Raw genomic sequence first — 144,179 nt, forward strand, 5'->3', positions numbered from 1 at the left:
GTGGCATATCAAGAAGCTGATTAAACAGCACAATGCCACAGATGTCTCACGTTTTGAAGGAGCGTGCAACTGGCATGCTGGCTGCATGAATGTCCACCAGAGCTGTTGCCAGAAAATGGAATGTTAATTTCTCTACCATAAGCCACCTCCAACGTCATTTAGAGAATTTGGCAGTAGGCCAACTGGCCTCACAACTGCAGACCACGTGTAACCACGCCAGCCCAGGACCTCCACATCTGGCTTCTTCACATGTGGGACTGTCTGAGATCTGGACAGCTGATGAAACTAACAAGTATTTCTGTTTGTAATAAAGCCCTTTTTTGGGGAAAAACATATTCTGATTAGCTGGGCCTATGTCCTCCCAGGCTCACCCATGGCTGTGCCCCTACCCTGTCATGTGAAATCCATAGATTAAGGCCTAATGAATTTATTTCAATTGACTGATTTCCTTATAAGGACTGTAACTCAGTAAAATCGTTTAAATTGTTCCATGTTGTGTTTACATTTTTGTTCAGTATTTAAATTAATGTAAAGAACAAAATATTTTACAGACCCTATTGATGTAGCACTAGAGTATATATATATGATGTTATTTCTTGGACGACTGCACTTACAAAGAAAGGCACTATCTAGAACTGTCACGCCCTAGCCATAGAGTGGCTTTTATTCTCTATTTTGGTTAGGCCAGGGTGTGACTAGGGTGGACATTCTATGTTCATTTTCTATGTTTTCTTTTTTCTTTGTTGTTTGGCCGGGTGTGGTTCTCAATCAGAGGCAGCTGTCTATAGTTGTCTCTGATTGAGAACCATACTTAGGTAGCCTTTTCCCACATGATTTTTGACGCAGCTGTTTCGGTTGTTCCTCGTGTTACTTTGTATTTAGTGTTCAGTTCTATTTAATAAAAATGACGAACACGTACCACGCTGCACCTTGGTCCTCACTTTCTTCCACCAACAGCCGTTACAAGAACCTAAAGGGGTTATTTGGTTGTCCCCATAGGAGAACCCTTTGAAGAACCCTTTTTGGTTCCAAGTAAAACCCTATTGGGTTCCATGTAGAACCCTTTAACCGGAAAATACCAGATACCTTTCTCCATCCACTCATTGTAAAATATATATTTTTTTAAAATTAGGATGCATATAGTGTTCTTCATACTGTAGCTACTGTCTTTGGTTTCAGTTTAATTCCGTTTTCGATTTCCACTCTTTTCCCCCTTCGCATCCAGTAGTTGGCAGCAATAAACCTTTTCCGGTGTAGTCCGCCCTAAACACCACCAAAGAGGAAGGTGCGCAATGGAGCATCAAAATATCAAAAATAGTGCGACTTAACTGAAGTTATCCTTCGCAATTCAGCAAAAAATGTAAGTAAAACTGTATTGTTGCAGTTTTGACTCTTCGCATAACTCCATGATTAGGGTAATTCAATCATTGTTTTTTGGCAATCAAACTTGCTAGCGTTAAATTGTGAACTAACATCAGCTAACATTAATTAGCAAACGTTAGCTAACGTTATATAAGATAGCCAACATCATCACCAGCAATGTGTCGTTTGTTGTGCCCTTATCTTTGGATGAATGAAAAAAATACAAAATATCGCTAATATCGTGTCAGTTCAGGTTAACTGAGTTGTCTTAGCTAACGTTAGCTAGTTCAACCAGGCTCAATCTGCCTGCCTGTCTCCATCAATACTGTTAACTAGTTTCGTCAAGATGCAGATGATCGGAGTACGTGTGATATCACTTTTCTCAACTCAAAAAACGGTTGATAGTGAAATATATCACACGATTAGCTGAAACTACATGATGTGGGAACAGTGGGGTATTTAGGTTGGAGATTACATCAATGCTAGTAGTATACCTGCCCACTCATTTGCATAAATAATACAGGGAACTGTGGTCTCAGTTGATGCATTGTACGTTTTTTACACGCGTGTGCTGTATTGTAGCGTCAACTGTTCTTCTCCTCCCATATTTACTCTACAGAAGCCACCAGCACCATGGCAACTTCACAGTCAGCCTTCGCATTTGCAGTTTGTATCCTGATAATAACAGAGTTAATACTGGCCAAAAAGGACTACTATGACATATTGGGAGTGCCGAAAGATGCCAACGAGCGTCAGATAAAGAAGGCTTTTCACAAGCTGGCTATGAAGTATCACCCAGACAAGAACAAGAGCCCAGATGCTGAGACAAAGTTCAGAGACATTGCTGAGGGTAAGCGTAATATGGATTTCCAGGTGAACAAAGGAGAAGAGCAGTCCCGGATAAAGTAAATTAAGAGTCAATCTGGTTTATTATAAATTGCAAGTCCAGCACAAGCAGAGGAACATGTCTAACTGGCCTTCTCTGAGCAGGCCCCTATATCCTAATCAAAAAGTGCCAAGTGTTCTGTCAAAACAAAAAAGGCAGTGACTTTGTCAGGCTGCTACAGAATCACACAGTGTTCACAGAATGTCATCAATGCAATACAACAGTGCGTCCATGTACCTCCTGTCTGGAGTCAATCGCCATCAACAGATATGAGAATCCCTAACATTTGGCTTCCAGTCTAGCAGCCATCAACCCACACCTTGAGTGTAACTCTGCAAAGGATTTTCTATTACAAAAACTCTTAAATATGCTAAACATTGTGTTGATCATGCCAAATTAGATAAGAAGTTTAGTCATCTTAAATATTCCTGTTACAGGTTGATACATTACTGCCGTGCCTTTATTTATGGAAATGTCTACTCACGTTCCAGCGCTTTCTTTCTTTCTTATTATTGTGTTGTTGTTTTTTTACACTACTGCTAATAGAATCATTGGTATGATCTGAAACCCTTTTTTGCAACTCTCATCTACAGCATATGAAACATTGTCAGACGAGAAGAGGAGACAAGAGTATGACCAGTTTGGACATGGCACATTCCATAATGATGGAACCAAAGGCAGAAACGGTCCAAACGTCCACCAGCCCTTCAACTTTGGCGACATGTTCAAGGACTTTGATATTTACAGCCAGAACCGACACGCCCTTCACAAGAGGCACTTCGAGGATCACTTCCGGGCCCACCAGGAGGCCCATCACAGCAGACACAAGAGACACTCCCAGGGGGCTTTTGGAGCAGCGGGTGGTGGTGGCTTTGACGGCATGTTTAACGACATGAAGAAGTTTACTTTTCACAGGGACACTACTAAGCAGACTGAGAGCAGGTTTCAGAGTACTACAGCGAAGCAACACTGCAGAACAGTGACACAACGCAGGGGGAACATGGTCACCACGTACACTGACTGCACTGGCTCCTGAGGACAGGGGCAAAGTCCGTATCCACATCACTTGGGTTGTGTTCATCAGGCATGAAATGGAAGAAAGCGGTTTGAGATGGGGAGGTACTATCTGAACCAGTTGTGGCTGATGGGAGGAGCTATTGGAGGATGGGCTCATTGTAATGGCTGGAATGGAATTAATGGAACGGTATCAAACACATGGAAACCACGTTTGACTCCGTTCCTTCATTCCATTCCAGACATTTTTTAAATGTTTTTTTATTTTACCTTTTATTTAACTAAGCAAGTCAGTTAAGAATAAATTCTTATTTACAATGACTGCCTCCCCTAACCCGGAAGACGCTGGGCCAATTGTGCGCCGCCCTATGGTACTCCCGATCACAGCCGGTTGTGATACAGCCCGGGATCGAACCAGGGACTGCAGTGACGCCTCTAGCACTGAGATGCAGTGCTTTAGACCGCTGTACCACTTGGGAGCCATTACAATGAGCCCGTCCTCCTATAGCTCCCCCCACTGATCTGCACTTGTCCAATAAGAAAAGGTTGTTTTTGTTTTCCATTGCACAACATTTTGAAATGTTTATCTATGGTGTGCCCTAATGAACATGACCCTGCAACAGCTTGCAACTGAGTAGGCATCTGGTGGGAGCTAGGTGTTTTTGTTGATGCTGTGACCTAAGTGCTGGTCATTTCTACTTTTTTGAGTTAAAGTAAGTAGCTAATGAAAACACTTGAGCAGACACTGTTTGTAAAACAATCAATAATAATAATTCAAGCACTGAACAGATTTTGAAGCTTATTGCTCACAGTTTACATCAAGTATAGTTAAGAATTTGAATGTGGTAGAGGAGAATATTTTTGGGAATAGTGTTAAGAAATTGTTTTAAAAATCTATTTGACCAACGTTTCACAAACTCGGTGAACGTTTTGGTTTTTGCCCTAACACTTCACAGCTAATTCAAATGATCAAAGCTGGATGATTAGTTGATAATTTGAATCAGCTGTGTAGTGGTAGGGCAAAAACCAAAACATGTACCCCTTGGGGTCCCGGTGGACCAAGTTTGGAAAACCCTGCATTAGACTATCATTCTATGTACAGTTTATTTAGTACCCCTCTTGAATATTTACAAAGGCTCTTACTCGTTAGCCAAAAGTGTTGAGTAACTACTACCACTCCCAGACATTTTCTGTGTGCATTTAGTAGTTTGTATAGCCTACACAACTTCATTGTGTGACTCCAGCAACCTTTAGTTGGAACAAAACGGTGTGGACAATGACGCTGGGACAGGTTTGCTTTTGGTTGATAGATGGAGAAAAATGTCAGATATGTCCCCTCAGTTTGAACATTTAGTGAAATTATAATGCAGCATTTTTATGTACTGCTTTGTAAAGGGATGCTCACCACTTGTAGTTGAAATTGGGTCAAACTATTCAGCTCTACAAGAACTCGTATGGCCATGGAAACACATTGGAAACTACTTGCAGTTCACGTAGCCAGCTGTTTCTGTTGCTGCTGTGTGCTGGCCATTGCTTCTTTGTCAACATCTTTCCTCCTGTCTGCATGGACCACTTGAATTCATCAGCTCACGTTGGTGTAAATTACAATCCAGTGTTGTTCATCCAACAGCTCATAAACATCTGTTACCTGTTTCCCTAGACTGTAGACGAGAAATGTATGTTTTGTTATGTAAATGTGTAAAGCCAGCACTCTTTTTTCCATCTTTTTTTTTGCCACTGTTTGCTGGCTTTATCGTTGTGATACCTTGACCCATATAAGCACTTTCATTATTTTAATCCTTTGGATAAAATGTTTTACTTTGACAGAAAAATTGTGTATCGTCCCTGTAAATAAAGTGTTAAATAAAATATCAGAAAATAAACTTTATTTGCATTCTTTTTGCGTTGTGCTGAATTTTGGCATGTGTGTATGCAACCTCATAGTATATATTTTGTCTTTGGTAATGCCAAGGAAATTCCCAACCCTGATTTTCTCAATACATTAATCCGTGCCTAAATATTTTGTTAAGTGACTGTTGTCTTGGAAAATACATTTTGCTCCACATTGGTGCAGCATGAATCATGTCAACGCTGGTAAATGTATACTGAATAAAAATATAAAAGTAACATGTAAATTGTTGGTCCAATGTTACATGAGCTAAAATAACATTTCCGTACGCACAAAAAGCTTATTTCTCCAAAATGTTGTGCACAAATTTGTTTACATCCCTGCTAGTGAGCATTTCTCCTCTGCCAAGATAATCCATCTATCTGACAGATGTGGCATATCATGAAGTTGATTAAACAGCATGATAATTACACAGGTGCACCTTGTGTTGGGTACAATAAAAGGCCACTCTAAAAGGTGCAGTTTTGTCACACAACACAATGCCACAGATGTCTCAAGTTTTGAGGGATCGTGCAATTGGCATGCTGACTGCTGGAATGTCCACCAGAGCTGTTGCCAGATAATTGAATGTTAATTTCTCTACCATAAGCCACCAACATTGTTTTATAGAATTTAGCAGTACATCCAACCTCAAACGCAGACCATGCCAGCCCAGGACCTCCACATCCGGCTTCTTCACTTGTGGGATCTTCTGAGACCAGCCACCCGGATAGCTACTGAAACTGGGTTTGCACAACCAAAGAATTTCAGCACAAACTGTCAGAACCAATCTCAGGGAAGCTTATTTGCGTGCTCATTGTCCTCACCCCGGTCTTGACCTGACTGCAGTTCAGCATCGTAACCGACTTCAGTGGGCAAATGCCTGAAGAAGTGTGCTCTTCCCACGTTTCAACTGTACCAGGCAAATTTCAGACCATGAGCGGTTTACTGATGTCGTCGTGAACAGAGTGCCCCATGGTGGTGGTGTGATTATAGTATGGGCAGGCATAAGCTTCGAACAGAATTGCATTTTATAGATAGCAATTTGAATGCACAGAGATACTGTGACGAGATCCTGAGGCTCATTGTCGTGCCATGCATCCGCCGCCATTACCTCATGTTTCAGCATAATAATGCACAGCCCCATGACACAAGGATCTGTACACAATTCCTGGAAGCTGAAAAGGTCCCAGTTCTTCCATGGCCTGCATACTCACAAGACATGCCTCTGCTGAGCGCAAACTTGGATTTTGTGCAACTTTCAGCACGCATTCACTGAGGCTGTACCCGCTTTAAGTTACAGTGGCCAAGTAGGCTACTGTGGCTATTTGATCATAATGTAGGCCTACCAAAGTGGCCTACCATCTAAATCAATTGCGAAAATGCATCCCATAACATTTTAGCACGGAAATAGCTGTTCTATCATTCAGCCTACATAAGCAGCCAATGTGTGGTGTTCAGTATGGGCCTTACATTCCATTAATCTTTTGAAAAATACATGCAGGGCTTAACATTAACCCGTTTATCCACTATCGTCTTTATCCACTATCGTCCTTCAGACAAGGAGGTGACTGAAAAATGTTGTGTTTGATGCAAAAAAAGGCATTATTATTCCCATACCATTATTACAGAGAATCAGACAAATTATGCTACCCTCTGCCTATTGGCTACTTAACACCCTTTAAGACAAAAAAATATTTAAAAAAAAGCATTATCTGATTTGCTTTTCAAATGTATATGTTTTGTGCTCTTGTAGGAAGCAATCACTCCCCTATTGCTGACTACAAATTATCTCTAACTAGGCTAATAACTCACTAACTAGCAAAGGATATGAACAAAATGTGCACACGTGGCTACATGCAGCTCTCGCTTTGATCTCGAAACAAGCACATCTGATCACGACCGCTCATCCTGTAAACACAGTCCAGTTCAAAGTAAGTGGCACAGATCCATATATGGCAATTGTCTATTTGCATATAGGCCCACTGCAGCTCTGATGGTTTAAGTTATGTAGAGTACGGGCTGAGTAGTGCGTGTCAATGCAATAGAATCCTACTCCGATACCTTCTGCCTACAACAAAATCTCTTGCATTGTTATTTTTGTTTCGTTATGTTGCATTGAAAGTGGCTAATTTTGCTTTTATTTGATCACAATTGCCACAGTAAAGGGACACGTTGATAGAGTTAACAGGGAAAACTAGAACAGTGATCACCAACCTCTTCAAGAACACTTTGAGTCAAAATGCATGCTTAGATTTACTGCTCAGATTTTTTTTTAACATGACTTAAAAAAATGTAAGCCTATGCAACGTTAACCAATTAAAAACAGTACTGTATTAAATGGTGGGCACTTTTAATACAGTGTTGTTTGACAGTACGTTTTAAATAGTGGGCACTTTGAATACAGTGTTGTTTGACATGACAACGAATGGAAATGCCAGGGAGGAGTAATTGTGACAGGTATAGGAACAAAGTGATGGCCAGTTTTTCCAGGGGACACTATATAACCTTTGGCTACATTTAATGTTTTTTCTTTACTAAATTTAGCTAAAATAATCATGCTTTACATATTCCTCTTTGATTTAGAAGATACTGTTGCACAAAAAACATGCTGATTTAGGTCGCACCATCGCTGGTATTATCAGGCTGTATAGCTAGTTACGTTTACTCTAACTCAGTACATGTATTAGTTAGGGTAGCTAGCCAGCTAACTAGTGATTAGAATTACCGGCTAACATGATTTAGACCCAAATTGCTTAGAAAATACAAACTATCCGTTTGCAGACGTATGAAACACAAACTAATAGTGTAATTATAGAACGCTAGTGGATTTATATTAAGACGCAAACTGAAAACAGCATATTTTTATCAACAACGATCTGATCATGTAGACTGAATGCAGGTGTCACGTGATCGAAGAATAACAAATGCGCTCATTGTGTGACAGGGGGCGAGGCTAGGGCAGTGTAGAAAGTGGCATGGAGAGAGATGATCACATTTAACAAACCAAACATTCAAATGCCTTTAAGTAAAAACCCAAACCGGTCCCTGCATCAATACCGTTATATCATAAAATACAGTATACCACCCAGTCATGTGAAATCCATAGATTAGGGCCGAATTAATTAATTTCAATTGACTGAATGTAACCCGGTAAAATCTTTGAAATTGTTGCATTGATATTTTCGTTCAGTGTAGTTTTTCAACATTTGTGAACTGTTCCTTTAATATTTTCCATATGTAAAGGACATATCAAAGCTGCAGGCTAAAGTTAAATCTAGACTTGGTTTCCTCTATCGTAATCGCGCCTCTTTCACCCCAACTACCAAACGAACCCTGATTCAGATGACCAGCCTACCCATGCTAGATTGCTGAGACATAATTTATCTAAGGGTGCTCTCGAGCGGCTAGATGTTCTTTACCATTCGGCCATCGGCACTCTATACTCCTCTGTACACTGGGCATCTCTGTATACCCGTCGCAAGACCCATTGATTGATGCTTATTTATAAAACCCTCTTAGGCCTCACTCCCCCCAATCTGAGATCTACTGCAGCCTTCATCCTCCATATACAAAACCCGTTCTGCCAGTCACATTCTGTTAAAGGTCCCGAAAGCACACACATCCCTAGTTCGCTGCAACAAACACTCAAACTGGACAGTTTTTTCTCAATCTCTTAATTCAAAGACTCAATCATGGACATTTACTGAAAGTTGTGGCTGATTTGCGCGATGTATTGTTGCCTCTACCTTCAGCCCCTTGTGCTGTAGTCCGTACCCAATAATGTTTGTACCGTGTTTTGTGCTGCTAACATGTTGTTGTTGTGTTACTACCATGCCATGTTGTCGTTTTTAGGTCTCTCTTTACGTAGTGTTGTATATCTTGTCGTGATGTGTGTTCTGTCCTATTTTAATATGTATATATATTTTGGCCTTTTGGTAGGACGTCATTGTAAATAAGAATAATTTGTTCTTAATTAACTGACCTGCCTAGTTAAATTACATTTAAATATAACATATGTTTTTTTTTTAACTCAAAGTCCCATAATGCAAGGCTGAATTATTTTGTGCGCAGTTTTCTGGCCCGGGTAAAAGGTGGCAGTGTGAGGGACGTTGGATGACTTTGTGCCTGTGTTTAGCAGGCTAGTTAGGTCGTTTATTTGACAGGTACTACATTTTCAGAGCCATGGAGGCCCTTATCCCTGTCATAAATAAATTACAAGATGTGTTTAATACAGTTGGCGCAGACATTATCCAGCTACCGCAGATTGCTGTTGTTGGAACGCAGGTAAGAATCGCTGGCCAGCTAACTAGCATCCCGTCACCTCGTTTCATTCCCTTAAGGTTAGCTACAGTACTGTTGTCTTTATCACGCAGTTCCACTTCGAGATATTTCATAGTACATGGACATGTACCTGTACTGTGTTTTCGAGGAAAGGTTAGCTAACGTTACTATTGTTACCTTAGCTGTAGCAACTTAGTTATGCAGCTAGATAGTTAGCTTGGCTAGTGGCTATGAATCATGACCTGCTAACTAGTTGGTTATAGCGAATTTGACAGGCAGTGGAACCCGGCTAACGTTAGCCCTGTGTAATGTTAAAATAGCTGTGCTCAGCAGAAGGTGCCATTGAAATGTAATGGCATCACATGTCTCTCTACATGTACGTACTGCACATTTACTGAGTTGTTTACACTGGTATCCCCCTCCTAGCCTTTGAAGACTTCAGTGGTTTTGATGAATGAAAACATCAATGAATTCTTCCAAGACATCCCTCCCCTTTCTTATTGCTTGAATTATCATTCATATATTTCAGTTGGCAACCAACTGGTGCATTACCACCACCAACTGGACTGGAGTCTGGACCTCAGTTCAGCTTCCATTCACCCATGTGGTATATGCTCCCAAAAAACAATGAGGAGATGGCACGTGGGTATATGCAGCTAAAAACCAATGAGGCGATTTGCAGCGCATCATGCCCACAAATAAAACCAAGTTCTATTTTACCAACTGGCTAAACAGACGCACGAGCAATGTGGGTGCAATGATTGAATGTACCATGCTGACCACACCGCCTGCGCAAGCGTTGCAAAATAAATGTACACATATTATTCAATCATTGCACCAACACTGCTCGCGCCTATCAACAGGCATCTGCGTAGCCAGACGCAAAAATAGGACTTGGTTCTATTTGTGATGCTTGATGTGCTGCAAGTCCCGCCTCTCCCATCACATTGGTTTTTAGGAGCATATACCCACGTGGGTGATTCACCTTTCAATGTTTAATGCTTTTACCACCTGTCCCCAAATTAATATAGTTCCTTTCAGAGTTCGTTTTGATATTTCAACCTGCGTGTCCTGATTGCATGTGGGTGGACAAAATCAACATGCGCAGGAGGATGAGCGGTCTGGTCAGCATGTAAGGGACTTCAGCTAAGTGTACCCCGTGTCCAGTGTGCCTGCCAACAGAGTAAAGATTGCCTCAAAATTGTACCTTCCTGAGGACAAAGGAATGAGGCTCCAAGGAGCACATCGCAAGCTGCTCCAAGTAGTTGGACAGTTTTGACTTCCCAACAGCAGCGGCTCATTTTGAGCAGGCCAAGGTCTGCCCCAAACGCAAGTAAATTAGAGGCAAATTACAGCCTCCTTCATTTGAGTTTTGGAAACAAGTGCTTTCATGGAATGCATGGCGCGGGCCTCGTTTCACAGGAGCGTTGTAAAATAAGCTTTCTCTCAATGAACCAGCCTTCACAAATGTAGTTTATTTACAGATGTAATTTTATTGTCCAACATCAGTTTTATAATTTCTTAATTTTGTGGCTACCTAGTGTCCTCTTTCCACTGCTGAATTGCAGCGGGAGTGGGGCCGCCATGTTTAGTTATTACACCTAATTAAAATGCTCATGCCTATGCTACATTTTAAATTAGAGAGTTCTAGATTGTATTTGAAAACAGATGTTATTTATTAATAAAACATTTCATACAAATTTCCTATAGGACAGGTTGTTCGCGAATTATATTATACTAATATATTTTGAAGTTGTATTACTGTGTAGGGGTCTTGTTCTTCTAGGCTAAATGTATTTTCTTAAATTATATATTCATTTATGATTTATACCGGGGATTTAGACGCAATGTTTTTTTTTCTCCAAACCTGTCATGTTGGTATCTACATGTGATTTTTGAGCACCTTGGGTAGATGCCCTAATGTGTTACACACCGAATGCAAATTGATGTCAGGTCATTTTAAATGTTGCCCATCACGTTGTCTGGTGCCAAATTCTCTTAACAGAAACCCTGACTAGGGGGCACTCTTCCATCTGGTCTAAGGATAGAGATCCCAATGCCCCAAGGCAGTGAAGGGGACGTTGCACTGCGTAGGGTGCCGTCTTTCGGATGTGATGTTAAACGGGTGTCCTGACTCTGATCATTTCAAAATCCCATGGCACATATCGTAAGAGTAGGGATGTTAACCCCGGTGTCATAGCCACCTAATCATCTCCCTTATTCCTAATTGGCATGCATATCACTCCACCTCTCCATCTAATAGCTTGTGTGGTGAGCATTCTGGCACAAAGGTGGTCGCCCTGCATCACCCAGGTGGGTGCCACACATTGGTGGTGGATGAGACGAGGTTCCCCCTACTGTGTAAAGTGCTTTGAGTTCCTCAGTTGGTAGAAAAGCTCTATAAATCCAATGAATTATTATTATCATCATATAGGCTACACCTGTACTCTTCTCTCCACACACAGCTCTTGTTGGCCTAGGCGTTACCTGATAGGTTTACAGTAGCATGGCATCCTCGCTGACACCTTCACTGGTCTGTCACCTTCTTGGTCACTGTCTCAGCCCTTTGGCAACCATCTGAACTGAAGGTGCCATGGCGACAGGAAGGCAACCCCTTGGAGGTGCCAAGTGTGTGTCTGCTCTTGTCTCGGTATTCATTAGTGCTGTTCAAAAGGACATATTCACACAGAGGGGATCTTTTGAAAAATCCTTGACCCTGTCAGTTCTATAATTGCCACACATGAATCGAGCCCAAGCTAAATTAGGTCAACTGTATCCAGGCGCAGCTGAGGTGAGATCGGGTAGGTTCAAATGTTGTGGAACGATTTGACTTGTGATGAGTCATGGACTTGTGATGAGTCATTTGAACTTTAGTTTTGTAAGCGATGTTGTTGACTACTAGCTCACTTCTACTTTCACTCTGTAGGTGAGCATGCTATGTGTTTCTGTCTCCAGAGCAGTGGGAAGAGTTCGGTGCTAGAGGCTCTGGTGGGCAGAGACCTTCTGCCCCGTGGTACTGGTGTTGTCACCCGTCGACCCCTCATCCTCCAGCTGGTCCACGTGGACCCAGAGGACCGCAGGAAGACCAGCGAGGAGAATGGTACTGTGAACACAACACTATCACTGCTTTAGGGTTGCAAAATTCTGCGAATTTCCCCAAAGTTCCCAGGTTTTCAGAAACCCTGGTTGGAGGAGCCCTCCTCTGCTTAGGCTATTCCCTTCTAATTCTGCAAGGGAATCCTCCAACCAAAGTTTTTGAAAAAGATGCCTCTGTACCTCTGCTGAGTGAAAACTTGAACATTAGTAAAATTCTTTGCAACTTCCAGCTCGCGTTTACTGTGAACACTGAGGCTGTACCCACTTTAAGTTAGTTTTAACAGTGTCCAAGTAGGCTACTGTAGGTATTTGATCATAATGTAGGCAATGGAGAAAATTCATCCCATAACATTTTAACATAGAAATAGCTGTTCTATCAATCAGCCTACAGTAGCAACCTATGTGTGGTGTTCAATGTAGGCCTAGACTCCATTAAACTTTTGAAAAACACATGCAGGGCTTAACATTACCTGTTTATCCATGTGACTGAAAATGTTGTGGTGTTTGACGCAAGAAACCACTTAACAAAATAAAATGTATTATTATTCCCATCCCATTATTACAGAGAATCAGACACATTTTTCTACCCTCTGCCTATTGGCTACGTAGCTTATTCAAGTATGTCTCAAAATACAACACTGCCCATTTAAGACAACAAAAAAAAGCTCTTTACCAGACTCGCTTTTCAAAGAAGTCCAGAAATGTACGTTTTGTGCTCTTGTATCGTTGACTACAAATTATCACTGGGCTAATAATTCATTAAATTGCAAAGGATATGAACAAAATAGCTACATGCAGCTCTTGCTTTGATCTCAAAACAAACACATCTGCTCATGACTGCTCATGCTGTAAACACAGTCCTGTTCAAAGTAAATGGCACAGATCCATATATGGCAATGGTCAATTTGTATATAGACCTACTGCAGCTCTGACTGGTTATGCCGCACCGCTCTGTGTAGAGTACGGGCTGAGTCGTGCGTGTCGATGCAATAGAATCCTACTCCGATGTGTTCTGTTTACAACAAAATCTCTTGCATAGTTGGTTTTGCGTACTAAGTCGTGTATAGTTCATTTTGTTTCAGTATGTTGCATTGAAAGTGGCTAATATTGCGTTGATTCGCCACAGCAAAGGGAAACGTTAACAGGGAAAACTCTAGAAGTTGAATGAAGTTCAACCTTGTGTTTCTCTCTCTGGGCTGACATTTCTTCTGCATGGCAGTCCCAGGGAGCTGTGCTGCACGGTGTAGGTCACATGTTGTAGACCCCTCTTCCCCGTCCTGTCTCCCTCATGTCTACAGCCATTAGATGACTGTTGAAATCCCTCTAGGTCAGACGTTGTCCTTCTGTGACTGTCTGCTGTTTTTTTGTCACTGTGTGTTGATAACTGGGCATATATTCAAGTCTGCAGCACTCCGTCTGAGTAGTAGCTACTCTCCAGCTAGTATCCATAATAGCTAGCTAATATACTGCAGTAAATATGGCAAGTTATAGGCAAATAAATAGTCTTTCCCTTAGATTCTACTCATGTTATATCTAGAGGCTCCTGAATATTATTACTGAGCCATTAAGTCAAAACAGCGTGCAATGTCATGTTACTCAATCGTCAATGTCATCCCAAGACATTTGAACACAAAACCAAGCCTGTGCCCTGCTGTTGGGAGTAGTCACACACCGGATGGATCAGGCCAAAAAGTACTGCATTGCTGCAGATGGCCATGGTGCAGCAGCTAGGCTAACGGCTAACCATTTTCACCTGTCATCTGATCTCTCCTGAACCACAGACCCCAATGCCTGGAAAAACGGGCGCTATTACAAAGGTCTCCTTTTCATTGTTTCTCCTTGCCTTTTGTCTCTGTGTTCGATCATCAGCTTCTTACTCGAGGCCTATCCCTTTCATATTGCCCCCCTTCCATCCTGCCTATTGTTTTTGTAGCCTTGATTAAGCTGCCAAACTTTGGCTTAACTTGATTCAGCGAATCAAGCCCAACAAGGTCAGTCTCGTGTTTCAGACAAAACATTTGATTGTCTGTAATAAGGACATCCTGTATAAAATAAAAACTATTCCGGAGTGCATGATCGGTGTCAACATGATTTCTGACAAAGTTAAGTATGACCTTTTTTAAGGGCAAATCAAAGAAAATCAGCTGTCCTCAAACAGCTGATTTTGTTTTCTTAGTTTGGTAGGTAATTATTTGTTTAAATAATCCAACTAATACATTGATTTATTAGTTGAAAGAATAACTGTTGTTGTTTATCAAAGGTGCTAGGTAGTAGCGTATGCCTGTGCTCCCCATAACACACCAACCATGCTTTGGCTTGTCTCACAGGCATATTTTTTATTGACAAACAACATTTCTCACTGTATTGTTTGTTCAAATCTCTGGCCCTATACCTCTGGGTTATTGGCCTGCAGGACGTATTCCCATCCCAGCTGAACAACTCAACCCGACCGTATCAGCCGGTCCCAATTCACTCCCCTTCCCCTGGCCCTAACCTTTCTTTACAGATCTGTAAGACGTACTTGATCTGGTGGATGCTCTACCACTGCACTTTTTAATGTCTATCCAGACCCTTCAGATATGCAAACATGGGTTAGAGCCAAGGTAAAGGGGGAGGGAGTGAATTGGGACCTGCTCTATAATCACAACACTGGTCATTAAAGTACTACTCCAAATGACATCTGCCAGACAGGCTGGGGAATGGGAATGACACTGTCTTGTTTATGTTCCCATAGGCGTCGATGGAGAGGAATGGGGCAAGTTTCTACACACCAAAAGCAAGGTATGTCTCGGTAACCATTCCTCAGAGCTAGTTTCTGTGTTGGTTCAAAGCCTGCAGGATGCTGACAAAGCGAAGCACCTCTAACTATCTGTTCACCTCAGTGGAGTTCCCTGCCCTTTCACTGCTACAAATAGACATGCAGCTTAAATACTTGATTGACCTGATATAGGCATGCATACATGCAAAGCAATGTATTGATTTACTGACAGAAGATCACTGGAAAACCTATATGGGTTTTGTAGCTTTGTCTGGAAACTTTGTTTGACAGGAAATCTTATTTTAATCACCTCAGGCACACACCCCTTCACAGTCGCAATGCAAAGAAGACACAGGAGGATGTACAGTAGTACTGTCTTCTAGAGGGAATGGCCTAGAGCATAAAGTAGAGATGAGGGAATAGGGTGTAATATACAGTCAAGATGAGGGAGTAGGGCAGAACATGCGGTCGAGATGAGGGAGTAGGGCAGAACATGCGGTCGAGATGAGGGAGTAGGGCAGAACATGCGGCCGAGATGAGGGAGTAGGGCAGAACATGCGGTCGAGATGAGGGAGTAGGGCAGAACATGCGGTCGAGATGAGGGAGTAGGGCAGAACATGCGGTCGAGATGAGGGAGTAGGGCAGAACATGCGGCCGAGATGAGGGAGTAGGGCAGAACATGCGGCCGAGATGAGGGAGTAGGGCAGAACATGCGGCCGAGATGAGGGAGTAGGGCAGAACATGCGGTCGAGATGAGGGAGTAGGGCAGAACATGCGGTAGAGCTGAGGGAGTAGGGCAGAACATGCGGCCGAGATGAGGGAGTAGGGCAGAACATGCGGCCGAGATGAGGGAGTAGGGCAGAACATGCGGCCGAGATGAGGGAGTAGGGCAGAACATGCGGCCGAGATGAGGGAGTAGGGCAGAACATGCGGCCGAGATGAGGGAGTAGGGCAGAACATGCGGCCGAGATGAGGGAGTAGGGCAGAACATGCGGCCGAGATGAGGGAGTAGGGCAGAACATGCGGCCGAGATGAGGGAGTAGGGCAGAACATGCGGCCGAGATGAGGGAGTAGGGCAGAACATGCGGCCGAGATGAGGGAGTAGGGCAGAACATGCGGCCGAGATGAGGGAGTAGGGCAGAACATGCGGCCGAGATGAGGGAGTAGGGCAGAACATGCGGCCGAGATGAGGGAGTAGGGCAGAACATGCGGCCGAGATGAGGGAGTAGGGCAGAACATGCGGCCGAGATGAGGGAGTAGGGCAGAACATGCGGCCGAGATGAGGGAGTAGGGCAGAACATGCGGCCGAGATGAGGGAGTAGGGCAGAACATGCGGCCGAGATGAGGGAGCAGGGCAGAACATGCGGCCGAGATGAGGGAGCAGGGCAGAACATGCGGCCGAGATGAGGGAGCAGGGCAGAACATGCGGCCGAGATGAGGGAGCAGGGCAGAACATGCTGCCGAGATGAGGGAGCAGGGCAGAACATGCGGCCGAGATGAGGGAGCAGGGCAGAACATGCGGCCGAGATGAGGGAGCAGGGCAGAACATGCGGCCGAGATGAGGGAGTAGGGCAGAACATGCGGCCGAGATGAGGGAGTAGGGCAGAACATGCGGCCGAGCTGAGGGAGTAGGGCAGAACATGCGGCAGAGCTGAGGGAGTAGGGCAGAACATGCGGCCGAGATGAGGGAGTAGGGCAGAACATGCGGTCGAGATGAGGGAGTAGGGCAGAACATGCGGCCGAGATGAGGGAGTAGGGCAGAACATGCGGCAGAGCTGAGGGAGTAGGGCAGAACATGCGGCCGAGATGAGGGAGTAGGGCAGAACATGCGGTCGAGATGAGGGAGTAGGGCAGAACATGCGGTCGAGATGAGGGAGTAGGGCAGAACATGCGGTCGAGATGAGGGAGTAGGGCAGAACATGCGGCCGAGATGAGGGAGTAGGGCAGAACATGCGGTCGAGATGTATGCAGACAGTAATTTGCTCTGGTGCTTTAGGTCCTCCATGCGTGAACAGAGAAACCCTTGTGATGTGCTATACTGTAAATGGCGTTGATGCGGTGGGTGATGGAGGATGTTTTCTTCTTTCTTTATGATTATATTTGTTTGTATTTAGATTTCTGTAGTGGTCTTTTGCTGTTGGGTCCAGATCATAGTAAATCACATTTACATTTGTCATATGCAGCTATATAAAACCATAATTTAATCATTTGTTATACTGCGCAGTACCCATAAACATGTATTTGTTGTTTTTAGATCTACACAGACTTCGATGAAATCAGGCTCGAGATCGAAGCTGAAACAGAAAGAGTTTCTGGCAATAACAAGGTATGCCAACAATAAAAAATGATTTGATGCAAAGGTAGTCCTAAGCAATGTCAATCAGACGTTATCATTGCCAACTGCTGAACTGACATTTCTTTGTTTTCTTCCAGGGAATCACTGATGAACCCATTCACCTGAAGATCTTCTCCCCTCACGTAGTCAACCTCACACTAGTGGATTTGCCAGGTATCACAAAGGTACACGCAAAGCAAGGTGTTTTTATTTAAAATATAAAAGCTAATTGAGTTGCTCAAGTGTGATCGAGTTGGTTTGAGCCCACCACAATACTTATTTAGCTGTCTGCGCTAACGCCTAGGCATTAGCTCTGAGAGCTAACGCAAGTCTTACGATCCCAGGCACTGAGATCACCTATCTTTCATGCACTGAACCACCTCTCTTTCCAAGTTTATTGAGGGAGATTGAACTCCAAGTATGGTTTGAACTATGATATGGGCAGGAATTAATTGTGTGTGTGCATGTTCTACCCAGGTCCCAGTGGGAGACCAGCCCAAAGACATCGAGCTGCAGATCAAAGACTTGATCGTGAAACACATCTCTAACCCCAACTCTATCATCCTGGCTGTGACTGCGGCCAACACAGACATGGCCACCTCAGAGGCCCTCAAAGTTGCCCGCGAGGTCGACCCCGACGGTAAACACCTCAATCTCTTTCTCTTCTTCACTCGGGTCTCTTTCTCTTTTTTTTGTTTGTCTCTCGCTCTGCTGGTCTCTGCATCTCTCTCCACCGCTCTTGCTCTCTCTGTTAACCTTAATGGTCTGTCACCTACTGTTTCCTCTAATCCTTATGTCAGACACGCCATGGCGTACATCGCCTCACAAAACTCTTAATTACCTGGATGTAGGCCCAGGAGTTTTTCCTGATTATCTCACTTGACCAGGAAAACTATAGCCTCTAGTAATAGGCTAAACTCCTTTCCCTATTTGGAGGTAACTGTGGAAAGGTTTAGTTATCATGGCTGTGGATCTGGTCCCATATTCATAAAGCATCTCCGAGTAAGGTAGACGACCTAGGATCTGCCTTTCAGATCATAATGAATAAGAGTTTATGGACAGGGGGGGGACCTCATCCTAGATTAACACCCCTACTCTGATATGCTTTTTTTGACTATGGGTTCTGGGGTTTGTGTCACTGTGTAGGCAGGAGGACGTTAGCGGTGGTGACCAAACTGGACCTGATGGACGCTGGGACCGATGCCATGGACGTTCTGATGGGCCGGGTCATCCCTGTTAAGCTTGGCCTCATTGGCGTGGTCAACAGGTCTGCACCATAACACAATCATCTTCCGTCTCTAGCATGTTGCATATAGCAAGGGTTCAGCCCTATGGAAAATCCAGTATGTAAGGGTGTTAGAATCCAACAGTCACTTAGGATCAAAATGGGAAAGGGGCCAGCATTCTTTAAGTTCTGTTAGGATTCTCTTTTACTGTACTATGTACATTTACTTTTGAGTCATTTAGCAGGCTCTCTTATCCAGAGCGACTTAGTTAGTGCATTCATCTTAAGATGGCTATGTGGGACAACCACATAATTACCTCAGTCATAGTAGGTACATTTGTCCTCAAAGTTCTGGATAAGTTGCAGGGGTCTGATGGCACTAGCGGAGAGCCGAGCCAACAGCATGTTGCAGTAGTCCAGATGGGAGATGACAAGTTCCTGGATTAGGACCTGCGCCACTTCCTGTGTGAGGTAGGGTAGTAGTCTACGGATGTTGTAGAGGATAAACATGCAGGAGAGAGTCACTGCTTTTATGTTTGCAGAGAACCACATGGTGTTGTCCATGCTCACGGCAAAGTTATTTGCACTCTCCGTGATGGAAAAGAATTGGAACGGGCAGGTCTTCCACGGGAGGAAAAGTAGCTCGCATCTCAAGCTCAACCTCGACAAGATGGTGTCGCCACCTGAGTGTCAGAAGTTTGGAAGGAGAAGTTGAGTGTCATCTGCATAGCAGTGATAGGAGAGACCATGTGAGGATATGACGGAGTAGAGTGTCTATATGGAGAACCGCGCCTTGGGGGAGACCAGTAGTGAGAGCAATGTGGTGTAGACAAAGATCCTATCCACATCATCTGGTAGGAGCGGCTTGCCAGGTAGGATGCAATCCAAGAGTGTGCAGTGCCTGAGACGCCCAGCCCCGAGAGGGTGGAGAGGAGGATCAGATGGTTCACTCTGTCAAAGGCAGTGAATAGATTTTAGGAGGAGGAGAACAAAGGAGAGAGAGTCAGCTTTGGCAGTGCAGAGTGTCTCCATGACACGGAGAAGAACAGTCTCGGTTGAGTGACCCGTCTTGAAGCCTGAGTGGTTAGTGTCAAGAAGATCGTTATGCGAGGGAGTTGGAGAGATGGCATGCTTAAGTTTTTTTGGAAAGAAAAGATGGGATACCGGTCTGTATTTATTTATTTATTTATTTATTTTTTAAATTACGTCGGGTCGAGTGTTGGTTTCTTGAGGAGGAGTTGCCAGTGAAAACTGGTGGTCAGGGATGAGGAATGGGAAAGATGGTCTGGAGAAGGGAGGTGGGGATGGTGTCGAGCGGGCAGCTTGTCGGGTGGCTGGTCATCACTAGTCACTGTATGTCATGTGGAGAGGGAGAGGATAAAGAGGTCAAGGCATAGGGCAGTTCTGTGTGAGTGGGACCAGTGGACCCAATAGGCTGACTGAATGAAGTGCTGATAGTAAAGGTAGTAAAATAACTCAAACAGTCCTATCCTTTACGACTTTCTTCAGGAGTCAGTTGGACATCAACAATAAGAAGACAGTGGCCGACGCCATCCGTGATGAATATGCCTTCTTACAGAAGAAGTATCCCTCCCTCGCCAACAGAAACGGAACCAAATACCTGGCTAGAACATTGAACAGGTATGAGCAATGTTCCCTCCCCAAAAAAATGGGCACTTAGCAAATTTCAGGTCTGCTTTAGCGCAAACTGGAATTTTGTAAATATTCTGTGTGACTTCCAGCACGCATTTACTGTCAGCTCTGAGTCTGTACCTGCATTAAGTTTGTTTTAAGTGGCCAAGTAGGCTATTGTAGCTATTTGATCATAATGTAGGTCTGTCAGAGTGGCCTACCATCACAAATAATGGAGAAAATCCATCCCATAACATTTTAACATAGAAATAGCTATTCTGTCAATCAGCCTACAGTAGCAACCAATGTGTGGTGTTCAATGTCGGCCTACATTCCTTTAAACTTTTGAAAAACACATGCAGGGCTTGACATTAACCTGTTTATCCACTTGTCCTTCAGACAAGGAGGTGACTGAAATTGTTGTTGTGTTTGATGCAAGAAACCACTTTACAAAATAAAATGCATTATTATTCCCATACCATTTATTACGGAGACTCCGACAAATTATGCTACTTAGTTTATTCAAGCCTGTCTCAAAATACAATGCTCCTTTAAGACAAAAAAAGTATTTTACCTGACTCGCTTTTCAAAGATGTCCAGAAATTTACGTTTTGTGCTCTTGTAGGAAGCAATCACGCCCCTATTGCTGACTACAAATGATCTATAACTAGGCTAATAACTCACTAACTAGCAAAGGATATGAACAAAATGTGCACACGTGGCTACATGCAGCTCTCGCTTTGATCTCGAAACAAGCACATCTGATCACGACCGCTCATCCTGTAAACACAATTCAGTTCAAAGTAAATGGCACAGATGGCAATGGTCTATTTGCATATAGACCTATGCAGCTTGGTTATGCCGCACCGGTCTGTGCAGAGTACGGGCTAAGTCGTGCTGCAACAGTATCCTACTTCGAAGTGTTCTGCCTACTGTAAAATATTTTGCATAGTTGGTTTTGTTTCGTTATGTTGCATTGAAAGTGGCTCATTTTGCATTGATTTGATCACAATTGCCACAGTACAGGGAAACGTTGATAGTGTTAACTAACAGGGAAAACTCTGAACTTAACTTTCTAATCTCGTGCTTTTCTCCGTGGGCTGATTTCTTTCCTCTGCGCTGCAGTCTTGGGGCTACTGCACGCACGCGCGCAGTTTAGAAGGAACATTGGGAATGAGAAAAAAATTATATATTAGGCATACAAGGCCTCAACAGAAGAGTACTTTTGAGGTTTGAAAACATCTGGCCAACTATGATTTTAGAGTGTAATGTCACTCTAGAAACTAACAACTATCATGTTGTCTGTTGCCTTTTCTACTTTCTCATTCTTCTCCTTGTTGCCAGATTGTTGATGCACCACATCAGAGACTGTCTCCCGGAGCTAAAGACTCGTATCAACGTGCTGGCGGCCCAGTACCAGTCCCTGCTGAGCAGCTATGGTGAACCTGTAGAGGACCAGAGCTCCACACTGCTCCAGCTCATCACAAAGTTTGCTGCAGAGTACTGCCACACCATCGAGGGCACCGCCAAGTACATAGAGACAACCGAGTTGTGAGTAACTTCTTCTTTCCAATGCAGCTGTTTTTCTCTATCAAATCATTTCTGGGTAACAATTAAGTACCTTTCAGTTATTGTTTTCAATTAAAATGGTCAAAAATACATTTAAAAAATTGCTTCTTAACAGAGGGCAATTTCTCAGGCAAGACTTTTGCTAGGACTCTGGGAGTGGTCTGAGTGGGGAGGGGAAAATTGGCTGATATTGGCAGAGAGGTATGGAATTCTGTCTTACTGGTCTATTAACTCATTTACCACCTGGTGACGTCACCATGGAAGACCTGAACTCCATCCCACTGAACAAGCTGACATTTCAGATGGTCTTGTCAAACAGCTCTTACACTAACAAGCATTATCATTTCCAAAATGTCACAGTATTATTCCAGCCTCATACCAAATATATAGGAACATCACATCTTTGACTGTACTGGGCCTTATATATATATATATACACACACACACACACACACACACAGTGGGGAGAACAAGTATTTGATACACTGATGATTTTGCAGGTTTTCCTACTTACAAAGCATGTAGAGGTCTGTAATTTTTATCATAGGTACACTTCAACTGTGAGAGACGGAATCTAAAACAAAATTCCAGAAAATCACCTGTATTAACTGCACCTGTTTGAACTCGTTACCTGTATAAAAGACACCTGTCCACACACTTTTTAGAGCTTTTTGGTCTAAACTCCACTCGCCGTGTTTGGAGGAAGAAGGATGAGTACAACCCCAAGAACACCATCCCAACTGTGAAGCATGGAGGTGGAAACGTCATTCTTTGGGGATGCTTTTCTGCAAAGGGGACAGTACGACTGCACCGTATTGAGGGGAGGATGGATGGGGCCATGTATCGCGAGATCTTGGCCAACAACCTCCTTCCCTCAGTAAGAGCATTGAAGATGGGTCGTGGCTGGGTCTTCCAGCATGACAACGACCTGAAACACACAGCCAGGGCAACTGAGTGGCTCCGTAAGAAGCATCTCAAGGTCCCGGAGTGGCCTAGCCAGTCTCCAGACCTGAACCCAATAGAAAATCTTTGGAGGGAGCTGAAAGTCCGTATTGCCCAGCGACAGCCCCGAAACCTGAAGGATCTGGAGAAGGTCTATATGGAGGAGTGGGCCAAAATCCCTGCTGCAGTGTGTGCAAACCTGGTCAAGCACTACAGGAAACGTATGATCTCTGTAATTGCAAACAAAGGTTTCTGTACCAAATATTAAGTTCTGCTTTTCTGATGTATCAAATACTTATGTCATGCAATAAAATGCAAATTAATTACTAAAAATCATACAATGTGATTTTCTGGATTTTTGTTTTAGATTCCGTCTCTCACAGTTGAAGTGTACCTATGATAAAAATTACAGACCTCTACATGATTTGTAAGTAGGAAACACTGCCGATTTTGCAGGTTATCAAATACTTGTTCTCCCCACTGTGTGTTATTTTTTCCACATTTATTTGAAGAGATAGATGGGAAGGATGGAGAACCTTTTTCAAACATCCTTGTATCTCTAGATACCAGAAGGGGGCATACAAGTATAGCATCACAAGTCAACCAATTTGACGCTTTTGCAGTGTAGTGGGTAGATTACATGGGCTAAATTAACTAGGCTAATACGTTGATCACAAATGTTAAACATTTTGTTGCTTGTATATGTAACAGTGGACCATTCTCTTTCAGGTGTGGCGGAGCGCGAATCTGTTATATTTTCCATGAGACTTTTGGTCGGACGCTGGAGTCTGTGGACCCACTAGGAGGTCTGACCACCATAGACGTGCTAACAGCTATTAGGAATGCTACGGTGAGTGTGCAATGCTATATACTGTATTGTGCGCTACTAAACTGAACAAAAATATAAACGCAACATGTAAAGTGTTGGTAAATTCTTATCGCCTGGGCCTGGCTCCCCAGTGGTTGGGCCTATGCCCAGTCATGTGAAATCCATAGATTAGAGCCTAACACATTTATTTCCTTTTCATGAACTGTAACTCGGTAAAATCATTAATTGTTACATGTTTTATATTTTTGTTCAGTATGTTTATCTATACAGACTCATATTTACAGTCGTATGAACAAGTTTGGACACCCCTGACAATTTCCATGATTTCCATTTATAAATAATTGGGTGATTGGATCAGTAATTTCATTTTGATCTATCAAATAACTGATGGACACAGTAATATTTCAGTAGTGAAATTAGGTTTATTGGATTAACAGAAAATGTGCAATATGCATCAAAACAAAATTAGACGGGTGCATAAATTTGGGCACCCCAATAGAAAAATCACATCAATATTTAGTAGAGCCTCCTTTTGCTAAAATAACAGCATCTAGATGCTTCCCATAGCCTCTAATGAGTGTCTGGATTCTGGATGAAGGTATTTTGGACCATTCTTCCTTACAAAACATCTCCAGTTGAGTTAGGTTTGATGGTTGCCGAGCATGGACAGCCCGCTTCAAATCATCCCACAGATTCTCAATGATATTCAGGTCTGGGGACTGGGATGGCCATTCCAGAACATTGCACTTGTTCCTAAATAAATGCCTGGGTAGATTTTGAGCAGTGTTTTGAGTCGTTGTCTTGTTGAAATATCCAGCCCCGGTGTAACTTCTTCAAAATTTTCCCAAGAATCTGTTGATATTGAGTGGAATCCATGCCACCCTGAACTTTAACAAGATTCCCAGTACCGCCACTGGCCACACAGCCCCACAGCATGATGGAACCCCCACCAAATTTTACTGTGGGTAGCAAGTGTTTTTCTTGGAACGCTGTGTTCTTTTGCCGCCATGCATAACGTCCTTTGTTTTTCATCAGTCCACAGCACCTTATTCCAAAATGAAGTTGGCTTGTCCAAATGTGCGTTTGCATACCTCAAGCGACTCTGTTTGTGGCGTGTGTGCAGAAAAGGCTTCTTCCGCATCACTCTTCCATACAGCTTCTCCTTGTGCAAAGAGCGCTGTATTGTTGAACGATGCACAGTGACACCATCTGCAGCAAGATGATGTTGTAGGTCTTTGGAGGTGGCCTGTGGGCTGTTTTTGACCGTTCTCACCATCCTTCGCCTCTCCGATATTTTACTTGGCCTGCCACTTCTGGCCTTAACAAGAACTGTGCCTGTGGTCTTCCATTTTCTCACTATGTTCCTCACAGTGGACACTGACAGCTTAAATCTCAGCGATAGCTTTTTGTAGCCTTCCTCTAAACCATAATGTTGAACAATCTTTGTTTTCAGGTCATTTGAGAGTTGTTTTGAGGCCCCCATGTTGCCACTCTTCAGAGGAGAGTCAAAGAGAACAACAACTTGCAATTGGCCACCTTAAATACCTTTTTCTCATGATTGGATGCACTTGTCTATGAAGTTCAAGGCTTAATGAGCTCACCAAACCAATTGTGTGTTCCAATTAATCAGTGCTAAGTAGTTACAGGTATTCAAATCAACAGAATGACATGGGTGCCCACATTTTTGCATAGCCTATTTTTCACATCTGATTTAATTTCATACAACTTAATATTGCTACACTAAAAATCTTTGTCTGGACAATACCCCAGTACTCAGCTTTTATTAGAAAATGAATGGCATGCCACTGCGATCATTTTCTGTGACGACAGAGTACATGATTATGCAGCCTCAGAGGGGTGCCCAAACTTTTTCATACGACTGTAGCTGTATTGGACGGCAGGTAGTTTAGTGGTTAGAGCGTTGGGCCAGTAAACAATAGGTTGCAAGATCGAATCCCCGAACTGACACGGTAAAAATCTGTCATTCTGCCCCTGAACAAGGCCGTTAACCCACTGTTCCTAGGACGTCATTGTAAGTAAGAATTTGTTCTTAACTGACTTGCCTAGTTAAATAAATAAAAATGTTTGTTTGCAGAGCAGAATGATCAAATGTATTTATATAGCCCTTCTTACATCAGCTGATATCTCAAAGTGCTGTACAGAAACCCAGCCTAAAACTCCAAACAGCAAGCAATGCAGGTGTAGAAGCACGGTGGCTAGGAAAAACTCCCTAGAAAGGCCAAAACCTAAGAAGAAACCTAGAGAGGAACCAGGCTATGAGGGGTGGCCAGTCCTCTTCTGGCTGTGCCGAGTGGAGATTATAACAGAACATGGCCAAGATGTTCAAATGTTCATAAATGACCAGCATGGTCAAATAATAATCACAGTGGTTGTCAAGGGTGCAACAGGTCAGCACCTCAGGAGTACATGTCAGTTGGCTTTTCATAGCCGATCATTGACAGTAACTCTACCACTCCTGCTGTCTCTAGAGAGTTGAAAACAGCATGTCTGAGACAGGTAGCACGTCCGGTGAACAGGTCAGGGTTCCATAGCCGCAGGCAGAACAGTTGAAACTGGAGCAGCAGCACGGATTTATTGTGAGTTGAGATGAGTTGCGGGTTGTTAGCCAGCGCAGCTGTTGGGTAATGTAGTCTCATGTCTGTGTGTGTAGGGCCCGCGGCCTGCCCTGTTTGTGCCCGAGGTGTCGTTTGAGCTGCTTGTGAAGAGACAGGTAAAGAGACTAGAGGATCCCAGTCTGCGCTGTGTAGAGCTGGTCCACGAGGAGATGCAGAGGATCATCCAACACTGCTCCAACTACAGCACACAGGTAGACTAGACACACACACAGCAACTGCAGCACCCAGGTAGCCTGTTCATACACACATTCACATCAACAACACTTGCTATGACTTGACATCTGGCCACAGTCACTGATGAGTGTTCTCTCTCTCTCCAGGAGCTGTTGAGGTTTCCAAAGCTCCACGATGCCATAGTAGAAGTGGTCACGTCCCTCCTCAGGAAACGGTTACCGGTCACCAATGAGATGGTGAGACGTTTTTCCACTGCATTTCAAATGGATTCTTCTTGAATGTTCTCTGCTCCACTTGTAGTGCGTTTGCTTATCTTTAGTGTACTCATTCCAACTCCTCCTCAGGTTCACAACCTGGTGGCCATAGAGTTGGCATACATTAACACCAAGCACCCTGACTTTGCTGATGCCTGTGGCCTCATGAACAACAACATAGAGGTAAGAAACATTCACAGCTTTAGAAATAACTTCATTCTGTGTTTTCTAACTTTCTTATAAAACACAAGAAGTGTTGTAACTGCGTTGTTAATCAGTAGTAATGGTTGTCTCCTAGGAACAGAGACGCAACAGAATGAGAGAGCTTCCGTCCTCGGTTCCCAGGGAAAAGGTAACAGAACACACAAGACTCTCCCTCTTTCATTGTGCTTTTGATTTGTTGAATTGCTACAAAGACTGTTTCTTTACTGCGCCAAGTGAAGATTTCTGCCTTTTTACAGAAGAGATATAAGCCATATGTTGTTTTGATTCCACACCAGACTGTCGCAGCTCATTCAGTAAAGGGTTTCTTCTGTTGCTGGCTTTTTAGGTCCTCTTTCCAACTCTGTCCACTCTTCCTCCTCTCTCTCTCTCTCTCTCTAGTCCTTTAAGGGCCCAGGTGGTCAGTCTCTCTCCCCCACTGAGCTTCCTCCCCCCGAGGGAGAGGGACCCAAGGTGTGTCACTGTGTGCCACTCACCCACCCAATGCCTGCATGGCCCCTGCCTGAATCCTACCTCAACCAAGATTTGGGCCCATTTCATTTCTGGAAGTTAACTGAAAATCCTGTTTTCATTAGTTCCTTAAAATATCAGTTGATTTCCTGAATTGACTGAATTGCAATGGACTTTCCACTGACCCACCCTCATACTCCCCTCTGCAAACCTGTAGACGATCCTACTTTGTGTAGGGCGCAATTCTGAATTCCCCTCATCTGTTTCCCTTCAATGTCCCACAGATGTGTTTTAATAAATTGATGAGCCCCCACCCTAACTAACTCCACTCCCTGAGGATGACCTTTTGATTCTGTCATTACATTTCCCATCTTACACCTCTTTCCGGCATGTGTGCTTCTATACGGAGGAAGGGTCCTGGAGTGATCTTTTTGTACAATATGGCCCTGCCTCTGTCAGAGTGCCGTTTTTAATCCAAAAAGTCAGTATATGTATCTACAGACATGACCGTGTAGTCTGTAGATGTTACATCATACAAGCCTAAGGTGATGTAATAGCCCTGACACAAGCATGCTCCATCTTTGGGAATAAATTCTAACGAGCATATTGATTGTTGCGGTCTTGGAACAGTTCTCTCTTGTAAAAATAGATTTTTAATCTCAAGGAGACAACTGTATAAGTAAAGGATGAATCCTTACCATTGAATAAACCACTAGACAGGATCTCTAACCAGTCTGTCTATTTCCTTGTCTCTAGGCTGCAGGTGGGGGTCCCCAGGGGGATCAGGATGGAGGGACAGGGAACTGGAGGGGCATGCTGAAGAAGGGAGATGAGGGGATGGGTGGAGATAGATCCATGCTCCAGACCTCCAACCCTGCCAGCCCTCAGAGGGGCCATGCAGTCAACCTGCTGGATGTGGTGGGTAATCACTTCTAGTCAGATACTCAGTCCCGGTTCTATCACTATACCTTTTGATGTTTGCAGAACTGTGATCTTGGTTAACCCGAAACTAAAGTCTCACGTAATTAGTCAGCTTCTCGATTAAGTTCTGGGTCCAACACGTGATAGGAGATGGTAGACCAGAACGAGGCGCTCCACCCTCTCTGCAAGTTTTGGGCCGAATGTTTCCTCCCCGTCCGAAAATCAAAAGATGACAACCTTCGAAATCTTAACGTCTCTAAATAACCAGTGACGAAAAACACTGGAACTACTGCTGCTCGTTACCCCATGCCTTCTATTCCTTCCTGACAAATTCTAGAGTACCGGTTATGTTGATGTAGATCTGTCCACAAGAGATGAGCAGAACTGTGATGTGTAAGCCATTTAATATGGTGGATACTTCTCTGCTTATGCCTATCCAGCACCTTCAGATCTGCAAACATTGAAGGGTTATGGCCAAGGAGGGGTAGGAATGGAATGGGACTAGCTACTGCTCGAAGTCCAAACAAGTTCCATAGCAACACAATGTTAATGACCTCTGAGAAGTAGCACGTAAGTGATTGGTCTGTTTGACTCTGTGTATCCCCCAGCCTGTTCCCGTTTCCAGGAAGCTGTCTTCTCGAGAGCAGAGGGACTGTGAGGTCATCGAGAGACTCATCAAGTCCTACTTCCTCATCGTCAGGAAAAACATCCAGGACAGGTATGGTGCTGCTCTGCTTTACTTACTGTTAGACTCCCTCTCCTGTGGTTTCTGTACGATGTTACAATAGTTTCTGTGTTTCATTCTCCTTTCTACTTGGCGCCATCTCGATTGCTTAAAGATCTGTTGTTTCCTGCACTTGAGTCCCAATTTTTTTTTTCTCAATCTCACACTTTCTCTCATCCACCCTTTCAATACTTCTCTCTCCCTTTGCGCTCCTCCCTGCAGCGTGCCCAAGGCGGTGATGCACTTCTTAGTGAACCATGTGAAAGACAGCCTGCAGAGTGAGCTGGTGGGTCAGCTGTATAAGGCAGGTCTGTTAGATGACCTGCTCACTGAGTCTGAAGACATGGCCCAGAGACGCAATGAGGCTGCAGACATGCTCAAGGTAATGTGTGTGTGTGTGCGCGCACGCATACTATTTGTATCTAAACTCAACAAAAAAAGAAACGTCCCTTTTTCAGGATCCTGTCTTTCTAAGATAATTCGTAAAAATCCAAAAAACTTCACAGATCTTCATTGTAAAGGGTTTAATCACTGTTTCCCATGCTTGTTCAACGAACCATAAACAATTAATGAACATGCACCTGTGAAACGGTCATTAAGACACTAACAGCTTACAGAAGGTAGGCAATTAAGGTCACAGTTATGAAAACTTAGGGCACTAAAGAGGCCTTTCTACTGACTGACAAACACCAAAAGAAAGATGCCCAGGGTCCCTGCTCATCTGCGTGAACGTGACTTAGGCATGCTGCAAGGAGGCATGAGGACTGCAGATGTGGTCAGGGCAATGTCCATACTTTGAGACGCCTAAGACGGCGCTACAGGACTGACAGCTGATCGTCCTCGCAGTGGCAGACCACGTGTAACAACACCTGCACAGGATCGGTACATCCGAACATCACACCAGCAGGATGGCAACAACAACTGCCCGAGTTACACCAGGAACGCACAATCCCTCCATCAGTGCTCAGACTGTCCGCAATAGTCTGAGAGAGGCTGGACTGAGGGCTTGTAGGCCTGTTGTAAAGCAGGTCCTCACCAGACATCACCGACAACAACGTTGCCTATGGGCACAAACCCACTGTCGCTGGACCAGACAGGACAGGCAAAAAAGTGCTCTTCACTAACGAGTCTCGGTTTTGTCTCACCAGGGGTGATGGTCGGATTCGCGTTTATCGTTGAAGGAATGAATGAGCGTTACACTGAGGCCTGTACTCTGGAGCGGAATCGATTTGGGGGCGGAGGGTCCGTCATGGTCTGGGGCGGTGTGTCACAGCAGGCAATCAACGCTGTGCGTTACAGGGAAGACATCCTCCTCCCTCATGTGGTACCCTTCCTGCAGGCTCATCCTGACATGACCCTCCAGCATGACAATGCCACCAACCATACTGCTTGTTCTGTGCGTGATTTCCTGCAAGAACCCGGATCTAAATCCCATTGAGCAAGTCTGGGACCTGTTGGATCAGAGGGCTAGGGCAATTCCTCCCAGAAATGTCCGAAAACTTGCAGGTTCCTTGGTGGAAGAGTGGAGTAACATCTCACAGCAAGAACTGGAAAATCTGGTGCAGTCCATGAGGAGGAGATGCACTGCAGTACTTAATGCAGCTGGTGGCCACACCAGATACTGACTGTTACTTTTGATTTTGACCCCCTGCTTTGTTCAGGGATGCATTATTCAATTTATGTTAGTCACATGTCTGTGGAACTTGTTCAGCTTATGTCTCAGTTGTTGAATCTAACGTTCATACAAATATTTACATGTTAAGTTTGCTAAAAATAAACGCAGTTGACAGTGAGAGGACGTTTCTTTTCTTGCTGAATTTCTATGAAAGTTTTGATCCCCTCTCCATCCTATGTCCACAGGCCTTGCAGAAAGCCAGTCAGGTGATTGCTGAGATCAGAGAAACACACCTGTGGTGAGGGCCTCTACCTCCATACGCTCTCCCTCCCACATGGACACTATGCCCTATACTCGTCCCCTAAGCCCTGTTCTCTCAAACCTTCCTGGACTGCAGTGCAGAGATGGCCAACTTAAATGCACTGGTGTCAATTTGTTTAAAGTTCTCCATCCTTCTCCTGAAGTGTGCACTTGCACACTCAGTCTTGGATTTAAATCGTTAGATTAGTGTTAGCATTGGCAGGAGGGAGCTTCCCCCATTAATTCCATGACGGAGTGTAGAAGTGCACACTTTTGGAGATGGGTGGAGAATCGGGAGGTACGTTTTGAATATAGTTTTATGATGTATTATGTAGTCTTGAGCTACACGAAGGGCAGTACATATCTTTGCCTGCACCACAAACACACACACACGAGCTCTACTGTCCAAATTATCTTTCATATGTAAGTACAGTAAATACCATGTAAGGTGTGAGGCATACCTAATGAATGTTTGTCCCTAAATGTAGAGTTAAAATAAAGCTAGAAATGGCAAACCTTATAGATGTTTACTGTAGTCTCTGGCTGGATGCTGTGTTTTAAATGCTGTCGGTTTTGCTCATGTTTGCCTATCTACATGTAGTGTCGCTGTCTATGCTACTGTTGAACATGTCATTACATGGTAACTCATTTGCGTTGATTTTCACACATACTTTTTGGGTGAGTTTGTGATTTTATGTATTTTTCACCTAACATGTAAATGTATCATACACCTAACCATGCTACACAGTCTCATTTGATTAGTTTACTCCTGACCATGCCTAAACACAATGTGTTTACAACTACTGAATTATCTATGGCCCATGTGCTATATATATATATATATATATATATACAGTGCCTTGCGAAAGTATTCGGCCCCCTTGAACTTTGCGACCTTTTGCCACATTTCAGGCTTCAAACAAAGATATAAAACTATTTTTTTTGTGAAGAATCAACAAGTGGGACACAATCATGAAGTGGAACGACATTTATTGGATATTTCAAACTTTTTTTTAACAAATCAAAAACGGAAAAATTGGGCGTGCAAAATTATTCAGCCCCCTTAAGTTAATACTTTGTAGTGCCACCTTTTGCTGCGATTACAGCTGTAAGTCGCTTGGGGTATGTCTCTATCAGTTTTGCACATCGAGAGACTGAAATTTTTTCCCATTCCTCCTTGCAAAACAGCTCGAGCTCAGTGAGGTTGGATGGAGAGCATTTGTGAACAGCAGTTTTCAGTTCTTTCCACAGATTCTCGATTGGATTCAGGTCTGGACTTTGACTTGGCCATTCTAACACCTGGATATGTTTATTTTTGAACCATTCCATTGTAGATTTTGCTTTATGTTTTGGATCATTGTCTTGTTGGAAGACAAATCTCCGTCCCAGTCTCAGGTCTTTTGCAGACTCCATCAGGTTCTTCCAGAATGGTCCTGTATTTGGCTCCATCCATCTTCCCATCAATTTTAACCATCTTCCCTGTCCCTGCTGAAGAAAAGCAGGCCCAAACCATGATGCTGCCACCACCATGTTTGACAGTGGGGATGGTGTGTTCAGCTGTGTTGCTTTTACGCCAAACATAACGTTTTGCATTGTTGCCAAAAAGTTCCATTTTGGTTTCATCTGACCAGAGCACCTTCTTCCACATGTTTGGTGTGTCTCCCAGGTGGCTTGTGGCAAACTTTAAACAACACTTTTTATGGATATCTTTAAGAAATGGCTTTCTTCTTGCCACTCTTCCATAAAGGCCAGATTTGTGCAATATACGACTGATTGTCCATAGGACAACAGAGTCTCCCACCTCAGCTGTAGATCTCTGCAGTTCATCCAGAGTGATCATGGGCCTCTTGGCTGCATCTCTGATCAGTCTTCTCCTTGTATGAGCTGAAAGTTTAGAGGGACGGCCAGGTCTTGGTAGATTTGCAGTGGTCTGATACTCCTTCCATTTCAATATTATCGCTTGCACAGTGCTCCTTGGGATGTTTAAAGCTTGGGAAATATTTTTGTATCCAAATCCGGCTTTAAACTTCTTCACAACACTATCTCGGACCTGCCTGGTGTGTTCCTTGTTCTTCATGATGCTCTCTGCGCTTTTAACGGACCTCTGAGACTATCACAGTGCAGGTGCATTTATACGGAGACTTGATTACACACAGGTGGATTGTATTTATCATCATTAGTCATTTAGGTCAACATTGGATCATTCAGAGATCCTCACTGAACTTCTGGAGAGAGTTTGCTGCACTGAAAGTAAAGGGGCTGAATAATTTTGCACGCCCAATTTTTCAGTTTTTGATTTGTTAAAAAAGTTTGAAATATCCAATAAATGTCGTTCCACTTCATGATTGTGTCCCACTTGTTGTTGATTCTTCACAAAAAAATACAGTTTTACATCTTTATGTTTGAAGCCTGAAATGTGGCAAAAGGTCGCAAAGTTCAAGGGGGCCGAATACTTTCGCAAGGCACTGTGTCTGTATATATATGTGTGTATATATATATATATATGTGTGTGTGTATATGTATGTATGTATGTATGTATGTATATATATATATATGTATATATATATATATATATATATATATTACATTTTTCTTTCTTGGTGTATCTCACTGGCGAATGAAAATTTGGTATAGTAGTATGTGAATTTAGGAAACACCCACAATATCAATATGCACTGAGTGCACAAAACAGGGACACCTGTTTTGTTACTCCCCTCTTACCCTCAGAACAGCCTCAATTTGTCAGGGCATGGACTGTACAAGGTGTCGAAAGCATTCCACAGGTATGCCGGCCCATGTTGACTCCAACGCTTCCCACAGTTGTCAAGTTGGCTGGATGTCCTTAGGGTGGTGGACCATTGCTGATACACACGGGAAACTTGAGCGTGAAAAACCCAGCAACATTGCAGTTCTTGACACACTCAAACCGGTGTACGCCTGGCATTTACCTTACTTGGTTTAAAGGCACTTAAATATTGTCTTGCCCATTCACCCTCTGAATGAAACACAATCCGTCTCAAGGCTTAAAAATCCTTTAACACAAGTTTATTTAAAAAAATAATGTATATCCCTTAAACTACTACTAGTTTGTTGTAGCAATCAATTGTCCCATTTAACAATAACACATTAGCATCATTTCATACGTCGCCATATCAGTTCTCTCTCGTGTCCACTGAGCTGTTGGGCCCACCCTGCAACCTCATTAGATAACACAAGGCTGGCCTCTTGCTAGTTGTCATTCATGCGAGGAGCTGAAGCGCTTTGGTTAGAACTTGAATTGCTATGGGGTCGGAGAAAATGGCGTGGCACAGCGTTAAGAAAAGCTATGCCAGACAGATGAACACACATTGTGGACTGATCCCTAGCGTTGTGGTGGTTCACCCGACTAGCGATTGCTCCTTTACCTCACCCGGACCATCTTCTTGACGCGAACTTTGATGCTGAAAGGGGCAGGAAAGAGTTAAAGCTTAATCTCAAACCTGCCATGCTCGCCAGGTAGTAAGCCAGCCCTGTGGTGCCAGTGGATCTCTTTCAATTACAGCAGTTTTGTTCATTCTAATTATCTACTCTTCACTCAAGTGTGCATTTGTTCACTCTCCCTCACTCAAAATGTAAAATCATTGGATTGGTGCAATCATGACCAGTCCATTCCTTTTGAGTCTGTGGGGGAGTGTTTGAGTACACACTTTGGGACTGCAGATGTGGTCCACTTATAACTCAAGTGTGAAGGAGTTTAATGGTTTCAGTCAGATGTCAAGTTCAGTGCAATCAATCCGGTGTAATAGTGTTTTTAGGCTTTTTTTTGTTGTAATAATGGGGAATTGTTTCATTCTGCAATTTCAGACCACACCATGTTGTCAGGTTCTCCTTTTAAAATGAATAGGAGCTAGTGCATGCATAGATGCTACATATAGTGCAGATACACAGATCTGGACACAGATGCTGTGTAAACAATGGATATGAATGGTGAAATTATCAGGGGTTGGGAAGCTATAGTTTAGCTACATGCTTCGGACAGAGAAGTGTAGGGCGGGAGATGCAACTGACATTGTGTGGGTGGGGAGAGAGGACAGAGGAGGAGGCTTGGCTTGAAGCACTGGGCATCTTGCTATGAAATGCATTATCTGAATTAGGCTCGCAGAATTATACCTATGTAGTAGCGGCTTCCAAGAGTTGGCTTAACATTGGACCAGAGGAAACGTTAGCTAACAAGCTTGCGTGTGTAGAGCAGCACCAGAATTAAAATAAAAACACATCTTACCTTTTTGTAATGCTTTTAAAATAACGGTTCTGTTCTGGAACAGGATAAATTACTTTCGTTCCCAGTTCTGATTCTGTTCCTCTACAAATGTCATTATTTTCAGTTCTGTTTCAGCCAGGTTTTCTGCATTACTGTATAATTGGGTATCAATGGATAATGAAAGACTTGTTCAAATAAATGATTGTTCCACTGTTAAAGGACTGATTATGACCATACCTGGTTGAGGGTTTGAAAGGAATGATGAGAAAAATAGTTAATGGAATAGGAACCAGTGACTGCCTAATTAAGATGAAAACCAAAATTATAGGTCTTGTTCATTGGGCACAAAGTTGAAGAAACTGTTCTGTAATATGAAATGTTTGTCTCTTTTGTTTCCCGCTTGTTTCCATTTTGTACCCTAATAAACATGAATTGTGTCTCTCAAAGTCCAAAATCCCAAACCTCAGTGTTACTTACCTTTGGTGATCCTGGACCCGAGTGAGAAGCTGGTTCATCTGTAAGGACACATACTTTTATTTTTTTTATTTATTTATTTCACCTTTATTTAACCAGGTAGGCTAGTTGAGAACAAGTTCTCATTTACAACTGCGACCTGGCCAAGATAAGGCATAGCAGTGTGAACAGACAACACAGAGTTACACATGGAGTAAACAATTAACAAGTCAATAACACAGTAGAAAAAAGGGGAGTCTATATATACATTGTGTGCAAAAGGCATGAGAAGGTAGGCAAATAATTACAATTATGCAGATTAACACTGGAGTGATAAATGATCAGATGGTTATGTACAGGTAGAGATATTGGTGTGCAAAAGAGCAGAAAAATAAAAATAAATAAATAAAAACAGTATGGGGATGAGGTAGGTGAAAATGGGTGGGCTATTTACCAATAGACTATGTACAGCTGCAGCGATCGGTTAGCTGCTCAGATAGCAGATGTTTGAAGTTGGTGAGGGAGATAAAAGTCTCCAACTTCAGCGATTTTTGCAATTCGTTCCAGTCACAGGCAGCAGAGAACTGGAACGAAAGGCGGCCAAATGAGGTGTTGGCTTTAGGGATGATCAGTGAGATACACCTGCTGGAGCGCGTGCTACGGATGGGTGTTGCCATCGTAACCAGTGAACTGAGATAAGGCGGAGCTTTACCTAGCATGGACTTGTAGATGACCTGGAGCCAGTGGGTCTGGCGACGAATATGTAGCGAGGGCCAGCCGACTAGAGCATACAAGTCGCAGTGGTGGGTGGTATAAGGTGCTTTAGTGACAAAACGGATGGCACTGTGATAAACTGCATCCAGTTTGCTGAGTAGAGTGTTGGAAGCAATTTTGTAGATGACGTCGCCGAAGTCGAGGATCGGTAGGATAGTCAGTTTTACTAGGGTAAGTTTGGCGGCGTGAGTGAAGGAGGCTTTGTTGCGGAATAGAAAGCCGACTCTTGATTTGATTTTCGATTGGAGATGTTTGATATGGGTCTGGAAGGAGAGTTTAGAGTCTAGCCAGACACCTAGGTACTTATAGATGTCCACATATTCAAGGTCGGAACCATCCAGGGTGGTGATGCTGGTCAGGCGTGCGGGTGCAGGCAGCGAACGGTTGAAAAGCATGCATTTGGTTTTACTAGCGTTTAAGAGCAGTTGGAGGCCACGGAAGGAGTGCTGTATGGCATTGAAGCTCGTTTGGAGGTTAGATAGCACAGTGTCCAAGGACGGGCCGGAAGTATATAGAATGGTGTCGTCTGCGTAGAGGTGGATCAGGGAATCGCCCGCAGCATGAGAAACATCATTGATATATACAGAGAAAAGAGTCGGCCCGAGAATTGAACCCTGTGGCACCCCCATAGAGACTGCCAGAGGACCGGACAGCATGCCCTCCGATTTGACACACTGAACTCTGTCTGCAAAGTAATTGGTGAACCAGGCAAGGCAGTCATCCGAAAAACCGAGGCTACTGAGTCTGCCGATAAGAATACGGTGATTGACAGAGTCGAAAGCCTTGGCAAGGTCTATGAAGACGGCTGCACAGTACTGTCTTTTATCGATGGCGGTTATGATATCGTTTAGTACCTTGAGCGTGGCTGAGGTACACCCGTGACCGGCTCGGAAACCAGATTGCACAGCGGAGAAGGTACGGTGGGATTCAAGATGGTCAGTGACCTGTTTGTTGACTTGGCTTTCGAAGACCTTAGATAGGCAGGGCAGGATGGATATAGGTCTGTAACAGTTTGGGTCCAGGGTGTCGCCCCCTTTGAAGAGGGGGATGACTGCGGCAGCTTTCCAATCCTTGGGGATCTCAGACGATATGAAAGAGAGGTTGAACAGGCTGGTAATAGGGGTTGCGACAATGGCGGCGGATAGTTTCAGGAATAGAGGGTCCAGATTGTCCAGCCCAGCTTATTTGTACGGGTCCAGGTTTTGCAGCTCTTTCAGGACATCTGCTATCTGGATTTGGGTAAAGGAGAACCTGGAGAGGCTTGGGCGAGTAGCTGCGGGGGGGGGGGGAGCTGTTGTCCGAGGTTGGAGTAGCCAGGCGGAAGGCATGGCCAGCCGTTGAGAAATGCTTGTTGAAGTTTTCGATAATCATGGATTTATCGGTGGTGACCATGTTACCTAGTCTCAGTGCAGTGGGCAGCTGGGAGGAGGTGCTCTTGTTCTCCATGGACTTCACAGTGTCCCAGAACTTTTTGGAGTTGGAGCTACAGGATGCAAACTTCTGCCTGAAGAAGTTGGCTTTAGCTTTCCTGACTGACTGTGTGTATTGGTTCCTGACTTCCCTGAACAGTTGCATATCGCGGGGACTATTCGATGTTAGCGCAGTCCGCCACAGGATGTTTTTGTGCTGGTCGAGGGCAGTCAGGTCTGGAGTGAACCAGGGGCTATATCTGTTCTTAGTTCTGCATTTTTTTGAACGGAGCATGCTTATCTAAAATGGTGAGGAAGTTACTTTTAAAGAAAGACCAGGCATCCTCAACTGACGGGATGAGGTCAATGTCCTTCCAGGATACCCGGGCCAGGTCGATTAGAAAGGCCTGCTCGCAGAAGTGTTTTAGGGAGCGTTTGACAGTGATGAGGGGTGGTCGTTTGACTGCGGCTCCGTAGCGGATACAGGCAATGAGGCAGTGATCGCTGAGATCCTGGTTGTAGACAGCGGAGGTGTATTTGGAGGGCCAGTTGGTCAGGATGACGTCAATGAGGGTGCCCTTGTTTACAGAGTTAGGGTTGTACCTGGTGGGTTCCTTGATGATTTGAGTGAGATTGAGGGCATCTAGCTTAGATTGTAGGACTGCCGGGGTGTTAAGCATATCCCAGTTTAGGTCACCTAACAGAACAAACTCTGAAGCTAGATGGGGGGCGATCAATTCACAAATGGTGTCCAGGGCACAGCTGGGAGCTGAGGGGGGTCGGTAGCAGGCGGCAACAGTGAGAGACTTATTTCTGGAGAGAGTAATTTTCAAAATTAGTAGTTCGAACTGTTTGGGTATGGACCTGGAGAGTATGACATTACTTTGCAGGCTATCTCTGCAGTAGACTGCAACTCCTCCCCCTTTGGCAGTTCTATCTTGACGGAAGATGTTATAGTTGGGTATGGAAATCTCAGAATTTTTGGTGGCCTTCCTGAGCCAGGATTCAGACACGGCAAGGACATCAGGGTTAGCAGAGTGTGCTAGAGCAGTGAGTAAGACACACTTAGGGAGGAGGCTTCTGATGTTGACATGCATGAAACCAAGGCTTTTTCGATCACAGAAGTCAACAAATGAGGGTGCCTGGGGACATGCAGGGCCTGGGTTTACCTCCACATCACCCGCGGAACAGAGAAGGAGTAGTATGAGGGTGCGGCTGAAGGCTATCAAAACTGGTCGCCTAGGGCGTTGGGGACAGAGAATAAGAGGAGCAGGTTTCTGGGCATGGTAGAATATATTCAGGGCATAATGCGCAAACAGGGGTATGGTGGGGTGCGGGTACAGCGGAGGTAAGCCCAGGCACTGGGTGATGATGAGAGAGGTTGTATCTCTGGACATGCTGGTTGTAATGGGTGAGGTCACCGCATGTGTGGGGGGTGGGACAAAGGAGGTATCAGGGGTATAAAGAGTGGAACTAGGGGCTCCATTGTAAACTAAAACAATGATAACTAACCTGCACAACAGTATACAAGGCATATTGACATTTGAGAGAGACATACAGCAAGGCATACAGTAATCACAGGTGTTGAATTGGGAGAGCTAGCTAAAACAGTAGGTGAGACAACAACAGCTAATCAGCTAGCACAACAACAGCAGGTAGAATGGCGATTGATTAGGCAGAGAGGGTCGGATTAACTACACACAGAGCCTAAGTGCGGCTGGGGCCGACAGATAAAACATAAACAAGCAGAATGGATTACCGTGAATTAATGGACAGTCCAGCATGCATCAGCTATGTAGCCAAGTGATCAGTGTCCAAGGGGCAGCGGTGGATGGGGCAGGGAAGCTGGACTGGCGAGTGTTATCCAGGTTAGAAAACTAACAATGACTAAATAGCTTGTAGCCAGTTAGCTGGTTAGCTTCTGAAGGTTCTTGAGTGTGTTCTAAAAATGTAAAGATAATAGCGGTTCCGTATCACATTGGGTGAGGCAGGTTACCGGAAGGTATAAACAAATTAAAAATCGAAAAGGGATAGAAAGTAAATATGGGTTCAGTGAGTGTTTGGGACGCGGCGATTCAGATGGTTAGCAGGCCTGTGCTAACAAGCTAACAGTTAGTAGACGGTGCTAAACACGGTAGCAGTTAGCAGACCGGGCTAAACAAGCTAGCAGTTAGCAGGCCGAATTTGCAAGCAAGGAGATAGCAAGGGCTAGAGAGTTAGCCTTTGGGGAGGTCGCGATGGGGGGAGTAAGTCCGGCTATAAGCATTTAAACAACTTTTAGTTACTGTAGAGGAAACCTGTACAAGTGTAGTCCATCGGAGAGATGGAGAGGAACATGGTGATACTGTAGAAGAATTCACCTGTTGTTCACCTGTTCAGTAGTACTATAGGTCACCTCTGATGTACCCACTGCCTGGGACCTCACATTGTGTAAAAATTGACAGTCCAAATATCTACTTTGAGATGCTTGGTATGGTGACCTTTCCTGGTGGCGCTGAGGTTATTGCACACGTTCTCACTTTGTCACCATCAGCCATCTTTGGTGCAGAGAGGTTTTGCATGAACCTATGGAAATGAAAAATATATGGAATATAATCTCAGTATGCACATTTCAGTAAACTTCAAATGTGATCCTTAATCACAAAATGTGTCATCCGTCAGGGGAAAAGAGCGGGCAACCCAGAAACAGATGTTCGGGCAGAAATGACTAAGCATGACCTCAACTGGTGTAACCTGGAAAAACTTGCCCTGAAAAGAGTGAGATGGAGGATATTCAACAACCTATGCTCCTTATAGGAGCCACAGTCTTAAGACTTTAATCAAGTAAGTCACATTGTCAAATTGAATCATGATTTTGTGGTAAATTAAAAACTTACTTTGGTTTAGGCTTAGATCCATCTGGAATTTAAAAAAAAACAGTGACTCTTAGCTTGATGATATCATACAAAAGGTTAAGCATTATTATAATTTTGAATGTTAACTGGGATAGAAAAGTCCTTTAGTTTTACTGCATGGAGTAATAAAAGTATAATTATGTAATAAAATATCCATTATATAGAGTTGCATCTGCATATACACTAGCTCTCAAGAAGCCAAGGGGAGCATACCCAGCCCTAGGGTTCTCAATGGAAGGTATGAATCACAGCTGGCTCCATGTGAACTACAATCCCGACCCGCCGTTTTAACGTTTAGAAATGTCAATAATCCTCGCTTGCTATACAGTTTTGCAAACCTTTGTAACGTAACTTTCATATCATATCAAATAATCTTTCAAATACACTTATAGTACTCAGTTTAGCGAAGTTGCACATGGCTGTGTTCTCACACCCTCCAGCCGAAGTAGGCTACAACAAATCCTCTCACCTTGCGCTTGCATTTCCATTGGACCATTCTATTCCACATTTCTGCCCTGAAGCAGATGTAACTCAAAACACAGCCGGGTGCAACTTCGCTAAACTGCGTACAGTAAGTGTATATTTTAAAAATATATGAAGGTTAAGTTCCAAATATTTCCCAAACTGTGTCGGAAGCGAGGTGTATTAACGTTTAGAAAGGAAAATTAAACAGTACGTGGAATGACCCAATGCAACTTAAATCACGATAAGGGAAACATACACTGAGTGCCCTCGGAACAGCCTCTATTCATTGGGGGCATGATGGACTGTACAAGGTGTCGAAAGCGTTCCACAGGGATGCTGGACCATGTTGACGCCAATGCTTCCCACAGTTGTGTCAAGTTGGCTGGATGTCCTTAGGGTGGTAGACCATTCTTGACACAAGGGGAAACTATTGAGCGTGAAAAACCCAGCAGCATTGCAGTTCTTGACACAAATCCGGTGCACCTGGCACCTACTACCATACCCTGTTCAAAGGCACTCAAATCTTTTCTCTTGTCCATTCACCCTCTGAATGGCACACATACAATACACAATCCATGTCTCAGTTGTCTTAAGCCTTAAAAATACTTATTTAACTTGTCTCCTCCCCTTCCTCTACACTGATTGAAGTGGATTTAATAAGTGACATCAATAAGAGATCATAGCTTTTACCTGGTCAGCCTGTCATGGAAAAAGCATGTGTCCTTAATGTTTTGAAAACTCAGTGTATACACCAGCAGTCAGTCTTTAAAAAATAAAAATGTTGTACTAGTCTAATTATAATAATTTTAAGAAAACCTACATTTTAAAGCGACAGACTTTCAGACAAAGCCAAAATACATCTTACCTTCTTCCTCCTGTCACAAAAGTGGCATGAAAACAAAATAAACATTTAATTAGTTTGATATAGCAGAAGAAGAAAAAAACATGATTACTCACTGCACTTCCTCCACTTCTGTGTCTGACATTTTGTTTTATTTGAACCCTAAAATACACCTTTACTTGAGTACGTAAGATGTTGGTCTACTAGCACGACTGTCCAGTTCCTAAAACCATTCAATTCCATCCCTGGGAGTAACCCATACCGGATTCAGACACATGGAATAACAAGCTATTATAGTCTAAGCTACCATCATCACCTCCCACTATCACAGCACTTAATCTTCCTCTCGACATCTGAAGTATTTGCTCTGGCTTGTTCACTTGCTCAGAGGACATTGTCAGTCTGATCAATTACTTAGCTGCTCTTAGAAGAACACTACCAGTAAAAATTTTGGCCACACTTACTCATTCAAGGGTTTTTATTTATTTTTACGATTTTATACATTGCAGAATTCCGGTCTATAGTTCATCAGGCTGCTGATTATCTCGTGCACCTGTCACCAACGTCAAGCGCACCTGACACTCACCTGGACTCCATCACCTCCTTGATTATTTTCCCTATATCTGTCACTCCCCTTGGTTCTGTCCTTGGGTGTTATTGACTCTGTTTCATGTGGGTGCGTTGTTTGTGTTTCGTGTTAATAGTTTTATTTATTTATTAAAACACTCACTCCCTGCACTTGCTTTCTGACTCTCAGCGCACTCGTTACAAGAATAATAGTGAAGACATCAAAACTATGAAATAACAAAAAAGTGTTAAACAAATCAAAATATGTTTTATATTTGAGATGACAGCTTTGCACACTCTTGGCATTCTCTCAACCTGCTTCATAAGTTAGTCACCTGGAATGCATTTCAATTAACAGGTGTGCCTTAAAAGTTCATTTGTGGAATTTCTTTCCTTCTTATTAATGCGTTTGAGCCAATCAGTTGTGTTGTGACAAGGTAGGGGTGGTATACAGAAGACCAATCCATTTTAATGCAAGAACAGCTCAAATAAGAAAAGAGAAATGTCAGTCCATTACTTTAACACATGAAGGTCAGTCAATCTGGAAAATGTTAAGAACTTTTAAAGTTTCTTCAAGTACAGTCGCAAAAACGATCAAGCTCTATGATGTAACTGGCTCTCATGAGGACCGCCAGGAAAGGAAGACACAGAGTTATTGGGTTCATTAGAGTTACCAGCCTCAGAAATTGCAGCCCAATTAAATGCTTCACAGAGTTCAAGGAACAGACACATATCAACATCAACTATTCAGAGGTGACTGCGTGAATCAGGCCTTCATGGTTGAATTGCTGCAAAGAAACTACTACTAAAGTACCCCAATAAGAAGAAGAGACTTGCTTGGCCCAAGAAACACGGGCAATGGACATTAGACCGGTGGAAATCTGTCCTTTGGTCTAATGAGTCCAAATTTGAGATTTTTGATTCCAAACGCCGTGTCTTTTTGAGACGCAGAGAAGGTGAACGGATGATCTCCGCATGTGTGGTTCCCACCGTGAAGCATGGAGGAGGATGTGTGGGGGTGCTTTGCTGGTGACACTGCCTGTTATTTATTTAGAATTCAAGGCACACTTAACCAGCATGGCTACCACAGCATTCTGCAGCGATACGCCATCCCATCTGGTTTGCGCTTAGTGGGACTATCATTTGTTTTTCAACAGGACAATGACCCAACGCACTTCCAGGCTGTGTAAGGGCTATTTGATCAAGAAGGAGAGTGATGGAATACTGCATCAGATGACCTGGCCTCCACAATCACCTGACCTCAACCCAATTGAGATGGTTTGGGATAAGCAGCCAACAAGTGCTCAGCATATGTGGGAACTCCTTCAAGACGGTTGGAAATGCATTCCAGGTGACTACCTCATGAAGCTGGTTGAGAGAATGCCAAGAGTGTGCAAAACTGTCATCAAGGCAAAGGGTGGCTACTTTGAAGAATCTAAAGTATAACATTTATTTAGATTTGTTTAACACTTTTTTAGTTACTACATGATTCCATATTTGTTATCTCATAGTGTTGATGTCTTCACTATTGTTCTACAAATGTAGAAAATTGTGATTATAAAGAAAGAAAAAAAAAACTTGAATAAGTAGGTGTGTCCAAACTTGTGACTGGTACTGTATATAACTAAATTGTATTTAATGAGGGCTTGATCCACACAACATTGCACTCATCCATACTCCCTTCTATAGATACAAGGAGTCTACAGGTCATGGTCTCGTCGGACCAGTAGAAAAGGAAATAAACCTTATACTGAGTCTAAACTGGGATAGCGGCCAAGTACACTGTCTGCTTTAGGCACTAACAGGACTGTCAGTTACGTACTTCAGGACAGATGGGGGGGTCCCAGACCCTTCACCACTCATGAAATTGAACCTCATGTCATGTCTATCCTTTGGTGATGTCCAACTGCCTGCCAGAGCCCTGTCAGTGGCTTTAGAAATGTGAGTAATGCTTTATTTGAAAGGTACCTGCATCAGGGTACCTACAGCACATTACTTCATACAATGCTTACTTACGAGCCCCTAACCAACAATGCAGTTATAAAAAATACAGAAAATAAAAATAACTAATTAAAGAGCAGCAGTAAAATAACAATGGCGAGACTACAGTGGGGCAAAAAAGTATTTAGTCAGCCACCAATTGTGCAAGTTCTCCCACTTAAAAAGACGAGAGAGGCCTGTAATTTTCATCATAGGTACACTTCAACTATGACAGACAAAATGAGAAAACAAATCCAGAAAATCACATTGTAGGATTTTTAATGAATTTATTTGCAACGTAAAGGTATGTCTGGATGTAAAGACACATCAGTATGAAGTAATAGCCCTTACCTGAGCCCAAGGCAGAGAGGGAGAGACAGATACAGAGGCCTTAGGGTTCAGAATCCTAACAGGTTTGTTTGGCCAAAAAAGGGTATGTAGTGTGGCCCTTCCTGCTCATGTGACTGTATTGCCCTATGGTTGTTCAGATCTTGTTCGAACCTTAGACAATGGAACCCCAACATATCTGAAGGCATGCGCACGCATACGTGCACGTACAGACACACAGGGTTTCATTGACCACATTCCATGAAAAACGTTGCATTTCTCTTTGTCCACCCTTCGCCTTTTGAGAACATCATTCATCCATTAAAACATTCACAAGCTATTGAATAAAAACACAACATCCAAAAACAAAACTGACACATTCTTAGCTTTTTACATTTGTTTTATTGATGTAGCGGGGACAAGGAAAATCTTGAATCAAAACCTCTGAACAAGGCAGTTCAATATTATAGACATTAGGACTTACTTTACTTACAATACTCTCCTTTACCTCAAGTTTAAAAGAAAAAGGAGCATTCACAGAGATCGATACCACGTCATACTCAGAATGCCAAAGTGAAACATCAATGAGTAAAGAACTGCATTTTAATTAGATGCCTAGTACAGTATTGTATTTTGGTATACATCAGTAAAGTCAACTCTATATAGACAGATGGGTCTTTACTTTTCCCCTTAACTTGCAATACGGTGCAAATCTCAGCTAATGTTACTCTGTGGGAACATTTCCCATGGTGTTTCAAAATGATGCAAAGAATCCTTTAAAAAATAAAATACAATTAATTACTTGAAAATGTGTAAACAAAAGAGGACATACTTAAGAATCCCCAGAACATTTGACATATTTGGTTTTGAAATGATAGATGCGGTAACGAGGTCAATAGAAGTCGGCCAAAACAATGGAAATGCCATGGAAACGCACGGGGGAAAGAAGCCATGGAGGAAAGATCCCGAATCTCTTTATTGCCCCCAGGAAAATGTGCCTACATTTAGGCTATTGTTTATGTGTTTTTGAAACTATGCTGAGGTTAAAAAAAAAAAAAAATTAAATGGCGTATAATGCTTGTATTGATGTCAACCCCAATACATATTTATGTCATCATCATCAATCAACTGCATTACAGTTAAAAATGACTTTGACTACCACCACCGATTTTTCTATGCTAGCTATGCTACCAGCTTTTACGAACGGGTGTTAGCATTTAGCAGTCACTTCTTCTTAAACCTGAAAATGGACTACTTCTAAATGTTATGAAACAGCCAAATATATCCAAATCGAACTTTAGTAACGACATTGTGGACCTGTTACAATACATAAATCATGACAGATTTGGCATTGTTAAGATCAGATTGGGGAGGAAATGGAGCCGACAGAGAGGGCTGCCTCGCTTCTAGCTCTTACAAGCATTTCGCTACACCTGCAATAACATCTGCTAAACACGTGTACGTGACCAATCCAATTTGATTTGAGATTTGTTGAACGTGCGCCAATCCGGTGTCCTTCTTCTATCCCCCAATGGTCTATGTTCCATTGGCCTCTTTACTGCATCTATGCCTCCTCATTGTTTAAAACTTTGGTCTAAAAAAAACTAGTCTCTTTGGCTTAGTTGTGAAAATCTTCATGAAACAATGTGATATGACTCCTGTCTCTTTGGATGATTGTTAACTTCAGTCAAACGGTCACACCTTTCCTGGATAGTTCTTAATTCCAATAGCCTTATTATACATTGAGACCTTTAAGCCCAACCAAGGAGTGATTAACCCTCTGATAATCTTGCTACAGTCCTGGGCATCATTTATCCAATGATTTTGAGGGGGTTAGTTTAGCAACCAGTGCTTATTGGGAAATAAGTTGTAGTTCATGGTTTATGTCATTCAATATACATGTATACGGTGTCCATATTAGGACAGCCTCCTCGTGACCATGTGGCAGTCCGAATATTGACATCCATAAACATAAAATAAGTCAAGTATTTAGAGTCTTATCAGCCCAAACCCAGCTAAGCAGGACCAAAGTATCAGTCAACGAAAAGTATATTTGAGAGGAAAAAACAGCTGTGATGCCATAATACTCATTTTGATATTTCCAGAAATGGAATACAAAATGTGAACACATCTCAAAAAAGCTGTGATAGTGGATACTGCTAATTCATAACTAAAAACTAAAATACCCCGTTCGACTGAATAATGTGAATTATGCACTACAATGACACCATCACGTCACCATTACACTGTGAGCAAAGATATCGAAGTGATGAATGTGACAAACATCTATCCTGACATATAGGTAGTACATGTATATAATCAGACTGCCAGCTAATGTCAACCTTATGGAAGCTTTCTTGAAAAATAGAAAAAAATAAAAGTACAACAAAATTCAGTTCAGTATGGCTATTTGAATAGATACCTTATTAAATTCTTAGTGTATCTCTTCAGAAGACGCATTACATTTTGGATAACTTTGATTTTTTTTTTTAAGGTTTCTTATCTATTCTTTGAATTTCTTTTGTTTATCAATGAAATTAAGTCAAGTCCAAAAAGGTGGGGGTGGGGGGGGGGGGGGGGGGGGGGGGGGGGGATACAATATTTTTCATTACACTAACATAAATTATTTCCAAATTTCATTTTCACAGCATAAATTCTATGAGGATGTACAAGGGATTGTGCAAAGGCTGGAGGGGTTGGAACCGTTTCAGGGAACAGACCGGAAAATAATGACATCTTTCGATGAACAGAATCAGAACCAGGAATTAAAGTGATCTACAGTATCCTGTTCTGGAACAGAACCATTATTGTTCAAGCATGGGAACTGTTTAATAATGTTATTTTATATATTCTGGGGATTGTTTTCCAGTCCCACAAAAAACAAAAAACAAAGCACCTCTGCAAAGCCCACACTCAAAAACGTATTCCAGTGCGTGCCTGCCAGCTGAAAATCTTTGCCAGTGTTTATGTGTGTGTAGGCTACATGCCCCTCCCCCTCTGAAGCATAGGCTACTGTAGCCTACTGATGTTACAAGCGTGATTCAGAAATTAAGGAGAGATATTTTTCAGTAGAGAAGAATGGATTCACTTTTTCATTGCTAGTTAAGGATACTAGAGCACACACAAGCTTGTTATCTAGCTAAACAGCTCTAGTCCAACGTTAAGCCAATTCTCGAAAGTTCAAAGACATTCAAAGTTCCTTCATAGAAGCCGCTCCTCCGTAGCTATAATTCTGTGGGTCTAATTCAGAAAATGCATGTCATAACAAGATGCCCAGCACTTCAAGCCAAGCCTCCTCCTCCACCCTCTCTCCCCACCCGCAAAATTGTAGTCGCATCTCGTGACCTACACTTGTCTGTCCAATGCATGTTAACAACTATAGCGTGCCCACTCCATAGCATGCTGCTCTATCCGCAATGATTGGTGAAGTCATATAGAAAAATACATTTTAGAGGTTTAAAAAGGAACAGAAAGGAACGCTATATTTATTTTGGGGGGTTTCGAACAGATTCAGAACTTGCTGGTCAGAACAGTGGAACGGAACAAAAAAATAATAATGTTTCTGTTCAGAACTGAAAAATAATTTGGGTGCCAACCCCTGCAGGGCTGTTATGGAGATATTTTTGGTTATGAATACACAGAGTAGAGTCTTGTATTTCATCAGTTTGGGCTTCTTCCTCAGGGTTTTTACTTTGGATCATTAGCGTCCCACACCTGCTGAGAGAGATAGGGAGGAAAATATCATTAGTCCTGAGGAAAAGTTGCAAAAAGTCACAAACAAAAAGTCTCAAAAAGTGGCAAAACGGTGCAAGGAAACAGAGAACAACCAGTACAGCCAAACTCTTAAAAATGTAAGAATCACTAAGAATCACTAAAATAAAGTAGTCAAGTATACTTCTAAGTGAGTCATAGTTATTCAATTCTAACTCCCAGAGAGAAATATGTATCCACTCCTTCAGAATATGGCATAGCTTATCAAACGTTATTAGGTGTTAGAGACACTGACTGAATAACAAGCAATCTAATTTTAGAGCTGTTCATCAAAATATATATCTGTGTGTGTGTGTGTGCACGTACAAACATGTGTGCGTGAATGTGTTCAAGTACAGTGAAGTGTGTGTTTGTGTACAAGCATGCATGTGTGCGTATGTGCGCGCAAGTGAGTTAGTGTGTGTATGTGTGTGTGTGCGCGTGTGTGTGCAGTTGTGTATATCAGACCCAGTAGGCGCTACCTTTGTTGACACATATTCTGAGGCCCCTGCAGTGACACTAGTTTTAGTGATTGATAGCTCTAACAATGTAATTTGCCCTTCAGTTCATTCCCAGTGGGCTATTTCAGCTGAAGATCTGGGAAGGTTGTACGGGTTGGGTGACACCCAAGCGAGTGCGGACAGCTTTTCCTTCCCCCAGGGTCTGACTCAGACAGTGGGTGTTTGAGGGATATCCCCAGTTTGGGTTAGACTGGGCTCAGGGTGCTACTAATGATACAGTATATATCATATTGGGGAACTATAAAAGTAGCACAGTAGTGAGAAAGGTACTTGGGCAGAAATGTGTACTGTATAATCAATATAACTTGTTACCCATAGGAATCATATCTCTTTGATGTGTCAGTATCTACTGTTGCTAGTCTCACTCAACAGCCACTGAGATTACACCGTAAGCAACTACAATTGACCCCGTAAGAGTATAAGCCTTGACAACATTACGGTTGCGTGTAAATAATGCAACAGTAGTGTGACAATAGCAGCTGCACTGTGGCATGCGTGGCATCATGCCGACGGTCTGCACAGTATTCGTCAGGTCCAGGTGGCGTGGGGAGACCTACGCAGGGCAGCGGAGGCATCCCACTATATAGGGAATAGGATTCCATTTGGGATGCCTCCGCTGCCCTGCGTTGTTTAACTCCCATGCCACCTAGACCATTTGGGACACAGGACATGACAGGTTCCTTTGCACAGAGAAATAAGGTCAGTGGGAACGGGCCCTTTAAATATAGAACAATAATGCAACGAGGCAATGGAACATGGCCAATATGTCCGTCCAAAGGATTTGATTTACGGTGGCCAGCGAACTCGGGCACAGAGTGGAGGACAGACGTAGGAGTTATGGACACGGCTCCATTGGGGGATGTAAATCAATTCAAGGCTTGTGTGGGTGGGTGTCCTTCATGAGAGGGAAAAGTCTCCGTAGCCTCAGCTTCTTTCGTTCTGTGACGATGTCACTCACAACAGGTTCGGAAAAAGCACGCACGCACACGTTCACATCATGGTGAGAAAACTCACTTACCATTTGTGACAGATTTGTTCTTGCCTCCAACTGTCACCTGTTAACAGAAAACAAGGGGACACAAAGTTACTAAACCATCTAATCTTTCCCAGTGAAATGACTGTATTTCAAGGTGAATCATGTCTTACCAAGGGGCAATCATTATTACGTATTCAAACTTCATATAGTTCAGGGTCATGCATTTGAATATGTTAAACTGACTCACAAGGAGTGTACTCAGGAATGAGAGTGAAGAAAGTGTGACAACGATGTATCAGCAAACCAGAATTGAACATGACTAGGAAACGTTATGCTAGAGTACTGAAATTCCGACAGAAGAACATCCTTTCTTAACATTCCTGGAACTATTTGAGAACATTCCCAATGTCAAACCAGTTGGAGAACATTCCTGGAACATTGCCAAAATTGAAATGAAATGTAACCAAGTTTGAACTTTTAGGAAACATTCTGTTCCAAGTTTTTCGGTCAAGTTCCTTAAATGTGCTGACACTGTTCCAAAGCCAAGAAACTATCCTGCACCATTTCAAGGAAGTTGTGGGAAGGTTGTATGCAAAACAATCATAGGACAACCACGCTTTCACCAAGCTCTATGAAACAAATGGTTCTCAGAACATTATGTGCTAGCTGGGTTTCCTGTAAAGGTGCAGCTGACCCATTATGTGTCATGGCGTTGGTGACGTAGAATACATAGGGGAATAATCACAGCAGGTTAAGTAAGATAACTCAGTAGCCTGCTGTTTTGCCATCTCCTATGGTCATTGTTTGGTGTGACAAACAGATCTGGGATCAGGCTAAAGACTAAGTGCCTGGTGGTGTAACGTGCAAAACGTTCCTTTTGCTCAATACCATTACCTCTTCTGCTCATCGAGGTTTAAAGGTGCAGTCAATTACGTTGACTGCTTCAAATGGGGAAGAGTAGAATCACAGAATCCGGTGTTATTGTACATCCTAAGAAGTGATTCATCTTTGGCACACTGTACTGTTGCCTAATCACCCTAAACCCAACACTTGTGGAGATCTGAGAGATTGGACAGATGTTGGCAATATGGCAAAAAATACACCTAGCCTGTTAGAGGGCAAGGTGGAGCTATCCCCATACTGTTAACATCAAATCCTCTCCGTTCTCCATGTGTCTGGGGGTAGGGGCTTAGGGGTTGTTTCGGGACAGGGCCATCGTCTGATCTACTAGCTCACCTTAGCAGGGGAGGAGCCCTTTGTTTCCCATAGGCTGCGCTTGTTGCCCACATCAACAGGTTTCAGGTCCTGCAAGAGAACACAGAGCAGAGCGTAACGTGGCGAAGAAGCCATAGTGAGGCTACAGTGCATTTCATCTGAACAAAAAGCATGGATGGAACTACGCTGGATGCTAAGAAGTGCATCAATGGGTGGTGAATGATCACGACTAAATTGCTAATCATGTATTGAGGAACTAAAAATGTACATGTTTCCACCAATGGCGCTTTCAAGAAAGTACTTTTGAAAGATGTCAGATGCATATGGCTAACATGACAAACTGGATCATACTGTACCTTTCCCACAGATAAAATCAATCAGAAGACAGAACAGAAAAGTACAGAAGGAAGGAAAGTTCCAGGGGAGGAAAACTGCAGAGCTAGTCAAGTAGAAGAGAGGAAAATAAAGAAGTTGTTAAACAACAGTAATTGATAGACATTTTCTCAAAACAAATAGCCTGCCTCAAAAGCTAAATGCAAATCTAACCGAAACATTTCATATAACATACAGAAGAGAAGGAGTGCTTTACAACCTCTCCATGAGAGGGAAACCTTGTAGCGTTCATGTAAAAGCAACTTGGCTCTTACAAGTACTTGTGGCCAGAAGGAATGGGACTCAAGATAAAACCTCATAAATGTCAGGTTCGAACAACGTGGCTTGCCAATCAACAGTACGTCTCACATACTGTTCTGCCTGTCTCTAATAGAACTGGTCAAATTAGCCAGCTAGCAAGCTATAAAGAATAGGATGCACTGGCTGTCACAAATGGCCTCAACATCACACTTGATATGGCATTTACTTTAAATATACATCCAATTTAGGATACATGTATCCTACGCATCGGTTAAACACGGAAATTATCTAGTTTAACTCTCTAGTTTTAAACTAAATTAGAAATGAAAACAAATCAACTGCAAAAGTCGTTTTTTATGAAACTGGTCGTCAACTGAAAACATTTGAGAGACTTTACATTTTTTGATTGGTCATATACAGACAGTCACATTGTCACCAAGATCTAAAACGTCCCCTCAAGACACTGTTTACACACTTCCATAAACCACGCACTCATGTGCCATGGCGTGATGTACGCAAACTTGAATGTTCTCTTATCGTACTCTGTCAGCAGTAAGATAACGTTAAAGTAACTATCCAGCCCAAGCAAGGTGAAATATTGCCTCTGACATTGGCTGATGTGGAGAGGGCAGAACCAGGGAGGTACACTATATAAACAAATGTATGTGGACACCCCTTAAAATGAGTGGTTTTGGCTATTTCAGCCACACCTGTTGCTGACAGGTGTATAAAATCGAGCACACAGCCATGCAATCTCCACGGACAAACATTGGCAGTATAATGGACTTATTGCAGTGACTTTCAAAGTGTCAACTGCCTCTGGAAGCAACGTCAGCACAATAACTGTTCGTCGGGAGCTTCATGAAATGGGTTTCCATGGCCGAGCAGCCGCACTCAAGCCTAAGATCACCATTTGCAATGCCAAGTGTCGGCTGGAGTGGTGTAAAGCTCGCCGCCATTGGACTGGGCAGTGGAAAAGTGTTTTTTGGAGTGAGGAATCACACTTCACCATCTGGCAGTCGACGTAGGCATCTGGGTTTGGCGGATGCCAGGAGAACTCTACCTTCCCCAATACATAGTAGCAACTGTAAAGTTTGGTGGAGGAGGAATAATGGTCTGGGGATGTTTTTCCATGGTTCGGGCTAGGCCCCTTAGTTCCAGTGAAGGGAAATCTTAAAGCTACAGCATACAATGACATTCTAGACAATTCTGTGCTTCCAACTTTGTGGCAACAGTTTGGGGAAGGCCCTTTCCTGTTTCAGCATGACAATGACCCTGTGCACAAGTCAAGGTCCATACAGAATTGGTTTGTTGAGATCTGTGTGGAAGAACTTGACTGTCCTGCACAGAGCCCTGACCTCAACCCCATCAAACACCTTTGGGATGAATTGGAATGCCGACTGCGAGCCTGGCCTAATCGCCCAACATCAGTGTCTGACCTCACTAATGCTCTTGTGGCTGAATGGAAGCAAATCCCCACAGCAATGTTCCAACATCTAGTGGAAAGCCTTCCCAGAAGAGTGGAGGCTGTTCCAGCAGCAAAAAGGGGACCAACTCCGTATTAATACCCATGATTTTGAATCAGATGTTCGACAAGCAGGTGTCCACATACTTTTGGTCATGTAGTGTATGTTGGCATCCTGCCACCTGGCACACAACTATCGTACTTCTGTTGTTTGTTTGGTATTTTTCTCGCCTGAAATTGAAAGAGAGAGATGCTGCTTATGAACAGGTGACTGGAGACAATAGTTTGGTTAAACAGTACAGATACAACCTACGCAGATCGGTCGAGATTCAGCGGGTCAGACACAAGGCGTATGTGGCAGGGGCTCCTAACGATCACGGATGACGAAAAGAAAGCCAGCCACATCGCGATCACCAACACCACCCTTACCGGACGAGCTAAACACCTTTTTCTCACGATTCAAGCATAATGGCCCTGAGCTCCCGAGGAGAGACCCTGATGACATGGGCTACATACTCAATGGTATTCAACGAGGACGTATGTAAGTTATTCAAACGTGTTAACCCTCGCAAGGCAATGTGCAGACCAGCTGGCTGTTCTCTGACATTTTCAATGTCTCTGTAGCTCAGGTGGCCACTCAAGATACCCACTATCATCCCAGTGCCCAAGAAAGGGAAGGTAACTGAACTGAATGACAACCCCCATCCTCATCAACGCAGCTGCTGTGGAGACGGTCGATAACTTCAAATTCCTTGGCGTACACATCTCAGAGAAGCTGAAATGGTAAAACCACATGGACACCGTGGTGAAGAATGCCCAGACAGCGACTCTTCAACCTCAGGATGCTGAAGAAATTCGGCCTGTCCCCGAGGGCTCATTGAGGGTGTACTGTCGGGCTGCATCACAGCCTGGTACGACAACTCCACTGCCGCGGACCGCAAGGTGCTTCAGAGGGTGATTTGCACAGCCGAATGCACCATTGGGTGCCCACTGCCTGCCTTCCAGGACACCTACAACACCAGGTGTATCAGGAAGCCCAATAAGATCATCAGGGACCCCAGCCACCCAAGCCATGCCCTGTTCTACCCGCTTCCATCACTCAGACACGGGCAGTACAGGAGCATCATGGCGAAAACTGGAAGACTGGCCAATAGTTTCTAACCCCAGACCATTATGCTGCTGAATAGCCACCATTAGTCAGCTACTTGCTCCCCCTCCCCCTGCCACTCCCCCTATTGTTTTATTTGACTTGGTCCCCGCACCCCCTCAATGGTCATTTAGTCTGCCTGCTGCTCCCCCTATGGTCATTGCCCCCCCAACAGTCTTTACTCTGCCTCCACCCTAGTGGATATGTATTTATTCATCACTGCTACAGTTGGTATTATGTATATAATACTATTTGTTTTATTTCACTCAGTCCTGCATGTTGGAGCTAGGAGCCAATGATTTTCGCTGTACCCTGCAGTCACACCTCCAACCAGGCAGTACGTTCGCAGTGCTCCCAGACGATTTGTGTAAAGTGTCTCCACGTCTGACATGGTGCGTATATAAATCCTATTTCAGTGTGTTTCCACTAGTGTAGGTCACAAGTTGAAAGACAAATGGATGATCGTATAGACGTGCACTCATCACGTCGGCCATTTGGGGTCATTAGACTACAGCTAGCCATATTTTCAAGTTAAAGAGCTCAATCGTGTGTGTTTGTCCTTACGTCAGCCTTCTCAGCTGCGGCTGCAGCTGCCTTGCCAGTGTCTGCTGGGCTCTTGCCCCAGCCTTTGGTCAGTCCAGCCACACCCACTTTAATATCAGCAGCATCCTGGGAAGAAGATGGAGAAGTAGGCCGTCATTCATGACTTACAGTCAGCGATTGTCCTCCTGTCTCCTAATCGCTTCTTATTTTTACATTTGAGTCATTTAGCAGACGCTTTCATCCAGAGCACCTTACAGGAGCAATTAGGGTTAAGTGCTAAAGGACACATCAACAGATTTTCACCTTGTCAGCTCGGGATTCAAACGAGAGACATTCCACTTACTGGCCCAACTTTCTTAATAGCTAGGCTACCTGCTGCCCTTCTTCTCCCTCTCTCCCTTTCCCTCTCTCAATCCCCATCCTCTCTCCCCCCCCCCTCCTCTCCCCCCCACACACTCTCTCTCTCCTTCATCCATGTCTCCCCGTCCCTCTCCTGACTCCCTCTCCTCTTTCACCTTATTCATAGGCTTGGGACTTTCAGTGGCCCCCCCAACGTTCCCTTTCTCCCACATGCTCTTGATGTTGCGGATGCTTGGTGTCTCTGGCAGGTCTGAGACCGGAGACTTAGGAGACCTCACATCCCGGTTGGTCTATGGAGAGGGAAAGGAGACATTTCATTTGTACATCTTGGTCATTTAGCAGACGCGCTTATCCAGAGCGGCTTACAGTCAGACATCAAGATAATGCCACTTAAAAATAAATAAATAGAGAAACTGGGAGACAAGTGATTGTGTTTGTATTCCATTTATTTAGTTATTTAACCTTTATTTAACCATAAAAGTCAGATGAGAGCCACTTCTCAATTCACAATGATGACTACAAATGGGCAAAAAGGACCTCAACAAGATACAATCACCTAATTTCTGCCTCCTAGCTTTTTATTGGATTTCTGTACTCATTCTGTCATCTTATGACATGATGAGTCGGCCTCACGATGCCCTGGAACACTATGCATTTAGGATGTGTCTATGCCTTACCTGAACTGCAGCAGTGTATAGGTCCAGTCTGTTGCCTATCTTGGAGACAATAGGAGCATGTGATGTCTTACAGCTGTAGGAGCGAGAACACACAAACCATGAGTACAATGCAGTACACTCTAGACTGAAGGTTTACATGAAACCATAGTATACCATAGTAGAAGTAAAAGGCAAGGAATGCTCACCCTTTCTGGGCTCTCTGGTTCAGGAATTCTGCTCTCTCCCCAATCTAAAAACACAGAGAATAGACTAACTTGATTACACTTGTAAACACATTGTTGACATGCAACACACAGCTGATGCAATTGTCTGCTGCTCTCTCTCTCTCCCTCTCTTTCTCCTCCTCGGTCCCTCTCTTTCCATTTCGTCTTTTCCCCTTTTAGACTAAAATTCGTACCATTCTTGGGCAGTTAGTTCTGTGAGATCTGAACAAAGTTAACCCAATGGTGATGACTCAGTGTTGTGTTGAGGAGTCAGAGACTATATTTTCTGGCTCTGTGAGACTATACTGTCACAGAGCCAGTATAAGCAGGGTCCTGTCAGCTCCTGAGCCCCGGGCCGGGAACCCAGAGCTGCTGTTTATGATAAATGACAAGTCCATAACGAGTGTGCGCACAAACGCATGCAAGCCATACACTCAGGCACACACACACACACACACACACACACACACACACACACACACACACACACACACACACACACACACACACACACACACACACAGCTAGCTGTGGATGCTCCCAAAATACTTGTCACAATAAATTCCTCTCAGTCCTATACCTCCTCTAAACACCCATATTTGAGCACAGTTGTGAAACCAACAGAAAAATCCCTGTTCTGCACTTGTCATGGAGAATTTCTGTTTTTATGAAAAGCTGTCTATCATTCAGAGGAAATAGAAACAGGCTTAACAATTAAAGAGACAGCAGCATGTTTCAAACTTGGAAACACATAGCAGTTTCCCATGTTTGTATGAGAATAATTCTGTGGATCTTTACTCAAGGTGTTGCATTGTATTGCTTTATAGGAAGACATTGCACATCAATATGGACACAATATCTATAGGCGATAGCTTTTGTTAATCGTCAACGGATCTCTCTCAGTTACTGTAATGATATCATCTGTAGCAGAAGCCTATAGGGCCTCACCTTGCCCTTGGGCGTGACACCCAATGTGAAGGGTTTCTTGTCTCCGTCGCCCGATTCCTCGATCATCTGTTTCTTCTTCTCTGCAGCGTCTTTTCGTCTTTGCTCTATCTCTTCCTTCAACCTCTTCCTCTCCTCCTGTTAGAACCAGAGCAATAGCCCATTTTACCATCATTGTTATCGTTAGGGTTAAGGTTAAGCCGGAATGAAGACATGAAGCTAAGGTTAGGGTTATTCACTAGGCACGAAATGGAAGAAAATGGTCTGAAATGGGGTGAAAACATGTTTTAAAAATATATATATTTTAGCTGTTCAATAAAGCAGGTAGTGATTCAAAAGAGTTAATGCAGAGTCAATGCAGGTAGTCCGGGTAGCTGTTTGGGTAACTATTTAACTGACTATTTAGCAGTCTTATGGCTTGGTGGTAGAAGCTGTTCAGGGTCCTGTTGGTGCTCTGCTTGCCATGCGGTAGCAGAGAGAACAGCCTATGACTTGGGAGGCTATGACTTAGCCTATGACTTGGCCCCAGTGATGTACTGGGCCGTTCGCACGACCCTCTGTAGCGCCTTGCGGTCATATACCAACCAGTTGCCTTTTTGAGGATCTGAGGGCCCATACCAAATCTTTTCAGCCTCCTTAGTGGGAAGAGTCATTGTTGTGCCTTCCTGAATGTGTTGGTGTGTATTGACCATGTTAATTAAATAGTTCTGTGGACACTGAGGAATTTGAAGCTCTCAATCCCCTCTACTACAGCCACGTCGATGTGGATGGGGGCGTGCTCAGCCCTCCCATTTCCTGCAGTCCACAATCAGATCCTTTGTCTTGCTGACGCTGAGGGAAAGGTTGCTGTCATGGCACCACAGTGCCAGGTCACCGATCTCCTCCCTATAGGCTGTCTCATGGTTGTTGGTGATCAGGCTTACCAACGTTGTGTTGTCAGCAAACTTAATGATGGCGTTGGAGTCGTACGTGACCACGCAGTCATGGACGAACAGGGAGTACAGGAGGGGACTAAGCACGCACCCCTGATGGGCCCCCATGTTGAGGGTCAGCGTGGCAGATGTGTTGTTGCCTACCCTCACCACCTCATAGTCGTAGCGGGATTTCTTATAAGTGTCCGGATTAATGTCCCGCTCCTTGAAAGTGTCAACTCTAGCCTTTAGCTCAGTGCGGATGTTGCCTGTAATCCATGGCTTCTGGTTGGGATATGTACATACGGTGACTGGTGTGGTGTACTCCTCAATGTTATCAGATGAATCCCGGAATATATTCCAGTCTGTGCTAGCAAAACGGTCCTGTAGCTTAGCATCTGTTTCATTGGACCACTTCCGTATCGAGCACGTCACTAGTACTTCCTGTTTGAGTTTTTACTTGTAAGCAGGAACAGGAGGAGAGAGTTATAGCCAGATTTGCAAAAGGGAGGGCGAGAGAGAACCTCTAATACTTTTTTTAACCCGTTTTCTCCCCAATTTCGTGATATCCAATTGGTAGTTACAGTCTTGTCTCATCGCTGCAACACCCGTACGGACTCGGGAGAGGCGAAGGTCGAGATCCGTGTGTCCTCCGAAACACAACCCAACCAAGCTTGACACAACTCGCACGCCAGCCGCACCAATGTGTCGGAGGAAACACCGTACGCCTGGCGACCGTGTCAGCGTGCACTGCGCCCGGCCTGCCACAGGAGTTGCTAGTGCACGATAGGACATCCCTGCCGGCCAAATTTCCCCCAAACCCAGAAGACGCTGGGCCAATTGTGCGCTGCCCCATGGGTCTCCCGGTCGCAACAGAGCCTGGACTCAAACCCAGAATCTCTAGTGCCTTAGACCACAGCACCACTCGGGAAGTCCTCTAATACTGTTCTGTGTGTCGAGTAAAGGTGATCTAGAATTTTGTCGCCTCTACTTGCACAGGTGACATGCTGATAAAAATGAGGTAAAAGGGATTTCAGTTTCACTGCTTTAAAAACACCGGCCACAGGAAGCGTTGCCTCTGGGTGTGCATTTTCTTGTTTGCTTATGGGCCTATACAGCTTGATGAGTGCGGTCTTAGTGTCAGCATCGGTGTGTGGTGGTAAACAGACAGCTATGAAAAATTTAGATAATAACTCTCTTAGTAAACAGTGTAGTCTCATTGCACACCAGCTGTTGTTAACAAAGAGACACACCTCCCCCCTCATCTTCCTCAAGGCTGCTGACTGGTCTTGACGATGCGTTGAAAAGCCACCGAGATGTATATTATCCATGTCTTTGTTCAGCCACGTCTCCAAGAATCACAGAATAGTACAGTTCTCCAGGTCCCGTTGATAGGATAGTCTCAAATGGAGCTTGTACAGTTTGTTCTCTAGTGACTGTACTTTCCCAAACAGAATGGAGGGTAAAGGCAGTTTATTTGGTCGCCAACGTAGTCTCGTAAGGATGCCCGGCTCGTCTGCCACTTTTCCGCCGTCGCTTCCTCTTTCGAGTCCCGGGGAATTAGGGCCTGATCAAGTAAACAGAGCCTCCAGAACTGTAGACTAGTTGAAGTAGAAATTGTCATCCAAATTGAGATTAGTGATAGCTGTTCTGATCTCCAGAAGCTATTTTCGGAGACATTATGTACAAAATAAGTTAAGATCAGCGTTAAAAACCTCCACAACACAGCAGAATTGGTCAGGAGCCCGTACAACGGCTGCTATCCACTGCAGCGACATTCCACATCTGTCTGTTTGTCCGTCCCCAGTTCCCACCTGTCTGTCTGTCCATCCTTAGCCCCCACCTGTCTGTCTGTCTCTACGTCCCCACCCACCTGCTCCTTGGCCTTCTTTTCAGCCAGCTCTGCCTTCTTCTGCTTCTCTTCCTCCTCAATGACCTTCTTCCTCCCCTCCCTCTTCTTCTTCAGCTCCTCCAGCTCGGCCTCAGACTCCTGCTGTTTCTGCTTCATCTTCTCAAACTCCTCGCTGTCCGCCTCGTCACGACGCCGCTTCAGCTCCTCCAGCTTACGCTCCGCCTCCAGGCGCTCCTGGTCCTCGGTCTCGGCGGAGCGCGCCACACCGCCGTTCTGCTGCTTGGAGAGGGAGGACTCCTTCTGTTCAATAGAGAGCACAGATAGATAGGGGTCTATTATGAATCCATTGGTCTATCATTGGAATGAGATTACAATACCCCATCCAACATGCTTCATCTATCTCTATCAATTCACCAATGGGAACCAATTGATGAGTGATGGACCAGTGGATGAGCAACAGACCAGTGGATGAGTTATACACCAATAAAAAGCAGAGATAGATAGAACAGGTAATGAATGCAACAAACGGTGGTAGTATAACAAGGCAACTGTTTTGTCGGGTTGGACAGAAAATGATACTCACTTCATCTTTCCTCACTGATCTTAACTTCGGTTTCTCCAGCTCCACCTTCGCAGCCTCCTGCATCAAAGTCCAACGACGTAGAAACAAAAACAAAGTTATAGAATATAAACAAATGGTGTCCAACATAATATGGACATTTTTACAATCTATGATTTAGATCATCACCGACATAATATTTCTATTTGAGTCGACATTTCCACTTGATCTTACCCGTTTTTTGGACTTTTCCTCCTTGGTGGGCAGGAACACAGGGAAACATAACAAGGGAAGTCAGATAACTGTGGCATCTATCTACATATGCGAACTGTAGAAGCCAGGCAAATTGCCATACAATGGTGTCCCACTGCAGCCTGCAAGGTGAGAGCAATGCAGATGTACGTTGATGCTGACCACAGACACACACACTGTGACAACACTGTGACATAACTTAGCCTGGTTGCTGATCTGTTTGTGCCAACTTCTATGGCTCAGTTTGGCATGACAATGATCATAGGAATTGGCAGGACAGAACAAACAGATCTGGGACCAGACTAGGACACAACTGCCCAAGTTCTCAATGATGCAAAGCAACACATCTTGACCACTCTGTGATCTGTGACCACACCTTAAAGCATGGGATAATGTGGATATGGAAGTGGCCCAAACAGTGAAGATGTAAAACGCAGCAAAACCTGGATAACCCAAATATATCCTCCACATGTGTCAATTAAAATATATTGAATATAACTGTATTATTGAGCGTACTGTATTATGACACAGTAGATATATGAGGAACATTGGAGTTATCCAGGATGTGAATGGAGGCAATCACCCTAAAAGTCACACTGATACCTCAGCTTTCTTTTTTTCCTCTGCTTGCTTAGATTTTTTTACTTTCTCTTCAGCTTCTTTCTTGAGTTTTGCAGCTTTTTCTTTTTCTTCAGCCTCTTTCTTCAGTTTTACAGCTTTTTCTTTTTCTTCAGCCTCTTTCTTCAGTTTTACAGCTTTTTCTTTTTCTTCAGCCTCTTTCTTCAGTTTTACAGCCTTCTCTTCCTCTTTTTTAAGTTCTGCAGCTTTCTCTTCCTCTTTTTTAAGTTCTGCAGCTTTCTCTTCCTCTTTTTTAAGTTCTGCAGCTTTCTCTTCCTCTTTTTTAAGTTCTGCAGCTTTCTCTTCCTCTTCTTTTTTAAGTTTTGCAGCTTTCTCTTCAGCTTCTTTCCTTTCTTTTTCAGCCTTTTCCTCAGCCACTTTCTTGAGTTTTGCTGCAGCCTCTTTTTCTTCCAACTCTTTTTTCTGTTTTTCTTCCTCTTCTTTCTTAGCTATCTCATCAACAGATTTATCCTCTACTGCCATCTTGGGCATAATTGATATTTCAAACCCGCACTCTTGTAGTGGTGCAGCGGGTACAACAAATTCAATACATTTCTCTTGTACTATTTGTGTTTCTTCAACGTCTTCCTATGAGATAAAGTACATTTTGTGTCAATATAACTTCCTGTAAATACAAAACCTCCCATCCAACATTTATGCCCTTTAACGTTAATCTAGGAAGTCATACTTTACCTCTTTCTTCTCTTCCTCCACCATCTCAGCTTTCTCAGGCTCTGTGACGGGTTCAGGCTCTTCCTCCTTTGGCGTCGCCTCCTCTTCTTTCACCTCCTTCTCCTCCTCTCTACTCCAGGAGTTGGTGGTTACTTCCTCCTGGGCTGGTTTCTCCTCCTTCTCCTCCTCTGTGCCTCGGTGGCGGCCGCTAGGGAAGGTCTCCTCCTGGCTGTTCTCATTACCATCGGTGATGGTTGGGTCGAACTCCTTCTGTCTATCCAGTGCCTCTTTCAACCTCTTCTGTCTGCGTTCCTCCCGCTTGGCCAGGCGGTCCAGGAGTACCACGTCATCCCCATCACCTGCTGAGGAGCTCACCTCTGCACCGGTGGAGGAGGACTCTGTCACACTGTGGAGTGGAGGGGAAAACAGAATGAATTAGTTGTAGACAAGCTATTGGTTAACACTGGAACTTATATTATTGTTACCAGATGGGTTCTTTCTACAGATCAGGGTTTTGTTCAGTAGGGAGAATGGGGTGGTTCTACCTAAAATTTGTAGAAGACATTTTGGTTTTCAAGGATTTGTTCATGTTCTGGGTGTCCTGTGTTCTCTACCTGTGAGTGTTGTTGACCTCTGTTGTCACGGTGCTGCTGCTAGACTCCTCCATCTCCGCCTTTTTCATTCGTTCCTCACGAGCGTTTCTCCTACGCTCGCGAGCCACCTCCTCATCATCATCAGTTGTGCTGAAGCCCCTGAAACAAGCCAAGACGTACACATAAATGGGAGATGTTAGCGTACAATTATTGCTGCCATACAATTATTACTGCCATACAAATGACTGATATTATCCCAATGCCTATTGCATATCATTAGGATTCCCATACATACCAAACCATCACTACAATTATTTTCACCTATAGTGGTTCACCTAACAATTGTAAGAAATCAAGTTTTTGTTTCATCAAGCGTTTTACAGAGGGACATTTATAAGCTTCCGGACATTTATTTCCACCCTGGGGAGTTACTTACATTTGTGTCCCAAATGGCACCCTATTCCCTACTAATTCTATATAGGGAATAGGGTCCCATTTGGGATGCAATCTTGGTCTTTAACCAAACATGGAGATAGGGAAGCAGAGAGAAGTGATGTACTGGACTTGGTCTCTGTTACAGTTATCTACATGGGAGGTGAATGTAAATTGTGTGTATATAGGCAGGTACAAACATACAGTATGTTGGGCTGAGAAGAGCCTAATTCCATCTCCGTTCTTTATACAACACTAAATCTGCCATGTAATCATGGCCTAATCCTTATGTCCCAAAGTGTGATTATATAGAGTACATACACGTCTTTAAGACACCTTACTGTAGATACAGCCACAGCTTTTAAAAGAGCTGTCTTAAACAGATTCATTTGTAGATGGGTTTACACTACAGACCCTATTGCAAGCATTCACAAAGAAAAAGTTCAGACTGCTCATCCGTCTAACCAACAGTCTCGTACTGCTTTGAGAGAGATGATCCAGCCATAGACCTTACACTGCACAGTAGTGCCGACGGTCTCACAAACTATTCAAAGATGAATTATCAGGTCTCGTCAGTCAAACACGTGACCCTGTACTGATCCACCATGTTGTCTCCCAGTGATCTGACCTCCAGAGCAATTACAGATATGGCAGATGGATGGATGGATGGATGGATGGATGGATGGATGGATGGATGGATGGATGGATGGATGCATAGTGTCGTGGTGGAGGAAGGTCAGACTGATAACACACACAGGTATGTGTTGTGAATCAACACGTCACCGAGATGAAAGAGAGAGAGAATAGGGAGAGCCCCAGAGGGAGCACAATGCTCATCAACTGGACTCCCAGCCAAGATAAAGAGAAACCAAAATCCATATCACGATAACTTGACTGAATTATCATGATAACAATAAATTGAATGACACATTAATGTGGACCACATTTCATTTTTAAAATTTTTTATTAACCTTAAAACTACAAAATGTTGTAGCTATCAAGTGGTCCATTAACAATCGCCCATATTAGCATACTTCTAGGCGACGAATATGTAGTGAGGGCCAGCCAACGAGAGCATACAGGTCGCAGTGGTGGGTAGTATATGGGGCTTTGGTAACAAAACGTATGGCACTGTGATAGACTACATCCAGTTTGCTGAGTAGAGTGTTTTGTAAATGACATCGCTGAAGTCAAGGATGGGTAGGATAGTCAGTTTTACGAGGGTATGTTTGGCAGCATGAGTGAAACTAGACATTAATGCCCACAATTTTGGCATGAGATGTTCGACAAGCAGGTGTCCACATACTTTTGGTCATGTTGTGTGTATACACACACTCAATGATTTACAGATGCTGGGGAGGAGAGGAAGTGCGCAGGTTTTCCGAATGACAAAGGTTGCTCTGAACCATCAGTATTTCTCTTCAAGAATACCATCATACTGTACATACTCATACTGACATATGTTACAGATTATAACAATTGGGGAGGGGAAGAGAGGGAGAAAGAGACTCAAGTTGTCAGCTCTGAAATTAAAACAGCAGTCAAAACATCCCAGCGTCTACAACGTGTCCTCGGGCCCAGGCCGTGCTGCAGCGAGGCTCCTTGTGTGTGAGGCTGCACAGGAAATGCAGGGCAGGAGCCGGACTGTGAGAAAACTGGAGGCCCGCCCTTCAGACCACAGTCAGAGCAGGGGCTGATGGGACTTCAGATAATACTGTAGATACCGTACATGCAATGGGCTGTAGTTTCATCCATGAGCAAACAAACAATGCACCGACCGTTGTCTCCTTCATTAAACAGAGAGTGACATACAAAGTGATCACTTCTCACAGCCCCCGGTACCCAACAATACAGATGCTGTCATTTACAGCCTATTCCATTCGACTGTTGACGGAGATGTGAAACTTTTAGATTGATACTCACGCTCCAATTGGGAATACTTCGTCTCTTCTGGACATGTTTTAAACCAAGTCTACAGTATAAAGACAGACTGAAATGTGACAAATCTGTTCTTTATTCTGCAGAGAGGCTGGGATTTTGAAGACATCAATTTCAATGAACTTTTCCTTTTGATCCGTCCAGCACACGCGCAGCACTACAGACGTTTTCACACACCGCGATTGCAGAACCCCACTGCATTATGGTGGCCAAACTCGCAGCTAAACTACTGAATCGCTCTCTTTCCCTGCACCCTTTCTATTCTTTCTCTCTCTCTCTCCCTCTCTCACACACCCACACACTGGCCGTACTTCCTGCTGAGCAATAGAACCATTCCTCTTCGCTGGACGAAAGCCTCTAGATCCAAACTGACATTTAGGCGTGGTCACAGTGGCAGCTTAGATGATGCATTGCAGTAATCCGTGACTTTGTCTGGGAACGATTGTACTCACCCTTAAATTCCACAGACACACGCATGCACGCACACACACACACACACACACACACACACACACACACACACACACACACACACACACACACACACACGGAGGTCTGAACTCTCCAAACAGCCCAGCCAATCTGTTCACTAATGAATGAGCAAAGCAATCAAGCTCATTAAGCAGTCATCACTTCAGCCTGCCGCTACATCCAAGTCTTCTGTCTGTTTCTGTCTACTGCACAGGGCCTGCTGGGCCAACACATGGATATGCTCAGACAAAGACAGAAACAATTACAGTACATATACTGTGCTTTCACGCATACACTCACACACATGCTTGGATATATTTTTAGACAAAAATGGTTCCAGAAAGGATTCTTTGGCTGTCTCCATAGGAGAACCCTTTTTTGGTTCTACATGGAACTCAAATGGGTTCTACCTGGAACCAAAAGGGGTTCTTCAAAGGGTTATCCTATGGGGACAGCCGAAGAAACCTTTTAGGTTCTAGATGGTACACTCTTCGGGGGAAAAAAAGGTGCTAACACATCAACACACACACACTGTACACACACTCAAATTGTACAAGCACAACTGGTCATTATCTGTCTACAAGCCCATATATGGCTGCTGGACTATGGGAGGTTCAGGAGGAAGGGAAAGTGCCTCATGACTCTGCACAATGTAAACACTGCATACCAAGGAATCGCCAGTCTCATTCAAACAAACCTCGAATGCTGTTAATTTATTCTCCATAAAACATCCATAATACGACATTCATCAGCATGACAAATCCACTTGTGTTTCTGAATGTTAGATTATAGCAAACGGATATATTCACAGTAAAAAGCAGATTTCCTAAACAATGGAAAGTGTAAAGGAATACATAAGGTTTAATCATAAGCAGAATCGATTGATCGCCTGCCAATGGCGACACAGAACAAGATGGACATCTAGGCAAGCCTGCATCTGTTCAAGTTAGAATGACTTAGAAGCTGATGTAGAGTGATGGTTGCCCATACAAAACAAACAACAGTACCTTATAGCAAGCAACTAAGAGATGAGCAACCCTAAAATCTGAAGAAATGGAAGCCTCTAGGAGCCAAAAACAAACCCACTGCCAAAATAGAACATTTATAGAGTTTGTTTGTTTGTGTGCAGTAAGTCAGTCAGTCAAACAGTCAGGTTTCGAATATAATTGGACACCACTGAAACTAACAAATCAGATTGATGTCGGGGGATAGGAGACGGCCCCAAAGCTGTCTGGAATGACTTCTCCTGTTATCCTGTGTGTGCATACAAGTGTACCTGCATGACCATTGATACAATAAATGCTGAATGAGGTTTACGAGTAAAAATGCCCAGTGAGAAGTATGAATTTGGCAAAGAGATCAGAGAACTCTTACTGGGTTCAGATGAGGCAATGGGCTTAACTGGAGGAGAGCACACATTTGGGTTTAAAGCTCATCCACTCATCCACCATATTAGATCAAATCACACTTTATTTGTCAAATACTTTGTAAACAACAGGTGTAGACCGTCAGTGAAATGTGTGTGTGTGTAAATGCATGTTTGTGTGTGTGTGTAAATGCATGTTTGTGTGTGTGTGTAAATGCATGTTTGTGTGTGTGTAAATGCATGTTTGTGTGTGTGTAAATGCATGTTTGTGTGTGTGTGTATGCATGTTTGTGTGTGTGTGTGTGTGTGTGTGTGTGTGTGTGTGTGTGTGTGTAAATGTGTGTGTGTAAATGCATGTTTGTGTGTGCGTATGCGTTAGACAGACAGGTCACTCACTTCTCTGCGTCTAGACGCATTTGCTCACGCCTCTGCCTCCTCAATTCCATGCGCTGGTCAAAGTCGTCATCCATGGTGGCCTGGGAGCGTTTCTTCTGTGTTCAGACTGAAAGAAACCAACACAGACTGGTAAAGTTTAACATCATTACACATTTACACAACTTCTATGCTGTAAGTCTCTGTACAGAGGTCAGTATGCTGAAATGAGGACGTGCAAAAAGGTTTTCATTGATGCCGTGAGGGAAAATGCCAAATCTAGCCTCAACACTTTCAATGTTTAACTCCAAATGACATAACCTTTGACCTTATATCAGAAGAACCCTGACAGTGACATCATTGGTGATTAAGTGCCTGTAACTCATTCACATTAAGTAGCATGACACCGTAAAGACCTGCACAAACATTTGGGTGCTTAAAACTGCTGCGGTATAACCAACCCCTGCTTTTCTTACATCAGAGCTCTTAGTTGTCACACCTAAAGCCGCAAGAAATATCAGAAATAAATATATAGAAATAGAAATCAAATAAATAATATGAATAAATAGAAATCTGATGAAATATCATAATCATTATCATCATCATTTCAATCACAATTCTCTGGGACTAACTAGGCTAACTGGGATGGGAAGTCTATCAAACAAAACAGGCACAAAGTAAAGACAAAACACAAGATAAGCTCCCCAGTCAACACAGAAACACACTAACATTCACTGGACATGACTCGAAGTAGGACCACCCAAGAAGCATTCAACACTCAGCATTATGACATTCCCTGGCTCTCTATGGGCTACTGAATAGTAGGGAAAAAAATCCCATAGCTATACAATACCTTAGCTGTAGTGAGTAGCGGACGCTTAGGTTTAGTTCATGGGCAGCACTCCCTCCTCTCTCAGTATATCAACTCCACAGTCTGGTTTATATCTCAGCTCTCTCTGCTACAGCACAAAGAATTCCTGCTTGCTCTTCCAGCAACTATAACTACCAGAAAAGGCAAAGCCTGTCTCTTCCCTCTCTCTCTCTTGCTCAGCCTCCCTCCCTCCTTACTCTCTTGCTTGCTCCCTCCCTTCCTCTCTCTCTGTCTTGCGCAGACTATCTTACTCAAACAATTTTCTCTTGTTTTGCCTTCTCCTTTTCACACGCTCCTGATGTCTCTTCCCCTCTCTCCCTCTAGCTCTCCGTCTATCCCCCTCTTTTTTCTATTTTTTGTTTCCATCTCTGCCTCTCTCTCAACCCCTCTTTCCCTCTACCTTTCTCTCTCGCTCCTTCGCTCACCATTCTCTACCTCCCTCCTACAGTATCTACATTTTCTTTTTAGCCTGCTTGTGTTTACAGAGCTGTCACTGGTTAGCTAAACTCAGCAGTGCTGGTTGGAATAGGGTGCTAAAGGCAGGCAGGCAGCAGCCAAGCAGGCAGCCAAGCAGGAAGGCAAGCAGGCAGGCAGGCTCCTAGATTGTTTCAGAGGCCTTCACTTCCTCTGAGTAGCCAAAACTACCCGGCAACTGATTTTCCAGCCCACAGAGTGGACCAGGGTCGGGGCAGAGACAGGAAAGACACAAACATGCCAAAAAGATACAGTACGGCCCCAGGACAGTACTATACAGGGTTGCAGATTGTATTCCCTCGATTCACTTCCTTCCCTCTCCCTCTGTGCTGCAGAAGCCATTGTCTATGGCATTCACATAATGCCATAATGTCATTATGAGAAAGAAAAACAAACGGAAGTATTTTAGCATTTACAGCCTTGGTTTTGGACTTTTTCAACTCTTCAAAAGTGTGTGGGTATCTATTTTTCTCATCATGAACACACTTATCTTGCCAGAAAGGGGGGAAAAGAGCATCTGAAAATGCATTACATATCGTACACAACAAAAGATATTAAAGGGATAATATTACAATGGGTATCTCTGCCAAAGCATATTTACTAAATATCTATAAAACACTGTTAGTTCATGATAAATACATCTGTACTTAGGATGGTATAGCCTGGCAGGCCAGGGGGTCATTTAGTGAAGTGCAGTCCATTGTGTAACACTGTAAGCCTGTAAAAACCTTACAACTTACAAATGAAAAAACTCTTACTGGCTGGCTGATAGAGCTCCAGGCACGACTCCAACACCCTCATTAAATTTGTAGATGACACAACAGTGGTAGGCCAGATCACCGACAACGACGAGACAGCCTATAGGGAGGAGGTCAGAGACCTTGCCGTGTGGTGCCAGGACAACAACCTCTCCCTCAACATGATCAAGACAAAGGAGATGATTGTGGAATACAGGAAAATGAGGACCGGGCATTCTCATCGACGGGGCTGCAGTGGAGCAGGTTGAGAGCTTCAAGTTCATTGGTGTCCACAACAAACTAACATGGTCCAAGCACACCAAGACAGTCGTGAAGAGGGCATGACAAAACCTATTCCCCCTCAGGAGACTGAAAAGATTTGGCATGGGTCCTCAGATCCTCAAAAGGTTCTACAGCTACACCATCGAGAACATCCTCCTGACTGGTTGCATCACTGCCTGGTATGGCAACTGCTCGGCCTCCGACCGCAAGGCACTACAGAGGGTAGTACGTATGGACCAGTACATCACTGGGGCAAAGCTTCCTGTCATCCAGGACCACTATACCAGGCGGTGTCAGAGGAAGGCCCTAAAAATTGTCAAAGACTCCAGCCACCCTAGTCATAGGATGTTCTCTCTGCTACCGCACGGGCAAGAGGTACCGGTGTGCCAAGTCTAGGTCCAAGAAGCTTCTAAACAGCTTCTACCCCCAAGCCATAAGACTCCTGAACACTCAATCAAATGGCTACCCAGACTATTTGCATTGCCCCCCCCCCCCCCCCCCCCCATCTTTTATACCGCTGCTACTCTCTGTTGTAATTATCTATGCATAGTCACTTTAATAACTCTACCTACATGTACATATTACCTCAACTAACCGGTGCCCCCGCACATTGACTCTGGACCAGTACCCCCCTGTATATAGCCCCGCTATTGTTATTTTACTGCTGCTCTTTAATTACTTGTTACTTTTTTTCTTTCTTATTCTTATCCATATTTTTTATAACTGCATTGTTGGTTATGTGCTCGTAAGTCAGCATTTCACTGTGCGGTCTACACCTGTTGTATTCGGCGCATGTGGCTAATACAACTTGATTTAATTTGAACTGAGATCTGTCAGAGCAGCCCCATTTCTTAAATTATACACCACAATAATAGCTGAACATTATCTGGCGTACAAATTTGATAATTCTATGTTCATAAGTGACTTACTGACTTAGGCTGTTAATTGGAGGTTGTGTTTTTTCAGAGAGAGTCTGCTTCCACTGTGAAGAGACTCGATTGGCAGATACAAGAATAGAGTAGTCGATGAGGAATAAACAGATGCTGAAAGAAGGGATTTGTGGGCTAGTGCCTTCAGCCTTTCATTGAATTACTCAGCTGGAGTACATGTGTACTTCTGACATGAATAGACCAGGCATGCTTTGGTAATGCCGGAACCACAACACTGGAAATAAATGGACACTTATTCCTTAGTGGTATTGTATCTTCAAAGCAGTGTTTCCCTTAGTAGTAGCTAATTTATCAAATTCCATCCGTTACCTTCAAAGAGTTCTAATAGCATAGACAAACAAGGTAATCAAACAAGGTAATCACAACCTGTTATGGTTTTGTAAAGTACCTGTGTATTCTATTTTGACATAATCCTGATACTGACTTGGCATGTCATTGACAGCTCCCTCTACTGTAAATTCACATTAAGTTGACAGTCGCTCTGCTCACTGCCAGTAATGTCTACTGTGAGAAGAACAGAGTAAGGGTGTGGGAGAAAAGAGTAGTCACGAAGCAAGCAATTCACTTCCAGTAATGTCTACTGTGAGAAGAACAGAGTAAGGGTGTGGGAGAAAAGAGTAGTCACGAAGCAAGCAGTTCACTGCCAGTAATGTCTACTGTGAGAAGAACAGAGTAAGGGTGTGGGAGAAAAGAGTAGTCACGAAGCAAGCAGTTCACTGCCTGTAATGTCTACTGTGAGAAGAACAGAGTAAGGGTGTGGGAGAAAAGAGTAGTCACGAAGCAAGCAGTTCACTGCCAGTAATGTCTACTGTGAGAAGAACAGAGTAAGGGTGTGGGAGAAAAGAGTAGTTACGAAGCAAGCAGTTTACTGCCTGTAATGTCTACTGTGAGAAGAACAGAGTAAGGGTGTGCGAGAAAAGAGTAGTCACGAAGCAAGCAGTTCACTTCCAGAAAATGTTGGCATAGAACAGCTAATAAAAATAAATCAAAACGGCTCGTTTTTGTTTGCGGCTCCAGTTCCCTGTGGATTTTTTTAAACATCCTAGAATATATGCTTTTAAGAAGGGAGAGGCTGCGATCAATTTCAATTCGTGCTTGGCTGTATGACAAACCCTAGTCCATAAAATAATAATGATACAGTAATACCTAATAATATTTCTGGAAGGATACATCAAAACTCCATAAGTTGGAATAGTGGAGTGTGTACAAGTAGGCTAATTGCCTAAATAAAGTAAACACCAACATAAAGTGTCTTAATAGGGCCATCGGGCCACTACGAGCCAGAACAGCTTTAATGCACCTTGGCACAGATTCTACAAGTGTCTGGAACTCTATGGGAGGGATGCGACACCATTGTTCCATAATAAATTCCATAATTTGATGATGGTGTGCTCATGTGCCAATTTCATGGTCATCAAACCATTCAGTGACCACTCGTGTCCTGTGGATCGGGGCATTGTTTCCTCAAATTCTGGGGGGCACTGAGCTAATTTAGATCTTGTGAGCGGAATCTTGAATGCTGTGAGAATTTTGTGCAACTTCCGAGGTGTGTTTACAATGAAGACTGAGGCTGCACCCTTACAGTTTTAGACAGTAACCAATAGGCTATTGTAGCTATTTGAGCATAATGTAGGCTTGCCAACCAACCCAATGGAGCAAATCCCATTACATTTTCATATGGAAATATCTTTTGATTTCTATGAAATAGCCTTCAGTAGTCTGTCTATATGTAGTGTTCAAGGCAGGGTAGCCTAGTGGTTAGAGCGTTGGACTAGTAACTGGAAGGTTGCAAGTTCAAACCCCCGAGCTGACAAGGTACAAATCTGTCGTTCTGCCCCTGAACAAGGCAGTTAACCCACTGTTCCTAGGCCGTCATTGAAAATAAGAATTTGTTCTTAACTGACTTGCCTAGTTAAATAAAGGTAAAAAAAAAAAAAAAATGCAGGCATGAGACGTTTAATTATTATTACCATACAGAGATTTGGACAATGGGGTCTACCCCCTCTGCCTATTGGCTTATTTGCATATTCAAACCTGTCTCCAAACACAACCCTGCCCCTTTAATTAAGACCTAAACTTTTTACCTGACTGGCTTTTCAAAGACAGCTTGAAATATAGCCTACACGTGTCATGCTCTTATAGGAAGCAGTAACTCATTGCTGTCCTATACTTATCTATAACTGGGCTAATAACTCCCTAACTAGCAAAGAATAAAAACAAATGTTGATCTTGAACCGATGTGAAAAGCGCATAAACTCGAGGATGATTGAAAGACTGCTCGTGGACAACCCCCGCCAAAGAATTCTGCTCCGTTGCGATCTAGCTCTGCCTACAACAAAACCACAGACGCAATCTTAGATTTGTTCAGGTTTGTTGCACTGATAAGAGGCTGATATTTTTTGATTCGATCACAGGAAAAACGATCTATATAGTGCAAACTAATCGGGCGAATTCAGTGAAGTTCAATCTCTTGCATCTCTGCGTAGCATGGCATTTCTTCTGCACCGCAGTCTTGGAGGTGCGCTGTCGTGCACGCGCGCAGTTTAGCAGGAACATTGGATGGGAGCATTATAATGTTGTATTTTATTTTACGTTTTTTTTAAACTAGGCAAGTCAGTTAAGAACAAATTCGTATTTACAATGATGGCCTACACCGGCCAAACCCGAGCAACACTGGGCCAATTGTGCACAGCCCTATGGGACTACCAATCACAGCCGGTTGTGATACAGCCTGCATTACTCCAGTGCTTCCATTGTTTTGGCCATTACCTGTATATTTGACTGCTTTGTGCCTTTTCTCTCTTGTAGCTGTGTTCGAATACCCATACTGTATACTACATACTATTAGTTAATTTTAGTATACTGTAAACGAATGGTATCCTTTCAGTTGAGCGTACTAGCACTCCACCTGTCTACTGGAAGTTGGGTGTGTTCGTAAATTCATTCTAGAGTGCCAGAATGTGCACTGGGCGTTCGTAAATTAAGAGCGTTGTCATATTGTCAGTTCTAAAATTCAGAGCGTTTCGCCCTCAGAGCGCACACTGGACGCTCTGGCCGAGGAGTAGGGTTGATCCGAGCATTCTGACCTCACAAAGGCAGTCAAGCACCCAAGCGAACTGGCTAACTTGCTAGCTACTTCCAGACAAATGAAAGAACACCTCACTCCGACCATGGTAATCTCTAGCAGAGCTTGTTAGGCTGTTTTTATGTGTGCTTGAGGCAACAATTTAATTACGCCTTTTTGCCAACATTTACTGACACTCAATGAGTGTTGAGCATACAAAAAAAGCATCAGTACTGCTCTGGCACACTCAGGCGAGAGTGCTCTGAAATCAGAGCAGATAGCCAGAATTAACAATGTCCATTGAGAATGCACAATGACTATACACCAAAATACGAAGTATACAAGCAGTGGACACTTTCTGTGCTTTTAAGGCCCATAATGGCATTTTAAGAAAATGGGCGTGGCTTCGCCAACTTTTCAGATTTGAAGAAAATGGCAGAATGTGCAGCCGAAGTCCAACGAGAGCGGGTACAAATTCACTGCTTTAACTAATTCTAACAAATGTTAATGTTGCGCAATGTAATAAAGTAATGGCTTTTCAAATAAGTTACATTATATGTTATGTTGGCTGACAATTTGTTAGCTACGCTATCCTTACACTGAACCCAAACCGGCTGTGCTTAGCTAAAATAAGAATGACACGTATAATCAAGTCAAACATTGGGTAATTAGTTAGATAGCATATAGTTAATATACTGACAAATTCAATGTATTAGTAGCCAACTAACATACCTGCGGTACATACTGCTGTAATGATATGTGGTTTGTAAAATGCTGACTACACCGCTCACATCGCATGCGCGAGCGGTGCAAAAATAAATGTAGGAATCTATATTATTCAATTATTGCGCCAACGAGCATCTGCGTTGCCATCGGCTAAAATAGAAGTCAGTTCTATTTCTGACACAGATCGCGCTGCAAGTCCTGCCTCTCCTATCTCCTCATTGGTTTATAGAAGCAGGTCACGTGCCATCTCATTGGTTATACCCAAGTGGGTGACTGAAAAACGAACGAGGTCGGTGGTGGTAATGCACCTAATTTATGAAAGATGCCAATCACAATATAAAGTCAAGAGAAGAAAACGCTTAGAAGGAGGAGATGACTAGAAACGAGTCGGTTGACCGTTTTGTGTGGATTAATTGTTGGAGTAGAGGACCTTGTGCATTTCAGGTAAAATAACTCTGTTTATATCTCAGGACAAATTAGCTAGCAACAGCAAGCTAGCTAAATAGGACAAATTAGCTAGCAAGTGCAAGCTAGCTAGCTAAATTGCCATATAGGTTTAATGCTTTTCGACCTGTCCCCAAATGAATGTAATTGGTTCAGAGTTTGTTTTGATATTTTAACCTGCATGTCGTGATGGTGTTTGGTGTGGGGGGCCAAAATATATTTATGCACGACGGCGCACGTGCACAGCTGGTTTGGGTTCAGTGTAAGGATAGCGTAGCTAACAAATTGTCAGCCAACATAACATAATGTAACTTATTTTAAAAGCCATTACTTTATTACATTGCGCAACATTAACATTTGTTAGAATTAGTTAAAGCAGTGAATTTGTACCCGCTCTCGTTGGACTTCGGCTGCACATTCTGCCATTTTCTTCAAATCTGAAAAGTTGGCGAAGCCACGCCCATTTTCTTAAAATGCCATTATGGGCCTTAAAAGCACAGAAAGTGTCCACTGCTTGTATACTTCGTATTTTGGTGAATTTAGTACGACATCCAGGATCTTTAGGCATACTAACTATTCGTACTATGACCAATAAGCATACTCAACTTAAGTCACAATAGTACAGTTAGTGCAGTTAGCTTGTTACATGGCAAAACTATCATGTATGAAGGGAAGACCCAGATGCAGACCACGTCGAATAAACAATAGTTTAATATTCCAACAGGGGCAGGCAATGGACAGGTCAAGGCAGGTAGGGGTCAGAAAACCAGAGGTGGGGCAACAGTACCGGACGGCAGGCAGGCTCAGGTCGAGATTGGTAATCCAGAGGGGGCAGAGGTACCAGTCAAGAGGCAGGCGGGCTCAGAGTCAAAACCGGGAGGGCGAGAAAAGACAGACTGGAAAAAGCAGGCACTGAGACACAACCCGCTCGGTTGACTTCAACATACAAGACAAACTGTCGCAGACAGGTATAAATACACAAGGGAAGGGGGGTGGAGACAATCACAAAGACAGGTGAAACAGATCAGGGTGTGACAAAAGCAAAGCCAAAAGAGCAGGCAAGCCGTCTTTCACGGTTTCACTCGGGGCACTTCCTTTCCCGGCTGTCTCACTAGTGTGGCCTGGGTAGTGTTTAGTATGAAGAAAAGTTTTTGAAACGGAGTCAAATGGGGAGGTGCTACTTGCATCTGTTCAATTAGAACACAAAGCTCTGGAAGACATCATGCTGGGATTTCTTTCCAGACAATTTAAGCATATCAGTGAATCAAGTGCTGCAGTTTGAGTATATCTAAGAGCAATTTATAAACAAATAGATCCACATGAATGTTTAATGTACCCAATAGATCTGTAAGATTCTAGTACTGGAGACAGAAATAGTCGCAGCAGAATCAGAGAACCCACTGGGCACAGACTTTCAATTCAACGTCTATTCCCACAGTGGTTCAACGTAATTTCATTGAAATGTGTTGTGTTGTCTAGTGGCTTTGCTGGCATGCATCCGCATTTTATTTTGTATTTTTTTGCCCCCCAAGATTTACATACTAAAATCGCCCCTGTGTGAGCTCTGGGTCATGTGTGGGTCATGTGACTTATCATCACTCTTCATACGACTGCCTATTCCGCCCCCTTGTTTGCTGTCCCTACTCACGTTGACAAGCGACAACTTTCAATTCCAGTGGTGAAATATGTGCTCAGAGAGGAGTGACAGGACTGAACAGCGAAGGTTTATGAAATCACACCAATCTCAACATCCACAGCGATCAATCAGCCTTATAGCAAACCAAGCAGTGGCACTGCCATTTTGTTGTTTTTTGAAAGAGTGGGCCTTTAAACGCCTTTAAACGTAGCCTTATATGGTAATGTAGGATGTCTACCCAGTTATAGATGGTCTACTTCAGTGCTGCAGTCCCATTACATGTTTTATCTTTGATATCTGATCTTAAGAGGGGGCCACAAGGACAGCACAATGCATTACAGCAGGGCACTAGTGTATTCTGGTTTAGATTTCACAATGACCAACACCATATACAGTAACAGAGGCTTAAAACCCGAGCAGTCCGGAAGAGGCCTGTAACCACTTCAACATATCAAACTCAAGTGTATATTTGCCAGAGCGCAACCTTTTTAAACCAAATGTTAGTTTAAGAAGGTGATAGTTCTGGCAGTGTTTTTGACTCCCCTACAGAAAGCAACATTGAAGATATACTTAGTGTTCAGTCTGTCTATACATTGTCTCTCAAAATAACAATAACTGAATAGAAATCCAATGTTTGAGAGTATTGCCAATGTCTAAACCAGTGTGATGACTTGTATTTTCTACTTGGCACATGGCAATTTTTAACGGCAACAGTTATTTTTATGTGCACTACGTCAGCGCCTCAATTTGATGGAAATACTTCTCTAATGGGAAAATGTTTTTATGCAGAAAATCTGTTGCCAATGGAATGGAAACATGGCTCCTGACTCCAAAATCTGACTTTACATCAATCTTAAGCAATGCATCCAACACATCATTTTGAAAGTTGTTGAAATGAAAACAAAAGATTCACTAGAAGTTGACTGATCTTCCATCGAGTCAACTGGAGGAGATTACACCTTCCTAATATTGTGTTTGCACCCCATTTTGCCGTCAGAACAGCCTAAATTCATCGGGGCATGGACTCTACAAGGCGTCGAAAGCGTTCCACAGTGATGCTGGCCAATGTTGACTCCAATGTTTCCCACAGTTTAGTTGGCTGGATGTCCTTTGGGTGGTGGACCACTCTTGATAGAAACAGGAAAGTGTTGAGCGTGAAAAACCCAGCAGCATTGCAGTTCTTGACACACTTAAGCTGGTGCGCCTGGCGCCTACTATCATACCCCGTTCAAAGGCACTTAAATCTTTTGTTTTACCCTTAAACCTCAATGGCACACAAACACAATCCTTCTTTAACCTGTCTCCCCCTTCATCTACACTGATTGAAGTGGATTTAACAGGTTACACCAATAGGGGATCATGGCTTTCGCCTGGATTCACCTGGTCATTCTATGTCATGGAAAGAGCAGGTGTTCCTAATGTTTGTAAACTCAGTGTATACGGTGCATTCGGATAATATTTAGACACCTCAACTTTTTTCATATTGTTACGTTACAGCCTTATTCTGAAATAGATAATTTGTTCCCACTCATCAATCTACACATAATACCCCAAAATGAAAAAGCAAAGAGATTTTTAGAAGTTTTTGAAAATGTACAGTGTACATACTGAAAAATTACATTTACATAAGTATTCAGACCATTTACTCAGTAATTTGTTGAAGCACCTTTGGGAGTGATTACAGCCTCGAGTCTTCTTGGGTATGATGCTACAAGCTTGTCAAACCTGTATTAGGGAAGTTTCTCCCATTTTCCTCTGCAGAAGAGATGTTCGATTGGGTTCAGGTCCGGGCTCTGGCTGGGCCACTCAAGGACATTCAGAAACTTGTCCTGAAGCCATTCCTGCATTGTCTTGGCTATGTGCTTAGGGTCATTGTCCTGTTGGAATTTGAAAGTCTGAGAACCTGCTCCAGAGCACTCAGGACATCATCAAGGATCTCTCTGTACTTTGCTCCATTCATCTTTCCCTTGATCCTGACTAGTCTCCCATTCCCTGCCACTGAAAAACATCCCCACAGCATGATGCTGCCACCACCATGCTTTACTGTACGCATGGTGCCAGGGTTCCTCCAGACGTGACGCTTGGCATTCAGGCCAAAGAGTTCAATCTTGGTTTCATCAGACTAAAGAATCTGTCTGAGAGTCCTTAAGGTCCCTGTTGGCAAACTTCAAATGGACTGTCATTTTTTTTTTTACCGAGGAGTGGCGTCCATCTGGCCACTCTACCATAAAGGCCTGATTGGTGGAGTGCTGCAGAGATGGGACAACCTTCCAGAAGGACAACCATCTCCACAGAGGAACTCTGGAGCTCTGTCAGAGTGCGTATCGGGTTCTTGGTCACCTCCCTGACCAAGGCCCTTCTCCCCCGATTGCTCAATTTGGCTGGGTGGCCAGCTCTAGGAAGAGTCTTGGTGGTTCCAAACTTCTTCCATTTAAGAATGATGGAGGCCACTGTGTTTTTGGGAACCTTTAATGCTGCAGACATTTTTTTGGTACCCTTCCCCAGATCTGTGCCTCGACATAATCCTGTCTCAGAGCTCTACGGACAATTCCTTCAACCCCATGTCTTGGTTTTTGCTCTGACATGCATTGTCAACTGTGGGACCTTTATATAGACAGGTGTGCGCCTTTCCAAATCATGTGTAATCAATTGAATTTACCACAGGTGGACAACAATCAAGTTGTAGAAACATCTCAAGGATGATCAATGGAAACAGGATGCACCTGAGCTCAATTTCAAGTCTCACAGCAAAGGTCTGAATACTTATGTAAATGTGATATTTCAGTTTTTTATGTTTAATACATTTGCTAAGATTTCTAAAAACCTGTTTTCACTTTGTCATTATGGGATATTGTGTGTAGATTGATGAGCTTTTCTATTTATACAATCCATTTTAGAACAAGGCTGTAATGTAACAAAATGTGGTAAAATTCCAGGGGTCTGAATATTTTCTCGAATGGACAGTATACCTCACAAGCGACCCATTATAAGACTATACAATTAGCCTATTAAAATGTTATCTGGCTCGATAAAGATAATTCAAGTATGCAAGCTAGCATTAGGCAATTAGTTGACGTTGACTACCCGACCAGCTTATCCGACACCCTAGACCCACTGCAATTTGCATACCTCCCCAATAGATCCACAGATGATGCAATCGCCATCGCACTGCACACTGCCCTATCCCATCTGGACAAGAGGAATGCCTATGTAAGAATGACATAGACTACAGCTCATCCTTCAACACCATTGTACCCTCCAAGCTCATCGTTAAGCTTGTGGCCCTGGGTCTGCAGCAACATCTCCACTACGCTGATCTTCAACACAGGGGCCCTACAAGGGTGCGTGCTCAGCCCCCTCCTGTACTCTCTGTTTACCCATGACTGCGTGGCCACGCACGTCTCCAACTCAATCATCAAGTTTGCAGACGACACAGGTGGAGGTGAGGGCCCTCTCCCTCAGCATCAACAAAATGAAGGAGCTGATCGTGGACTCAGGAGAGGGAGAACGTCCCCGTCCGCATTGACGGGGCCACAGTGGAGAAGTTCAAAAGCTTCAAGTTCCTCGGCGTACACATCACTGATCATCTGAAATGGTCCACCCACACAGAGTGTCATGAAGAAGTTGCAACAGCCCCTCTTCAACCTCAGCAGGCTGAAGAAATTCAGCTTGGTCCCTAAGACCCTCAAACTTTTACAGATGCACCATTGAGAGCCTCCTGTCGGGCTGTATCACTGCCTGGTACGGCAACAGCACCATCCTCAACCACAGGGCTCTCCAGAGGGTAGTGCGGTCTGCCCAATGCATCACCGGGGGCACACTGCCTGCCCTCTGGGACATCTACAGCACCCAATGTCACAGGAAGGCCAAAAAGATCATCAAGGACCCGAGCCACGGCCTGTTCACCCCGCTACCATCCAGAAGGTGAGGTCAGTACAGGTGCATCAAAGCTGAGACCAAGAGACTGAAAAACAGCTTATATTTCAAGGCTATCAGAATGTTAAATAGTCACCACTAGCCGGCCTCTGCCCAGTACCCTGCCATGAACTTTAGTCACTGTCACTAGCCAACTTCCACCTGCTTACTCAACCCCGCACCTTAGAGGCTACTGCCTATGTACATAGACATGGAACACTGGTCACTTTAATAATGGAACACTGGTCTTGTTTTAAATGTTTACATACTGTTTTACCCACTTCATATGTACATGTATATACTGTATTCTAGTCATGGCCTATCCTATTTAACTATTGCTGTACATACTGTATACCATTCTATTCTACGTATTCTTCAGATATACTATTGTCCATAATGTCTATGCATCCCATCATATACATACAGTGGGGCAAAAAAGTATTTAGTCAGCACCAATTGTGCAAGTTCTCCCACTTAAAAAGATGAGAGGCCTGTAATTTTCATCATAGGTACACTTCAACTATGACAGACAAAATGAGGGAAAAAAATCCAGAAAATCACATTGTAGGATTTTTTATGAATTTATTTGCAAATTATGGTGTAATCTCAACCCTATTGAGCTGTTCTGTGAGCAGCTTGACCATATGGTATGTAAGAAGTGCCCATCAAGCCAATCCAACTTGTGGGAGGTACTTCAGGAAGCATAGGGTGAAATCTCTTCAGATTACCTCAACAAATTGACAACTAGAATGCCAAAGGTCTGCAAGGCTGTAATTGCTGCAAATGGAGGATTCTTTGACGAAAGCAACGTTTGAAGGACACAATTATTATATCAATTAAAAATCATTATTTATAACCTTGACTATATTTCCTATTCATTTTGCAACTCATTTCATGTATTTTTTAATGGAAAACAAGGACATTTCTAAGTGGCCCCAAACTTTTGAACGGTAGTATATATTTATACTCCAGACTCTAACATTGCTCGTCCTTATATTTCTAAATTCCATTCTTTTACTTTTTTAGATTTGTTTATATTGTTGTCTATTATTAGATATTACTGCACTGTTGGAGCTAGGAACACAAACACTTCCTACACCCGCAATAACATCTTCTAAATACTGTGTACGCGACCAATAAAAATGTATTTGATTTTGACGATGGAAGAATTGGTCTGAGTGGAATACTTAAAAGCAGATATTTAATGACATTGTAAAATGAATTAAATCACATACAAGGCATTAACAAGCATTGCCAGCCATTATTCTAGGCAAATAGACCATAAGGTTAACTTATAAGAAAAATCATGAATAAAGAGATGCCTAGAAGCAGAGGAAATGAGAATTGATCACACCACCTTCCTCCAATGACAGGATACAGGATAAGAGATTGAACAAAGGGATTTAATTCCATTTATAATATCTGAAGGTGTAACTTTTTCCAACCACCATTGACCAATAACAAGTTTAAAGTCACCTGATCACCCAAGCCCAATCTTCACACAGGATGTCACAGCATCTAAAGCAGCGTTTCCCAAACTCGGTCCTGGGGACTCAAGGGGTACATGTTTAGTTTTTTTGCCCTAGCACTACACTGCTGATTCAAAGAATCAACGCTTGATGATGAGTTGATTATTTGAATCAGCTATGTTTACGTGCAACAGCCCAATGCTGCTGGAAATAATCCGGGAACCCCTGCGGTTAGGGTGAACCCCTTCTCTTTTATAAAGCGCTGGGTGCTCCCAGAGCAAATCAAATTTGTCACAAAAGGAAACAATCTTGTTATTGCAAAGTTCCTTGAGCTACTCGTTTAGGGCATCGTGGGGGCTGAAACGTTCCAAAACCCTTCGATAGAGCGGGAGATGCCCAGAGATAATTATTCTCTTCCCTGTGCGAACAAGGGTTTTTAAAAGACTAGGGTAATCCTCCCTCAGCTCCAAGTATCGCCTAAAGTGAATGTCGTTAAACCCAACGTGAGTGACGATGGTGCCAATATTACAGTAATGTTGGCAGAAGGGAGTTGATGTCTCAGACACGGGCATCTGGGTGACAGTGAACCTTAGCCGGTCCACAGACTGTAGGCAGGTCAAAATCTCTCACCATCGAGCTGCCTACAGTGAAATTGGTCATGATGGAATCCAATGGGGAGGAAGGGGGGAATGGGACTGATTAAGGCAGGTAGGGAGGGGGCTTTGAGCCAGGCTAGCCTGACTTCCCACACCAGTAGCACTGGATGGCGCCGGGAGGCGCGGTAAGCTGGTGGTATGGACGGGGGTTACAGCCCTACGCCTGGGTAGTGACCAGTCTCCCAGGGGCAGCGGAGTTGAGCTTACCATCTGTGCTATGTCCAGGGTGTGACCAACTATGTCCAGGGTGTGACAAATAATTTGCTGTGCTCCTGTGAGGTGAGGCGGAGCAACCCTGCAGACACAACTTGAATCCCAAATGACACCCTATTCCCTATATAGTTCACTACTTTTGACCAGGGCCTTTTGACCAATTCCACAGGAACAGTGACTCACTTTTTCACTTTAAAATGTATGCCAAGCAAATACCATTGATTGCAAAGTTTAACAAATCATACACCTACAGTATATGCAGAAGTTAACTTTTAACAATTGCCACTGACATTTGTACTAAAATACATTTACTTGAGGAACAGGGCAGATGCAATTGATCATCTTTTTTTATTTTTTATTATGTGACCACATTTTCCAAAAACTCTGTTAAATCTCTACTCCAATTCTACTTAAAATTCAAAGATGTCTGCAGAAAGAATGGGGTGTCAGCTATGACATGACACCTTGAGTTTGAAAAGATCTCTTTTGGTTATTGAACTACAGTAAGCGAAGTGGGTCAACACCCAGTAACATAATGACATCATGGGACCTTGATCTGTACTATACAGAAATGCATAATTAATGTCATTCTCTTCATTGTGATGTATCCTGAATAGGTACACAAAGGTAGAACTATGTTTGGGTATTATTCTAATGAGCTCTGCACCCAAACCAGACCAAATTTGGTTGGTCCGGACCGGATCAAATCTATATCAATCATAGATGTCTATGTTTCATAAGTTTGGACATCACAGTACAGTACAGTACAGTAAAGAAAAGTAGAGTGTTCAGTAGAGTACAGTAGCACACAGAGTACAGTAAAGAAAAGTAGTGTTCAGTAGAGTACAGTACAGTAGCACACAGTACAGCACAGTAAAGAAAAGTAGTGTTCAGTAGAGTACAGTACAGTAGCACACAGTACAGCACAGTAAAGAAAAGTAGAGTGTTCAGTAGAGTACAGTAGCACACAGTACAGCACAGTAAAGAAAAGTAGAGTGTTCAGTAGAGTACAGTACAGTAAAGAAAAGTAGAGTGTTCAGTAGAGTACAGTACAGTAAAGTAGAGTGTTCAGTAGAGTACAGTACAGTAGCACACAGTAGAGTACAGTAAAGAAAAGTAGAGTGTTCAGTAGAGTACAGTAAAGAAAAGTAGAGTGTTCAGTAGAGTACAGTACAGTAAAGTAGAGTGTTCAGTAGAGTACAGTACAGTAAAGAAAAGTAGAGTGTTCAGTAGAGTACAGTACAGTAAAGTAGAGTGTTCAGTAGAGTACAGTACAGTAGCACACAGTAGAGTACAGTAAAGAAAAGTAGAGTGTTCAGTAGAGTACAGTAAAGAAAAGTAGAGTGTTCAGTAGAGTACAGTAGCACACAGTACAGTACAGTAAAGAAAAGTAGAGTGTTCAGTAGAGTACAGTACAGTAGCACACAGTAGAGTACAGTACAGTAAAGAAAAGTAGAGTGTTCAGTAGAGTACAGTAAAGAAAAGTAGAGTGTTCAGTAGAGTACAGTACAGTAAAGTAGAGTGTTCAGTAGAGTACAGTACAGTAGCACACAGTACAGTACAGTAAAGAAAAGTAGAGTGTTCAGTAGAGTACAGTACAGTAGCACACAGTACAGTACAGTAAAGAAAAGTAGAGTGTTCAGTAGAGTACAGTACAGTAGCACACAGTAGAGTACAGTACAGTAAAGAAAAGTAGAGTGTTCAGTAGAGTACAGTAAAGAAAAGTAGAGTGTTCAGTAGAGTACAGTACAGTAGCACACAGTAGAGTACAGTACAGTAAAGAAAAGTAGAGTGTTCAGTAGAGTACAGTAGCACACAGTACAGTACAGTAAAGAAAAGTAGAGTGTTCAGTAGAGTACAGTACAGTAAAGTAGAGTGTTCAGTAGAGTACAGTACAGTAAAGAAAAGTAGAGTGTTCAGTAGAGTACAGTACAGTAGCACACAGTAGAGTACAGTACAGTAAAGAAAAGTAGAGTGTTCAGTAGAGTACAGTAGCACACAGTACAGTACAGTAAAGAAAAGTAGAGTGTTCAGTAGAGTACAGTACAGTAGCACACAGTACAGCACAGTAAAGAAAAGTAGAGTGTTCAGTAGAGTACAGTACAGTAAAGAAAAGTAGAGTGTTCAGTAGAGTACAGTACAGTAAAGTAGAGTGTTCAGTAGAGTACAGTACAGTAGCACACAGTAGAGTACAGTAAAGAAAAGTAGAGTGTTCAGTAGAGTACAGTAAAGAAAAGTAGAGTGTTCAGTAGAGTACAGTAAAGAAAAGTAGAGTGTTCAGTAGAGTACAGTACAGTAAAGTAGAGTGTTCAGTAGAGTACAGTACAGTAAAGAAAAGTAGAGTGTTCAGTAGAGTACAGTACAGTAAAGTAGAGTGTTCAGTAGAGTACAGTACAGTAGCACACAGTAGAGTACAGTAAAGAAAAGTAGAGTGTTCAGTAGAGTACAGTAAAGAAAAGTAGAGTGTTCAGTAGAGTACAGTAGCACACAGTACAGTACAGTAAAGAAAAGTAGAGTGTTCAGTAGAGTACAGTACAGTAGCACACAGTACAGTACAGTAAAGAAAAGTAGAGTGTTCAGTAGAGTACAGTACAGTAGCACACAGTAGAGTACAGTACAGTAAAGAAAAGTAGAGTGTTCAGTAGAGTACAGTAGCACACAGTACAGTACAGTAAAGAAAAGTAGAGTGTTCAGTAGAGTACAGTACAGTAGCACACAGTAGAGTACAGTAAAGAAAAGTAGAGTATAGTTCAGTACAGAACAGTCCAGTAGAGTAGAATATATTACATTATATTGTACTTTACTCATATGTGCTCTACCGTACTGTCCTGAACTATACTCCATTTTTCTGTTCTGTACTGTACTGTGCGGTACTGTACTGTGCTGTTCTGTACTGTACTGTGCGGTACTGTACTGTGCTGTTCTGTACTGTACTGTGCGGTACTGTACTGTGCTGTTCTCTACTGTACTGTGCGGTACTGTACTGTGCTGTTCTCTACTGTACTGTGCGGTACTGTACTGTGCTGTTCTCTACTGTACTGTGCGGTACTGTACTGTGCTGTTCTCTACTGTAATGTGCGGTACTGTACTGTGCTGTTCTGTACTGTACTGTGCGGTACTGTACTGTGCTGTTCTGTACTGTACTGTGCGGTACTGTACTGTGCTGTTCTCTACTGTACTGTGCGGTACTGTGCTGTTCTGTACTGTAATGTGCGGTACTGTACTGTGCTGTTCTCTACTGTACTGTGCGGTACTGTACTGTGCTGTTCTGTACTGTACTGTGCTGTTCTGTACTGTACTGTGCGGTACTGTACTGTGCTGTTCTGTACTGTACTCTACTGTGCTGTGCTGTACTCTACTGTGCTGTGCTGTACTCTACTGTGCTGTGCTGTACTCTACCGTACTGTGCTGTGCTCTACTGTGCTGTGCTGTACTCTACTGTGCTGTGCTGTACTCTACTGTGCTGTGCTGTACTCTACTGTACTGTGCTGTGCTCTACTGTGCTGTGCTGTACTCTACTGTACTGTGCTGTGCTCTACTCCAACCGTGGTTTGTGACTACTATGATTTCCCATTGTGGCCAATTCAATTGCAGTCATTTTGTTACAGATTTTATTTGGTAACAGAGTGACACGTTTGAATCACTTCATAATTCATAAACAAGACTGTTATCAGTAAAAACACTACAACTAATTGTTAGGTCTACCTTTACTTGTTACTTCTGTGAACTTTCATAATCCTCCTTCATGAGGGAGAGAAATTAGAAAATATCTTAAAGATACTGTATGTGGGTTTTTGGTAACAGAATGCCAAGACACTACGCAAAATGTCTTAAAGATACTGTATGTGGGTTTTTGGTAACAGACTGCCAAGACACTACGCAAAATATCTTAAAGATACTGCATGTGGGTTTTTGGTAACAGACTGCCAAGACACTACGCAAAATATCTTAAAGATACTGTATGTGGGTTTTTGGTAACAGAATGCCAAGACACTACGCAAAATGTCTTAAAGATACTGTATGTGGGTTTTTGGTAACAGAATGCCAAGACACTACGCAAAATGTCTTAAAGATACTGTATGTGGGTTTTTGGTAACAGAATGCCAAGACACTACGCAAAATATCTTAAAGATACTGTATGTGGGTTTTTGGTAACAGAATGCCAAGACACTACGCAAAATGTCTTAAACTTACAGAAGGCAAATCATTTCTGCAAAACTAAATATAAATGTTGATATTAATTGACAGGGGCCCTTTACGTCAACATTATTGTGTTTTGATGCATTTCTAATACCGTTTAAGACTTTTTCTAGTAGTTGTTTTTTTTAAGAACCCCTTTCCATTTGTGTGACCAGAAATGAAAGCTTTTGCTTGTTCCTAATTCTTGCAAAGGAAAATGGTTTCAAAACACATTTATTGTCTTCAAAAATATAGACTCTTATCCTTCATTTGACACAATTTGATATGCTCCTAAAGAAACGTGGGTCCTTTTACATGGAATAGTCCATATAAGAATAGGGTTCCATTTGGGATGTGACCACACACTGACCCACTGGCAGGGTAACTCATGTATGTCGGGGTAACCAGCCCTCATACATGTCAGGGAGCCTGACGCCACTGCTACTTTTACTGGAGCTGCAGGCCTGTTTGGGTTGGCCTGGCTCCAGCAGGGGTTTAAATACCAGGCTAGGATGGATGGAATGATGGAAGGGGAGAGGCTACTCTACATGTGAAGAGTTGAAGACTCTCAACTCTTGCTTTGGCGGTCAGGAGTGGAACTCACTCTGATTCGCAGTTACAACTGGTCGTTTCTCTCCAACAGTACTGACACATCATGCAAAACCCAATGCTATGGAAACAGAGCTATGTTAATCAGCTGTTCTCAATCACATACAGTACAGACAGATGTCTTTACACATTGTCCACCTTTCCGTCTCCGAGAAACCTCCCCAAAAAAAACGGAGTTCATATACACCTGTAATTGAGTCCCATAATAATCTCTTCGTTTATGCGTGGGACTGGGAACATCATCTAATAGACTTCCCATGTTATGTCCAGTCCTTCGTACCACTTGAATCAAACCCACAAATCAGTTCCACATGACGGGGGCTGGGGACACATTGAAATGTACACATCTGGAGCGCGTTCAGTTTGCGGGCATGGGTCTCTCTCTCTCTCTCCTTAGACTCTCTATCCCTCTCCGTCACTCTCTCACTTCTTTCTGTGGCCTGCTGCAAAGTCATGAAAAAGAAAACTGGACCTGGACCAGAGTTTGAGCTGGACTCTCTCTCTCGCTGAATCTCTCCCTCTCGCGCTCTCTTTCTTTTAACTGTATCGACTACATCTTCCTCTCTATTTCTCTCTCCGTCTCTCTCTCTCTCTCTCTGACCTTCATGGGCTCGCTCTGGCTGCTCTCATGTCACTGGCTATCTGTCAAACATTCACAGCCATGACACTGACCATGCAGCCTTCACGGATATCGAAATGCAATTCATATAAATACACCTCGCGATGCTGTCAGAAGGAGAAAAACAGAGGTGAGGGCTAGTGGGTCTGGGCCGGTGTGATGTAGTTGATGTTTGTTTGACATCGTCGTTTGTGTGTGTGTTGAAATCTTCTATAAAATCAAATAAAAGTGACAGGAACAACTGGGTGCAAGTCAGTTTGTTGCTGAGTAAGAACAGATGACGACAACAACAAAAAATCAGAGACAAAACTTTGGAAATGCTTCTGGTTTTGAGTCGGTGTGTTGACCTGTTAGGTGTGTGTATACAGAAGTGTCATGAATCGTGTGCTATCGGAGCTTGAGTCACACAAAAAAATGTAAACAAAAAAAACATCTGCCCCGTCTCAACCCGCTGACAGTTTACCTGCTCCTCATCAAGAATTATTTAGTTACCTTACATCAGCATCACACTGGGAAAACATTCAACAACCATAATACAGCCAGTAATACAAGCCACTGCAACAAAGGAATCAAAAAAATACTCCTGGAGTTCATCGGGTCCATCTGTGAACCAATAGCATGTTAGGTTTCTGAGCAATTTTAAGAATGAGTTATTGGATATATTATGTGTTTATTGTGTTTTCATGTCAAAGAAGATGAAAAGGAAGAGTTCTGCATTCCCAGACAATGGTGCATATTCCTGGCATAGCTTGCTGAGTCATAATCAAATCCTGAATGATGGTACCTGGGCTTAGTGCGATTGATGGGCAATGCTCTGTTTCAAACGTCTCAAACGAAAGATAGATACCAGCACACTGGAAGGCTCCCACATTTTTATTGAGTGCAACATTTTGACCCGAAAGGCCTTCGTCTAGATTACGTTTCTAGGTCACAATCATAGCTGTAGTCCAGCTTCTTAGACGTTGAAGGCAGTCTGGATGTCCCACTACAAGATGCATAATTAGATCAACAAGTAGCACTTCCTTATGTCTGTCTTCATACATTCCTTTTTGATATATGCCCCATGTGCTATTTAGATACTGTCTGGACATGTAACGACTCAACTAGATCAAAATAATCGCTTGTCCACAGCATGACTACAGGCATGTCTACAACTTTATTAATCAGCGACATCCAAGAGAGGCACAGTAAAACATTATGTGCCTTTTTCCTTTTTAAAATGCTTAGTTTGCCTTAGCGGTGGCAATTAAAGGACTAAACCCACGAATCACATCAGGAAATATCCAGGGGAAGAAGTAGAGGCTGTAGAGACAGGAGGAGGCAAAGCTGGATGCTGTCGGCAGACGTTCAGCTACACTGTGAGTGGGGTTGTCTCTCCTACACGGTGAACTACAACCTTGCCTTCAAATAGAACTCTTTAGAACGTTCAGACAAGAGGAGTTCCCTTCACTATCACAGCATCCGAGAGCAGAGCCCCCTTAGTCAAACCATAAAGAATAACAATTCAAATGGAACTCGTTTCGATCATTGAAACTCTTATCAATAAAGAAGAGGATAGAGACTAATAGATACTAGATAAACATGGCAAAGAGGCGTGTGCAATCGATCAAGAAAGTGCAGCTGCTTACAAGTGTTGTCCCACGTGACCAAATATGGTACTGTCCTTAATCCCGGACACAAACTCCAAAAAGGTTATGAGATGCAGTGTAGTGTAGTGATGACCTTCAGGGAATCGGGGATGTGTGGTGACTCAATTTGAGCAGGTTTGTGTACAGTTACAGTAGTTGATAAAAAAATCTGGTGATACAGCCAACTTTAAAAGGTCCATGTGCCCTGGAGTGGGAACGCTTCCATGCAGGGATCTGCATAAGAAGGTGAGGTGCGACCCTCTCCATTATACAAACCATTCAATTGACATTAGGATTAAACATTGTTTGTTGTTTTGGTCTAAACATACCCTCATCAGACAATGCTCTGTAGGGAACTCTGTCCATTTTTGTTGAGATCTCTTGAAGTAATCAGTGATCTCTCCACCTGGCTTTTCTACTTTCACAACTGTCACCCACTCACTCACTCACTCACTCAAAACTGACAAAGTTTCCTCTCAACAAACTAAGTCTACCCTTAAAGACCAGCTGCAGCTGAGCTGGTGAAATAGTTTGTATATCAGTCATTAGCCTGTGTTGTCTGTGACGATGATGTTGGGTTGCCATGATTGACCTTTACAACTGGGACACACTCAAACACACACACTCACACACTCACAGGGACTGGGACATTTGCTGGAACGGAACAGAAAACTGAGCTCTCCCTCCCACTCCTAATGAGTCTTGTGACATTGGTGTCCAGATAGCAGGCTGAGGCTCCATTCAAATACTTGCGTTGGAGTTTCCCTTGGCGTCACCATCAAGTCTAAACTAATAAAAATAGCTGAAGCTATGTGTGTACTCCCTGTTCCAACCACATCCCATCAACTGAGAAGGCGTCGGTACTGTTCCTCCTTTTAAGGAAACACACAGACACAGGAGGCGATGTTAGTTGATGGTAGCTGTGTCGTAGTAGCTAGCGTAGCTGGGAATGAACAGGAACAGAATACAGAAACCATGGTTTACCCTAGCAAATACCTGCTTACTGCTGCTATCCAGAGACACGGGCTGTGTCCCAAATGGCACTCTATTCCCCTAGGCCTCTGGTCAAAACAAATGCACTATGTAGGGAATAGGGTGACATTTGGGACACAGCCCGGCTAGCCAGAGACAAGATGGGATCCAGGAACAACTTTTGTTTCCGTGATGATCAAAGAATCAGTTTTCCATAATGCTAATAGCCATTGTGTGTCTACAAGCTGCAGGAGAGGAAAGAAGGTAGAGTAAATAAAAGAAAGTCGGCCTAATTAGGTCATAAGTAATGGATGACATATCTGACTGTGCAAATGAAACATCTACAGTATCTACCACGTCCTCTTCTGCTCCAAAGGGACCTTAGGGGCTCCAAAGGGATCTTAGGGGCTCCTGAATCTATTTCTGTATCCCTATCCATCACATAATCTGTTCTGAGTCTTACTGTGATGTCACCCATGGGGGAAGCGAGAAATCACAGAATTCAGGGCTTCTTTTCATGCCAGCACATTCAGTTGATTCTAGTATCCTAGTGATTTAGTCATGTCTGCTAATAGACATCTGTTTGGGACATGGTGGCCTTTCTATGTCTCTAACATAGCAAAACTAGAAGGGACAGTTATTCTATTTATATGTGGTATAAGTGCACTGATGGTAAAATGATGTCTGATGAATGACACCATTTTCCAGCTAGGCCCATGTACCAGCTAATTCTAGGGCTACAATACCTCCTTTGCCAACTGGCCTGGACCCTTTATTGTCGACACGGAACCCCAGCCGATCCATCACGACTGGACTGCCGACGTGATCGCCCGATGTGGTCTCAACAGGCTATTCTGTAACGATATCGTCGAAGAACCATCTACTGGCCCCGGCCAGCTAGCTTTTCTGAACGCTGTGTCCCCTGCTCGCCTAGCGTAGTAGTGACTACCGAACGGCACCCTGACTCACCTATTGCTTCTCTTTTGACCCCATGATCACTCGGCTACACAGCTGATGCCCCCTGGACTGTTTCAATAACACGGTACCTCATTTTGTTTACCTGTCGGCCCCAGCTTTGAACTCGGGTCATGTATGTACCTAACTGACCTGCTCTGCCCATTCATCACCATTTACCCGTTGTTGTCTTAGCTCTTCAGATCAACACCTGTGATTGCTTTATGCCTCTCTCTAATGTCAATATGCTTTGTATACTGCTGTCTTGACAAGTTATTTTGTTTTATTTCACTGTAGAGCCCTCCGTCCCGCTCAAAATGCCTCTTTTGTCCCACCCCACACACATGGAGAGACCTCACCTGGCTTAACTGGTGCCTCCTGAGACGAAACCTCTCTCATTGTCACTCAAGGCCTAGGTTTACCTCCACTGTACATCCTACCATACTGTCTGTACATTATGCCCTGAATCTATTCTACCACGCCCAGAAGCCTGCCCCTTTTATTCTCTGTCGCCAACGCACTAGACGACCAGTTCTTATAGCCTTTAGCCGTACCCTTATCCTACTCCTCCTCTGTTCCTCTGGTGATGTAGAGGTTAACCCAGGCCCTGCAGCCCCCAGTACCACTCCTATTCCCCAGGCACTATAATTTGTTGACTTGGTTTGGTTTCCTGCATGTTAGCATCAGAAGCCTCCTCCCTGAGTTAGTTTTATTCACTGCATACTGCATACTCCACCAACCCTGATGTCCTAGCCGTGTCTAAATCCTGGCTTAAGAAGGCCACCAAAAATTCAGAAATTTCCATCCCTAACAACAACGATTTCTGCCAAGATTGAACTGCCAAAGGGGGTGGAGTTGCAATCTACTGCAGAGTTCTGTCATGCTATCCAGGTCTGTGCCCAAACATTTCGAGCTTCTACTTTTAAAAATGCACCTTTCCAGAAATAAGTCTGGAATAAGTAACAGATATAATATGCAACAGAAATAAGTCTGTTGCCACTTGTTATAGACCCCCCTCAGCCCACAGCTGTGCCCTGGACACTATATGTGAATTAATTGCCCCCCATTTATCTTCAGAGTTTGTACTGTTAGGTGACCTAAACTGGGATATGCTTAACACCCCGGCCGTCCTACAATCTAAGATAGATGCCCTGAATCTCACACAAATTATCATGGAACGTACCAGGTACAACCCTAAATCCGTAAACATGGGCACCCTCATGGATATCGTCCTGACCAACCTGCCCTCTAAATACACCTCTGCTGTCTTCAACCAGGATCTCAGTGATCACTGCCTCATTGCCTGCGTCCGCAATGGGTCAGCGGTCAAACAACCACCCCTCATCACTGTCAAACGCTCCCTAAAACTTTTCAGCGAGCAGGTCTTTCTAATCGAGCTGGCCTGGGAATCCTGGAAGGATATTGACCTCATTCTGTCAGTAGAGGATGCCTGGTTATTCTTTAAAAGTGCTTTCCTCACTAACGTAAATATGCATGCCCCATTTAAAAAATGTGGAACTAAGAACAGATATAGCCCTTGGTTCACTCCAGACTTGACTGCCCTTGACCAGCACAAAAACATCCTGTGGCGTATTGCATCAGCAGTAGCCCGCAAATAGCACCCGTGATATGCATCTTTTCAGGGAAGTTAGGAACCAATATACACAGGCAGTTAGGAAAGAAAAGGCTAGCTTTAAAAAATATACATTTGCATACTGTAGCACAAACTCCAAAAAGTTCTGGGACACTGTAAAGTCCATGGAGAATAAGAGCACTTAAATGCCACTCACTCTAATCTCCCTAAGATTAGAGTGAGATTTGCCCCTGTGGATAACCATTTCCTTTCCCATTCAATGTCACATTTATGCCATTGCTTAATAGAATTCTAGACAACTTTCTATTCTACTGACAGCCCACCACTGTTCTCTGACAGGTTCATGCACCAGATGAACTGTTGGACCAATTGTCCAACGCCCTATGGGACTCACAGCTGGTTGTGGTACAGCCTGGAATCGAACCACCATCTGTAATGATGCCTCTAGCACTGAGATGCGGTGCCTTAGACCGCTGCGCCACTGAGGAGCCCGATGTATTTAGCATACTGTACTAGAGGTCGACCGATTAATCGGAATGGCCGATTAATTAGGGCCGATTTCAAGTTTTCATAACAATCGGAAATCGGTATTTTTGGACACCGATTATTATTATTTTTACACCTTTATTTAATCTTTATTTAACTAGGCAAGTCAGTTAAGAACACATTCTTATTTTCAATGACGGCCTGGGAACGGTGGGTTAACTGCCTCGTTCAGGGGCAGAAGGACAGATTTTTACTTTGTCAGGTCGGGGGATTCAATCTTGCAACCTTACAGTTAACTCGTCCAACGCTCTAACCACCTGCCTCTCGTTGCACTCCACAAGGAGACTGCCTGTCACGCAAATACAGTAAGCCAAGGTAAGTTGCTAGCTAGCATTAAACTTAACTTATAAAAAACAATCAATCAAACAATCATAATCACTAGTTAACTACACATGGTTGATGATATTACTAGTTTATCTAGCGTGTCCTGCGTTGCATATAATCTGACTGAGCATACAAGCAAACAGGTATCTGACTGAGCGGTGGTAGGCAGCAGCAGGCTGTAAGCATTCATTCAAACAGCACTTTCGTGCGTTTTTCCAGCAGCTCTTCATTGTGCGTCAAGCATTGTGCTGTTTATGACTTCAAGCCTATCAACTCACGAGATGAGGCTGGTGTAACCGATGTGAAATGGCTAGCTAGTTAGCGGGGTGCGAGCTAATAGCGTTTCAAACGTCACTCACTCTGAGACTTGGAGTGGTTGTTCCCCTTGCTCTGCATAAATGTTTTTAAAAAATTGTCAGATTAATCGGTATCGGCTTTTTTGGTCCTCCAATAATCGGTATCGGTATCGGCGTTGAAAAATCATAATCGGTCGACCTCTATACTGTATATTATGTGTATTATAGGACAGCATCCTTATTACATTTCTAAAGATGATAATATTGTAGCGATCCTCGGTATATAAGCCATGTTACAATTCCCACCAAGTGGGTGGGAATTGACGTCAGCGACCTGGGTTCACTTCCCTGCTTTGCTGTTTGCTGCACTGGTGTCAGAAGTGGGATGGAGGCTATTAGGCCATCGGGAACACATGGCCGAAACATGTCAGGGAGCTGAGTAGTCGAAGCACGGGGACGTGCCTTCCCGTTCGGAGAGGGCAGTGTAGTGACGCTCGCTATATGAGACACGTTACAGTTCCCAACAAGTGGGTTAAAGGATTTTGGCAATGATGCCATTTATCTACTTCCCCAGAGTCAGATGAACTCTTCGATACCATTTTTTATGTATGAAGGAAGTTAGAGGTAGTTTCGTGAACCCATGCTAACTAGCATTTGCGCAATGACTAGAAGTCTATGGTATCTACTAGCATGTTATCAGTTACCATAGACTTCAGGTGCTTGTGTTAAAGCAAGTAAAAATGGTGTCCACGAGTTCATCAGACTCTGGAGAATTAGATAAAGGGTTTCATTGCCAAAATCTAGAGCATCCCTTTAACCCTATTGATGCGATGTGTCGGGTGTTTGCCTTTCACATCAGCTTTCACACCCTGCCACGCCAGTTGATAGAATATCATAAACTAAATTTGTGCTAAATGGATTTACAGATTTTGACAGAGGAAACATGATACTATTGGCAATATACAATGTTGCTCTCTATACATGACTCAAGTCTGGAGTTTTAGTTGAATGCTGTGTTTGTATGCATGCTCAACTTGACTTAACGCTTAACTTGAATGCACTTTTTCCCATAAAACAACGGGATAAATCTTAATTTCTCTGGTGACGAGAAACAGTAATAAGCAGACACAACTGTTTCAATCAGCACAATGTGTACAGCTTTCTGTACGGAAGGAGGGTGCCAGCATCTCATCCTTACCTAAACATGTAATTCAATTCACATTTCTAAGCTGACCTTATGGCAGTGAAACAATGAGACAGCGGGTAGCAGGTAACCCAGAGGTTAAGGTCGCTGATTCAAATCAAAAAGCCGGCAAGGTGAAAAACTCTACTGTTCTGCTCTTGAGCAAGGCAGTTAACCCCCAACAACAACTGCCCCCCGGGCACCGATGATGTCAATTAAGGCAGCCCCCCGCACCTCTGTTATTCAGAGTGGTTGGGTTAAACACTGAAGACGCATTTCGGTTTAATGCAATCAGTTCTGAAACTTACTAGGTATCCCCCTTTCCCAATACTGGTGCACTCTGAAGAGAGAAGCTTCAGAGTTTCACTGAGGTGAAACACACTCGCATGATAACCTTAGCTGAGACCTGAAGTCTTGGTTTAGCTCCTGGAGCAACTGCCTTGGCTTTAGCTCAGTTGTTTTACACAGTCTTATGGCACACAGGAGACAAGCGTTTTAACACTGACACAGGTTAGAATACTAAGACACAAAAACACAGACACACATATATCAGAAAGAGACAGCCTTGTGCTCTTTTTTCTCCAATGAGATTCACAAATCCCTTTCTCACAGTCACTGACTAACTAGAAAAGTGGATGATCTTCTATAGGAGAGAGAGATAGTTGTAGCCAGAAACCATTCCTGGTCCCCAGGAGACAAGCTCATTGTTCATCAGGAGACGATGGCTCAACGGCTCACACACATACACAATGAGGCACTGGCTTTGGTCTCCATAACCACTACCATCTAAGGAATAGGAGCCTGACTTGGCATGTACTCTGCGGCACACAGCTTTTCCACTGCAGGACGTCTGCTTAATGTATGACAAACAGAGTGTTAAGTCAAATTATAGTATTCGCTGCCTGGGTCAGGGTAGAGAGAACGTACACACACACACACACACACACACACACACACACACACTGGCCTGGGTAAAGCAGATGTGAGAACTTCTCATCCACAAGGAGAGGGGGAAAAATACACTACATGCACACTCTTGACATTCTCTCAACCAGCTTCAAGAAATATTCACCTGGAAAGCATGTCAATTAACATGCGTGCCTTGTTAAAAGTTAATTTGTGGAATTTCTTTCCTTCTTAATGCGTTTGAGCCAATGATGGAGGGGTGGTATACAGAAGACAGCCCTATTTGGTAAAATACCAAGTCCATACTGTATTATGGCAAGAACAGTTCAAATAAGCAAAGATAAACGACAGTCCATTATTACTTTAAGACATGAACGTCAGTCAATCCGGAAAATGTCAAGAAAGCTAAACGTTTCTTCAAGTGCAGTCACAAAAACCATCAAGTGCTATGATGAAACTGTCTCTAATGAGAACCGCCACAGGAAAGGAAGACCCAGAGTTACCTCTGCTGCAGAGGACAAGTTCATAAGAAATTGCAGCCCAAATAAGTTAGACACATCTCAACATCAACTGTTCAGATGAGACTGCTTGAATCAGGCCTTCATGGTCAGATTGCTGCAAAGAAACCACTACTAAAGGACACCAATAATAAGAAGAGACTTGCTTGGGCCAGGAAACATGAGCAATAGGCATTTGACTGGTGGAAATCTGTCCTTTGGTCGGATGAGTTCAAATTTGAGATTTTTGGTTCTTTGTTCTTTGTGAGACGCAGAGTATATGAACGGATGATCTCCGCATGTGTGGTTCCCACTGTGAAGCATGGAAGAGGAGGTGTGATGGTGTGGGGGTGCTTTGCTGGTGACACTGTCTGTGATTTATTTAGAATTCAAGGCACACTTTACAAGCATGGCTACCACGGCATTCTGCAGCGATACGCAATCCCATCTGGTTTGCGCTTAGTGGGACTATCATTTATTTTTCAACAGGACAATGACCCAACACACCTCCAGGTTGTGTAAGGGCTATTTAACCAAGAAGGAGAGTGATGGAGTGCTGCATCAGATGACCTGGACTCAACAATCCCATACCTCAACCCAATTGAGGTGGTTTGGAATGAGTTGGACTGCAGAGTGAAGGAAAAGCAACCAACAAGTGCTCAGCATATGTGGGAACTCCTTCAAGACTGTTGGAAAAGCATTCCAGGTGAAGCTGGTTGAGAGAATGCCAAGAGTGTGCAAAGCTGTCATCAAGGCAGATGGTGGATACTTTGAAGAATCACATTTTTTGGGGGGTTACTACCTGATTCCATATGTGGTATTTCATAGTGTTGATGTCTTCACAATTATTCTACAATGTAGAAAATAGTACAAATAAAGAAAAACCCTAGACGTAGACGTATCCAAACTTTTGACTGGTACTGTGTGGTGTAATTCCTAGGTATTTTTTATTTTTATGTTACTGGCTGGCGAAACATCTGCAAGCTAGGCTACTTAAGGCATACTTGCACAGACTTAAATCAACAAAATCCATGGGTTTCAGCTTACTCTTACTTCATGATTGAGGAATGCTCGATTTACCATTTCTTTCTTTTCGCCATCCCGTTTTGTACTGCAGGTCACATATTTCCAATGGGCTCCACTTGGTTGTGTGTGTGTGTGTGTGTGTGTGTGTGTGTGAGCGCGAATGTGTGCCTGTGTGCACGTGCATGCGACTATAACTGGGGTGATGAATGCAGAGAGTGGCCTTCAATTACACGCCTTTAAAGCCCAAGAAAATACTTCAAACAAGTTGAGACTGTCTGTGGCTGCTTTCATATCACCAGACTGGCTTCATGCTCATCATCATGTCTGGAATAAGAGTTCTTACTAACCAAGCTTCAAAAACAAAGAGTCTCTGATGATTCACAAGGTGTCTGAGGCATGTGATCTAGTTTAGCAGTCGAGACCATGGCGCAGTTACAAGGCTAAAATAGCCTAAGGCCTGGAATCAATCAGTAGCGCAGAAGATCAGCGTTATAGCGTGATTTAAATTTAAAGGCAATGTTTCCGCGTTCGCTGAGACTGCATTCACGGTAAACGCTGCATATGTCGACTCAGTTGAAAATGACTTTTAAATTTCAACCGCGCTACAATGCAGATCTTCGGCACTACTGTTTGAATCCATCCCTAAGTCTTTCTTCCCTTCGAAGGGAATGCAGAAGGCAGTTAGCATCTTTGGTTGGATGTTGTAAAAGATGTACATTTATTCTTTATCTAATTATATTCAGATTGAATAAGGGACAAATAAATCTTGAGAATCTGAAGAATATGAAAATAAACGTTTCTTCATTGTTTCTTAACTTGCTACCAAAAACTCTCCTCCCCTATTTATATCATTTCCCTTGTATCATTTCATTATTAAGCATTATTTAGTCATAACAATCAATATAGCGGTGTCAAACTTTCCCTGGCTGCCACTACTCTTGCTGATTTTTTTTTATCTGTCTCATCTAATAAAATGATTCTGAGGTAAGTTGAATTAATATTTAGTATTTTATAAAAAGGTATAAATATTATCTAATTAAATGTCTTTAAATGTTTTTATATCACAGCGCCTTCAGAAAGTATTGACACCCCTTGACTTATTCCACTTTTTGTTGTGTTACAGCCTGAATTTAAAATTGCAAAGAAATTGCTTAACAAGTCACATAAGTTGCATGTGTTTAACATGATTTATTAATGACCACCTCATCTCTGAAGCCCACACATACAATTATCTGTAAGGTCTCTCAGTCGAGCAGTGAATTTCAAACACAGATTCAACCACAAAGACCAGGGAGGTTTTCCAATGCCACGCAAAGAAGGACACCTATTGGTGGATAGGTAAAAACTTGAATATCCCTTTGAGCATGGTGAAGTTATTTATTACTCTTGGGGTGGTGTATACACCCAGTTAGTACAAGGATACAGGCGTTCTTCCTAACTCAGTTGCCAGAGAGGAAGGAAACTGCTCAGGAATTCACCCGAGGCCAATGGTAACTTTAAAACAGTTACAGAGTTTAATGGATGTGATAGGTGTGGTTAATTTCTGTATTATAATCGTGATAAAAAAGTTAATAGTAGAATTATGGGATAATTACACTGGATGTTAATATAAATGTACATTCTGCCAATGTTGTTAAATTGAGGTTATTTTTACTTTAAGTGATAGGGCCAATTTGAATCACTGAGCAATGTCATTCTAAATTTTGGTTGGATAATTAATTGGGTTTTTGATTATGATTTGGAAACTGAAGGATTGATTTGAGTTTAGTATGTTAATAACTATATGAGTGAAGCAATTGATGTATTAGGGATTGATTGTTCTGATTGCTGTTATGAACTAAAGTTATAGTTACTCCACAATTACTAACCTAGATGACAGAGTGAAAAGAAGGAAGCATGAATAGAATCAAAATATTCCAAACATGCATACTGTTTGCAATAAGGCACTAAAGTACAACTGCCAAAAATGTGGCAAAGAAATTAACTTTATGTCCCGATTACAAAGTGTTATGTTTGGGGCAAAACGTAACTGAGTACCACTCTTCATACTTTCAAGCATGGTGTTGGCTGCATCATGTTATGGGTATGCTTGTCATTGGCAAGGACTAGGGAGTTTTTTTTAGGATAAAAAGAAACAGTCCATTATTACTAAGAATAGAACTAAGCAGAGGCCATATCCTAAAGGAAAACCTGGTTCAGTCTGCTTTCCAACAGACACTGGGAGACAAATTCCCCTTTCATCAGGACAATAACCTAAACAAATATACACTGGAGTTGCTTACCAAGACGACACTGAATGTTCCTGAGTGGCCTAGTTACAGTTTTGACTTAAATTGTCTTGAACATCTATGGCAAGACTCGAAAATGGCTTTCTAGCAATGATCAATAACCAACTTAAATATATTTAATTCATTTTGAATTCAGGCTGTGGAACAAAATTTTGAATAAGTCAACGGGTATGAATCGTTTCTGAAGGACCTGTATACCATTAGGGGAGCCTAAAGATAAATAATCCACTTGCTTAGAGATAAAATAAAAAAATGTAATCCGTTTTTAATTAATAAAGCAGTCAAATTGAAGGTGAGTGTGTTGGGGCCCTCTTATTTTTCTTCATAGTTTGTTTGATATCTACTTTTTTTTAAATTATATATTGTTTTACCAAACCTTGCTTTTTTCCCCGCAGCAATTGGAAATTGTACTTAAGGGGTACTAGTTATCTACTATCCAACGTTACCCTACTGAGTCAATAAACTAGTAGAACTGTGTTGCAATTATCAATTTAAAGAACATACAGTAAACATGGGAAACATTTTATGTGAAATCGTTTCATTTCATACTATAGGGTATAACGTATTATTCTTGAACTATACCCGCAGCCTAGCTTGCAAAAAGCCTCGAATTTCTTTGGAAAATGGGATGCGCACAAAATCATGGCAACTGAGTTATGGCACATATTCTCGCGTGTGAAATGAATACATGTAAAGTTCATATCTAATTCAAACGTACCTGTCCTGCAGAAAGCCAAGTTCAGTTGTTTCTTTATGTTCGATGTCAGAAGCTTCGGAGAGAGTTGAAACAATTGAGCTTTTATCCATTGGCTCTGGTGCAGTTTTGGCTCCTCCTGTCCCGTTCACATTTCTAAGATGTTTAGGCTACATTGGCTATTTCTCTCTCTACTTGTGGTCATCTATGTGTATCGGAGACGGTTGGCTTTTCCTAATAATGAAACGCTCACGATAAAAGCAATAAAGAGTTGTAATGTATTTTTCTTCTACAAAAAAGTAACTATTGCTTTCTAATATGATGAAACATCCTTATATATGTTTCAGTCATTTAGCAGGTGATTTTATCCAGAGCAATTCATCTATTTTTTTGTTATTTAACCTTTATTTAACTAGACAAGTCAGTTCTTATTTACAATGACGGCCGGGAAACAGTGGGTTAACGTCCTTGCTCAAGGGAACATCCACAGATTGTTTTACTTAGTCGGCTCTGGGATTCGAACCAGCGACCTTTCTGTTACTGTTCTAACGCTCTTAACCGGTAGGCTACCTGCCACCTTATCTCCACAATTAAACTTCACCAAAAAATGACAAATCGTGTTTTTGAAGAAATAAATAGAAAACAATATTGAAAGACTTTGGCTGTTCTCAACAAATACTGCGAAATAATGGGACGAAACTTGGCACTATGCCATTAGTCTTGGAGCTGTAGCTTTCATATAGCAGCATTGGTATGTGACAGATGTGAAATGTACAAAAATGTGGCAGGGCAAAGAGAACAAGGGAGGGAACCATGATGTCGTCCAGGTGGGAATGTTGTCTGATTCATACTTTAGAAACGGATAGGCAGACTATAGGTGGGAGACCATCCTTAAGAGCTAATACCTAATTCAAAGGGTATTGAGGGAACCATTACTGCTTTCAATAAAGCTGTAGGCTAATAATTACATAGTTAATTACTAACCATACTGGCAGCTATTGGATGCAGCTATTTCAGGTCAGAATATACAAACTAATTAGAGTGGCGAGTGCTGCAAGACCAATAACTAATGTGATTGTGAGAAAATGTACCAACAAATAAATATACTGTGTAGCTTACTTATACTGTGCTTGCAAACTGGCAATATAATCAGTTTAAAAGGAGTTTTATTAAGTGAGATGGGAAGTCAATGCAGTAATCTAAAAAGAATCTGAACCACGCCGAAATGTATGAGTAAATAAAAGTCTATAAAAGCCCTTTCCAACAGCTGACATCTCTCTCTCCTGCCAGAACACAGAGCTACAGTAGCCTCCCACCAAACAAGGACATGTTACTACTCCAACAGTCAACAGCTAATTGAAACTCCTCTGTCCACCTAAATAAAAGAGCAATCATATTCAAAGGATGCAGTATATGTACAAAAATATGTGGAACCTGTTCAAATGAGTGGATTCGGCTATTTCAGCCACAGCCGTTGCTGACAGGTGTAAAGTTGAGCACACAGCCATGCAATCTCCATTAAAAAAAACATTGGCAGAAGAATGGCCTTACTGAATAGCTCTACTGAATAGCTCAGTGACGTTCAACGTCGCAAAGTCATAGGATGCCACAACAAGCCAGTTCGTCAAATGTCTGCCCTGCTAGAGCTGCCCCAGTCAACTATAAGTGCTGTTATTGTGAAGTAGAAACGTCTTGGAGCAACAACGGCTCAGCTACGAAGTGGTAGGCCACACAAGCTCCCAGAAAGGGACCGCAGAGTGTTGTCCTCGGTTGTAACACTCACTACTGAGTACCAAACTGCCTCTGGAAGCAACATCAGCACAATAACTGTTTGTCGAGAGCTTCATGAAATCTGTTACAATGGCTGAGCAGCCGCACACCATGCGTAATGCCAAGCGTCGGCTGGGGTGGTGTAAAGCTCACTGCCATTGGACTCTGGAGCAGTGGTAATGCGTTCTCTGGAGTGATGAATCGCGCTTCACCATTTGGCAGTCCGACAGACGAATCTGGGTTTGGCGGATGTCAGGAGAACGCTAGCTGCTCGACTGCATAGTGCCAGCTGTAAAGTTTGGTGGAGGAGGAATAATGGTATGGGGCTGTTTTTCATGGTTCGGGCTAGGCCCCTTAGGTCCAGTGAAGGGACATCTTAATGCTACAGCATACAATGACATTCTAGACACTCTGTGCTTCCAACTTTGTGGCAACAGTTTGGAGAAGGCCCTTTCCTGTTCCAGCATTATAATGCCCCTGTGCACAAAGTGAGGTCCATACAGAAATGCTTTGTTGAGATCAGTGGGGAAGAATTTGACTGGCCAGCACAGAGCACAGAGCCCTGACAACCCCATCGAACACTTGTGGGATGAATTAGGACGCTAACTGCAAGCCAGGCCTAATCACCCAAAATTCGTGCCTGACCTCACGAATGCTCATGTGGCTGAATGGAAGCAGGTCTCCGTAGCACTGTTCCAACATCTAGCGGAAAGCCTTCCCAGAAGAGTGGAGGCTCCTATAGCAGCAAAGGAAGGACCAACTCTCTATTCATGCCTATGATTTTGGAATGAGATGTTGGACGAGCAGGTGTCCATATACTTCTGGTCATGTAGTGCATGTGTAGGCCTATAGTACATACACAGTACCCTCCCAATATGCTAAACAGATCTAGGTTCAAATAATTATTTAAAATCTTGCTTGACCTCTCTGGAATGCAAGTAAGGCGTGTTAGGTTTGCACTTTTTTTGAATTTTCTATTGGTTCCTGCAAGCTCAATTTAAGCACATGGGGGAATAAGAATCATATTGTACACCATACTCCTCATTCTTGTTAGCCTGATCCCAGGCAACAGTCTCACACCCAGAACTGATGGTTTTTGTCAGTCCCAGTCTTCTCCTTCATGCCAAATAACTCAAACAGCCACTCCCCCCTGTATCCGCCTGTGTTCACCCTGACGAAAAGGTTCATTATCTGTTGTCGAGGTTCATTATCTTTGGGCTTTGCTCATTGCAGTTCACTTGACTGTATCATGATTCAGGAAAACTCTAGCTCCAACAGGTAGGCACACTTTCTTAAAGGAACACTCTCATCATAATACACTACCAACTACACAGACATGCTTTCAATTCTTTGAAACATCTTTGGCATTTTTACCACAAAGAAAACTTCTGAGACAGTTATATCATTACTATCACGTATACTCCCCTCTCCGGTCTATAGGTCATCTGGCTGCTGATTATCCCGCACACCTGTCACCATCGTCTTGTGCACCTGCACCTCATGACACTCACCTGGACTCCATCACCTCCTTGATTATCTTCCCTATATCTGTCACTCCCCTTGGTTCTTTCCTCAGGTGTTATTGACTCTGTTTTCATGTTGGGAGTGTTGTTTGTGTTTTGTTTCTTTATTAAAACACTTGCTCCCTGTACTCTCAGCGCATTCGTTACAATTACAGAGTCATTTCATGTTATTTCCACCATGCAAACCATCAAATGGCAAAGTCAAGTTTTCAAACTAAGTTTAATACTTAATGTCGTCACTGAACATTTAGTATAACCGTGGGGATAATACATTACAGAAAATATTACAGGACATGACTACAGTATTTTGTAGTATCAATATATTTACACATTTACGGTTTTAGTGATGAACTAATAATATTAGTCATCATTTCCCTAATGACCTGAAGACCACAACAACAAATACGATGGTTATTATGACAGAACGTTAAAAAAAATATCAGACAGACAGACGTACAATACAAAATGAGACACACAAAACATAAAGTAACAAAGTATCTTCCCTGTGTAAAAAACAAACAAAAAACATCACAGTAATGCGCCACAAACAATGTGCCTTCAGAAAGTATTCACACCCCTTGAATTGTTCCACATTTTGTTGAGTTAGTCTGTTAGTCTGAATTCGAAATGTATTGAATTGAATTTTCTGTCACTGGCCTACACACAATGTCAAAGTTGACTTTTTGGTCTATGTTTGGCTCCGATTTTTTTCCAGTCTGGACATATTTTCAACTTTCATTCAGAACCAAAAATATACCTGATCTAAACATCCATAAAATACCTATTTTAAACTTTCATTCAAAGCTTAAATTGAACCCAACTTCAACGTCTTGAAAAATACTTATTTTAGACGTTTTTTCAACTTAAATGTTGCTTACTGGGATTATTCTTGTAGTGGCGGCCATTTTTTGTTTCGCCTAGGGCGCCAGAACGGCCAGGACCGGCTCTGAATACTAGTATCCAAATAATGTACAAATCTAAAACATCTTTAGTAGCACTGTATTCAATTGAAAATGCAGTGCTGTTCACATAACCTAAACTATGTTAAGAATACTTTTACTTTTAAGGTAACACTGGCTGAGATAATGGATGGGCTGGACATGCCGGGAGATGAGTTTGGATTGGTCTGCCACGTAGCATGCTTCTGTCTATAACGTGAGCTGCTCAGTATGTCTTGATAGTCCTGTCTACCGCAGTGTAAGACAACATTATCAATCGATAACTACAAAGGTTTTGCTACATTTCTCAACAACATTGATGCTCTGAATTTTTGCTGTCTTTTTTTTTGGTTTACCGAACATCACTTTTCCACTTTGTTATACTTCAAGCAAGTTCAGCCAAGACTAGCTAGCTAGTAACATTAGCTGAGATGGAAGCTAGCAAAAATGTAGAGGGAGCTGTCGTAACCGAAGTAGATACTGTCATCTATATGGAAGATTCTGACACTCCCAGAATTAACGGTACCGAGGTCGGAGGAATTAGTCTTGGGTACAGGTGTCCAAATAAGCCCTTCGAAACCCCACAAAACTACAGAGTTTAATGCAGCAGGCATTAAGGATATTGCCACTGATGTGAAACTGTTGAAAAATAAAGTTGATGCCCTGACAAAAGAAAACGAGGAGCTGCGCACAGCGAGTGATGAATAGGACCGATACAAGCGCCGATGGGGGCTGAGACTGAACATGCTACCTGAAACTGATGGTGAGAATATCAGAGGGATTGTGATTGACATTATTGGGAAGGTTGTTCCATATCCCCCTGCTATCCTGAACGTCGCTGTAGATGTTGTAGATAAGAGAAAGGAGATTAACAGACACAGACAAGGTCATGATGTTTGCATTGAGGAACGTGAGAGACGAGGTGTGGAGAGCTGGCAAACTTGCGCGATCTTCAGGGAGAAAGGCACTCGCTTTGCAGAAGATTTCACAAGCGCGACAGGGATGCCCATGCGAAGCTGTGGCCACAAGTCGATGGGGCAAGATGCAGGGAGAAAAAAAAGCCTCCTTTCGCGAGGGGTTTGCTGTCATTGACGACCGCAGGGTGGAGCCACATGTGACTGATTTATGCTTCAAGAGTTGGCCTGCTTATACAGTAGTAGGCTAATGAAGCCATATACCGTTTCAACTGGTGAGTTTATTCATGCAATCGTTTATCTGAACAACGCATATAGGTGATATTGCATAGGGCCATACTGTCCGTAGTGGCGAGTTTTGAATGTGAACATTAACCAACGTAAGCACACTGATTTTTGATTCTCATTTGATGGCATACCAAGAAATCAGTTAGCTTTTAGTCATTTCATTTGGTTTCAAGATTGATATGTAAGTAAATCTCCATTTCTTTTTCATATGGCGATGATTAGCTGTCAGAGATGTTTTTATTTTACGTTTGAGAGTTCTAAACTATTAATATAATATGTGTTATTACACGGTCTATCCATTTATTTTCCTTTTATGGTCGTTACTGTTCGTCAAGTACATTTTTGAAGGGCTTATGCTATATTCAGGGTCGCTTGTTTATTCTAGACAACTCTATCTCGGATACTCTGCTTGTCAACATTTCTTTGCTTTTTATTCTTGAACACCAGGGGTTTACGTACCAATTGAACACCAGGGGTTTACGTACCAATTGAACACCAGGGGTTTACGTACCAATTGAACACCAGGGGTTTACGTACCAATTGAACACCAGGGGTTTACGTACCAATTGAACACCAGGGGTTTACGTACCAATTGAACACCAGGGGTTTACGTACCAATTGAACACCAGGGGTTTACGTACCAATTGAACACCAGGGGTTTACGTACCAATTGAACACCAGGGGTTTACGTACCAATTGAACACCAGGGGTTTACGTACCAATTGAACACCAGGGGTTTACGTACCAATTGAACACCAGGGGTTTACGTACCAAAGGCTATTTTTGTTTTGGAAAGATTCATTAAAAAGTCCAATTGTTTTTATTTATTTCAAGAGACACGTTCCTCAGATGCTGACTTAAAATTTTGGACTTCACAATGGGGTGACAAGATCATTTTTAGCCTTGGCTCATCTCAATCTGCTGGTGTGGGAATACTTTTCAGACAGTTTCCAGGTACAGTTTAAGAAAGCAGGTGTGATGCTGAGGGTCACTGGATAACTAATGTTTTCAAATATAAAAAAAGGGTCATGTTACATATTGGTAAATATTTATGGTTATAACATAGTCATTCTTCTAACATCTATTAGTGAAGTCTTAATTGAATTGAAAAACAAATATTCCACAGATAACATTATTGCTGGAGGCGATTATAATGTTGCTCCTCGTGACTGGATGGACAAGTATCCCACCAGGCATTCAGCCCATTGTTTTAATAACTTAATTCTACATTTCTGCTCCCAACTTTCAACTTTCCGACATTTGGCGTTCACAGAATCCAACTGTAGAACAATGTTCTTGGTTCAACTCTATAACTAGCGACAGACAATTAAAATCTAGAATTGATTATTGGTCGGTATCTTCCAATCTTATGAATCTTGTCAGGGAATGTAGTATTTCCTCAGATCCTCTGACAGGCCATTGTTCCATTATTCTTTCCTTTTGATAATGACAAGAGATTTTCAAAAGCATCTTTTCTTTTAAAGAATGAGCCATTTTGTTTACAGTCTAAAGCTCTAATCAGAGGGACCTGTCTCAATCCTGCTCTTTCTTCTAACAAATGGGAAATTATTAAATTCAGAAATCAATGTCTTGCCATCACTACTGGTACAATGCTAAGAAAAGATGATCCAAGCAGATGTTGATATTAACAGGCTGAGTAATAAACTTGATTTAAATGAAGATGAAAAAGGAACAGGGTGCCTTCATCTGTTCAAAGGCCAAATGGATTGAAAAAGGTGAAAAAACACATCTTATTTCTTTCATTTGGAGAACAGTAGGCAGACTAGGAATAGTATTACATCCATTTATGTAAATGACACTATCTGTTGATCGTGAAGTGATTAATAAGAAAATACTCTTTCTACACTTCGCTATATCAATCTCATCTTTCAGAAGGCGACTTGAATTCCTTTTTTGATTCAGTTCATAACTCTGTTAACCCTATAGAAGAAAGGTTTAAGAAACTCTGTGATTCTGATATAGATATTACTTTGTTGGACTAAACCATTAAACAAATGCCTATAGGTAAATCTCCTGGACCGGATAGCATGACTCCTGAATTCTATCAACATTTTTGGCGTGATTTAGAGAGTTATTGCTTTCGGGCTACAAAGAGGGTATTGCTAATGCTATCTTATCACCTCCTTTGTGACAGGGACTAATAGTTCTTATACCCAAATCAAAGAAGGACTCTCTTCACCTAGATTTATATTGTTTTTAGATTTTTTTTAATGCTTTTGGCACTTTCAAACAACTTTTAACTTAGAACTCTCTACTTTTGGGTTTTGGGAGGATTTCTGTTAAGTGATAAGGATAATGTACAATATAATGATAATAGCAGTTCGGTGGCTATTAGTAATGGTACATCCCCTTGTTTCTCTATTGCTAGAGGAATTAGACAGGGTTGTCCAATCTCTTTATTTTAGCCACAGATCTACTAGTCATATTTCTAAACAAATCTGAGAATTTAAAATGGATCCGTATTTTTGGTAAAGATATAAATATCAGTCCATTTGCAGATGATACTGCCCTTTTCCTAAAGGATAGAGTGTTTATTCCCTTGGCTATTGACAGAATCAAGACATTTTCTATGGCCTCTGGGTTGACTCCCAACCTTAACAAATGTGATCTCATGCCAATTCTTTGCTGTGACTCCGTCAACATTGCCTTCGTCAACATTGCCTGTTAAAAAGGAAGTTAAATATTTAGGAATTGTTATCACTAAAAAATGTTCAGATAGAGAATCTTTAAACATCGATAATAGGATTAATTCCATGAGAGTGATATCTCAATCTTGGGTCGTATTCTTTTGTCCAAGACCGATGGTTTATCTAGAACCATTTACCCAAGTCAGTCCCTTTTTATTTCTTATAATAACATTTTAAAAAAGTTAATTATGTTATATTTAGATTTGTTTGGAGGAATAAAACATTAGGGTTAGAAGAAAATCAGAAATCACAATTAGTATGATCGTGGAGGTTTACAGGATATTGATTTTGATTCGTTAATGGTTGCTTTTAGAATTAAATGGTTGATATGTCTGTCTGTCTAATCCTACGTCTATGTGGTATCATATCCCTAACAGTCTGTTTAATAAACTTGGTGGACTTGAATTCCTAAAGAAATGTGATTTTGACCCTCCAAAATTACCTGTGAAATTGTCTAAGTTTCACCAGCTAATGTTGTTTTTCTGGAAAATGATATTCAAGCACAATTTTTCCCCCCACAAAACATTGATTTGGAATAATAGAGTTATTAAATTAATAGGAAATCCATTTTCAAAGGCCTTTGGTTTGACAAGGGTATTCATTTTGTATGTGATTTGGTAGAAGACACTGGGGAGTTTTTGCCGTTCGATGAGTACATTGGTAAATTTCAGGTTAATATTACTCAGAGAGAATTTGCAAAGCAATTCCACTTCCTTTACTTGGGACTTATTAAGAACACTTCATTATATTATGAGGTTGTTCCCTCTTTTCCAAGTTTACAAATGAATGACTTGAATCTTTTGGATAAAAAAAAGCAACAATAAATGGATACGATTGGCTGAATTGAATTTGGTGTGAAGAGGGTGTGAAGAGGGTGTGAACGATGTTGAATGGGTGTAGACAAAGAAGAGCTCTCCAGTAGGTGTATCAAAACATTAATAGCAATTTTCTCAACAAAATGGGGTTACAAGTTTATCAACATTCAAAGCAGAATTAATTTTCCATTGTTCCTCAACTGCAGTGTATCAAATACCATTTTCTAGCTCTGAGTCTGTACTTTCATCCAATGTAAAAAATACAATTTCAAATTTTGCTACATAAGACCGAATCCAGATGGTGTGTCACAAATTGAAACAAGAGAAGCTTTTGTGTCAAATTATACCGCAAGTCATAAATCAGCATGTCAACGTAGGCATTTTATGATTAACCGCATGAGCACTACAGTTATTTCATATGAACTTCTCTTAAACTAGCATGTAGCATATGAGCGGACATGTTCTTATCAAGTTTGACCAATCTTTTTCAACAACACATTTACAGCATTAATGTACTAAAAGAAGCTTTGATCACACAATCCACCGACCGGTCTTGGAATGAATAGCCTGACTGTCAGTCTCAATGAGGTAATACTTGTTACGAAGTGCTTTTAAAGTTTCTTGATAAATAACCATTTGTACCTGTTAGTGCTGGTTCATATTCTACTGCTAGATTCTGTCAGTCATAATTCACTTACACTTAAGAACTAACAAAATTGCATCGCAAAATCCTACAGAAATTGAGAATAATGGCAGTGAAGGCACGTCACGAGGTTTGAAAATGTTTTTTAGATTTTTTTAAAGGAACATTTGATTGTTTCTCGTGCTGCTATTCCTTTAATGGCAAAATGCCTCAATACACACTTAGTCAGCCTATTACCAAATATGCTTGTTAATGATAAATATGCCTGTTAATGTAACTCCCTTCAGCACACCACTTATTTCTGTATGAACAATATTATTTTGTTTCCTTGTTGCACCCAATAGGGTAGACTGGGTTAAGTTCATACCACGATTTTACAGTCAGTTCACTGAGACTTACTGACTACAATAGCATGTACTTAATATTGATTTAATTAAATCAAGAATTCAGCTTTGAGTGAATCTGATTAATGGTGCATAACAGGCAACTAAATAAGTGCTAGCCCAGGCTTGGGCAAATTCGTATATTAGTCTTACAGCCAGTTGACTAGATTCTAGAATCTACTCCAGAATGACAAGAATACAGTTGATTAGATTCTACAAATCACTAGTATGTATAATGAATATAATTCAGTTGGCTAGATTTTTGAATCTAGAATGACTAGAATCCAGTTGACTAGATTCAGGCCAATCAGGGTGTTTGTTTGACCTTCCCCTGATCCTCCACCTTCCTGATGGCTGCCTGGATGGCGTCCTGGTCTCCCAGGAGCTGCATGGGTTTGGTGGGCCGGAAGTTCTCATCCAGCTCAATCAGAATGGGCGTTCCTGTGGGTAACGTCACGTTGACGATATCAGCATCTGATATACCTGTTGAAATAAATAGAGATAAATGTTTGATTTGTAGTGTTCTGCTGCTGTGAACCACAGTAAAACGAACAACCCGTGGCATACTATTATACTATCACCATGAAGATAATATAACCATTATGTTAGTACAGCTTTATCCCATATTGTTATGGAAAGCGCTACCAACTTCTCTGATTTCTGTACACGGAAGTAAGCTTATCTGAGTGCTCAACAACCAATTAAAACCAAATCAAAATGTGCAACAGACTACTGTAGGTCTATAATGTGGGTCCTCTTTAACAACAAATGAGCAAAACAAAAATTCCTGCTATATAGCATAGATGATTTCTAATATCCCCATTACATAACTGTCTATAAAGTTACAGGGTGGCCAGTGGAGGAGCTAAAAGGTCAATGTGGATCTCATGGCAGTAGCCTGATGTAACATAAACCTAGTGCCCTTTTTGTACAAGTTCAACCATGTGCCATTTCTGGAACTCATATATATATATATATATATATATATATATATATATATATATATATATATATATATATATATATATATATATATATATATATATATATATATATATATATATATATATTGGTATAAACCAAATGGGAGTGAATGCTAGTTACGAACTAGGCCTAAAGCATAGAGGGCCTAGCGAACTCCTTTTGTAGATTCAAACATTCAAATGGAAGTGAAAGTAGCCATGCAGCTCTTACTGAAGTCTGCAGTAACAAAAGAGAACTAAAAAGGACAATAGCAGTGCAGCAAATGTCAATGGTAATAATGGTGGAGCTGATGCACTCAAGCCTAGTGGGGTTGCATGCGCGCGCACACACACACACAGAAGTTATACCTTGTAAGTGTTTCAGCAGTGCCCTGCAGCTATTCCCGTGCCCAGAGATGAGCACCGATTTCCCCTGTTTGATCTCTGGCACAATGGTGCCATCCCAGTATGGCTGGAGCCTCTCTAAGACATCCTTCAGGCTCTCCGACTTAGGGAGATCCTCTTTAGAAATATCGCAAGTAGAATACCGCCGGTCGTTGTAGATCTCCAGAAAGTAAGGGTGTGATTTGTCGATAGGCGGCGGCGTGAGGTCGTAACTCCTCCTCCACTGTTTCACCTGCTCCTCGCCGTGGTTTAGGGCCATCTCGGCACGGTTGAGCCCGATCAGAGCACCATAATGGCGCTCATTCAGCCTCCACGATTTCACCACTGGGACCCACTCCTGCCCCATGGCCTCTAGTAGCAGCCAGGCTGTGTGGATGGAGCGGCTAAGCAGGGATGTGAAGACCACATCCAAGTGGTAGCCTGCCTCTCTTAGGAGGTGACCGCACGCTAGGGCCTCCTTTACCCCATCCTCACTCAGCCTCTGGTCCACCCAGCTGCAGAAGCGGTTCTCTTTGGTCCAGGCCCCTTCTCCATGCCTCATCACAAAGACTTTGTACTTGGACATCGGGAAAGACTGGCTGGCAGCAGGAGCCTGTACTGTACACAAACAAACAATGGGTTGAATTATAGGACATCCGGAAGGACAGGCTGGCAGCAGGAGCCTGTACTGTACACAAACAAACAATGGGTTGAATTATAGGACATCCGGAAGGACAGGCTGGCAGCAGGAGCCTGTACTGTAAACAAACAAACAAAGGGTTGAATTATAGGACATCCGGAAGGACAGGCTGGCAGCAGGAGCCTGTATTTTACACAAACAAACAATGAGGAATTATAGAAGCGAAGGGTGCAGGTTCAGTTACATAATGCACTGGACTGTTACTGTGGCCAGCTAACATCATCAGTCACTTAGCACACAACTTAAATAAGAATTATTCAACAAGTCTCGAATAGGCTACTTGATGAGTTTCAACAACCTAAATGTACAGCAGCAGTTCAGTGGGGCTTTGTGCCTTGTTCCGGAACCTATTTGATTGAATCCGGTACCTTTCGTGGCATGAAACGTTGTTTGAAACCAACGCGTGGCCATGGCTGTATGAGAAGCGCGCCTGCATCTCTCACAGAACTAGAATGAGATCAACTTGATATGATCTCTCTCCCTCTACTCTGATAGACATGAGCCTGCAACTCTCATCTCTTCAGCGTTGCACCATCATTTATTTCCTTACAGAATCATAGCCGTGCGAATTGAAATACATTTGCCAAAGTTAGAAGTTCTGCTGTCGCGGGAAAACACAGATTAGAAAGTAAATGGCTCCTGATGAAAAGACTCAAATCTGTCTGCTTTAGGCTACAAAAATACTTGATTTACTTTGTAAAACAATATTTGGAAGTTAAACAAGAGATAGAGGCTTTTGGCACAAACGCATTGGCCATCAGCAATGTGTGAGCTGCGCATCATTGGGTGATTCAGTGAAATTGGAAAGCATTTTTCGGATGATAATTTCCTCATATTGTAGCCTACAATATGTCTCCACACACCTAGGCCTACAACCTGGCCTCAGAGCATTTCGTATTATTCTGTACGTAAATACGTGAACAATTCATTTAGTATGTATGATATGTTACATTTCGTATGGTATGTATTCATTTGTGGATGTCCATCACCCATTTCATATGATATGTTAAAAATTACATTTCTGATTATAGGTCACAAATTTGCAAAATGTACATTGTTACGAATTCGCAAAAATGTCTTATATGTTACAATTTGCAAACGTACAATATGTTATGAATTTGCAAAACGTACAATATGTTATGAATTTGCAAAACGTACAATATGTTACGAATTTACAAAACGAATGTTACGAATTCTAACTTGCTAACGTTAGCTAGGCTAGGGGATATAGGTTAGGGTTAAGTTTAGAAGTTAGACTAAAGGTTGAATGTTAGGTTTAGCTAAAAGGGTGAAAGTTAGGGGAAGGGTTAGCTAAAAAGGTTAGGGTTAGTAATTGCAAAGCAGCTAAAAAGTAGTAAGTAGTTAAAGTTGCTAATTAGCTAAAATGCTAAGGTCTGTGATGAGATTCGAACTTGCAACCTTTGGGTTGTTAGACATTTGCCTTGCCAGACGTTTGCGTTATACTAAAAAGGCAGTTGCTAATTAGCTAAACTCAGCAAAAAAAGAAATGTCCCTCTTTCAGGACCCTGTCTTTCAAAGATAATTCGTAAAAATCCATATAACTTCACAGATCTTCATTGTAAAGGTACACTGTTTCCCATGCTTGTTCAATGAACCATAAATAATGAACATGCACCTGTGGAACCGTCGTTAAGACACTAACAGCTTCCATCAGCCTCCATCAGTGCTCAGACTGTCCGCAATAGGCTGAGAGAGGCTGGACTGAGGGCTTGTAGGCCTGTTGTAAGGCAGGACCTCACCAGACGTCACCGGCAACAAAGTCGCCCATGGGCACAAACCCACCATCGCTGGACCAGACAGGACAGGCAAAAAGTGCTCTTCATTGACGAGTCAGTTTTGTCTCACCAGGCGTGATGGTCGGATTCACGTTTATCGTTGAAGGAATGAGCGTTACACCGAGGCCTGTACTCTGGGGCGGGATCGATTTGGAGGTGGAGGGTCCGTCATGGTCTGGGGTGGTGTGTCACAGCATCATTGGACTGAGCTTGTTGTCATTGCAGGCAATCTCAATGCTGTACGTTACAGGGAATACCTCTTCCTCCCTCATGTGGTACCCTTCCTGCAGGCTCATCCTGACATGACCCTCCAGCATGACAATGCCACCAACCATACTGCTCGTTCTGTGCGTGATTTCCTGCAAGACAGTAATGTCAGTGTTGTGCCATGGACTGCGAAGAGCCCGGTTCTCAATCCCATTGAGCACGTCTGGGACCTGTTGGATCGGAGGGTGAGGGCTAGGGCCATTCCCCCCAGAAATGTCCAGGAACTTGCAGGTGCCTTGGTGTAAGAGTGGGGTAACATCTCACAGCAAGAACTGGCAAATCTGGTGCAGTCCATGAGGAGATGCACTGCAGTACTTAATGCAGCTAGTGGCCACACCAGATACTGACTGTTACCTTTTATTTTGACCCCCTTTTTCAGGGACACATTATTCAATTTCTGTTAGTCACATGTCTGTGGAACTTGTTCAGTTTATGTCTCAGTTGTTGAATCTTGTTATGTTCGTACAAATGTTTACACATGTTAAGTTTGCTAAAAAATAAACGCAGTTGACAGTGAGAGGAAGTTTCTTTTTTTGCTGAGTTTAGAATTGTCTGTGATGATATTTGAACTCACAACCTTTGGGTTATACACCCACCCATCCACCCTGATCAAACACCCTACTTAAGTAACCATCTGTCTTATGTAACCATACCAAACATAACTTATCACACTAAAAGGAGCTTCTCAGATTCACGTACAGAATAATACAAAATGCTCTGAGACCTGGTTGAGGCCTACGCCATTGATGGATTCAAGACAAGGTTGTTTTTATTGATCTCAGATTCTCAGTTTGTCTGTGTCAAAGTAAACTGTCATTTCGATCATTTGTGTGGTATCTGCCAAAGTCTCCAGTCATTTTATAAATGCATGAAATGCGTTCATAAAAAGGCCCAATTTTTCCCGGACCATGAACAACTAAAAATGTTCCCCATGTTTGCAACTTCTGTAAGTGCTTCTACTCTACTGCTCTATGGCACTAGCAATTGCGATGATATGCATGCATTGCTTTACTATAAAGGTGTTTTTTTTCTTCCAGATTCACTGAGGTCACCCTCCACCCGCGCATACGTTGTCACGGCACACACTATTAATTTAGCACTGTTATTAGTTACATGTACACAACTTCGCTTGCTTATAAGCCTAAAATATTTGACTTGTGCTACTATGCAACTCTATTGTTAATGAGCGTGATAGCAGAAGCAGTAGCCATCATCAACATGGCTGAGAGGTTTAAGGGGTGGGTCTGGTAGGTCAATAATTTCAAGTGGCATACTACAAACCAACACACGGTTACGTTAACCCAAGTTAAACATCATTGCACAGGGTAACGCTGAATCTAAACAACGTAATGTGGCTATTACACATTCCCTGTGGCGTAATGAATACGGAATACCATATTATTACATCATATCAACAGACAATAAAAACAGCTAACGTTAGCTGGGATGCCTTGCACTTGTCATCTCATACATTGGTAGCCTACTCTGTCCAGAATCCAGATAGCGTGCATGCGTTTTTACGAGGGCATGCGTGTAAGACGTTCAAGCTACAAAATGCAGGTCAATAACAATTAAAACTGAAAATGTATTACAATAATAGCATGGAAACAACCTTACCCTGCGTGAGCTACAAGTTTAGACCAATTGTCGTGCAGTCGTGACTGATGACAGATATTTGGAACACCATCGAGAGCGTTCAAAAGAAGTCCGCGACTGACAGTTTGTGGTCCAATCGAAGCGGTAAATCTCACATTTGGGCGGGATTTGTGTAACGTGTACTGCCCATATATGGACGGATGAAAGGAACGGCTCGCGCTGTCTGGGACCGTCATCATGGAGGAAGAAGGCGTGGCATGACATATTTAGCTGGGTACATTTTAAAAGTCACTGAATGTGGACATTATTAAGTATCTGCTATGTCAATGTTTTGCCTGCAAAGTGGAAAATACAGCACTTTTTTTTGTAAAAAAAAAACTACAGTATAAACTATGATTGATACACAATACAAACGACATGCGCAAGCTCGCTCGCACGCACACACACACACACGCGCACACTCACACAACTACAGTGTTAACTTTTATTGTTGACCATGCAAGTGACAATGATAATACGATGTTAATAAGTGCTTTATTGACAGTAACACAATTTTATGAATAACTTCTAACTATCCAACATTGTGTGTCCATACTACATCATATAAATACAATTTCATAACAAATTACATAAAAATAATACATGACTTTCCATTAAAAATAAGACATTATTTTCTATGAATGATTAGAATTATCTATCGTATGACGTAAATTTGATTTGCATCCATACAAAACATATACCAATGCAAGAGACTCTTACTATGTAAAACTACTGCTTCCCTTACCTTCTCCTCCTTTTTGACAGTCTTGAGGTTGGCCTTGAAGTCAACAGACTTTGACCTTGGCTCCCAGCAGAGCCCCCAACATTGCTTCAGCTGATACTCTTACCCTCTTCAACTGAGGTCACTTTTTGCCTTTCAGCTCAATGATCTTCATGGTCAGATTTCCAATCTATATTGCCACATAGCAAGGTTTCAAAATAAAAGTCTCACATACCAACACGAATATGTACATTGATTTGATTCTAATTTTATTGCCCAAAAAATCTAAATCTGTGTTGCTTTTATGGTAGCACATTCTTTTTTAGAATATCGACCAGAACAAAGGTTTATTATCTTCAAAGAGCTTGTAGCATACATTCGCATAATAATATATCCCATACTTGGATAGTGTGTGCATTGAAAGATCATACTATGAAGTTAACGGTTTGTAATATTTTCATTTCAGAATCTGTTGGTAACTTTTGGAAACTTTAATTTGCGACAACAACAACCTCAATTTGCAGTGCTTTACAAATATTATGTGAAGAGAAAGCAGATTCATACCTGAATATTTCGTACTCATAATAAAGTGCCTAAATATACCTGAATATATCTGAATATACTCATACTCATAGTACTGTTCCGGAATACATCGTAATTGTCTGAATATACTCATACTTATAGTACCTGCAGGTCCTGTACAGACAGCCCAGAGAGTTTGAGTGGTGGAACTCATTCACTCAGTGTGGTATCTCTCTCCACCTTCTGCTCTTTTTCAGCCACCAGCAGAGATGTGGCCTTCTTCACCAGTTTGGTCTGGGATACAATATTATAGATACACTACAGTTAGAATACTATTATACTACTATTATTAATTACTTAGTAGTATAATACTATTATAATGTATTAGTAGTATAATCAGGGTTGGATAGTAATAGAAGACATGTAACAGGATTACGTAATCAGATTCGAAAAAGGAAGTAACTGTAATCAGACCAGATTACTTAAAATACATTTGCTATCGGATGATATTATTAAAACATCTGATTACATCTTGGATTACTTAATCTGATATGATATGTGGGCTGCAAGTGTTTGCCTTAAACACAGTGAAATGGTAGATTTTTTGAAAGATGTGCTGAGCCACACAGCTTGGATGTCACCTTTCATTGGGATTTCAAGATTTTTCCTTATGTTGTACCGTAATCTATTTAAAATCTCAAACTTCAGAATTTCCTCTCCTTGGTTGCTTTCCCCAGAAACTTTTTTTTAACCAAAAAAGTCAGACCCCCACTTACCGAGAACTAAATCATCCCACATTTAATCAGGATCCCTGTGTCAAAAATACATTTTTAATTAGTCAACACAGCCCCATCCTGTTCACTTCCCAAGCACTGGGATGACACACATGACAAATCAGCTGCTTAGTCAGCTAAATCTATCATTTAAGTGCAAATGAGTACACTAAAATCGACCTGTCTGTCTTTGAAGACCGATATACATTCAGAGTATTTGCACAAGTAATCATCCAACTCATGGAATGATCTGATTTCATTTCGATCTGTTACATCTGTCTATTAAAGAGTTTATTATACCTGACTGTTATGTTAAAGGTGAGTCAGACATTCAAATGACCATTTCCTCTTCTACTGGCCAGAATATGTAGACACTGTCTCTAGCCGGCTACCACCCTGTGCTTTACCTTGCACCTTTGAGACAATCTACAATACCCCATAATGAAAAAGAAAAAACAGGTTTTTAGATATTGTAGCAAATGTATAAAAAAACAACAGCTGAAATATCACATTTACATAAATATTCAGACCCTTTACTCAGTACTTTGTTGAAGCATCTTTGGCAAGCTTGGCATACCTGTATTTGGGGAGTTTCTCCCATTTTTCTCTGCAGATCCTCTCAAGCTCTGTAAGGTTGGACAGGGAGCGTCACTGCACAGCTATTTTCAGGTCTCTCCAGAGATATTCGTTCGGGTTCTAGCTGGGCTACTCAAGGACATTCAGAAACTTATCCCAAAGCCACTCCTGCGTTGTCTTGGCCGTGTGCTTAGGGTCCTTGTCCTGTTGGAAGGTGAACCTTCGCCCCAGTCTCAGGTCCTGAGCGCTTTGGAGCAGGTTTTCATCAAGGATCTCTCTATACTTTGCTCCGTTCATCTTTCCCGCGGTCCAGACTAGTCTCCCAGTTCCTGCCGCTGAAAAACATCCCCACAGCACGATGCTGCCACCACCATGCTTCACCGTAAGGATGGTGCCAGGTTTCCTCCAGACGTGACACATGGCATTCAGGCCAAAGAGTTCAATTTTGGTTTCATCAGACCAGAGAATCTTGTTTCTCATGTTTCACGTGCCTTTTAGCAATCTCCAAGTTGGCTGTCATATGCCTTTACTGAGGAATGGTTTCCGTCTGGCCACTCTACCATAAAGGCCTGATTGGTGGAGTGCTGTAGAGATGTTGTCCTTCTGGACAATATATAACTATCAAAATAAAGAAAGTTGCACACTCCGTGTGTAATCTCCCAGCAATTTAATTGACCTATTTACCAACATTTCGGCATCACTGTGCAACACCCTAAAGAAGGCACAGTGATGCTGAAACGTTGGTAAATACCCAATAAATTGCTGGGAGATTACACATGGAGTGTGTGACATTCTTTGTTTTGATAGTTTATAGTTTATTCGCCGTTAGTCAGCACCTCCGCACAAACTATTATTCCGGGTGTGCGCCAGCTCATGTTTTTTTTTTATATTCTGGAAGATTCTCCCATCTCCACAGATGAACTCTGGAGCTCTGTCAGAGTGACCATCGGGTTCTTGGTCACCTCCCTGACCAAGGCCCTTCTCACCCAATTGCTCAGTTTGGCCAGGCGACCAGCTCTAGGAAGAGTCTTGGTGGTTCCAAACTTCTTCCATTTAAAAGTAATGGAGGACACTTGGGGACCTTTAATGCTGCATAAATGTTTTGGTACTCTTGCCCAGATCTGTGGCTCGACACAACCCTGTCTCGGGGCTCTACGGACAGTTCCTTCAACCTCATGGCTTGGTTTCTGAACTGACATGCACTGTCAACTGTGGGACCTTATATAGACAGGTGTGTGCCTTTCCAAATCATATCCAATCAATTGAATTTACCACAGGTGGACTCCAAGTTGTAGAAACATCTCAAGAATAATCAAATCAAATCAAAGTTTATTTGTCACGTGCGCCGAATACAACACCTTACAGTGAAATGCTTACTTACAGGCTCTAACCAATAATGCAAAAAAGGTGTTAGGTGAACAATAGGTAAGTAAAGAAATAAAACAACAGTAAAAAGACAGGCTATAAAAGTAGCGAAGCTACATACAGACACCGGTTAGTCAGGCTGATTGAGGTAGTATGTACATGTAGATATGGTTAAAGTGACTATGCATAAACAGAGAGTAGCAGCAGCGTAAAAACAGAGTTGGGGGGGCACACAATGCAAACAGTCCTGGTAGCCATTTGAATACCTGTTCAGGAGTCTATTGGCTTGGGGGTAAAAACAGTTGAGAAGCCTTTTTGTCCTAGACTTGGCACTCCGGTACCGCTTGCCATGTGATAGTAGAGGGAACAGTCTGTGGCTGCACTGTACCTATAGATTGCATTTGGATAACTGTTGCAGTGCTATTTGAGTTGTTAGATTTGTTCGGACATTTCTTGATTTCTTGTTGTGTTTTATTTTTTTTATTTTTTTGTGTGTGCTTGTTTGACATTTTACTACATTGTTTGGGGCTAGTAACATAAGAATTTCACTGCACCCACTATAACGTCTGCTAAACTGTATACGCAACCAATGCACTTCGATTTGTCTATAAGCCTATAATTTCACAATTAAAAAACGAGGGTTGGGAAAGCTTTCCCTGAAACCTGACAGTGAAACTGACCAGTGAGGTAATTTCATCCAGGGACACAGCAGGAAGTTGAGCCATCACTTGACCAAGGATTCTGGGGGGTTGTGTGGGTAGAGTTAGAGAGGGAACTGATCGGTCGTCAGCATAAACTGATGAGGCAGATGCTGGCTCACCAAGGAAGGAATCCAAAAGTAATTAGTAATGTAATGTCATTTCGAGTAAACCAATTGATTGCCTTACTAATTACAGTAACTGATTACATTTTTCAAGTAATCCGTCCAACCCTGAGTATAATAGTAGCATAACTTGCATTATGTTTTATATACAGTATATCTATGTACAACACATTACCCACAAATTACAACACACACACATTATGGATAAGCTTCTTGTACAGCTGCCAGTTAAATAATACACAAAAGCTACCTTCAACAAGAGTCTGTGATATGCAGAGAGATCTTTGACTTTGGTTTTGGCTGAAATCAGGGCAGAAAAGGTGTCTTAAGCACATTGTTGAACATGGAATAAACAATATTATAAATGATCAATATGTTCTTATTTAAGTATTAATTATGTTTTATGGACAGTATACATAAGATTTTTATCCCTGCCTCAAATTAGTTGTCTGTATAGTCCCCCAAAAAAATCCACAACATAAGATCCTGACATGACATGATTTGTGTTCTGTTCCACCGGCTACTTCTAGCCTAGGGCAATGAGGCATAAATGATTGTGAGTGACATTAGACCTGTCACAATAGTCAACTACAGGAGCAGGGTTCATTTGTCCCGGTTTGAATATGAAAATGAACTTACCGGCCTGGACAGAGAGTAAATTTGAGATAAAGATGAAAAATAGACAAAGAGGAGGATGATCATATTTATATTGTTATTATAGCGTAAGACATGGATTCTTACGCTTCAGACATGGCTACGGTACTGTGTGTCCCCCGTCAATAAAAAAGAGGACTAAAATGGACTAAAATATAGTTTTTCTCAACTATGTCACTATATTTTCAACTATGTCACTATATTTTCAACTATATCACTATATTTTCAACTATGTCACTATATTTTCAACTATGTCACTATATTTTCAACTATGTCACTATATTTTCAACTATATCACTATATTTTCAACTATGTCACTATATTTTCAACTATGTCACTATATTTTCAACTATATCACTATATTTTCAACTATGTCACTATATTTTCAACTATGTCACTATATTTTCAACTATGTCACTATATTTTCAACTATATCACTATATTTTGGACAATACAAGTGATGAGCTTGCAAAAATGTATTTCAACGTTCTAAAAGCATGTTGTTGGTTTGGATGACATTCATATTAATTCTGCCAGGTTATCAATTTACATTTTGGCTTGTTTTTTTTTCATTTGACCTTTAACTAGTCAGTTAAGAACAAATTTGTATTTACAATGACAGCCTAGGAACAAATGGGTTAACTGCCTTGTTCAGGAGTGTTACGTTCCCCAGTTTATGTGTTGTAGTTTGTATTTGCATGTTTTATTTCAGGAAAAAAAAAAAACCTTGGGAGTGCTTAGGCAAGAGGCCCGCGGGCATACATATACCCGTAGTATATTCATTGTCTAGGTACACTAGGTAAGACCTGGGCGGACCACCCCCTGTATTTTGGTTAGGGCACCAGGTGGTGCTAAAATAGGTAAGTAGTGGGTAGGCAGGTAAGATAGGAGAGGGGGGGGCTTTGAGATTTACTTTCTTTGCTTTGGTTCCGTCCAGCCCCTTTTCCCCATATTACCGTGTAAAGGAATAAAGTCCTTGTAACGGTACCACATTCTGTCTGTCATCCTTACTCGCACCTACAGTCCATACCTTTTTCACTTCACAGAGTTTAGTTGTAGCAGGGTGTTGCGTTCCCTCTTCATAGAGGCGTGCGTAACAAGGAGCAGAATGACAGATTTGTACCTCGTCAGCTCAGGGATTTGATCTAGCAACCTTTTTGGTTAGTGGCCCAACACTCTAACCACTAGGCTACCTGCCGTTCAGAACTACAACAATTGACTGTTTATAGAACATATGATACAACTACAGAAAATGAGATGATTTAGGAATCATTAAATAATCAATGAAAGTCAGTACTGTTAACACAATGAATCTGTCTGACTCGTATTTGGTCTTTATTTCATGTAGTTTTTATTCAATATTGTTAGTATTTAGAAACATCTCACTAGAATTTAGTATTTGGGGCATTGATTAAATAATGCTTTTATGTAGGTTTATAATTTTGTTTATGAAGGTATTCTCCCAAGAGATCTCCTTTTAATTATTGTAGACTTTAGATTGCATAAATTGTACATATAAATAGCTTAATTGGTTAGCTTGGTTATTGGTTATCTTCTGTAACATCTCACACAAATAGGATAGGTAACACAAATAACATAACAATTTTCTGGTATTTCGATAATTCATAAAATATCCGATTGTAAAAAAATAAAAAAAAATGATTGCAATAGAAATTGTTGGCAAACTAAAACAATCCTTGAGTAAATCAAGTGGACAAACTTCCTATTTACTACTTCAACTTGACCTCTCTTTGTTGGGGTGACTACTCATACTGACAGCAAGCCACTTTCAAAACATTAGTACTGGAAACGTACCTTTCATTTGAGGAAAACCTACTGTAACGTTACTAGTCGTCTATGTGAGGCTGGAGGGACGGAAAGTGTGTAGATACATAGATTCTCGGCCTCGCGTTGAGGTGTTCACTAAAATAGACTCACTGTCCTCACCATTCTTGCTGTGAAATGCTGCAGATCCCAATCTCTGGTCTGTGGATGCTAATTACGTGTGTCTTTTCACCTGTCCGGTTGTCTGTTCATACACAGTGACTGACCGAAGGGGGACAAACTCGATGAAGTGATTTGATTTCAGTTTAAGCGGTTGTACTACATGTGAGAGTGTAACAACGTTTATGTAAGTGATACATTATACGTGGTGTACACAACTAAGAGCATTTCAGAGGATTTGGTCTATGTCACACAACTGTACAAAGCCATGTAATTCGGAAAATAACAACGACCACACAGATTTGAGTTAACCTTATCTGTATTATAAGAGTTGAATGTTCCCAAGGACTTTCATTTTTTGTTTTGTGTACCTGGCAGTGACTGGCACTAAAATAAGTCAGGTTTACCTCTGTCAGCAATATTCTAAGTTACACAAATTAGAAATCTTTTTTTTTAACATGTTTTCATAAGTAAGGGATTCTGGATGTACAGTATTTCTATCCTGTATATTGAGTGTGTATTAAATGTATTGTCCTGTTGTCCACAAAATGAACATTTTTTAAATCTCAACCACAGCAATCCATAATGCCCCCATAATCATTTGACAAGCAGTTCAATTTGCACTTGAGCTCAAAAGATGATTGATTTATTAATTAATAGGTCAGACTGTACATGTTGAAACACTTCTAACTCTTGATGGGGGATATGCAGATGCAGTAATACATTAGTATGCAGTGCATTCGTAAAGTATTCAGACCCCTTGACTTTTTCTACATTTTGTTACATTACAGCCTTATTCCAAAATGGATGAGATACTTTTCCCCTCATCAATCTACACACAGTACCCCGTAATGACAAAGTGAAAACAGGGTAAAAAAATAGAAATACTTTATTTACATAAGTATTCCGACCCTTAGCTATGCGACTCGGAATTGAACTCAGGTGCATCCTGTTTCCATTGATCATCCTTGAGATGTTTCTACAACTTGATTGGAGTCCACCTGTGGTAAATTCAAATGATTTGACATGATTAGAAAAGGCACACACCTGTTTATATAAGGTCCCACAGTTGACAGTGCATGTCAGAGCAAAAACCAAGCCATGAAGTCGAAGGAATTGTCCGTAGAGCTCAGAGAGCTCCGGATTGTGTCGAGGCACAGATCTGGGGAAGGGTACCAAAACATTTATGCAGCATTGAAGGTCCCTAAGAACAGAGTGGCCTCCATCATTCTTAAATGTAAGAAGTTTGGAACCACCAAGACTCTTCCTAGAGCTGGCCAACCGGACAAACTGAGCAATCGGGGGAGAAGGGCCTTGGTCAGGGAGGTGACCAAGAACTCAAGAGTTCCTCTATCGAGATGGGAGAACCTTCCAGCCATATCTGCAGAACTCTTCCAATCAGGCCTTTATGGTAGAGACGGAAGCCAGACGGAAGCCACTCCTCTATCAAAGGCACATGACAGCCCGCTTGGAGTTGGCCAAAAGGCACCTAAAGACTCTCAGACCTTGAGAAACTAGATTCCCTGGTCTGATGAAACCAATATCGAACTCTTTGGCCTGAATGCCAAGCATCACATCTGGAGGAAACCTGGCACCATCCCTACGGTGAAGCATGGTGGTTGCATGCGGCAGGGACTCGGAGACTAGTCAGGATAGAGGGAAAGATGAACAGAGCAAAGTACAGAGAGATCCTTGATGAAAACCTGATCCAGAGCACTCAGGACCTTAGACTAGGGCGAAGGTTTACCTTCCAGCAGGACAATGACCCTACACAGCCAAGACAATGCAGGAGTGGCTTTGGGACAAGTCTCTGAATGTCATTGAGTGGCCCAGTCAGACCCCAGACGTGAACCCAATCGAACATCTCTGGAGAGACCTGAAAATAGCCGTGCACAGATGCTCCCCATCCAACCTAGTCAAGAGGACCAAAACAATTTTCTCAGACCTAAATGTAACACTGATATCAGGCGGTAGTGGAGTATTGTACATTAAACAAGAAACTGCACTTGAAATACTCAAACCATTTTTTTTTATTGTCTTGTAACTTCTGCAAACAGGTGTTGCAAATAAAGACATGCATTTGCTCAGATACAATATATATTGTATTAATACTTAATAAAAACGTATTTCAACTATTTATATTTGCTTCAACAGTCTCATATAGTTATTTAAATTAACATTTTGATTTCATGTAACAAAAAATAACAAATATATTCAATAACTTTTTCTTTCTTCTCCATGTGTTCACTCAGTTATCTCTTACAGTTATAATACCTTCAGTTGTCCTCTCCTTTTCTACTTCTTTCATTTCCAATCAGAAAAGCCTTCCTTGATAATCATCACTAATCTGCAAAACATTTCATATACCAAAGTAAACAGATGTAATTGCAGTTCTGTGTTGTAGCAATGTGTTGACTACAGGAATTGATCTTCTCAGTGCATGCAATGTTTTGTGTACCTTATCAAGCATCAAACATCTTCTTTCTGCCCTCCATGCCTGACATGGCATCCACATTTTGACGCCAGTCGGTGACCTCCTCTTTCTGTAGGAAGCAGAAATGTGTCATTGACACTCAATCAGTCATTGACAAACAAACTAGCGTGAGAATAAACAACAAGTTCATAATTTGGATTCGAGATGAAGAGCTTCTTAGATTTCTACGGTCTGTGATAATACCTCAATATAACAAGTAAAAGCAAGTAGACATCTTGACGAAGTACAACGGACTGAGCATGGACCAGTCTTACCTTCTCCTCTGCTTTCTTGACTGTCTTGAGGTTGGACTTGAAGTCGATTGTCTCTTTGTGCTTGGAGCCCAGCAGAACACTGAGCATCATCTCAGCTGAGATCTTCACCCTCTTCAGGCTTGGCTTCTTGAACTTGCTCTGCAGCTCAATGATCTTCAGACCCAACTCATGGCACTGGCAGAGCACAGAGGACATAATAACTTTCAGTCACAATACAGGCTTTCACATTTACTGTGACCATTGCCAATGTCCCAAATGGCACCCTATTCCCTTTATAGTGCACTAATTTTGCCCAGGCCCTATAGGGCTTTGGTTATAAGTAGTGCAATATATAGGGAATAGTGTGCTATTTGGGACAGATGCGTAATCTTCCCAGTTGTACAGCAACGAGTATGTACTGTGGCTGACGTTCCCTCTTAATTAATGTTGTGAACTCATAGCCGTTGGGAGGCAGTGTTTTGTATTATCAAAGACAGCACAGAATGAAGACGGAAATAGAAGTCCTTGATCACGCTTGTAGCGATGTCATGGCGATGTTGGATAGCTAAGTTCATACACAGAAACACGTCATCGGGTCTAACGGTCAATTCTCGCTGAACTGCACCTGTGCAGGCCGTCAAATAAAAGGCACTCCTTTGATATGAAGCTGTTTGTCACTTCCCTGAGGTTGGAGTAATGACATGTTCAGCTACGTAAGACATTTCGAGAAAATTAACAACCAAGGAAGAATTTTTCACTTCTCTCATTGACTTCCCAAACCCTGGCCTTTTTAAAATGTTTTTTTTTTTTTTTACTAAAAATAATTAAGTATTTGGTTTTGAAGTGTCAAAAGTAAATGTAACTTCCAAAATATACTTAAGTATCAAAAGTTAAAGTAAAAGTATAAATCATTTCAAATGGCTGACATTATTATTATTTTTTAAATCTACAGATAGCCAGGGGCACTCTCCAACACTCAGACATAATTTACAAATTAAGCATTTTTGTTTAGTCAGTTTGCCAGATCAGAGGCAGTAGGGATGACATGGGATGTTCTCTTGATAAGTGTGTGAATTGTACCAATTTCTAAGTATTCAAAATGTAACTTTTGGGTGACAGGGAAAATGTATGGAGTAAAAAGTACAGTATTTTCTTTAGGAATGTAGTGAAGTAAAAATAAAAGACCCCCCCCAAAAAAAATAATAATTAATGTAGTACTTTCAATTATTTTTACCCTGATCTTCTGTCATTTCCCTCTGCAATTATTTGTTTTCTACAAATTATTTTTGAGTGTCCTACCTCCTTGTCAGTTTTGGTTACTTTCAGTCCCACGTCGTATCGCTCCTCATCTACCACGTCGATCTTACGGTGCAGATCTTTGCACAAATCCTGCCAAGAGAACAAAAGACAGAACATTTATCATATTTTCTTTTGTTACACTTTCTGTAAAGAATTTCAACTGTCGTGTATTATAATGCATTATCCACACCCTCACATGGCGACATAAATGCACTCGTAACAGTATTGTATACAATGTCAATGTGAGTGTCAGTGTGTATACCTAGGTCTATATCCAGGTCTCTCTTGAAAAATAGATTTTTATCTCAACAAGACCCACCTAGTTAAATTTTTAAAAATATATTTTCATCCCTTATTTTACTGAGAAAAATTATCATCTACAGCAACAACCTGGGGAATAGTTACAGGAATGAGCTAATTGGAAGCTGGGGCTGATTAGGTGGCCATATTGGGATTTTAGCCAGGACACCAGGGTTAACGCCCCTACTCTTACAACAAGTGCCATGGGATATTTAATGACCACAGGATACCTATTTTAACATCCCAACTGAAAGACAGCACCCTACATAAGGAAGATAGTTTTTTAGACCAGAGAAAAGTGCCTCCTACTGGCCCTCCAACACCACGTTTAGCAGTATCTGGTCTCCCATCCAGGGACAGACCAGGACCAACCCTGCTTAGCTTCAGAGGATAGCCAGTAGTGGGATTGCAGGGTGGTATGCTGCTGGCAGACTGAAGTTTCAATAAATAATACCATGAGCTCATCCACAGACAAGCCAGAAAGCTTGAGAGGAGGGACTCTCTCAGCGAGAGCTTCTTCTCTTTCTCTCTTCTTCTCCTCCGTCTCAACCTCTAGCATCTGGCCAGCTACTGTCAGCAATCTGATCTATAGGAAGGAAACATAAAGCTGCAGTCAGAAATCTGATCTATAGGAAGGAAACATAAAGCTACTGTCAGCAATATGATCTATAGGAAGGAAACATAAAGCTACCACATGAGGTTGGTGACACCTTAATTGGAGAGGACGGGCTCGTGATAATGTCTGGAGCGGAATTAGTGGAATTGCATCAAACACGTGTTTATAGGAGCACAAACATCCAAAGGAATGTAAACATAGGTTCAAAAGGTCACAAGAGGTCGGGGTTCATGAGCTACACATGAGCTACGCGTTATGACATGCGTTCTGTTTATGTCATTGGAGGCTGCTGAGGGGGAGGACAGCTCATAATAATGGCTGGAATGGAGTCAATGGAATGGTATCAAACGCATCAAACATGTGGTTTCCATGTGGTTGATGCCATTCCATTGACTCCGTTCCAGCAATTATTATGAGTCGGTCTCCCCTCAGCAGTCTCCACTGGTTTATACACTGTTCATATCTCAAATCAAATCAAATCTTATTGGTCACATACACGTGATTAGCAGATGTTATTGCGGGTGTAGCGAAATGCTTGTGCTTCTAGTTCCGACAGTGTAAGACTACAAGTTTTGTTCTTGTGTTGACCATGGATGCCAAAATGCTCACCTTCAACCCCAACCGTCGGGCTGAGGAGATCTTGGACTTTTCTTTTGGTTTGGGCCTGTGTCAGCATTAAATGACAGAGGGGGAGAAATAGAGAACATGGAGATGGGCTGTTCTGTTATATGATGTGGTTCATCTTTCCAATGCACACGTAAACATCACTACTTACGCGTCCGCCATGTTTCCCTTATTGTCTTAGCCCTGAAATTTGGAGGTAGGAGAAGAAAGCATTTTCACCCTCAACACAAACAAAAAAACGAAACAACAGAACATTCAGGCTTACATACCATTCATGAGGATCCAGGTTGGCCTTTTTATCAACTGGTGCTAAAAAATATATATACATTTTGTAATAATCTTATTATTATTTTTTTTATGTATTTGGTTGAAAAATGTATTGCAAATACAATGTAGTGTATCTTTCACATATTAAGCTGTTGCCAATGCTTAGGATGGGGATTGATGATTGGTTGTATCCTCCTTTGCATCAGCTATGTCTCACACCCAGTGCACATGTTGCCTCATTGAACCTCTTTTAGATCATTTAATGTGCACTGCTGGTTAAGCCTGTGTCCAAGTCCAATAGAGGCCTGTGTCCATACTTGAGGTATTTTATTTGAAAAGTATTTGAAATGTGTTCAGTATGTAAGGCAGAAGAGGGCTCTTGTTATTTGAAGCTCACAGGATGTGAGGGTGAATGAGTAAGACAACATTTAAGTGCCTTTGAAAGGGGTACAGTAGTATAGCAGGTGCCAGGTGCAGTGGTTTGTGTCAAGAACTGCAACGCGACTGGGTTTTTCAGGCTCAACGGTTTCCCGTGTGAATCAAGAATAGTCCACCACCCAAAGGAAATCCAGCCAACTTGACACAACTGTGGGAAGCATTGGAGTCAACATGGGCCAGCATCCCTGTGGAACGCTTACGACACCTTGTAGAGTCCATAACCCAACTAATTTGTATTTATTATGGATCCCTATTAGCTGCTGCCACTGTATTTACAGTGCATTCGGAAAGTATTCAGACACCTTGACTTTTTCCAAATGTTGTTACGTTACAGACTTATTCTAAAATTGATTCAATTGTTTTCTCCCCTCAATGTATACACAATACCCCATAATAACAAAGCAAAAACAGTTTATTTAAAAAATACTAAATGTATTAAAAATAACAAAATAAAATATCACATTTACACAAGTATCCAGACACTTTACTCAGTACTTTGTTGAAGCACCTCTGGCAGCGATTACAGCCTCAAGTGCCAGGTTTCCTCTACACCTGACGCTTGGTTTTCAGGCCAAAGAGTTCAATCTTGGTTTCATCAGACCAGAGAATCTTGTTTCTCATGGTCTGAGAGTCCTTTAGGTGCCTTTTGGCAAACTCCAAGCGGGCTGTCATGTGCCTTTTACTGAGTCGTGGCTTCTGCCATAAAGACCTGCCAAAAAGGCCTGATTAGTGGAGTGCTGCAGAGAGAGTTGTCCTTCTGGAAGGTTCTCCCAGCGCTGTCAAAGTGACCATCAGGTTCTTGGTCACCTCCAGGACCAAGGCCCATCTCAAGGATTATCAATGGAAACAGGATGCATCTGAGCTCAATTTCGAGGTATTTCATTTTTTTTTATGTATACATTTGCAAAAAAATCTAAAAACCTGTTTTGCTTTCATTATGGGGTATTGTGTGTTGATTGATGAGGCCTTTTTTTATTTAACCATTTTAGTCAAGGGGCCTGAATACTTTCCGACTAAACTGTATCACATATACATCTTTTGGGGGAAATGTCAGGGCATGCACTGCACTTTAAATCTCTTAAAGATCTCTACAGATCTATGTCCCACCCTCGGGACAGTTGAGCTAATGTGCGCTAATGTGATTAGCATGATGTTGTAAGTAACAAGAACGTTTCCCAGGACATAGACATATATTATACGGGCAGAAAGCTTAGAAATTCTTGTTAATCTAACTACACTGCCCAATTTACAGTAGCTAATACAGTGAAAACATGCCATGCTATTGTTTGAGGAGAGTGCACAAATGAATATGTATATATTGACCAATTAAGCACATTTGGGCAGACTTGATGCAACATATTGAACAGAAATATAGTAGATCATTGGATCAGTCTAAAACTTTGCACACACACTGCAGTCACCTGGACAAAATCTAAATTGTGCCAAGTGTCCTAAAGCCAGATAATGGCCTTTCTCTTGCATTTCAAAGATGGAACATTTTTTTAAATGTAAACACGTTTTTTCTTTATATTATCTTTTACCAGATCTAATGTGTTATATTCTTAATTTCACATTTCCACAAACTTCAAAGTGTTTCCTTAAAAAAAAAAAAAAAAGAAGCTGGTTATGGGTGCACCTCAGCCACGCTCAAGTTCCTAAACAATATCATAACCGCCATTGATAAGAGACATTACTGTGCAGCCGTATTCATCGACCTGGCCAAGGCTTTCGACTCTGTCAATCACCACATTCTTATCGGCAACAGCCTTGGTTTCTAAAATGATTGCCTCGCCTGCTTCACCAACTACTTCTCTGATAGAGTTCAGTGTGTCAATTCGGAGGGCATGTTGTCCGGACCTCTGGCAGTGTCTATGGGGCTGCCACGGGGTTAAATTCTGGGCCTGACTCTCTTCTCTGTATACATCAATGATGTTGCACTTGCTGCTGGTGATTGTTTGATCCACCTCTACGCAGACGACACCATTCTGTATACCTCTGGCCCTTCTTTGGACACTGTGTTAACTAACCTCCAGACGAGCTTCAATGCCATACAACTCTCCTTCCGTGGCCTCCAACTGCTCTTAAATGCAAGTAAAACTAAATGCATGCTCTTCAACCGATCGCTGCCCGCACCTGCCCACCCGTCGAGTATCACTACTCTGGACGGTTCTGAATTAGAATATGTGTACAACTACAAATACCAAGGTGTCTGGTTAGACTGTAAACTCTCCTTCCAGACTCACATTAAGCATCTCCAATCCAAAATTAAATTTAGAAGAATCGGCTTCCTAATTCGCAACAAAGCATCATTCACTCATGCTGCCAAACATACCCTTGTAAAACTGATTATCCTACCGATCCTCGACTTTGGCGATGTAATTTACAAAATAGCCTCCGACACTCTACTCAACAAATTGGATGCAGTCTGTCACAGTGCCATCTGTTTTGTCACCAAAGCCCCATATACTAACCACCACTGATTTTTGCAGTTCGTTCCAGTCATTGGCAGCAGAGAACTGGAAGGAAAGGCGGACAAAGGGGGAATTGGCTTCAGGGGTGACCAGTGAGATATACCTGCTGGATCGCGTGCTACGGGTGGGTGCTGCTATGGTGACCAGTGAGCTGAGATAAGACGGGGCTTTACCTAGCAGAGACTTGTAGATGACCTGGAGCCAGTGGGTTTGGCGACGAATATGAAGCGAGGGCCAGGCAACGAGAGCATACAGGTGTATGCTCTCGTTGCCTGGCCCTCGCTTCATATTCATATTCAAACCCACTGGCTCCAGGTCATCTACAAGTCTCTGCTAGGTAAAGCCCCGTCTTATCTCAGCTCACTGGTCACCATAGCAGCACCCACCCGTAGCACGCGATCCAGCAGGTATATCTCACTGGTCACCCCTGAAGCCAATTCCCCCTTTGTCCGCCTTTCCTTCCAGTTCTCTGCTGCCAATGACTGGAACGAACTGCAAAAATCACTGAAGCTGGAGGCTCATATCTCCCTCACTAGCTTTAAGCACCAGCCGTCAGAGCAGCTCACAGATCACTGCACCTGTACATAGCCCATCAGTAAATAGCCCATCCAACTACCTCATCCCCATAGTGTATTTATTTATTTATCTTGCTCCTTTGCACCCCGGTATCTCTACTTGCACATTCATCTTCTGCACATCTACCATTCCAGTGTTTAATTGCTATATTGTAATTACTTTGGCACCATGGCCTATTTATTGCCTTTACCTCCCTTATCCCACCTCATTTACACACACTGTATGTATATACTTTTTCTACTGTATTATTGACTGTGTTTGTTTATTCCATGTGTAACTCTGTGTTGTTGTATGTGTCGAACTGCTTTGCTTTATCTTGTCCAGGTCGCAGTTCTAAATGAGAACTTGTTCTCAACTAGCTTACATGGTTAAATAAAGGTGAAATAAAAAAATAAAATGGTATCGAGAATATGCATATCCTTGCTTCAGCTCCTGAGCTACAGGCTACAGTTATATTTGGGTATGTCATTTTAGAATATTTTTTTTTTTAAAGGTCCGATCCATAAGAGTTTTTTTAACACTCAAAATAAACAATTTATTAACAATTTCAAATGCAGCTCTGATTTATTTGAGAACAAACAAAGGTTTGCCAAAATGTTATATTGAAATAATTATTGTGACATTTAAACATTGTAACATTTGTTGAATATTCAAGCTTCACAATGTGCGGTGTTAACATTTATCTCCATAACAGACCAGTCTCTGCATAGGCGTCAATAAGACTCCATAACCCACTTATTCCAAGGCATGTGAACTAATTAACACTAACTATTCACTGTCAGTCTTCAGAACAATGTTAATCCAATGTGTCTTCATCTTATACCATATATTTCCATTCTGAATTCAAGCAGCCCTGTAGAAATAAATAAAATTGACCTATGCTGAAAAGTTCCACATTCCCAAACTGTTTTCCACCGCTCTCCTCAACCAGCGAAACTCCTCCTGCATTCATTTCAAACCTAAAATGTAATACATTTCATCCACACAGAAGATTACATTTTAAAAACGTAAGTTTCTTCATATTACGCCAAAGGAGTCATTGAGACAAACCCTACCTTTAAGGTGTAGAAAAGTCTGAGGGAGAGAGTGAGGGAGTTTAGGGTGGGAGAGTAGCTGAGAGCGCATAGGGGAAATATCATTCAGATTTATAGTTTATAACCCCTGTGTGAATGGCTCACTAAAATAGACTGCTCTCTGTCCGAGTCACTCTCCCACTGACATTGACGTTTACTGTTGCACATAGCATCTAAATGTTATTCAGGCAGGTAAGTGTTGTAATTAAATACTTTTATGGGCTTGAACGTTTGGGGCGGTACACTGTCAGTCTGTCTCATGGTTCTGACTCCACCCGTTGGTGGCAAGTTGACATGTAGCATGTATTGCTACAATCACCTCTAAACCCTTTCTCTGGACCAGTATCATACCTACACATTTATAACTTTATACAGAGTATGTAGTTTTGTCATAGGGATGTCCTAAAATGGAGTTTACATTTGCAAAAATGTCCAAAACGTTTTTTTTTTTTTTTGCTTTGTCACTACTTTTGAATCAATTTTAGAATAAGGCTGTAACATAACAACATGTGGAAAAAGTCAAGGGGTCTGAATATTTCCCAAAGGCCCTGTAGCTAGGAATGTTACCATAAAAAATGACTGTAAAATATGATGATGTAGGGTTTGTCAGGATTGTGGACAGGTTTGTGGTTGGGTGATGTGGACATAAGAAATACTATAACATAGCATACCTCTGTATTGTTTTTCCCCACTTTGATTTCAACGTTGTATCGTTTGTCATCTACAATATCAATCTTTTGGTGTTGGTCTTTGCAAAGGTCCTGCAAGAATATGATATCATGTAGAAAAGACCACCATACTTTTTTTTACATGGAGAACCAACAACACAATTACAGATAACAGTATTGTTGAAATAGCAGAATATTTAAAAACATTTATATACTTCAAAAATAATGACTTCTCTAGAGTATTTGGTATTTTATTAAGATCCCCATTAGCTGTGAAAGCAGCAGCTACTCTTCCTGAGGTCCACACAAAACTTGAAACATGACATAATACAGAACATGAATAGACAAGAACAGCTCAAGGACAGAACTACATACAAAATGTGTTTTAAAGGCACACGTAGCATACATATCAATGCATACACACAAACTATCTAGGTCAAATAGGGGAACGGCGTTGTTCCTTGAAGTGTTGCTTTATCTGTTTGCTGTTTGCTGTTTATTTGAGCAATATGACATGGAAGTTCCATGTAATAATGGCTTTATAAAATACTGTATGCTTTCTTGAATTTGTTCTGGATTTGGGGACTGTGAAAAGACCCCTGGCGGCATGTCTGGTGGGCTAAGTGTGTGTATGTCAGAACTGTGTGTAAGTTGACTATGCAAACAATTTGGGATTTTCAACACATTAATGTTTCTTATAAAAAGAAGAAGTGATACAGTCAGTCGCTCTTCAACTCTTAGCCAAGAGAGCATGCATAGTATGTATATCAGCCCTCTGATTCTCAATGAAGAGCAAGACGTGCCACTCTGTTCTGGCCCAGCTGCAGCTTAACTAGGTCTTTCCTTGCAGCACTGGACCACACGACTGGGCAATAATCAAGATTGGATAAAACTAGAGCCTGCAGAACTTGCTTTTTGGAGTGTGGTGACAAAGAAGCAGAGCATCTCTTTATTACGGACAGACCTCTCCCTATCTTTACAAAGATTGAATCTATATGTTTTGACCATGACAGTTTACAATATAAGGTAACGCCTCAACTTGTTCAACAGCCACACCACTCATTACCAAATTCAGCTGAGGTCTAGAACTTAGGGAATGATTTGCACCAAATACAATGCCCTTAGTTTTAGAGATGTTCAGAATGTTATGGAATGGCCATCCATTCCAAAACAGACTGCAACTCTTTGTTAAGGCTTTCAGTGATTTCATTAGCTGTGGTTGCTGATGTGTATATGGTTAAACCATCAGCATACATGGACACACATGCTTTGTTTAATGCCAGTGGCAGGTCATTGGTAAAAATATAAAAGAGTAGAGGGCCTAGAGAGCTTCCCTGTGGTACACCACACTTTATATGTTTGACATTAGAGAAACTTCCATTAAAGAAAACCCTTTGATAGATAACACTGAATCCACGATATGGCAGAGGTTGAAAAGCCATAACACATACTGTACGTATTTTCAACAACAGGTTATGGTCAATAATATCAAAGGCTGCACTGAACTCTAACAGTACAGCTCCCACAATCTTTTATTATCAATTTCTTTCAAACAATCATCAGTCATTTGTGTCAGTGCAGTACATGTTGAGTGCCCTTTTCTATAAGCATGCTGAAAGTCTGTTAATTTGTTTACAGAGAAATAGCATTGTATGTAGTCAAACACCATTTTTTCCAACTGTTTGCTAAGAGCTGGCAATAAGCTTATATGTCTGCTTCTAGAACCAGCTTTACCACTCTTGGGTAGCGGAATTACTTTCGCTTCCCTCCAGGCCTGAGGACAAAGACATTCCTCTAGGTTCAGATAAAATATATGACAGATAGGAGTGGCTATAGAGTCAGCCACCATCCTCAGTAGCTTTCCATCTAAGTTGTCAATGCCAGAAGGTTTGTCATTATTGATCGATAACAATACATTTTCCAATTCTCTCCAACACTAACTTTACAAAATTCTAACTTGGATTGCTTTTCTTTCATTATTCATTTTGTATGCATGAATACGATGGCTCACTGTTCGTTGTTGGCATTTCCTGCCTAAGTTTGCCCACTTTTCCAATGAAGTAATCATACAAATAATTGGCGATATCAAATGCATTTGTGATGGATAAGCCATCTGAGTCGATGAAATATGGAGTTGAATTTGTCTTTCTGCCCATAATTTCATTGAAAGGACATCATTCTTTATATCATTGATCTTGGCTTCATAATACACTTTCTTATTTTTGTTGACTTTAGTCACATCATTTTTCAATTTGCAGTAAGTCAGAGAGTTAGATGTGCAGCCAGACTTATTAGCCACTCCTTTTAACCCATCTCTTTTAACCATACAGTTGTTCAATTCCTCATCAATCCACGGAGCCTTGTTAATCAATACTTGGAATAAGCAATTTCATAAATTCATCAGTGCAGCATCTGGATGCTCCTCATTAATCACATCAGACCAAATATTTTTAACATCATCCACATACGAGTTACAGCAAAATCTTTTGTATGATCTCTTATATAGTATTTTAGGCCCAGCTGTTGGAATTTTGACTTTCCTGGATGCAGCCACTATATTGTGATCACTGCATCCAATGGGTACGGATACAGCTTTAGAACAAAGTTCTACAGTATTAGTGAAAATGTGATCAATACATGTGGATGATCTTGTTCCTGTAGTGTTTGTAAACACCCCAGTAGGTTGATTCATAACCTGAACCAGATTACAGGCACTGGTTACAGTAAGAGGTTGTCTCTTGAGAAGACAGCTTGTTGAAAACCAGTCAATATTCAGGTCCCCAAGAATGTAAACCTCTCTGTTTACATCACATACACTATCAAGCATTTTATTTAAATACTGACTGTTGACACTTGGTGGCCTATAGCAACACCTTAAGGGAAAATACTTTAGATGTGCCAAGTTAACCTGCAAACACAACACTTCAATAAGACTTGGCATAAGATCTTCTCTAAGCATTACAGATATGGCTGTGAGTATATACAACAACACCTCCCCCATAAGCATTTCGACCTCTTCTATAGATTTTATATCCTTGTATTGATACTGCTGTATCATCAAATGAATTATCTAAGTGACTCTCAGAAATGGCTAATATATTAATGTTATCTGATAGTAGCAAGTTATTGATTTCATTAACCTTTTTTTCTAAGGCTACATATATTAATATGGGCTATCTTCAGCCCTTTCCTGTGTAGCTTCAGATATAGACACAATACTGAAAAGAGCAAACAAAGACAGCTTTCATGGCTGGGATCAGTATATTTCCTCTTCTGGCACACAGCTTCAGGATAGTCCTCATTGAGGAAGATATACTTTCCTCTCGAGGAAAAAGTACATTTTTTGTCATACCTGTGGTATATGGTCTGATATACCACGGCTGTCAGCCAATCAGCATTCAGGGTGGTTTGAGCCTAAATGCTGACAGCTATGGTACAGTAGTATATCAGACCATATGTCATGGGTATGACAAAACATTTATTTTTACTGCTTTAATTACGTTGGTAAACAGATTATAATAGCAATAAGGCACCTCAGGGGTTTGTGTTACATGGCCAATATACCAAGGCAATATAGTAAGGAAATATTTAACTTTTAGATTTGTGTGTATTGTTGTGAATTGTTAGATATTACCGCACTTTTGGAGCTAGGAACACAAGCATTTTGCTACACCCGTAATAACATCTGCTAAATGTGTGTATCTGACCAATCAAATTTTATTTGGCCATATCACACCCACTCGGGCCCTATTTCTTAATTATGATAATACATAAATCTAATATTGTCACCCATCAAACTTTTATTGATTTAATATTTTCTTTACATATCTAAATATGTGTGAAATTTGTTTTGATTTAGAATGAACCATTATCATGCACCTGTCTCAAAACTGGGGCAGCAGGAATTTCTTTTGCTTAATGTCGCTTAAATAGCGAATGCAGGACGATTTTCCTGTGGTTAATTTTCATGTCAGCCAGGCATGCTATACTACAATGTGCTTAATATTGGAAAGTGAGAAATAAATGTAGTAGTCCTAGTCTATAGAAAGCTGATGGAATCCTCCTCTTTTTAGTAGAGGCCATCACTTTGTTTTCTCACATAATTGCATAGCCTATAGAAATGTTGCGCAACATGAGCTCATGGGCTCTCATGAAGTGTTTGATTCGATTTTTCAATTACATTTGCATTGATGTCAGACTGATTAGAGTGACAATAGAGTGCTGAGTATAGGCAGTTAGTAATTAGAATCCCACCAAACTTGCTATCAGCAGCATCAGAGCATGGAGAAGCCTAGTTACCATGACTAAACGGTTATGTGGAATTTGACTGCCGCAATAGCCCTACTTACACCATGGGATAATAATTCCCTTTGTTATTAAGGGCTTTGATTCTGTGAGAGCTCCTGTCTGGCTGCATTGCTCCCATGCTTTCCTATGGCCCAGATAGAAGCCAGATAGCAGCTGTGGCCTTGATGATAAGAGTCAAAGGCCCATGAATAGAAGGCCGGGCAGGAAAAAGGTTTTGGCAGAACACTCAGGATGATCTATCCATCTCTCTCTCTTTCTCTCTCTAAAGTGTGTGTTCTGCCAAAACCTTTTCCCTCTGATAGGAAATAGATTTTATGACGCTATTTTTTTAACCTTCCTGCAACACTAAACTGCATGTGTTTGTAATATCACAAGGTGAACCTTTCAGTGCATGGCTGATCCAGTGACAAATGGGGTTGTCGAAATATCATTGCTTTGGATGGAACTACATACATCTGCTATTTTTCCTTATCCTAAAATGGCACATGAGATTCACAGGTTCTGCACCATACACTCTTAGAAAAAAAGGTACTATCTAGAACCTTAAAGAGTTCTTCGGCTGTCTGTCGCCATAGAAAAGTTATCCTATGAGGGCAGCCGAAGAACTCTTTAAGGTTCTAGATAGTACCTTTTTTTCTAAGAGTGTATGGTGCAGAACCTGTGAATCTCATGTGCCATTTTAGGATAAGGAAAAATAGCAGATGTATGTAGTTCCATCCAAAGCAGTGATATTTCAACAACCCCATTTGTCACTGGATCAGCCATGCACTGAAAGGTTCAAGAAGAAGTGTAGAAGAAGTGTAACTTAGCATGAATGTTTAATGAAACATAAATGCACAATACGCAGCCTGCGGCATTGTCATAATGTGACATGTCCAGCTCAAGCTAAACCTGTCAATGACAGGGTAAGCTAGTAAACTAGTAAAATAAGAGGATTCCAGAGGAAGAATGGCCTGTAGTAGAGATGCCATTCTCTTCATATGGCTGCTAGTTTACACTCCTCACCCCTCACTCTTCAACCTGTTTGAGCCCAGGTTCTTGGCCACTAAAGAGGGGTCAATTGGTCATGGGTCAAGTTGTTACCTGGAGGCGAAAGAAACCCTGATTAAGACAGCTTGTCTGTCGAAACGTTGGCTATTAGGTTATTAAATTATTACATCTGAGCTCCTAAAGTGTGCGGCTCTCCTTTTCTTTCAAGTTGTTACCTGCCATGGCATGTTTGGCAGGCGGTGGGTGTAAAAAGCTTCATATTACATTTGGCCCTTACTGAAGTGCCATGTTCTGGAGTTAGGAGATCAGGTTGTGTGGCCCAGAGGGGTCAGAATAAGTCACAGCATTGTTGACCACATTCGGACAGTTGTTCTGACTAAGAAACACACACACACACATGCACACAGCAAAAGCAATTGCGTAACACAGATTCCCTGATGTAAATAAGAGCAGCCACAGTGGTATCCATGTCACAGTCCTTCACATTAATATGCAACAGTGGAGGCTCCTCGGAGGAGGAAGGGGAGGACCATATATAATCAAATATAATCACGTCCCAAATAATTGATTAAAACATACTGTTTTGCAATGATGGTCTCTAGTAGTCTCAACAGTACGCTGTAGGGTAGCACCATGGTGTAGCCGGAGGACAGCTAGCTTCTATCCTCTTCTGGATACATTGACTCGATTACAAAACCTAGGAGGCTAATGGTTCTCACCTCCTTCCATAGACTTACACAGTAATTATGACAACTTCTGTAGGACGTCCTCCAACCTATCAGAGCTCTTGCAGCATGAACTGACATGTTGTCCACCTAATCAAAACATTTTGAGAATTAATCTAGTATTGAAAGCATAAGCTACAGCTAGATAGCATTGCAGTGCATGAAATGGGGTGAGTAGTTGACCCAAAGAGAGAGAAAGACAATAGTTGAACAGTTTTGAACAAACTAATTTCTTCCAAAATTAAGGAGAAGCAAGAGAGAGAGAGAGAGAGACTTTCATTTAGCTAGCGAATGCAGCTAGCTAGTTTAGCCTACTCAAACGCCTGACTCTGACAGAGAGGGATGCTATGTTAGTTAGCTGGTTATGGCTATCCAACACTGGAACTCTTCCAAGTCAAGGTAAGGCTTTTGGTTTTATGAATTTACTGCCACTGGGCCCACCAGGGTTCTGCTGAACTGCTTTCTGATTGTACACTGTACTGCATGATTGTAGGGAGTTTACTAACACATTAGTTATAGTAGCTATGTTGACTATCAAATCAAATTGTATTTGTCACATGTGCCGCATAGGTGTATGACGTGACAACAATGTAGGCTGTGCGTTAGCAATTAACGGTCGTGATAGGAAAGGTTTGGCTTGGAAAATTTTTTCCACCTAGTCACAGACAGCTGATGTGTTGTGCACTGAAGTCCACAAGCGAAGGGAAAAGGTGAGAGGAGGAGAGCACGTAGATAGTTGCGAGAAGGAATTATATACAATGAGAAAAGTGATCATGCTGTTTCTATGTGGCTGCTATGAAAGTCAATTGTGTTTGCGTGTGATCAGGGATGTATTCATTCCGAATATTCTGTTGAAAAGCGTTTCTTAAATGGAAGCAAACACAACAAAACAGAGATAAACATACCTGAATTTGTCCAATAGAAATTCACATTTGTAACTGTTGGACTAATTATTGCACCCGAGATCAACTAAATGCAGGCAACAGTGTGTAAGGAGATATTGAATGTGTCTGTCACTTTGATTACTCAATTCTCTTGATTATTGCACCTACGTTGTACACTTTCATTCATAGGCTAGGTTGTAGCAACCTCATGACAGGTACAGGGGAAATTTTAGTATCATGTAGTAACCTAAACCTATAGATGTTACGTCGAGTCCATGCTCATAAAAAAAAGAATAATCGTCCCTCATTAAATGGCACTGATATGCAATCTTCACTAATCCCTGCATCAAAACATAGGCTGTCAGTCCACCTGCCGAAGGCTAACAGAGGTAGAGAGCAGTGGCAGTTGGTGCCGTTTAAGATGTGGGAGGACCATTCTTTTTTTTCATGAGCATGGCCTTATTTTTATTACAGCATATCGGATGACTGTCATTCCATAGTCCATTCACCCAGCTCAATGTAACTTCTGATTCGTTCCAATTGATAGTTTCCCTGTATAGCGATGTTTGCATAGCTTCATTATAACTTGATTCATGTATCAAACTTACCTTCAAGGTGATGACAATCCGAGAGAGTGAGAGAAGTGTCAGAAGAGGGAGAGGAAAAAAGCATTTAATGATTTTTCAAGGAAAGATTCATGTCTTGAAAACATAATGTGAATGGCTCACTAAAATAGACCCCTGCAACACCTCTCCGACTTCTGACATTTCATAGAATACATCCCAACATCCTTTGTTCTCAGCCTACAGTGTGACACATCCATTTGATATGGATTCCATTCCCAGATTATGCAGATAGTAAAAGGTCACGCGTTAGCAGACACACCTACAAACACACTTACGCACGTTGCATACAGTTACAGTACCTATGCATGAACACACACATCCGTGCTATGAAACTACTTCTGAAAAATACTTTTGATTCTTTAAAAAAATATATATACTTTGGATAAACTGGCAGAACGGTCTGATATCTAAGAACACCTGCTCTAAGACCATAAACGTGGAACCATCATGTGATACCAGTTTCTCTAGCAAAATAGATGTTAAGGCACACAGTGAGGAATCACTGCTTGGATCATACTGTTAAAACCGAGATGCAATGTAAAATAATAATGTACTAATGGCAAATGTCTTTCAGCACAGGTAATCGTTCTGTCTAATACCAGTACATAGAGCAGGTGTCCCCAATTACATTCAGCTGTGGGACGATTTTTCCTTGAGCAGATGGTCGGGGCCCGGGAACAAAGTTATAAATAATTTGTAGACTGCAAATTGATCACAAGAATCCCAAACATATTTTGTATTTGACAAAAACAGAATCATTTCAAATACTGATTACATTGGGATATGATCACATAAGCCTCTCTATTATGCGTGGGAATACTTGGGAACAGATTTCCTAAATTAAAATCACTTTGAGCTTATTTCCTGGTGATTTTACAGTATTTTATGTCCAAACACTCTGCTATGAAGATCACCACCACCACTGTTCCTAGCTGTAAACGAAACACATCTGTAACATTTTTTTTTTTTTTACATTAACGATCAAAAACAACAAGCCCCATGAAGGTGTCTGTCTGTCTGTCTGAACTGGATTGGAGCGTGCATTTGATTTGACACACTGGTACTGTTTTGGCACTGAGACCAAATACACCTTCATCTAGGGTATGGTTTCAAATAGCAGCCAGGTGGTAGGTGTCAATATGTAGCCTGGTCCCAGATCTTTATGTGTTTGCCTTGTCAACTCGCATGGTCATT

The 144,179-nt window shown here is 42.1% G+C and overlaps 5 protein-coding genes across 18 annotated transcripts; 2 read left to right on the forward strand and 3 right to left on the reverse strand.

Annotated features, from left to right (window-relative positions):
* Positions 1–932: 932 nt before the first annotated feature.
* LOC110524688 (dnaJ homolog subfamily B member 9) lies at positions 933–5,145 on the forward strand. The gene is made up of 3 exons (XM_021604551.2): positions 933–1,360; positions 1,982–2,212; positions 2,842–5,145. Exons 2-3 carry the CDS (start codon positions 1,996–1,998, stop codon positions 3,282–3,284), a joined length of 660 nt encoding a protein of 219 aa, XP_021460226.2. The 5' UTR covers positions 933–1,360; positions 1,982–1,995; the 3' UTR covers positions 3,285–5,145.
* A 4,059-nt stretch (positions 5,146–9,204) lies between these two features.
* Positions 9,205–31,636, forward strand: LOC110524698 (dynamin-1-like protein). Of its 4 annotated transcripts, none has more exons than XM_021604580.2 (19): positions 9,205–9,437; positions 12,390–12,534; positions 15,265–15,311; positions 17,543–17,614; positions 17,722–17,808; positions 18,101–18,263; positions 18,770–18,890; positions 20,358–20,489; positions 21,825–22,031; positions 23,721–23,841; positions 26,492–26,647; positions 26,777–26,866; positions 26,975–27,067; positions 27,183–27,236; positions 27,488–27,559; positions 28,313–28,474; positions 29,086–29,195; positions 29,424–29,583; positions 31,062–31,636. In XM_021604580.2, exons 1-19 carry the CDS (start codon positions 9,336–9,338, stop codon positions 31,116–31,118), a joined length of 2,151 nt encoding a protein of 716 aa, XP_021460255.1. In that variant the 5' UTR covers positions 9,205–9,335; the 3' UTR covers positions 31,119–31,636. The 4 variants fall into 4 exon arrangements, with proteins under 4 accessions (XP_021460255.1, XP_036835634.1, XP_021460280.1 ...); XM_036979739.1 differs by having other exon boundaries at positions 27,189–27,236; XM_021604605.2 differs by lacking the exon at positions 27,488–27,559 and having other exon boundaries at positions 9,206–9,437.
* A 13,812-nt stretch (positions 31,637–45,448) lies between these two features.
* LOC110524730 (non-muscle caldesmon) lies at positions 45,449–101,461 on the reverse strand. 8 transcript variants are annotated; one of them, XM_036979771.1, is made up of 17 exons: positions 68,391–68,700; positions 67,562–67,667; positions 62,980–63,117; positions 62,387–62,771; positions 62,129–62,281; positions 61,679–62,032; positions 61,058–61,078; positions 60,848–60,904; positions 60,286–60,564; positions 57,505–57,639; positions 56,539–56,582; positions 56,354–56,426; positions 55,832–55,966; positions 55,338–55,442; positions 51,550–51,618; positions 50,356–50,392; positions 45,449–48,783 (listed from the first exon to the last, which is right to left on the reverse strand). In XM_036979771.1, exons 2-17 carry the CDS (start codon positions 67,633–67,635, stop codon positions 48,767–48,769), a joined length of 2,076 nt encoding a protein of 691 aa, XP_036835666.1. In that variant the 5' UTR covers positions 67,636–67,667; positions 68,391–68,700; the 3' UTR covers positions 45,449–48,766. The 8 variants fall into 8 exon arrangements, with proteins under 8 accessions (XP_036835666.1, XP_021460307.2, XP_021460317.2 ...); XM_021604632.2 differs by adding an exon at positions 68,014–68,036 and having other exon boundaries at positions 61,679–62,281; positions 68,391–68,647; XM_021604642.2 differs by adding an exon at positions 67,999–68,036 and having other exon boundaries at positions 61,679–62,281; positions 68,391–68,647.
* A 3,322-nt stretch (positions 101,462–104,783) lies between these two features.
* LOC110524766 (bisphosphoglycerate mutase) lies at positions 104,784–117,125 on the reverse strand. Of its 2 annotated transcripts, none has more exons than XM_021604675.2 (3): positions 116,998–117,125; positions 112,603–113,235; positions 104,784–111,754 (listed from the first exon to the last, which is right to left on the reverse strand). In XM_021604675.2, the coding sequence occupies exons 2-3, from the start codon at positions 113,201–113,203 to the stop codon at positions 111,579–111,581; spliced, it is 777 nt and encodes a 258-aa protein (XP_021460350.1). In that variant the 5' UTR covers positions 113,204–113,235; positions 116,998–117,125; the 3' UTR covers positions 104,784–111,578. The 2 variants fall into 2 exon arrangements, with proteins under 2 accessions (XP_021460350.1, XP_021460357.1); XM_021604682.2 differs by having other exon boundaries at positions 112,603–113,230; positions 116,998–117,115.
* An 8,250-nt stretch (positions 117,126–125,375) lies between these two features.
* LOC110524780 (troponin I, slow skeletal muscle) lies at positions 125,376–134,915 on the reverse strand. Of its 3 annotated transcripts, none has more exons than XM_021604705.2 (8): positions 134,767–134,915; positions 130,111–130,142; positions 129,945–129,999; positions 129,174–129,305; positions 128,420–128,509; positions 127,142–127,315; positions 126,852–126,936; positions 125,376–125,394 (listed from the first exon to the last, which is right to left on the reverse strand). In XM_021604705.2, exons 2-7 carry the CDS (start codon positions 130,119–130,121, stop codon positions 126,856–126,858), a joined length of 543 nt encoding a protein of 180 aa, XP_021460380.1. In that variant the 5' UTR covers positions 130,122–130,142; positions 134,767–134,915; the 3' UTR covers positions 125,376–125,394; positions 126,852–126,855. The 3 variants fall into 3 exon arrangements, with proteins under 3 accessions (XP_021460380.1, XP_021460376.1, XP_021460369.1); XM_021604701.2 differs by lacking the exon at positions 125,376–125,394 and adding an exon at positions 126,409–126,740 and having other exon boundaries at positions 134,767–134,914; XM_021604694.2 differs by lacking the exon at positions 125,376–125,394 and having other exon boundaries at positions 126,842–126,936; positions 134,767–134,914.
* Between the last annotated feature and the right edge of the window lie 9,264 nt (positions 134,916–144,179).

The sequence above is a fragment of the Oncorhynchus mykiss genome, chromosome 1 (genome assembly GCF_013265735.2).
Source record: "Oncorhynchus mykiss isolate Arlee chromosome 1, USDA_OmykA_1.1, whole genome shotgun sequence".
In the NCBI taxonomy this organism is placed as follows: Eukaryota; Metazoa; Chordata; class Actinopteri; order Salmoniformes; family Salmonidae; genus Oncorhynchus; species Oncorhynchus mykiss.

Coding starts and splice junctions, on each gene's coding strand:
- LOC110524698 (XM_021604580.2), top strand. CDS start 9,336: ATGGAGGCCCTTATCCCTGTCATAAATAAATTACAAGATGTGTTTAAT. Junction 9,438..12,389: donor TTGCTGTTGTTGGAACGCAG/GTAAGAATCGCT, acceptor TTCTGTCTCCAG/AGCAGTGGGAAGAGTTCGGT. Junction 27,068..27,182: donor TCATGAACAACAACATAGAG/GTAAGAAACATT, acceptor GTTGTCTCCTAG/GAACAGAGACGCAACAGAAT.
- LOC110524766 (XM_021604675.2), bottom strand. CDS start 113,203: ATGTCCAAGTACAAAGTCTTTGTGATGAGGCATGGAGAAGGGGCCTGG. Junction 111,755..112,602: donor ACTGCTGAAACACTTACAAG/GTATAACTTCTG, acceptor TTATTTCAACAG/GTATATCAGATGCTGATATC.
- LOC110524688 (XM_021604551.2), top strand. CDS start 1,996: ATGGCAACTTCACAGTCAGCCTTCGCATTTGCAGTTTGTATCCTGATA. Junction 2,213..2,841: donor GTTCAGAGACATTGCTGAGG/GTAAGCGTAATA, acceptor TCTCATCTACAG/CATATGAAACATTGTCAGAC.
- LOC110524780 (XM_021604705.2), bottom strand. Junction 129,306..129,944: donor CCCGACGGTTGGGGTTGAAG/GTGAGCATTTTG, acceptor TCCTTCCTATAG/ATCAGATTGCTGACAGTAGC. Junction 128,510..129,173: donor TGTCTGTGGATGAGCTCATG/GTATTATTTATT, acceptor TTCTCTTGGCAG/GATTTGTGCAAAGATCTGCA.
- LOC110524730 (XM_021604617.2), bottom strand. CDS start 67,635: ATGGATGACGACTTTGACCAGCGCATGGAATTGAGGAGGCAGAGGCGT. Junction 56,427..56,538: donor AACCAGAGAGCCCAGAAAGG/GTGAGCATTCCT, acceptor TCGCTCCTACAG/CTGTAAGACATCACATGCTC. Junction 51,619..55,337: donor CCGCAGCTGAGAAGGCTGAC/GTAAGGACAAAC, acceptor GTTCTCTTGCAG/GACCTGAAACCTGTTGATGT.